At 39.1% G+C, this 144,179-nt stretch overlaps 2 protein-coding genes across 4 annotated transcripts; one reads left to right on the plus strand and one right to left on the minus strand.

The window, feature by feature from the left end:
• Positions 1-16,694: 16,694 nt before the first annotated feature.
• On the minus strand, positions 16,695-94,616 carry cnih3 (cornichon family AMPA receptor auxiliary protein 3). The gene is made up of 6 exons (XM_066677399.1): positions 94,088-94,616; positions 80,289-80,357; positions 63,724-63,771; positions 31,173-31,285; positions 26,183-26,326; positions 16,695-18,746 (listed from the first exon to the last, which is right to left on the minus strand). Exons 1-6 carry the CDS (start codon positions 94,163-94,165, stop codon positions 18,719-18,721), a joined length of 480 nt encoding a protein of 159 aa, XP_066533496.1. The 5' UTR covers positions 94,166-94,616; the 3' UTR covers positions 16,695-18,718.
• Positions 94,617-95,881: 1,265 nt separating this feature from the next.
• LOC136702842 (spermatogenesis-associated serine-rich protein 1) lies at positions 95,882-106,194 on the plus strand. Of its 3 annotated transcripts, none has more exons than XM_066677998.1 (6): positions 95,882-96,227; positions 96,955-97,079; positions 97,692-97,856; positions 98,036-98,141; positions 99,744-99,806; positions 106,059-106,194. In XM_066677998.1, the coding sequence occupies exons 1-6, from the start codon at positions 96,148-96,150 to the stop codon at positions 106,096-106,098; spliced, it is 579 nt and encodes a 192-aa protein (XP_066534095.1). In that variant the 5' UTR covers positions 95,882-96,147; the 3' UTR covers positions 106,099-106,194. The 3 variants fall into 3 exon arrangements, with proteins under 3 accessions (XP_066534095.1, XP_066534094.1, XP_066534093.1); XM_066677997.1 differs by lacking the exon at positions 106,059-106,194 and adding an exon at positions 101,431-101,607; XM_066677996.1 differs by lacking the exons at positions 99,744-99,806; positions 106,059-106,194 and adding an exon at positions 98,335-98,707.
• The last annotated feature ends 37,985 nt before the right edge of the window (positions 106,195-144,179 follow it).

Consider the following 144,179-nt stretch of genomic DNA (forward strand, 5'->3'; position numbering starts at 1 on the left):
CTAACATCTTGTAAAAGTGAAATTTAGTCTGATCTCCTGGGATATTATACATTCCTGATTAAATATCTGATATGAAAAGAATCCTACAGACAATTTTTTAAGCACTACATGCAATGTGCAGTACAGGTGCATTAATATCTTGTGATTAGATAAGAGAGTTGTTTATAGTTAAATTGCATGTTTATAGCAGATATAAGAAAAACAGTAAATAATATTTAGGATGGTATGTTTTGATTTATGATTGATAGCATTTTATCCACTGAATGGTGTGGCACGGTAGTGCAATGGTTAGCACTGTTACATTACAGCAAGACGATCTGGGTTCGATGCCCGGGCCAGTCTGTATGGAGTTGCATGTTCTCTCTGTGCTTACGTGGGTTTCCTCCAGGGACTCCAGTTTCCTTCCATAGTCCAAAGACATGACGTTAGGTTGACTGGTCTCTCTAAATTGTCCATAGGTATGAGTGTGTCTGCTGACAAGAGATTGGGGTGCTCAGTCAGTTGATCTACTCCCATAGAGCCTCTGACTTTTCCATGCAGCCAACAATCACAAAGCAATGATGGCAATCTATGTATGTATCCACCAAACACATTAATAAAATATCAGATTAGTAGATCCTGAAGAACAAATATTTTCATTTACTGAAGTGGAAAACTTTTGTAACTCCTGTGTCAATCGTGAAAATGTTATTCCACCCCAGACTTAGGGGTTGGAGAATGTGCCTAAGTGTCAAAGGCAGTGTTTACAGTTGCAATGAAAGCTTATTCCAGCTTCACTGCAAATTATGTATATTAGCCAAATGTACAAAATTTCAGCTGTTTGAAATGAACCAAATAAACAAGCAAAATTTAAATAGCTCAATTCTATTAATATAACAAATGGTTCCTCCAAATTCAACAAAACACAACACTGGTTTATTGAACACAAAATGTCACTTTTAATGACTACTGCAGTCTCAGAATTATTCAGCCCTCTGAATAGAATAAGAGCACACATTTGCAAGTCGTGTTGTCTCAATTAATTTGCTTTGAGGGTTGAATAATTTAGGTTTTCGGCTCATATAAATGTGATAATACAGTGCAGAAACACTAAGCATTTAGTTTAAATTACCTTTTATCGCAATTACATTTTACATTTTATAAGCATCATTCTTAGTTTATCCTGTATGTTAGAAACATGTGAATCAGTGTGCATATAGCTGTGATTTAATAAGAGGTTTAGAGTCTGAAGGGTTTTATTCTTGATAGGAATGTTATGTTGTGTTGTGCACAAGTACATTTAAATGTGAAATGAATAAATGCCCTTAGATCTCAGAGGGTAAATAACAAGTTGTTTTTGGAGTTTTTGCCAACTCTTTATTGCATTCACATGTTTAAGTATCTCAATTCAGCACTGCCACTAGGCCACTCTAAATGCTTCATTTAATTAATGAGCCATCAGAAGTGGACTTGCTCTTTTGATTTAGATCACTGTCTTGCTTAATAACTCTTATCACTCTGAGTTTCTGAGCACAGAATAATAACCACACAGCATTATTTATTGTCTTCTAGAGCCGTTTTCATGGTTTATTCCAGAAAATGTCTGGAGAATCAGGTCCCAGGTTCTTGCCCCCAGTAATTCCAGGTTAGCTCCTCATACATTGTGAACCTGAACTGGATGAAGCAGTTTCAGAAAATGAAAGAACGAATGAGTAATAGGTAGGTTGCATTGCTTTCTGCGGGAACAGTTTTATAGCAATTCTGGGAAAGGCTTAAAATGAGGTCTTAAAACATTACTGTGAGTATTTGATGTCACTCAGCTACAAAAGTATTACTGGAGGAATATGGTTTTAAACCCTTCTTGCTGACACTTGGCATTGAACATGGTGACCTTGGGCTCATTGGTGGATGTACCAACCCATTTCATTTCATGCTTTTCTAAGAATAATGTGTCTAGAATGGATATACTTTATATAGGGATGGATGATACGGCCAAAATATATATTACAATAAATTTCTTAATTTTGTTAAATATGATAACTCCACTGAAAAAGTTCCAAGAACAAACAAGAAATATGCCATCATCATTAAACATAAACCCAATTGGCTTTGTCAGTATGACTTTTTTAAAACTAAATTGTAAATTGAGTATGCTAAACTGATGACTGTAATGTAATGTTAGTCAATGACAGATGCTGTAAATAATGTATATTGAAATATTTAAAATGTTCTTAAAAATTATAATTGTCATTAAATCATTTTATACTGTGATATATATTGATATTGAATTATTGCCCAGCCCTAATTTTATATATAGATCCATATCTCATTGTATATGGAAGAATTAAGTTCTTGACTTAGGACTAAGATTATAATCACACTGTATTAATCATTTCAGTGTTATATATATATAAGGTGTTAGATAGTGTTTCCCTTTTATAAGATATCCTGAGCTCCCGGAGAGGCGTTGAGTGTAGTTAGCTGCCTGCTCCATCACTGTCAATGTGAGTCAGTCAGACAGATATAAGCAGTTGTTGTCAGTGTTTCAGAGGAAGACCCTACCCTGGAGACTTACATACTCAGAGTTTGCCAGTTGATTCTACAGCCCAACACACCCACTGCACTGTCGATACATTGAATCAGGACATAACAGCATTGCAAATATGCATTACCAACATCCTAATATCTTCCAGTCATTACACTTACAGTGGGTAGCTGGCATTTTATGTACTATTAATTCACAAAATGTGAATTCACAAAATTTTTACTAATATACAAAAATACCCTACAAACAATAATACAATAAAAATTTAAATATGGTATGGTCATTTTGTGGTTTGTATTTATTTGCTAATAAACATTAATAAGTTGTTTGCAGATGACATGATGTCACTGTGTGAACTGCAGATTGAGGGCAGGAAGTAATATTATGCACAGGGAGCCGTGAGACGCTCTAAACCAGAATGACGTATTTGACTGAAAAACATCAGCAAAAATGGCTTGTGAGCCACCACCTGTGGTCATGACAAGACTGAGGCAGCCTCCTATTCACAAGCTTCTTGTTTGAATTAAGCGGTGTTTCTCATAGATGTTGCTTTAAATCAATTACCAATTCAGCAGTTTCCCGTTCCACCTAAAATCGTGCAACAGGGGGGCCAAAAGGTACCTGTTGCACAATTTAAGATGGAACAGGAAAGCTGACTTGATTGTGTGGTCTATGAAAAGCAAGTATTGTGCTTTGCTCAGTTTTATGGGTGTCCACGTGTGATGGACTTGAAAGCTAACGTTACCTTAAGTTAACAACTGTAACTTTAATGTTGATAGGCTTTGCAGCACTGAATGAATTTGTTGCTAAATTTGTCAACAGGACTGTGATTTAGTCAGAGATACTGCCATGGTGCAACTACTTTGCAAGAGCCTGTGGCGTTCTCCATTGCTGGATCTGCATCCTTTGGCAATCACGGGCATGTCTGTCCTAGGCCTTAATCTCGTTCCACAACTCCCAGGGCTCAGAGGTTGGAGGTTTCTTTCATGCCCAGGGTATGGCATAGTTTTGCTGGACTACATTACAGCTTCCTAATTCGCTAATATAAACATAGACATAAACGTTTTGCTGGATTTTATATTGCCTTGAAGCAACGGCTCTAAAGATTCATCTTGTTGTGAATCCCTAATTCTCCTATTTCACTTCATTTTTGCAGTGCTGAACTTTCAAAATGGTCTTTCCAGAGGTTTTTCAAGTGGAAAACTTCTCATCAGCTCTCTCATTGTGTACTCTTCTTATCTGCTGCACTGAAATAAAAAAAATTCTTGAGCGTCAGTGGTTTAAACCAGGCATGATTACCTCTGCCTTGGAAAACTGACTGGTTTCTTGTTCTCAGCTCCCTGGAGGATTCAGATTGGGACATACCTGAAGTGATGGCATCACACACAATAAATTATGTTTTACAAGACAAAGAAACTGCCCCCTCCAGGGTGTATTCCCGCCTTGCGCCCAATGATTCCAGGTAGACTCTGGACCCACCGTGACCCTGAACTGGATAAGCGGTTACAGATAATGAATGAATGAATGAAAGACAAAGAAACTTTGTCTTCTTTTAGGAGTAAATGGCCAAAATTATTACATCTCTGAATCATGCGTATGCAATTATTACCAAACAATATTACTAATTCAATTTCCCACACATGAGCATAGTTATTTTCAGATTTGCCTAGAACAAGTTGATTACATTTGAGAGAGATTAACTAGGAGGCAATATCAAATGTTAAATGTTGTTAAAATGTGCAAAGATTAGAAGATATTTCTCAGGATCAAAGGATGCAGTGGAAAAAGCAGCAGCACCAGTCACTAAAGAAGGAATGAAGTGGAATCTGCAAGTGGATCTACAGGTAGCCAGGATCTCATTAAAGCTAAGGGATGCGATTGGCCAAGTACAGTGCAGAAGAGCAGGCATTGGGTCAGGTGAATTATGGAAAGCTTTTAGTAAGGTCACATCACCAGAGAGAAGTCAAATGATTTATTTGTGAGCAGGAAGAGGAGTCACAGTGTGCAACAGCAGCATCACAGACAAATCAAGGCCATTGGCTTTGTCTAGTTGTGAATTAGGTACAGGGGTTGGCATGCTGAAGCATATTCAGCTTGTAAGGTTAAGTTGTGGCAAGGCCAGTATACATTGAGAAAAAAGCATGTGCTAAGGGTTTTAGCATATCTGTTGGGCAGTAAACGCCTAGAGGTAAATGCGTTGACAAGTGGTTGTAGTAGTAAAGTGGTTAGGTTTCTGCATGAGGGGAATGTATTTGGGAGCGTGCGCAGGCTATAAATATTGGTAGATGGGGTGAAGCACGAGATTGGAAATTGCTGGTGGACGTAGGAAAAAAAAAACTACAGGCCCAGAGTGCAGTCCATTAACTACACTGAGGCCAGACATGTTGATGTACTCTGAAAGTAAACAGCCACAACAACCTTAGGTTTTAGGTGTAAAATAATCTATGCCAATCCAGTAGAGCTACACTTGGAGCCCACCCCACTCTCTTCCTAACTGCAGCCAAAATTTCTGCTGTTTAAATCCTACACCTAAAACCTAAGCCATTTACGATCCAATCAGCAACTTGCTACCTTTACTCATTGAACCCATCACTAGCTCTTCACAGGGATCATCTGGTAGGCTCATGCCCTCATTGATGTTTTGCTGAATCAAGTCCAGGACACCTCCGGAAGGCTCAACAGTGAAGTCTGGCATCCCAGAACCACCCCCTTCTAAACTGGTGATTAATTCTGTACCAAGCCCAACTGACATCATTCATTTATGCTCAGTGACACCAGCTCTATGTGATCTTTATGTGCGGTATGTGTGGTATGTGTACATTACCAACAACCACCATAACACCTCTAAGTTTTGTGGGTTGGCAGAATCACATGACTGGGTTTTTTAATGAACGTATTAAAATGGGTTTTTTAATAAATGTCCATTACAATGTATGTAAATATGTTCTCTGCAGAGGATGTCTACTTATTTCCATTCAGAATATAAATATCAATTATTTGAAAAATTGCCATGATTGAAATAATTAGCACATTCAGGCTCCCCAAAGAATCATCAAGCTCAGCTAAATTTCCTATTTATGATTCTGTAGTGGCAAGACATTAATATGCAAGAAAAGGTGAAACAATCTTTTGTCATTATTGGACAGCAATAAGAAATTTTGACTATGCATATAACCCATTTGTGGCAGGGGCTGCCACCTCAGTGCCTGCAGATTGGCGGCAAGTGCCTTGCTCAAAGGCACTTCAGAAGTGGATGTTGTAGGAGGAGAAATAGCTGTTCGTTCCCTCCTCTTTTTTTTGCTGAAGGGCTAAAACTGCTAACCTTTTGGACCCAGGCCTGCTTCTCTAAACGTTAGGTCACAGCTGCCCCTACAAAATGAATTAGGTTGTTTTTGAAGGGGCATTTGAATCAGATGAGATGTAGGTTGTAAACTCTTGGTATCATTTTCTATTTTGGTCACAGTTTTTTTTTTTTTTTTGTGGCCACACATGTAACATCCACAGTTATATCACACTTAGATAATTAAAGCCTGTACAAACTCACACATCCATACAGGAACATGATATATGCTGCTATGTTTGAAGCACAATAATATATAATGGTAAATATATACAACAAATTTAATTGCATTAAAAATTGATTAAAATTAACAATACAGTTTTGGGTCTCAGCATATCCAAGCACCAGCTGGCCAATGGCCTGGAGAAAACCTCTGCTCTACACTTTGTAAACACCCTCTTTAGATCAAAATAAAAATTACCTTTGCACAAACAGTGGTTTAAATATTGTGTTTACCCTCTAGAAGTACCTCACTCTGTGTTGAGTTCTTGGTGGGGGAAAGTGTCTAAATTGTCCAGCCAGCTTGGAGAGCACGTTAAGAGCCATGGCATCACTCAGCACAATAGAGGAAATCACAGAGGGCCACTAGCAGACATTTCCTTCTCTGCTTGTGGTAGAAAATCAACGCAAACAATAGAAACCTTGCTGCGTCCTGCCGTTATCGCCTCAATGTATCTCCCACTGCTGCGCTCTGAAATGGATCTGAGAACAGATGCCGACTGGGGACCCATCTAAGCTCCCTATTCTCACCAGCGTCTGGGAAAAACACTCAACTGTATTACTTTCCTGTAGTCAGGTGATGCAATTTTGATAGAGACATGAATTATTTTCATGTCCACCCTCTAGCTAGGATTCTCTCAATTATAGGACTAAAAAGCACTGAGAATGAAGGCTATCAGGTTTTCTATGAGATTTACTAAAATTGTTTTTGGAAGTAAATCATTTGTAGTATGTAATTATTCATTCATTTATTATCTGTAAGCGCTTATCCAGTTCAGAGTCGTGGTGGGTTCGGAGCCTTAATTTCCGGAATCACTGGGCGCAAGGCAGCAATACACCCTGAAGGGGGCGCCAGTCCTTCACAGGGCAACACAGACACACACACATTCACTCACACCTATGGACAGTTTTGAGTCACCCATCCACCTACCAACACGAGTTTTTGGGCTGTGGGAGCAAACCGGAGTACCCGGAGGAACCCCACGCAGACACGGGGAGAACACACCAAACTCCTCACAGACAATCACCCTGCATGGGCCTCGAACCCACAACCTCCAGGTCCTTGGATCTGTGTGACTGCAACACTACCTGCTGTGCCACTGTGCCGCCCTAATTTGAAATTATATTAATGTAAATTAATAACTTATAAAAACGTATCATATACTGACTGTATGCTAATTTCACCACACATCTAATTTAAATGTATTTATATGTTAAGTGTTGTATGTCATACTTCTAATTTACAAGTATTGGAAATTGTAATACTGTACATTGTATTTAGTTACTGCTTTTTTATTAGTGACTAATGTTAGAAATTAAGCAGGAAAAGTCAAGGGAATTAAGATTGGCATTGACTGGAGTTTATTTATACCCAGAGTCATGTATGAGTACAACTGGATTAATTTCCCTCTATAACTAGATGTTCTGGGGTTTGGACACTGAAGGTTCAGAAAAGCACAGGCACAGCTTGGTCATCAGTTTGTCACCAGTTCAGTCAATGACTAGTTCATACTGTTGCTAGTCCAGTCTGTGGCTGTTCCCTGTCAGTCTAACACAAAATATTTTATAAGGGACTTATATACACTGAAAAAGTAGGGGAAGGGAGGTGGAAGAAGAGGAATTTGGAGAGGGTACGGAACCAATGATTAGAACACAAAAAGAGATGCAGAGGGTAGGGATAAGGGGAAATTATGTTATCACCTTGAGGTGATATTTTTAAAATGTGAGAGGACAAGATGAAGGGACAGCTATGGCCTCTGTGCAAAGTCAGACAAAGCATTGCACTTTACAAGGTAAACAAATTCTGCTCCTGAAACTGAAGCTCAGTTTTTCGTCTTGTTCATTTTCTCCAGTCAAATCACTCCAAATATAGACTGCAATTCTAGACTGTACACGTAGGGTCCTTCACATTGGAACAGTCTTCTGTGGCGTAGCGGCACAACAAGGGATGTGAAACCAACTTCCACTTTATTTCAAACTGCTGCTATAGCTCAACTTGAATGAGAACACTGAAAGCCCAGTTCTCTTATATAAGCCTTACATATACCTAGGTGTCCTAGCATTGTGCTGTGTGATGAAGGGAGAGGAAGGGCCATTTTGCACCTCCAGGGAAAACCAGGTCAGTGCTATCCTGGCTGTGTGGCTTTAGCGGGAATCAGTGATGATGATACTCGGAACAGATTGGATGCCATTTCTTAATTCTTTATTCTCACTTTCCTCTCAAGTCCTTTTTTAATGAGTTGCATTAATGAATGCAGTACACTGGCCAAATGTAAATGGATGTGTGCTGAGGATTGGTTATAATACTTCATAGAAAATGTAATATATTATGTCTGAATACATTTTATTTTGATTGCAAAAAATTGACATAATTTCCTGGATACACATCCATTCATTCATTATCTGTAACCGCTTATCCAGTTCAGGGTCACGGAGCCTGCCCGGAATCATTGGGCACAAGACAGGAATGGATACACATCCATATTTTCTCAAATTGCACATCGACTTTGGTATGAGCTGGAATGATATTTGTGATCCAGAACTAATCCTTCAACATCAGTACTTTCCTCACCATTGAAAGCTCATTCGCTATGAGACCATGCAGTGATTGAACTTGAAGCATTTAAAGCAGCACTAGGTAAAATTTGTAACTTAAAATTACAGCTTCAAAATCATTGTGATGCTTCACTGATTGTAATAGAGAGAATAGAGCCTCTGTCACTGTTACTCCAGACTCAGCACGGCAGAAATGCACTCTACCTTCTGAAGGAAAGTCAATTACACTCTGCAACTGTAGGGAGAGCTCAGGAGCCAAACTACCAAATACCTAGTCTTCCTTTAATAATCAGTATTGAATGAAGGCTAAGGAGCCAACACTACTAGAAAACTTAACCAAATAAGTGCACAGTCTCCAACAGTGCATTTGCAGTCCCTGAGTCCCTAACTGTGCACTCCTACAATTTCTATCTGCCGTCCCCTTTGTCATTTTGGTACACAGATGTCCTTACTAGGTCCCTCTGCGCCATCACTGCAGCATTCATTGTGGACCACAACAATGCAGCTTCCTTGACAGACAGGCCAGGACTAATCAGAATGGACAGGTTTGTCTACAGCTGACCACCATGGCAGAGAGAAGGATATTCGAATGTGGGTAGACATTGTTTATTAATTGAACTTGTCATTGAGTTGTACAAGGCTTGTAATCTGAATTGAACCACTGTATATCAACAAATCCTCCTCATTAGAAAAACAAGTTCAACCAGGGCTCTACAAGGGACTGTCCCAAATGTGCATGTCTGGACCAAGCCTCCTATAGGTCAGTTAATTATATCATGTTTAAATCATCAGCCGCAACATTAAAACAACCCTGTTTCTACATAAATGATTAGGTTTATCAGCTCCGATGACCATACAGATGCATTTTGTTGTTCTACAACTAAATTCTGCAGTCCATCTATTGCTCTGCATACTTTTCAATTGCTCATCAATATTCAAGACCCCCACAGCCACCAGAGAGCACTGCACTGCAGACACTGAAATGATGATGGTGGTGTAGGTGTGCAGCATGGTGGTATGATTGGATCAGATACAGCAGTGGTACTCCTCACACATATTGCCGGACAGAAATTGGTCCAACAACCAAAACAATATCCAGCAAGCAGTGTTCTGTGACCACTGGTGACTAACATAAACTGCAGTTACAGATGTGCTACTGCCTCTGACTTTACAAGTAGTATTTGTAAGTAGGCATTGTATAAAACTATAGTTTTTCCAGTTTATAGTCTGTAATTGTCGAACAACAAGTGGACAACATGGGTAATGATTGTAGAAATAAGGATGTAGTTTTAATATTTAGGGTGGTTTATTTATCTACGACAGACCTATGCCCTACAGTCAAATATACTTTTAAAAATTTTAATCTGTAAGTCTACATATTTCACTGCCCTTATCTGAATATTGAACAGCCCTGTGAGCTCTCTCCAGTTCTCTGACCTCTCTTTAACATCAGGGCTTCTGATTACCATTTCAAAGTATCAGATGATGTTTGGCCTGTTTTAGAAACTGCTGTGTCACACTCCAATATAAATCTGAAAGAGGATAGGAATGATCTATAGTTCAGTTCCAAAGAGACCTATCAAATGCTGAAACCATCAACAATACTGTCTCTGGTACACTCCCACTGACACACACTACAACATCACTGCCGTGTTGGTTTGACTGATGTGCCGAGATGGTTCACCACCTGTTTAAAATTGGACAGGCTGGACTCTTCATAGATTATCACAAATTCTGGTGGATGGTATCAATATAACAGTGTTTACATGGCTCCCTGCTGCTGACAGTGTTTCAAACAGGCTTGGAAAGGTGCTTAATATTTTGGTAATTTATTTCTTAACATGTAATAACACAATTTATTATTATTTTTTAAACATGTAAATATATATAAATGCTTTGTGTTACTTTTGATGGCATGTTTTAGATATGCCACTTCCCAAATAGGCTACTTGCTTAAATAACAAGCACATACAGTAGTAGCTGATTATGATGAATGAATGAATGAATGAATGAATTGATGGATGGATGGATGGATGGATGGTTTGGGAATTAGCTGCCTTCAACCATCATATACCCGTAGTACAAATGATGTGTCCTTGTACTGGATATTTATTGAACACTGTCTACCAAAGCTGATAATTTATAGATTTTTAATTGGTTGATATCAGAAAGTTCCATTTGAACAACAAAACCCAGTCATACGAGTATAATAACATATTGTGTTTGTTACTCTGAATAAATGAAAAAGTGTAAGATTTTACGGACCCAAATTATGCTCTGAATAAATTCTTGCATTCATTCACGGGGAAGAAAAACAAAAACCAACAAACACTCTGCAAAGCAATGCAAAAAAAAAAGCCTTTTGCACACATTGATAGGAACATTGAAGCCTGCAAAGCTTCGATTCATATAAAGAAAGACTGAAGTTCTTAATGGGATTTTTTATTCCACTTTAAATGGTGCTCTAAATTAAAGATGTACATTTTCATTCAATGCATTTTCACAGCATTTAGTTTTATCAGTGATAAACCCTGCGTATATACATATATACAAATGCTTTTCTTTAAATCTATTGGTCCAAAAATAACCAATCATTTTGCAATACCACAGTCCAACCAGTCATCAAGCCTTTTGATATTTCAGTAATATCCACTGAAACATGGAAAATATAGAAATGGCAGAATATGGAATAGAGTAGACTGGTGAAGATTAGATAACCCCAAGGGTCTATGCAAATTCATACCTGAAGTGAATCTTTGAAGTTTCTGTAAAACTTGAGCGAACTGAAAAAGCAAATTTTGTGATTCATGTGAAAAGGCACGTGACTTAACGTATTTGTGCATGACTTTTGTCTTGCTAGAGCAGAGTCAGAAAAATTCAGGAAAATTCATTTAAACCCTGCACAGTCATCCAAACCCAACACAGAGTGAGCAGGTGAAATTCTCGCTTGGCCTTCTGGGTAATGTGTACTGACAAGGTGGGGAATGTGAGGCACTGGGGAATCTGACAGGTTGCCCGTCCGTCACTGCGGGAGGGACAAGCACACCTGTCACAGCTAATAATGCTTAGAGCTTTTGGCTAGAGGGAGGAGACGTCATCCACCAAAGGACAGTGAGGCATTAGGACATTCCCTAGGACATACAATAGCAAATAGACAAGTTTTTCAGGAGCCGACTACCGACACTAAACTGGAACCATGCAGTTTCTGAGTAAAAACCTAAAGAAAATGTTGGAAGACTACAAGCCACATTCCCCTCTACACTGGCAAAAACAGTATGGTACAGGTACTTCATTCACCAAATGTTCAAACAGTGTACAGTTTAAAGGTGCAACAGTGTTCCCTCAAGGTACATTACATTCTCTTGTGCAGAACAAGAGGTGAATGTGTAAGCTTACATTACTAGGTTAAATGGAGCATATGAATTGAGTTCCACATATTGTCACTGTCTAATTAAAAACAAGTATCCCTAAAATAGCAGCTTTATAAGAGAAGGAAGAAACCTTAACTTTCAATGGAAGACAATATTAAAAGATTATATTCCAAATAATTTTCCAAATAAAGCATTTCCACTGGAAATTTATCATACAACTTTCACACAATGTAAAGGACAGCTGCTGTGTTCCAGTGATGCAGTAAATTAAAATTCAACATAAATTGAGATACATGTTTTTCATTGGACAGTGACAGTATGCAATTAATGTAGAATATGGTACAATTGTTCCCTAATTAAAAGTACTCTGTATGTACCCTTGAGGGTACCACAAAAGTGACAGTTTTTCTGAAGTGTACAGCTTGACGTATTTGCTCAGTAGTGTGTGCATTTGATTCTGGCCCAAGGTCTTCATGAGTGAGACAATACTAATGGCACATCTTAAGTTCAAATAGAGCATGTTTTTTCTTTTTTTTTTCTTTTTAATTGAGGAATTTGACACAAAAAAGGGCAAGAACAATGACTGTCTTTAAACAATTGTACCATACAAAGCCTTACAATCAACATAAAGAAAAGCTTCAGTTTTTTTATACTGACACCCTTAACAAGAAATAAAAAGAGAAATAAATACAAATACAAATAACAACAAAAAGACAGAGAGAGAGAGAGAGAGAGAGAGAGAGAGAGAGAAAGAAAACCCCTAAAAGAAACAACAAAAAGAAGGAAGAGAGAGAGTCAGGGAAAAAGTATCATTGATATTATTACTACTAATAATAAGATAAATAAGTGAAAAAGAGGGAAGGAGGGATTAATTAGTTGGCATAGTCTGAAGTGAATTGAAATATGAAAAAATGGAATTCCAATTTGTGTAAAAAGCAGCGGTGTTACCTTCCAAAGTCAGTCTGATTTTTTCCAATTTAAAGAAATGCATCATGTCACTGAGCCACATGGCAATCGAAGGGGACCTTGAAAACTTCCATAGAAACAATATTCGGCGTCTTGCTACTAGAGATGTGAATGACAGTATGTCTAATTTAATATTAGTGAGTGAGTGAGTGCTTATAGGGAAACCAAATATTGCAATGGAGGGACACATTTCTATCTTACTCCCCAAAACCTTTGATATCGTTTCAAAGTAATTAACCCAAAATCTTTGTAGAGCTGAACAATACAAATGTGACTAAGGTCACAAGATGAAAATCCACATTTATCAAAAACATCACTGACAGTGTTTGGGTAGAATCTAGAAAGTTGAGATTTTGATCGATGTACTCTGTCCCATTGTTTTTTTCTTAATTTATTTTCCATTCTGTGCGTGACAAAACATTTGCATTTATTGATGAGTATAACTAAAATCAATTGAGTTCTGATTAATGTAGGTGAATGAATGAACAGTAAACAGAGATTCATTTATTATCTTTAACCCTTATCCAGTTCAGGGTCACGGTGTGTCCAGAGCCTACCTGGAATCACTGGACGCAAGGTGGGAATACACCCTGGAGGGGGCGCCAATCCTTCACAGGGCAACACACACACACTTTTGAGTTGCCAATCCACCTACCAACATGTGTTTTTGGACTGTGGGAGGAAACCGGAGCACCCGGAGGAAACGACGCAGACACAGGGAGAACACACCAACTCCTCACAGACAGTCACCCGGAGCAGGACTTGAACCCACAACCTCCAGGTCACTGGAGAGATGTTTCTATTAATTTTGTTGTCTTAATTAAAAAGGTTAAATATGAACTTGAATATGCAGTCTCTTATCAACAAATTTGACTATTTTAACCAGTGACAAACTCATGTTAGTATTCTTATTTAAAATAAATAACCAAATACATCATCTGTATTGACAAGTTTGTTAAACCCTGCCACCATTTTTCTGCTGTTATAATTTTTTAAGCTTGGCATATCAGCTGTAAATATTCAAGGCTAAGACTATGATTATGTGAAATATTTTGTAGTCTTAGAAATTAAAAGGTCTCCAGTGTGTGTTTAAGACTACTGGAGACTTTCAATTAATTGGCAAATTCAATACAGCTGAAACAACAAAAACTGACACTAAAGGGAAACCACAGTCACAAAGTAAGCATCCTGTATTTTCTTACAGATGTTGCACCTGTATTCTTACTGTTCTAAAAATAAGTGTGCCCTGTAAAATTTGAGTGAAAAGTTGTCCTGGTCCCAACATTGTTGCTCATTTGTCAGTTAAATAGCATTCCACTTTTTTGGAAGTGGAGATAATATGATTTAAAAAATAAGCTCTCCTTATGAGATCACAATTCATTAAAAAACATTCATAACATTCATAATTCATTCAATACCCCCTTTTTAATTATTATTTTCCAAAGTGCTGTTTTATTTCAAGTGACAAAAATGAGATATTTATTATATTTATGTTAATTGTAACTTACAATGTTAAGGTGGATCAGACGTTGTGATCATGTGATCTATTAAAGATAATAGCCGGCTTACATTTGAATCTAGAAAATAGCACAGCAATATTTGAAAAAAGGGCAGCAGGTAGTGACACAATAACGCAGCTCCAGGGACCTGGAGGTTGTGGGTTCAAGTCCCAGGTGACTGTCTGTGAGGAGTGTGGTGTGTTCTCCCATTGTCTGCATGGGTTTCCTCCACATGCTCCGGTTTCCTCCTACGATCCAAAAACACACGTTGGTAGGTGAATTGGCAAGTAAAAAGTGTCGCTAGGTGTGAGTGTGTGTCACCCTGTGAAGGACTGGCACCACATCCAGAGTGTATTCCCGCCTTGCGCCCAGTGATTCCGGGTAGGTTCCAGACCCACCGCAACCCTGAATTGGATAAGCGGTTACAGACAATGAATGAATATTTGAAACATGCTTTTGCAGTGCTTCTTTCAATTTGTTTCCCTCCTAGCCATCCTCAGGTTTGGAGGGAAGTATGGTAATGGAGGGGAGGTAGAGTTTGTGTGCCAGAGACTGGAAGAACTTTGACTTTTTCTCATTTCACGGCTAGAATCGGAATAGTGTTAGATGCTAGGATGCTGGTTCTTAACCAACTGTAATTACGAAGTGTGTGTGTGTGTGTGTGTGTGTGTGTGTGTGTGTGTGTGATGTGGAGGGGAGAAGCAGGTGGAGCTGGGAGGACAGCCTGCCACAGATCTGTCAGCCAAACTGCTCAGAAAAACCAGCATTAATACCCCACTGACAGACAAGAGCCATCACCCCTCCCACCCCCCTCACATCTCCCACCCCAGCCTCACTGAGAGAGAGTATCAGCATAAAGAAAGAGGAGAGGAGACTGGAGACAGATATGGAGAGAAGAGAGAGCCACACAGAGTGAAGCTGCAGCAAATCTGGGGAATATGCTTGGATGAAAACTGAGTGAAAGATCAAGGACCTTGTGGTAAAATATTTTTGATGTTGAAGCAAAAGGTGGGTTTAAACTAGGCAATAATTCTCACAGTCATAAAAAAAAAATATTTTTGCTGTTAAGTAAATCTGATGTCTTTTTTTCCCTTTGTGCTTTAATAAAGGCGGCACAGCGGCGCAGCAGTAATGTCGCAGTCACACAGCTTCAGGGACCTGGAAGTTGTGGGTTCAAGTCCCGCTCCGGGTGACTGTCTGTGAGGAGTTCTCCCCGTGTCCACGTGGGTCCAAGTGCTCCGGTTTCCTACCATGGTCCAAAAACACACGTTGGTAGGTGGATTGGCGACTCAAAAGTGTTCATAGGTGTGAGTGTGTGTTGCCCTGTGAAGGACTGGCTCCAGGGTGTGTTCCAGCCTTGCGCCCAATGATTCCAGGTAGGCTCTGGACCCACCGCAACCCTGAACTGGATAAGCAGTTATGGACAATGAATGATTGTGCTTTAATGACAAAAAGTGGCCTACTATACCTTTCTGGTCATGTCCAAAATATAATGTGTCAATTATGGCTGGCCTGAATTAAAGTATATTCATGTGATATGTTAGTATTCCATTTTTTGAACTAGCATTGATAGAAGTAATCTTTTATTAACACTTCAGACCTCAAATGAACACTAGAAAACTCTCAGATTCCTGACCATTTTCAGTGCTTGCAGTTCAGTTACTTAAAAATTTACTTGCTAGTAAAATATACAGATATAAACATGATATGATAAACTCCATGCTACATCCATAAAACATATTTTACATACAGAAAAACATTTAATTGTTCATTGCTTTACATCCCGATTGTCATTTCAATGAACCAAAAGAGAAAGTCATCAAAGGTCAGTGGTGCCTCCTTTGTGCTCACCTTTAATTCCTGTTGTGGTCCAACTCGGAGTCACGGAAATGTGCACAGAACAGCCAGAAACGAGTGTAAGTTTGCTGTGGCCAAAACCAATGCTCGTAATAAAGATATCAGATGCTGTTTATTTATTTATTTTTCTCTTCAGTTTATTAGTCGAGCCTTGAGATGTGAGAGGAAACATAAACTTGAGTAGAACAGTCCTGGAAATCAGTGATCAGTCATATTTCCCTTTTCAAACTCTGAAAAAAAGGGGCAGACAAAGATGTTTATTGACCTATAGGCCTTTTATTAACAATCAATTCTTTTTAAATATTTAATATTTTAAAAGCAAAGCATTAGAAGCATTAGATCTGCTTTGTTTACAGCAGGGGAGAGCCCTTATACAGTACACGCTACATTCAAAATTTTAAGTTAGCTATTTTAATATGCAACCATTGTATGAGTACATTCAGTTGTGCACACATAGATTCACAGGATAGCATGAAATAAAATGGGGTGCTTACGAGAACTGTCCTCATTCCCATTGCCAAGTTTTGGCTGGAGAGTTATAAATTCTCCTGTGTAACTGTCTATTCTGCAAAAATGGAGCTTGATTCAATAGCTAAAGATGAGCTGCAGTACTAATCATCCAACATTAGTAGCTGAATACTCCAATCAGTTACTAATACTCCAATTCTTAATGCAATATACAGCTCTGGCTCAAGAATGAGTAACAGAATAAATATTAGAGCATATCTTCAGCAACCCAAGCACTTCAAAGACAACAGATCAGTGATTTTAAAATAGTATTTATTTGACTTAATTTACAAATATTTCAACTGATATTGGATGGACACATACACAGTAGGGATATAAAATGTTTGGTCATAATACAAGAAGTGTAACTACATAAAGCCTCCTGGCTACATGACAGTTGCTTTATACTGTACAAGTTTGTGAACTCCCCTAGGACTGAACCAACATCAGAATGGGTGTCAATTCTATTAAACATTGGGGTTTAGTGAAACAGCATCTCACAGGTGTACTGCAGCATTGAAGCATCATGTAGTTACACTGGAACAATCAAACAACATGGAGTCCTATTCAAAGGATTCGGCAGTTTTTAATAAGGGGGGGGGGGGGTAGGGGTTAATCGGGGAGGGACATAAACTTGTCAAAAAAGTTGAGTGGTGTGACACAAGAGGAGGATTAAATAAAATACTTCATAAATAGGAAGGCTATTTTCAGAGACAGGTATTGGCAGCATGTGCTGGAATGTGTTAGCTTTAGTTGTATAAATATTTGTTTTGTGACTAGTATCCAAAGAAGCAGATTTGTTTATTCTGTATTGCTATTGCTGCAAAGTCAAAACAGATGGAAAAAACAAAACAAAACAAAACAAAAAACAGCTTACCCTTTAGTACCGATCTTATGTTGTTTTATTGTAATAAACAACTGGGAAGTTGTTCCGGTGCAAAATTCCTTTAATTACTTTAAACCCATTAATGATTTTTTTTTTACAACAAATGCATGTACTCTGTATTATATATTTGATTATTTTTATTGTGTTTTTTTTCTCACCATGATAGTTATGACAGTTAGTTTGACATATTATGAATACTGTATATTGGAAGACTTGACTGGTATTCTGGGTATATAAATATAGAATGTTTTAACACATCCGACTACTGTAATAAATTGTGCAAACCCATAACTATTGTGCAAAAATGTAGTAACGCCTTGATTTTTTTTTTTTTTTTTTTTTTTCTTAGATATCACGGACACGAAAAAGGGGAAACAAAATCAGCATTATTCCACAAATCTTATGTACACAAAGAAATCAACATGTACATTTTTCATGTTAAAGATCGCCTACTGCAGGATGCACAAAGTACACATCACGAAAGCCATTCACATAGAATTGGAGAATGTATGAACCCACAGGTCTAGTGAATGTCTAGTAAAAATGCAACATTCGCAGACAAGGTTGGCCTTGTTTTCCCTTAATTCGCCCTCAACCCATCACCAGAGTTTTGGAGCTACATTTAGTGGAAGTGTAAAGGTGAAGGTGTTGGGCCTGGACATCCTGAAGGACGTGCGCTATGCCTGAGACAATCTGTGCAAAGACAACCATGTGAACTTGTGAATACAAGTGTGCTAGCTGGATTGTGCCAAGTGTTCCCAATGATTTTTCTTCAAAATCTGTGTGGCATTCAGGCATCAGAACTGGTAAACTACACCATTCTCTTTAAGAGACCAGGTCCAAGCAGTCCTCTTTCCACAGGTGACAACCCCCACCCCCCACCCCTAAAGAACCAAACCTGCGTTCCAAAGTCCTCAGAGATTGGTTTAGCGCTTAGATTTGAAGAAACAGTCTCTGATATCCACACCTTTTCTTCAAGTACCAAGAGCTTTGTTAGGAGGTCACTAAAGTGTAGATCATACTGGAAAACAAGAGTGAGAAAACAGTTAAGCTCAGGCCATGCACACAAACAACAACAAAGGAAAACAATCTGTTAATCTTCATAAAGTGACTGAGGCCTGATGTTTAATGTAGCACGAGTGCGATTTCTGAGAGCAGGCCAGTTTTACAACAGGCAGTTTGCATTGCTTTATTTGAAGATGCCATTAAAGAGCACTTGTAAATGCCCATAGAGCTGATGCCAGCGGGAGTGAGTTTGACGTTTCAAACACTAGCAAACTTGGAAAAACAGCTTGGAGCAAGTTATGCTGAAGTTATGTTTAATTAATCAAATCAACAGAACAAACTTTGGCATTAGTCATGGAAGTAGGGGGCTACTGAGGAGGAACAAAGAAGTCTGTTGCTGTAGATATACAAGCGTTCTTGGAAACATGGGGCTTAGAATAAGGCTTTGGACGAAAGGCCAATAGAAAAAAAACCAAAACAAAACAAAATAACCACAGAAGTGTAGAAGCCTAATTTTGATCACTGGCTAAACATTGCTGTAGTATAGATATGTTCTAATTCTTCTGAAGTCCTGGTGGCACACACACAACATTTCAGAGTGTGTGTCATTTGGGATCTCCTCTGGCATTAATGCATTGTTCCCAGTTTGGCTCTGGGCTCTGAGGAGGGAGTTGGAGGTCCCACACCCATTACTATAATCACCAAATAGGTGCTGCGAGTCAGCAGTAATTAACATGAAGGACCGAAGCAGTTTCACACTGTAAAGGGAAAAGACAGCCATAGTTAATCAGAGACCACGTATGTCATGCACTAATTACACTGTGTGTTTAAAGCACTCTATACATGGCCAATTTGATGGCATATGATGATCTGTCAACTATTCTGACACTCATTCTTCATTCTGCGCAGCATTTTTATTCATTCAGTGAACTTTTATAGTAGATGTTTTTGATTTGACATGCTAATCATGCTGCTAATGGTAACATTCTGTCCTGTAAACAACAGAAAGTAACTTAAGCATGAGCATTTTAAAAAAAATATATGTTTGAGTATGCACATAGTCACTACCAAGCAGGGAGGGTGAAGACTAGCACATGCTTTCTCTGAGATATGGGAAGTTTTCTTAAACTCAGCTAATTATTGGACAGCTCAACACACTTACAAAAAGAACTCAAACTGCACTAGATAGCATCATGCTAAGCAGCTAAGTGATGAGGAAAAGGGAGGACCATACTATCTGGAAGCTCAGTTGTTCACTTTTGGAGTTCATTAATCTTTTGTATCTGCCTGATCCTGTGTCCAGAACCAACCCAGAAACAGCATATAAACCATTCACTAAAATAATTGTGCATACCTCTGTGTGTGTGTGTCTGTGTGTGTGTTTTCAAATGTTGATTGTGGGTGGAAACTGGAGCACCCGGAAGGAAACCCATGAGAGGAGAGAATACCAGCCTCTATCAAACTCAAGACCCAGAATTTACATTTTAAGATGTTTCTACAGTTTAGGAATGTCCTTTAAACTCTGTACTAGAGTTTGTTAAGAGAGAAAATTACTGGAGGTGTGTACAGCCTTATTTAGGGCATTTTCCTACAACTTCTTGCAATTTCAAGGTCATTTTGTCATCAGACAGCTTCACCTCTTATATCTGCCATCTCTTTACTTCCCACTGGGGCTTCAAAACTGCCACTATTACTTTAAAGGATCCCAACCTACTTTACAGCATTTTGAAATGAGCAGGATCACACAAGAACTGTACAATATTGGGGATTTTGGAAGGATACTAATACAGTAATGATATATTAAAATTATAATTTTTCATGAATATGACCTAGCAGAAAAGTTTCATATATCATGGTAACTAATAGGAACTCTTTCCTCTTATTAATAACTGTTAATTATTTACCTTACACTAAACACTGTGGATGTGTGTCTGTGTTGCCCTGTGAAGGACTGACGCCCCTCCAGGGTGTATTCCCCGCCTTGTGCCCAATGATTCCAGGTAGGCTCTGGACCCACTGCGACCCTGAACTGGATAAGCGGTTACAGATAATGAATGAATGAATGAATGAATGAATAAACACTGTGGGCCTCATTCATGAAACACTAGCAGAATTCATTCATCCATTATAAACCACTTTTTTGTTTGGTACACAGTAAATTCACCAGTGTTAAATCAATACTTTTAGTGTTATCTTAACACTGAGAGTGTTAAATTATTACATTTACATCATTTAACACTAATAGTGTTGATTTAACGCTGGTGAATTTCTCAAATAGTCTCAAAATTTCATAGATATGAAAATATGAAAAAAAATTTCACCTGGTCCTGAAAGCATGTAAAGTATGTCCAACATTTGGTATTCACAAACATATGTTCTCCTTAAAAATCTGGTGTTTACAAAGCTATCAAAATCTGGTGGAAAGTTTTCAAGAATAAATTTCAGGATTTCCAAAATTTCACTGAGTTTCACTGAGTAGTAGTAGTACATTTATTTGGATTCATGTGGCATAATTCTGAAACAGATTGGAAAAACAGACACAGCAGTGCTGCTGGGGTATTTAAATTTCAGTGTCACTGCTGGAATGAGAATAGCCCCTTAAACCAAAATATTCTTGTACCATTTATGGACTACTCCATGACCAACACACACTGCTGAAGTAGATAAGCTACTCTGACTTTTTATATACAAGGTGGACCAACAACTTAGGTGTGCAGTGCTGAGAATGCTCTACCACACTAATGTTACATCAGTTGTGGTGGTCTTCTGAAAGACTGGCGTCAGAAAAAAAAACCCTTGTATCCCTTAAAATATCTGTTTACATACTACAGATTAATGTTGGAGGTATGAATGTATTTAATTATAATTATCTATAATTTCTAGAGAGTTTTTATGTTGGTTTTAGATTTGTGAGGGGGGAGTTGAAGTGACTGGAGGAGTGCAGTGATGTTTTTTCCTGACCTTGCTTTCCCCTAAGGCTTGAGAAGGACTGAGCAGAGGAACTGGTGTGACATTTTCCTGTTAAAGCCTTGTCAGAAGAGTTTATTCAGAGCTCTCTTCTCTTCAGAGTGGCACTGCCTTGTCTCTAATGAGGCACAGAAATACTGGCTGCAGTAATTTGGGGTGATCATCCAAGAGCTCTGATATTTGACGTGTAACTGATCTGTGAAGGGGACCACTCTACATAGGTGCCCCATATAATTGTTATACATGCTTAGTTGCACATATAATGGTCTATAATATAATGGTCTATTGGTCTATTGGTTGGTAGATTCTTAATCCAGCAGTGACACTGATGGGTTTAAAAACTCCAGCAGCACTGCTGTGTCTGATCCACTCATGCTAAAGTCAGTGTCACTTCAGTGCTGAGAATAATCCACTACCCAAACACTACCTCATCTGACACTAAAATGTGTTCTTTTTATGCAGATTTAGTCCACAGTTACTATTTATTTACAGAGCTTAAACATAAAATGTGCCTTAACGTATTTTAGCATCAAATGTTCAAAATATATTTGAGAATAATAATGAATAAGAAATCAATCATGATAAGTGATAGTACTCATTTGTTTTTCGTTTTGTAAACACAGTATTTTGGTATTTTAACATCCATTTTTTAAATTTTGTCACTGGCAAACAGATTTATCGTCTTCAGGTCCTGGGGTCGATCTTCGGGTCTGGGGAGTTTTTGTGTGCTCCCTGGGTCTTTGAGGGTTCCCTGCAGGGGGCTCCAGTTTTTATCCCACAGTCCAAAACACATGTCTCTAGATAGATTAGTGGTGTAAAATTGTTCATAGGTTTTAATGTGAGTGAGTGTTTGATGCCCTGTTATGGACTGGTGCCCTGTCCAACACACACTGCAACCATGAACTAGATGAAGTGGTTAGAGTATGATTATTCATTCATTCATTCATTCATTCATTCATTCATTCATTATCTACAACCACTTATCCAGTTCAGGGTCCCGGTGGGTCCGGAGCCTACCTTGAATCATTGACAGGAACACACCTTGGAGGGGGCCACCAGTCCTTCACAGGACAACACACACACACACATTCACTCACACACTCACATCTTTGGACACTTTTGAGTTGCCATTCCACCTACCAATGTGTGTTTTTGGGCCATGAGAGGAAACCCACGCGGACATAGGGAGAACACTAGAGTATGATTGGATGAGGTTTAATGAAATGACACTGAGTGGGAGTCAGTAACCAGTGACCTGACTAACACTTCAGAACCAGGACGCAACTGAGCAAGAAACTTTCTTGACTAAGACTTTGAGCGACACGTAAAGGAGAAGGGCTTGATGAAGGGGAAGTACTGAAGAGAGTCCTCTTGTTTACAATATTTGATTCAGTTTCAGATTCCACTTCTTGACTCTCATAACATTTGGACTAGTACTGTTTATGCTTTAGTTTGTTAAATTAAGTAAACAAGGTGTAGTTGTGAAATAAAATGTGCTGTCATTTGATCACAAGTGCCAAACTTTAGCACACAGCTCTAAGTAGGTCAGAGGGTCATGCCATGAGAAATCTTGGGTCAGAGGGCTGGAGTGGTACAGAAGGAAGATGTATAGGTGACATTCATCAAATCACACACTGTGCATTTGGTTCAGAACTCCTTCAGAATCTGCATCCAGTTTGCTGTGCATTTCAGTTGGGAAATGCCCTGAGGGCTTCCTGGTAATGTAAGGGGCTTGTGCTGGTAGGAATGAAGTGCGAGCAGATAGGTCTGTGCAGGGCTGGTGGGGAAGGGGAGGTTTAGGAAGATGTTAGTTCTTTAATGTGGCATAACCATGGAGAAAGAAACCAACTCACTACCATCACCACCAGAGTCCTAAACAGAGGGAGCAGTCCGGTAGACGCTATAGAAGCCAATGGGGGAGTGAGATCACCTCATTAAATTCAGTAGGTTATTATACACTTCATGTCCAAATCTTTGTAGACGCCAACTACAATAAGAATATTCAACTACTTTAAGATGCACACACTGTATATAATATTCATCCCATGGAATAGGATGCTCTGGTGAATCACAACATGATCTTAAGGTTTATTTTACCCAGTGCTGGGTGTCTGACAGTGGGGTATGAACTCGTTCAGCATTTGACTGTTGAATTGTGTTCTTTTTGGACTCAGCTGGAGTGACATTCATGATCCAAACATCCAAAACCCGGACCTGATCCTACTAATTATCATGAGAGTGAATGCAATCAGATCCTATAAGAAAATGTTCGCACAAGAGCAAATACTCTCTAATACTCCCTATTTTAGTATAAATATTGGATTAGTAGATGTCCACAAACATTTGGCCATATAGTGTATGAGGTACAAAGAGACACACATGTTTAAGCAGATAAAACCCTAAAGTGCAGTAGATGCTTTTTCAGGATAGAGGTAGGAGTTAAGCTCTATTTGAGCTGATTTATTATTACCAGAGGAGGCAATGTAAGAGATTTCAGTTACTGATTGCTGCAGGACAACATAGGGGAATACAGGTTGGTTGTCATTAAAGATGGGTAGAAAGAAAGAAAGGATATTTATTAAAAAAAAAAAAACACCCTCCCCCCACCCTCAAAGAATAATTAATAAAATAACAGCCCAGATGTTGTCTACATTTATGTCCAGACATCCATCCATCCATTATCTGTAACCGCTTATCCAATTTAGGGTCGCGGGGGGTCCAGAGCCTACCTGGAATCATTGGGCGCGAGGCGGGAATACACCCTGGAGGGGACGCCAGTCCTTCACAGGGCAACACAGACACACACACATTCACACCTACGGACACTTTCGAGTCGCCAATCCACCTGCAACGTGTGTTTTTGGACTGTGGGAGGAAACCCACGCGGACACGGGGAGAACACACCAACTCCTCACAGACAGTCACCCGGAGCGGGAATCGAACCCACAACCTCCAGGCCCCTGGAGCTGTGTGACTGCGACACTACCTGCTGCGCCACCGTGCCGCCCATGTCCAGACATATCCAGGTATTTTTAAAAACAGACGTTTCTCTAAATGAGGGTGCCAGCCCAGTAGAGGGCGAAAGTTCCTTATACGACATGACATATTTACACTGGGTGAATCAGAGAAGGAGCATGTTGGTGGGCTAACAGCAGTACATCCTTACGTCTCAGCTGCACCATTATAAAGCAACACTAAGTAGTATTTTCACCTTAAAAATTACAGCTTCAAAATCATTGTGATGCTCCACTGAGCTGTAATATGGAGAACAGAACCACTGTTGTTGCTACTCTGGGCTCAGCACTGTGGAAAGTGCACTATACAACTGTGTTTTCCTACCCTCCTCCTTTATTTCAGGACAGTGCTATAAAGCTGAATTACCACTACTACTACTACTACTATACATCGGAGGATGCTTTAATATAACAATAAAAGGGAATAAAATACGAATTATAATGAAATAATGACAATAAATATAAATCAATAAAATAATATTACACTCTGCAACTGTAGGGGGAGCTCAGGAGCAAAAGAATTTTGCTTTAAATTTTGCTGCAAAAATGGACTCAGTCCACAAATCAGAGACCGCAGAACTAGCCATAGTGGCTATGGCTATATTTCAGGTTAATTCTGAATACACTCTTCTTAATTTAAATGGAAACGTGGCATGCATAGGCTCAAAGTGTGATATCAGCTACGTTTTGCCACTAAACACAACTCAACCTTGGAAGGCATTGTCGAAAAACCCTACATTTTCAGTGCAGATAATCTCCATTTTTAATAATATCTAGATATGGGTTGACAGGGCCTCAAAGAAGTATTAAAAGAACCTAGTGTTTAAGCACTAAGAGTAAGTTTAGTCAGGAAAGCGCTCTGGGTTATAGAACGTCATGAACATTCAATTTCTGTTTCTTATGGATTATTACTTATGAACAAATGACAAATTTCAGATTTATTCTGGATTTTAAAATATATGAAACTACAGTTAATACAAAACCTCCTCAAGTAGTGGAAATCTTGCTCAAATAGAGCTTTGTCGATTGCTTAATTACTGTGTTTTTCTATGTTGTTGGCATACTGTATTTTCCATTTGTTTTTTGTAAAGTATATATGACTTTGCTACTCCATAATGTTGAAGACCAAAGGCTACTGTGTCAACACTCACTCTTAAGCCTTTAAAGCATTTGTTGTGCTGTCGTTATACAGTGTGGAGCCATGGTATGGAAGAATAAACCAGGAAGTCTACCCAGAGACACATTCCAGGCGCCAAGCAAGTGCACTGTGTCCTTGCCAATTCAAATGCTTGTTTTAGTATACCTCTCTGCTATGCTATAGGCTGTTGGTAGCTTATACTATAGCAAATACAGATACTAAAAAAGCATCATTCTCTGCAAAGACATGAGAATCATCTAATGAGAGACGAATGTGAAATGAGCATGTAGACAATATCCACAGATAGTATAAGGGTTGTTGCTAGAAGCTCACCAGTAGAGATAATAGAAGAAGGAAAGCACAAAGAAGGACATCTTGCACCAGGCCTCTTTCTGGCAGAACTTAAGTGTGTCCCCATTCATGACGGATGCAGGGTCGTACAGCAACTCCTTTGTGTCCGTGGGGCTGTGGAAGTACCTGCCGAAGAAGGGGAATAACAAAAGGCGGGTAGTGTGACATGTTACAACAACTGGCCCCTGCCCTAAACTCTCTGTGGGGGTACCAGGTCCGAGCCAGTCCATTCATCATGTCTGGGTCGATGTTACTGGATTTTAAGCCTTCCTAACACATTCTAGCATTTTAAACCCAACATTGATCATCTATATCTGGAATGATTCCTACCTGGAATAACAGGGCGCAAGACAGTAACACAACTCAGGTCAGGGCACCAGTCCATCGCAGGGCATCACGCACTGTCAGTATTTTTATTTATTTTTCTATTCTTTGCTCTACTCTGAATTGAGTACAACCTTTTACACCTCTGCTGTTTCACGCCATTATTGAAATCAAATTGAATTCATTAATTCATCTTCTGTAAGTGCTTCATTATGGCAGTGGGTTCATGTGTTTTTGGCGTTTGTCCCTGTGAACCATCCACATTATATTTTTTATATTAAGCTGGAGGGAGCCGCTTGTCCTCATTGTAAAAGTAAGCATTACAGCTGAGTGAATGTAAATAAACAGCGCTCAACAAACTGCTGTATTATCATCGGCCCCGTTTTTTTTACTAAAATAAACTGTAACATACTGTGCAAATGTTTTTTTTGTTTTTTTTTTGCTATGCATTTTTTATTTTAAATATATTTTTTTATCTTTTATCAGACATTAGCGCGTCACAATGGACTATTAAATCCAGGGGTCACTAGTCTTATTCAACAAAAGGCAGGGGTGGCTGCAGGTTTTCATTCTAATTAAGCAGAAGCACACTTGATTCTACTTGTTTAATCAACTAGTCTATAAGCAGTTGGTTTGGGTGTACTTCTGCTTGGTTAGAGTGAAAACCTGCAGCCACACTAGCCCTTTATGGCCAGTACTGGTGACCCCTGGTTTACTGTTTTAGTGGACTACAATAACTGCAGCTAATAATGTCATATGCTCTATTTTCTGTTTTATATTCTAAAGGTTTTGAAAGCTTTCTTGCTAAAAGAGACAGTAATTTAGAATAGCTCTATATGTGGTTTTAGTTTAACTGTATGTAAGAGTAAATGGCTATGGCTTGTCAGTGCTCAGGGCTATGAGCTGAAAGTACTGTTGAAATTCATATTGTCTGCTTTTATGCCTGAATGTCCCTAAAATTAAAAATCAATAATTGTGCAAAAAATGGCGGCACGGTGGCGCAGCAGGTAGTGTCGCAGTCACACAGCTCCAGGGCCCTGGAGGTTGTGGGTTCGATTCCCGCTCCAGATGACTGTGAGGAGTTGGTGTGTTCATCCCGTGTCCGCATGGGTTTCCTCCGGGTGCTCCTAGTTAGAGCAACGAGCTAGTTAGTTTCCTCCCACAGTCCTAAAACACACGTTGTTAGGTGGATTGGCGACTCAAAAGTGTCCATAGGTGTGAGTAAGTGTGTTGCCCTGTGAAGGACTGGAGCCCCCTCCAGGGTGTATTCCCGCCTTGCGCCCAATGAGTCCAGGTAGGCTCTGGACCCACTGCAACCCTGAATTGGATAAGCGGTTACAGATAATGAATGAATAATTGTGTAAAAAATCTGGAAATAAAACAATCATGATTAATCACAATTAACTAAACATGGAAATATAGGAAACCTCTATGATTGTGGGGAAACCCTGTTCTCTCTGGTTTGTTTACATTCATAAGCGCAGCGTCTTTTAAGGTATAGTTTTTAGCACTTTCACTAATGCAGTTAGCCATCTCCTGAATTTGGAAATGTTTTCACCTTAAGTAATCAGAAACAGCAGAATTTACACACCTACAGAGCAGAATAGAGTACTGTACGCATCTCAGTTTATGCTTTTTAATGTTTGGAGTTTTCTGCGTTGTTTAAAAAATCTCCAGATGCCATGAGCAGAGAGAGAAAGCCTAGCAACCAGGCCGAGACAATCCCAGTGCATTTTATATATTGATTCCTAAGGTAATAGTATAGTAAAACACAGAGAATATTAAAGCACGACTAATATATTACACAAAAAGTTAAAAATATCTGTCCGTTTGGCTGGGACTGTTCAAGTGATTCAGGTGCCAGTACAGAAGCAGAGAGAGAGACAGAAAAATTGGTAGAGCAGCAAGGACATGGCTACAGCAGCTGTGCTCAGTAGGGAGGAGGAAGGGAAGGATGGATGAATTTCATGCTACATCTCCCTCTCTCTCCGAGCAGCTCTCTGCAAAGCTGCTCTCTGAAGCCGTACAGCATCTGGCACAGGCGGCAATTAACATGATGGAGGGGGCGCCGTAACTTCTCCTGGCTAAGCAGTACAATACAAAACTTCTGGGAATGTTACAGATGATGATTATCCCACAAACACACCTCAGTACATGTAAACTGCAGCCTGTGCTCATGGTGCTGTGAGAACCCGCCCTGTGGACATGAACATGCACCAAACGTTTATGAGTATGGTTGAAGAACTAGATGCTGTCCACAGAGATGCTATGCCCCCAGGTCCTCACCAGTAAATCTAGTTCACCTCCTTTTTCTTTTCCCAGGAACAAACAAACAAACAAAAAACTTTGATGCTGAAAAGCAGAAACAGGAGGCCGACTGCAGTAATTGGCTTCGGTGGCTTCACATTCGCTTGTCGCCGCTGGAGGAAGATTCGTTGCAATAAATCGCTTTTAATGGCTCTAAAGATGCCACACTTTCTATCACCCTGGCAATGTTTAGTGAAGCATGTTTAGTGTTCTGACAAAGAAAAATCTACACACAATTTGTGGATTATGTGCTTAAAAAATACTCTAATTGCTCAGTAGGCCTGTTATGAACAAGCTTAGTTTTGCTGGACTGCCATCGGCTGCATATCGTTTGTAATATTTATTGTTCTAGCATTTCAGCAACGGGAATGTAGGGTCCAAAATGCATACCCTGCTTATTAGAGGTCCTTGATAGGCTTTGGTGCTAAATATCAATGTCTATGTTTAAATATGGATTTCATATTGTGATATTATTGTACAGTAAAATGTAAGGCAAAGCTAATTAATGTAGAAATTATTTATAGTTAAGGTTCTGTGTGTTTGTTTTAGTGTTTGCAAAAGTGGTAAGGCAATAAATATGTAAGAATTTAGAAAGATTTGGATATATTCATAACACCTGCATCATTTATATTAAATTTTTATTTATATTATGTAAAAATCAATTCTAGATGTTTTTAAGACTGAGAAGCACATGGCTTCATTTATTCAAATAATTAAAAATAAATACAGATAATGAATGAATGATATTTATTCAGTGTAACAGCTTAAAAATAAGATAGCTGACATATATACATACATACAACTGTATATCTTCAGACTACTTCCCTTGCAACTATGGCAAGAGTCAGGTATTTCATTTTTAAAGTGGGGCAGCTTTATTTTGCTAGCCAATATATATGGGCTGGGTTCATTTAAAAGCTACAAACCAAAGCCTGGATTTTTAAGGTAGCATGAGGGTTTCCAGTGTCAGTGCTAGTAATGAACACACTACTTCGGTTAATAGTAAATTTTATAATAATTATTTGCCTAAAAAGTAAAAATCTCGATGAACTCAAGGTTCCAAACCACTAGGTGCACCAATAGCAGCCTGTGAGCCTGTGAGCACCACAGAGCACCAAGAGCACCAATAGCATAATCATAGAAACACATGTACTGAATGAAAGAGATGGTGTAGAGATCCATCTAAATCGCTTATAAGGGAATAGGGGATCTTTTTAAATTCTTGTCAACATTTAAATCTGCCACTTTAATGAACAGAGTTTTAGGGGTTTAATCTGTGACTGGAGGGTGTTCTTTAAGTATCACTCTGCCTTATTTGCCTGTAACACAGCAACGGCAGGAAAGTAACAGTCATCATATCAGTTTATTACAAGTAAGCAGCTGCTGGAAAGAATATCTTGTCCTGACAGCAAGCCACAGGCAATAAGACCAGAACACTCCCACTGTAATCAGTGAAGCTGTTTACACCAGATGTGAGTGTCACAATACTGGTTTAATGAGTGGCGCGTTCCACCTTAAATACTGTGAAATACTGATAGTGCTTTTACCATATATGCTTGTAGAGATTAGTTTGTAGTTTGTTTGACTGGATAAGCAGACTAGGCAATTATCCCTCGTGTACCCTTCTGTGATTTTGCACAAATTTCTTTGACCACTGGATCATAGTAATATTTTTTGATTTATCCACATTTCATCAGTGAAACCTGAGGTGTTTAAGAACTCCAGAAGCACTGCTGTGTCTGATCCACTGGTACCAGAGCAACACAAACTAACATGACCCACCTCCCTAATAATACCTGTTTATGTGTTGGTCCTGACTACAGTGTGAACGTGGTCAGAGCGTATGCAGAGTAACAAATGGTCTACAGTTAATGTAGAACTACAGAATGCACCTACTTGTTAAGTGGAACTGAAAATGGACTGATTGGTAATAATCACAAAAACATTTTGCTGGAGTCAGACAAGCTTCTCTTTCTTGTCAACCTGCCCTAACTCAGCTGCAGCCGCTTCACAGCTGGGTTACACTTGTGTGTTGATAAAGTAGCATATTTACTGAAAATGCAATTTCAGTGTAAAAACTTTTTTACAAGGCTCCAGATGTAGGTATGAGTGCAGATGCAGCACAAATGTGCCTTGATGTGAATGCAATATGCAACCAAAGCTAACCTCTATTAAACATTCTGCTAACTGTGTAAACTGCCTGTGCTTTTTTTTATTATTGTTTTGTGAAACTCATTAAAGCAATCTCAAAGCCAAAAATCACCAGATTGTTTTTCACTGACATTTTTATGTCTCAGGCTTTGTAGCTTCATATAAAAAGTAGGATAGCTTAGATAGTTACCTCCATGTGTTGTAGAAAAGTAGAGGGATGTTCAAACCCACAGTTAGCCACTCCTGAGCACACAGGAACATGATACAGAAGAGAACGTGGATGGAATATTCTGGAAGCACCAGCTGTTGAGAGGACAGACAGATAGTGGATATTACTATTGAGTCTTATATTGTTATGGCATTTCTTACTCGTTATTTACAATCAAAGGTACCATGCACACCTCCTTGGTGAGTTCAGAACTCTACAGAGTAAATATAAAATATAGTAAAGTACGGCTGCATAATTCAGGAAAAATATTACTTATTTTGGCTTCTGCAATATAAAAAAAGTACAGCAATTTTCACCAGATGACTCAAACAACTCTATTAACAATGACTGGGATGACTCAGTAGGTGAGTTCATAGAAAATAAGAAAAAAAGCTGGAATAATTCATTTTCACTCTGACATTTACTGAATGTTATCTTACAGTGCTGTATGATTGGTTTTAATCAATCACAAATGCAGGTGTCAGTGCTGTGACTATGAAATTAAGTGATGAAATTAGGCATGCTTTTTTTTTTGTTTTGCTGTACCGCCTGCCAGACCAGCCTAGAAGAGTCATTTGCGCTAACAGACTTACTGACACCTAATGTTGAAATGCGCATGCGAGAGTAGGACCTGTTAAATCAGCAGTATTTCACAGAGAAAACCTAAGGTGACACCACTACACTGTCTTTTGTTAGTTCAGCCATATTTCACATTTCAGTTCATGAACTAAATTTGGAACCATTCAGCAGTGACCAAACATCCCCTTTTCCCTGGACAGGTACTCTTTTTGCATCTAAATCGCTAAAAATGTCCGGGATTTTGCTGCCTGCAATCCTTCATTAAAATGTTCACTTTTTGAAAGGTGAGCAGAAGATGTGAGGGTTGAAGTGTTCAAGGGGTGAGGGAGTTGAAAGCTGGATTGTGACACACTCGAGCCACTTCAGCGCTGCAGGACCACCATCCACCGCGGTGAGCAGCTCAGTGTTTTACTGGAGCCTTGAACAGAAATGTGTTGAACGTTGTTGTGGTAGCTAATATTAATATTTATCATAGTCTCTCCTTTATGTTTGGAGAATGTTTCTGTGACAAAGCCTTTTGTTTTCTACTATATATTTAATAAACAGAAAATTTTTTATTCTTGTCTGTTCCTATAATGACACGAATACACAGACACATCTCACCGTTACTGACTTTCTGATGAGTAAATTACATCTGCATAGGTTTTTGTTTAATTTTACACAAAAATGGACAAAATCTCCAGATTATTAAAGCCAGAACACCAGAGCGTGGTGTTACTCAAAATAAACAAGTCTGTGAATTAGTTACAGCACCAGAAATGTAAGTCAGTAATAAATATTTAGTTTCAGCGATGCCCTGTTCCTTTATCAAGTACAGATTACTTGGCTGATAAAATGTTATGGTGCTTTGTTTTAGAAATGTTCAGAAGCTTAAATGTTATCTTGTTGCTTTCTGGTAAATGAGATGCTTTAATGTCATCTCAACACCTTGAGGTAAAGTTACAAGCTGCCGTTGTGAGTCCGATTAATATAAATGTTGAAAATGAAAGCTGTTGTAGCTTAAGAGATTTTACAAGCGGCAATTTGTGCTGGATTTGAATGAGCTCTGCATTTTGTGGTGATTGACATGTTTCTCTGGCCAATCAGCGCTCTGCAGGGTGTACATGTCACCATTTAGTACCATCTTGGCACGATTGATGCCTGGCACAAGCAGGGGCTGAAAAAAGTACCTAGTTTCAAGGACCAAGTACCATGGCATGTCTGAAACTGCACCCAATTCTCTTTATAGTGCACTATTTTGGGTTTCGCCATTTTATATGAGTGTCTTAAAACCTAGTGCAGAATTTTCAGTGCACTCAAATGCACTCAAAAAAGAGGATGCACAATGCACTGCAAAAGTTAGTGTACAACCCATGTCCACTAGCTGACACTAGTGGATAGCAGATACCCATAATGCACTGCGTTGTTTGGTAAAAACCTGCATGAGTTAGTCTCCCTCCTGGAGAATAGTGAATAGGGAGCCATTTCGGACATAGTGGAATTTGGCCAGTGATAAAGCAAAATGCAGAGTCAAGTAGAGTTGTGTAGGTTCTATACAATAGAAAATGTCTTGTTTGCTCCCAATAACACCATTGTATTCATGTAATCTTTCAGTCAATCTTAATTCATATAATCTTAATCAATAAAGGAGTGGTTTCCAAAACCGGGATTATCTTAGTCCTGGACCACACAGCATTTTGATTTGTAATTTTCCACTGAAAAGAGCATATAGTCCAGAGCTTAGCTTAAATGGTGTCTAATGGCCTAATCTTTTTGGCAAAATTATTTTTCTTTCTGTCAGTCAAAAGTCAATTAACATAATGTTGTTTTCATTCATATGAGGATCATCTGTGAATAAAGAACTGACAGTCGCCTGTGCTAACTTGCACTGTGCTATATAATTAGGGGAGTCTGAGGGCCATTCCACACACCCAGAGACAGCAAGGCCAACTGTGCTCTTTAGGTGCTACTGAGGATCGAAGAAGCATCTCTTAATGATACAACCACTAGGCCACTCATGAGTTGTGGCCCAGCATGAATATTTACAATATTTACAATAGATATCCTCTATCTTCAGCTTCGACCATATGCAACTTTGAATACAAATTCCTGGTTCATTCACCATCAAAGGAATAATGTTCTTTAGGTCCAAATATTTTTTATAGGTTTTAGCCAATGAAAGTGGACATATCTGTACTTTACTGACCTATTTGTAATGTTTCTAACATTATAAATGTGTCAATACAATTTAATACAACGCAATAGTAGTAAGACAACAAGAACCTGTATCAGAGAGGATAGTGTTGCACAAAACAGATGTAGTAATTTCAGGAAAACCTTTTTCTAGTTTAAAGACACCAATCATTGGTTTACCCACTGAACTAAGAGAGAGCACTAATTACCAGGTATTTAAATGGAAACTTAAGACATGGCTTACATCAGTTATACTATTATTGTGCCCCACTCTCTGCCCAGGGACTACGATAAAAAATATTTTATAAGCTAACTCACATTTACATTGATGGAAATTGAACTGTTGGTTAATATGCATTGTCCCTGATGAATAAATAGTTAAATATATAAATAAATATATAAATATCAACGCTGAAGGGAGGACCGAAGCAGACGTACACGCAAGGAATAAAGTTTATTTACAAAAAACAGAGCAAACAACAAACACTGAAACCAAAAATGAGCACAGACTAAAAATCAATGGAACAGAACTAGGATGGGAACAAAACAGAAAACAACACTAAAAACCGAGAGAAACATATATCTACACACACAAGATCAGACAAGGGAGTACTGAGAACAAGGGACTATATATACAAGTAGCACAGACTTAGGAACACCTGGGAGTGGTGGAGACACTGATTACAAGGTGTGGCTAGGGCGGAGCTAAGGGAGTAGACAGGGCTCCATCCTAGCCTCGCACCACCTAGACACAAACAGAGCAGGAACACATGAAACAGGGCAAAAGCATGACAATAAATAAAAAATAAATGTAAAGAGAATTACAATGGAATATAACAAAGCTAAAGGCACTGAAGCTGTAACCCTGAAAATACCACTTTTACACATTTTTTTTTATGTATTTTGTATCTATCTCTACGTTTGACCTTGTTTTCTTATATACATAGCCCTGTATTAAACCTGGCTGCCTGTTCCTTGACCCTGATATGGATTATAATTTCTGGAAGCGCCCCAGTAAACCTGACTCACTCTTACATCCTGCTGCCCCAAGCTCTTGTTTGTTCCACCTAATTCTCTTGCTCCACTTTGGCTGGGTAGCTACCACTTTACTCGAGGCATGGTGTATATTCCAACAGCATGTGAGCTGATGTTTTGAAAATAAAAAGGAGCTGACTGGAAATGTAGACAACATCTGTGAACTGGCAAAATACAAAGACGTAGTTTTGAAAATTATTTTCAAAAACTATTGTGTCTATTCTGTACATTAAGACCTACAAAAAGAAGGTAATTTTGCTTACTACAGGTTTCATGACAAATGAAATGGTTGAAGCTGTTATGCAATATTGTGAAAAACAGTGAAGACACAGGACGACTTTCTCCAAAAGTGAGAGGCAAGTGCTGGCTGAAATTACCTTTGAACAAGGTAGGCCTCAAAAAAACTGCTGGAAGCTCAAGTTTTCGGGAACAGTTCGTACATGCGCTAACTGGTGCACATCAAAGCTCTCGGTTCAGAATGAGCACCACTCTGAGACAAAGAAACATCCTTATGCAACCTTAAAAATGAGCATGAGAAAACCTGCGAATGTGTCTCTTCAGGAAAGAAGGGAATGAGAAATGGAGCAGTGCCCAGTAAAAGAATCAAAAGTGGAAAATTTCACTCTTTTGACAGAAGTGTCTAGCATCAGCTGTACAGAAGAAATAGATATGCCATCTTGTACAGACAGTAAAACTTCCATCATTACTGGAACAAACCTGTACCAGTAGTTTTACATCATTTGCATAAATGCCTTTTGCATTCCTTGAACATTTCATGTATGATTTAAGTTGAAATTTTAATTTAAAGATGGTATATTCTCCAGAAAATTACCATTTTGGACTAAAAGGTTTTGATTTCAAATGTGATGATCTGTCTCTGTAATAAATTTAAGCACTTTGTGTCACTCAGCATGATGCTAGCTAATAAGGAAGCCTGTTTATGGTGTCAAAATAGGTCCTGAAGTTCTGAGAACCAAAAAACAGATTCAATAACATATAAATGACATTTTGTAATTGTGAAAACTGTCATTAATATTGTGAGTTATAAAAACAGGTTTGTAACCAGAATATTTCTGTATATAATCATCTATTTTGAGATTAATATTCTTGAAGAATCTGTTTTCGCTTTCATTCCGCCTTTTCTCAGTTGCGCTTCTCGCTGTCGCCTCCAGAAGTTTCTCGATTTTGACTTTGAAATTTCTCAATTGGCTGCTGAGGTTAAGCCCCGCCCACCCAGCACATTTTGCACACCCTTCTATGTGAGCGAGAGCACGCCAATCTGACACTGATTGGAAAGTGGCTGAACGGCAAACACAGGTAAGTGATATCAACAATTTTTAAATGTGTGGGCGGGGCTTAACTTCAGCAGCCAATGACTGTCTAGATCCTCCCCTGAAAGCGACAGCGAGACTGAGAGAAGCACAACTGCGAAAACGGATTATCCGAGAATATTAAACTCAAAATAGATGATTATATATGGAAATATTCTATTTACAAAACTGTTTTTATAACTCTCAATATTAATGACAATTTGTAATCAATTACAAAATGTCATTTATTGGTTATGGATTCTGTTCTTTTTTTGATTCTCAGAACTTTAGAACCTATTTTGACGCCACACCTGTTGGCTGACATAACCTGACTGGCAATTAGTGTTCTCCTTCAAGTGTGTTGAAATGTCTAATGATGTTTCATTTGCCATTCACTCTCCCAGGTTTATAGCATCAGATGAAGGGCAGTTCAAGTCTGCAGAGGCAAATTAGCAATGACAAGTATAATAAATAAATAAATACCCACTGTGTTTAACCATATTGTACATACTCTAATCAGCTAAAACATTAAAATGACCTCCTTGTTTCTAATTGTATTGTCCATTTGACTATTTCTCTGCAGATCTACACTTAAAGACAATAATAAATCTGTTGCTAAGCATACTTTGTAAGGTCCCTTTTACCTTGTTTTTCAGTGTTCAGGACCCCCACATATCAGGTATCATTTGGCTGGCGGATTCTCAGCTCTGTAGTGAAACTGATGTGATGTTGTGTTAGTGTGTGTGTTGCGCTGTTAAGAAATGAACATTGTAGCTGAGAAAATGGACAGGTAATGTAGAATCAAGGAGATGGTCATAATATTATGGCTGATTGCTGGTTATCGAGTTTATAAACTGGACTATAAGTGCATAAACAAGGAAGCCATTTTGATGTTCTGGTTGACTGAAGTAATCAGTAGACATATGAGTGTTTGTTTATTTGTCAAGGGTAATTTTCATCTCCAACTGTCATCTGATGCTATGAACATGTGAGTGAAGGGCAAATTAAACATCATTAGACATTTTAACACACTTAAAGGAGAACACTAATTGCCAGTTGAGTGATGTCAGCCAATAGCGTTCCTCATTAGTTGGCACGGTGCTGAGTGATGCGGGGTATGAAGGAGGGTCTTTCTGTACACTCTCTCACACTGTTCATGCTGCATCCACTATTTTTGATGCAGTGTGTTCTGCAGCTGTTGATGAATCACTTCTTCCAGGTCTGCTGTATTCACTCTGCTGCCTCTTGAGTCTTTCAGCTTATCTCTGCTTAGTATGCAGCTGGACAGGCACTAATTTTTACCAACTCTGATATGTTATTCAGCCATACTCCTCAATTCTCAAGACACTCGTTAAGAAAGTTGCAGGGAAACTGAAGTTTTGCTCTTAGCGTGTAGCAGTTACTGCCTTATGGAGAAATGAAGATTGTCAGTGACACTGACAACTCCAGCAAGTACCTTGAGGTAGAACACCAGGCCTTTTTCTGCTGTTACACACCAGTTAAAAAACAGCTTTTGCTAGACATGGTGCTCCAGATTCCATTACGTATGACAGTTATCTGTGGTAATGGGAAAATACCGCTCAATAGCTGGCTTTCCATCAACCTACCTGTGTGCGAATTACGAACATTTAAAAAAAAATATGGAAAAGACCCAACATTCACAAAAAACACCTAAATAACACAAAAAAGGTTCTACGCTAGGACGAGGTGGGAATGTAAGACTCACAAAAAAGCACATGTACGGCTTTCAAACATGGGTGAGACAGAAGAGAGACAGCATTTTTGCTGCCATACCCCAATTTATTTAGTCTCTGCCCAACAACTAAATCATAAAATGCACAACGTTAGTTCCATAAGCAGCTGCAGGTCCTTGGGAAGAAAGAGCAGGCACCTCTTCCTTTTCTTATGCAGCAGAACATATGAGACAAGGTGCTAGACCCCTAAAATGGCCACCATGCCCTATCATCACTGCCTGGTGACTGGATGTGAAAAGTCCCCTTACCTGGGGTAAGAAGAAAGGCTTTTCATAGCACTATATTGAAAAGAGGCTGGTGTTTCACTTTTTTCTGTTTTGCAGTAACTGTATTACTATATGGCCTTCACATTAAGGTGTTTTTATCAGGCACTTTTCCAAGTCTTCTTTAGTAGAGCTGACTTTAAGTAAATAAAGCAAATACAGCTCGTTAGATGCTCATTCAAACCTATAGTATGTGCCTCAATCAAAGCTAAAACTGCTTTCATATGACCATATTGAATGATCTAAATGCAGAGTGAGCTGCAGAGAAGGAAATAATAAGAGGGGAGACAAAACGCTGTGAGAGTGCTGTAGACTCTGCTGGAAGCACTGGGAGTCTGGGTACACTAAAGACATTTGCTTTATTATGTTGACTCATCCCAAGCCTCCTTCAGCACAGCGGGGGAGGTAGAAGAGCACTCGCAAAGGAGATCCTGACAGTTCTCCCCATTTAGTGTCTTCAGTCTAGAGAGCTGGCCTGGTGAAACTGTCCTACCCCGAAAGACAGACTTTTGTAATGCTGTGAGTCCACATATTGGGAAGAAGACCCTTCAGTTCATATACCATATAAACAGGATGTAACAAAATGGTACAACAACAGAGCAAGTAGTGAATTAACCCTGGGGTTCCCAGGTGGTTTAACTGTCTAAGCACTGGCCCAATCAGGGCTGTCGTGTGAGACACGACAATCTGAGGTCAAGAGTCCAAGAGCTCATCATTAGTCTCACTCTGGCAGGGTATGCTGGATGGCCCTCCCTCTCCACTCATCATTCAGTGTGATGGTAGCCACATCTGCTGACTCTTAGAACCGGGCAGTTTTCCAAGGGTGTAGAGTCAACTAATAATGGTGTAATAGCAGCAGTTTGAAAAGAAGTCTCGGCTGGTTTAAAATTTTTTTAGAAAATTTTTTAAATGGCCTTCATCCTCTCAGCTTGGTAGATTCATGTGCAATTAGACCTGGCAAGAGGTGGAATTTGTAATTACTAAATTTGTGGAGAAAATAACACTAAGGAATTTATTTTTGTTAACTTTTTTGAAGTATTCTTTACATCCTAATATTAATTAAATATAATCGATTAATAAAAAATGAATAAATGATGTATGGCATGTACGGCATAATGCAGGACAGATAAAAAAAACATAATTTAGCTAATGAGCTCAATTAAACTGATATCTACAAGGTTTGTGCTGCTAAACAAAGGAACGAAGGACACAATTAGAACACTGTACTTCTCTCTGCAATGTTCTCCCTTAGGGACTCCTCCAGCTGTAGTCAGGCAGTGCCTGCTAATCTATTCAGCAGATTGGCTTTGGAATCAGGGCTAAAGAATAAGGATTTTTATCTATCTATTTAATTATTTATTTATTTATTTAGACTGGATATTCCCACAAAATAATTTACACCTAGTGATTTCTTCAAAACCCTATCTTTATTAATAGTAGCAACAAAGAAAATTAAACTGACAGAAAATGACTTCTTAGTTTCATGTTTTTTTTTTGTTTGTTTGTTTAGTTTTTTTCCAGAAACCACTGCTTGGTAGTGCATTCTCTTCCTCTATTTTGTAGAATTTTTTTGTTGAATTCCATACAAATCTCAACCATCAAGTTGTAAAGAAGAGATCAGAGCACACAATCTGATTTAAGCAATGAGGCCTTTAATGTAAATGGTGATGTGGGAATTTATGGCTTCAACCGATCTGCTTCACTTGTCTGTATCAATGATACTGTATAATTGCCTGCAGCGACCACAGTACTGTGACACAACTACTAAAGCTATTATGGAGATTTTCAGGGCCGAAAAATACAGTGTTCTCAATGTCAATCACTACGCCTGCACCCTGCTGAGCATGGATTTCACTCAGGAAAGACAAGCTGGAAAGTAAAAAGCCTCCAAAATAAGGCAGAACTGAAAATAGCAGCCTCACAGCCTTTGGCAGAGCATCATTAGGGAAAATCTCCAGAATCTGGTGATATCTGTGGGTCGCAGGTCTCACACAGTCATCGTCTGCAAAGCATTTGGAACTAAGTGAAAAAACATGACAGTTTTATTGAGCAGTTTGTCCAGGGCTTTTAAAATACACTAACTACACTATAGTCTGAAAGTATTTAGACACCTGCTCCGCCCCCCCATCCCCATTTTTTTTTACTGCAGGATGGGTTTCTACTCGTTCTGAAAAACTTTACACGTTCAAAATTTCTGTGAGGACTTGATGGCATTTGCCACAAAAGCAAATCAGATGATCATGTTGGATGATCAGCAGTAGATCACAGGCACCACTCAAACACATCCACTGCTCCCTAGCTCAGTTCTGAGAATTCTGTACTACTTTAGGCAACACTAGACCTTGAGCATGGTGACCTTAGACTAATAGGAAAGCTGCATGAGTGTGATACTCTTTTGGAAAAGTTATATTTTATCATTTTATCACCTTACCTGACTCTACAGTTGCAGTTTGCTCTTCTAGATTTACAAACTGTATTCCATCTGTTGCTCAGCATATTTACTAAGCTGCTATGATTTAGGTAGTGGATTATTCTGGATCAGACACAGCATTGCTGCTGAATGTTTACAACTGTGTCCACTCACTGTCCTCTCTCTTAGACACACATGTCTGGCTGGTCCATCTTATAGATGTAAAAATCATCTATAGTGCTGTGTAAAAGACCAAAAACCTAGATGGGTTTGTGTACCTTTTCATTTTGAAATGGGGGAAAAATACAGGAAAATGCTCCACTTGCAGAAAAGTTCATTGTCGTGGTACATTTTCAGTACCCTTAATTAGGGAACATATTTCTGCGTTCATTAGTACTGCCCTCCATATTTTCTGTACGACACAATCACATAATTAAAACCACATGTAAACAAAGACAATGATATGAAATACCAAAGCTTCTCCAGACCTTCCAACGACAAGGGTATGTATTTTGCGCTTTCCTGTTTTTTAAATGCCAGAAACACCTCTGTGACAATTGCTATATTGCTAATGGCAGTCCAGAAAAACTAGGCTTGCCTAGTTTCTCTTTGCTCTTGTTTATTTTACACAGTTCTATAATGAAATGCAAATATTCTCCTCTGTGGAAGAGACTGTAATGTACCTTTAGGGAACTAAACCTAGAAGTGAGTGTGTAGTTTCTGGGGCTGTGGTCAGCACGACATGACAACTAACAAAGTATGCATAACAACAGATGGACTACAGTCTATAATTGTAGCATTACAAAGTGCTCTTCTATGGTCAGTAGAGCTGAGAGAATGGGCAATGAATGTAAATACCATAATGAATGTAAATACCATATAGCAGTGAATTCCAGGTAGATTTTTCAAAAAGTTTCTAAATACAAAATGTATACATACTCTCTTATAATTTCACAGATGGCAGTAATAAATGTAAGCAGCTGATCTAGAGAAGCAGTGCACTGGTGTGTGTGTAGAGGGCATTGGGGGGGCTCATCTGGAAGACCCCAGGCTACACTCATCATCTCAACATGTTTTTCACCTTTTCATAGCTCTTTAGTGCTGAAGACTATCCAGATTCAGTGCTATAGGACAGATTCCATGTACACTTTTCATTAATTGTGTCCCCAGTTTGACCAGATGAGATCTACATTTCCTTTCCCCACATAGAAAGCTCACCATCACACACATAAACACACTGGTTTGGTTCCTGACATCTACTGTTACCTCAGTTTCTCACAAACTATGAGCAGTAGAATGTATTCTTTGAAATATGAGCAGAAACTGTCTAAAGAAAACTGTGAATCGGTTGCTTTGCTGCAGAAGGCTGTGGTTGGCTGCTGCTGTAGTTTCTACAGTGGTCAGCAATACTACTGTTCAGACTATTTTGGACTCTAGAGAAATCAAGGCTGGTGGGGAGAAGTTAGGGCTGGAGAATAATTCAATATTTATCACAGTATAAATTGGTTCAATAACAATATGACATGATTGTTAATCTCATTTTCAATATGCATTATTTACAGCATTTGTCACTGGGTGCTGCTGTAAGTTCGTTGCATATTGTATCCATCTAAGTTAAGAAATATATTGTGATATATGTTTTGGCCATATCACCCAGTCCCAGAAGATATTTACACATGTTGCCAGACACGTGCCACAACTCTGCGATAAATGACCTGCATGTGGGTCACACTTACCCTGTGATATCTCACTACAAGCACAAGATACAGTCCTTGTCCCTCTTTTTTGGTCTCAGGAAAGCAGCTGCATAGATATATATTGCGGATGTGGTGAGAATTAAAGCCACTCTTACCTTAGTGCATTACAATGGCAAAAGGGCACTGGCTCCGGGAGATCAAAACTGCTTTCAAGTGCAGCAGAACAATAGACAGTTCCCAAAATGGCTCCATTAAAATAGGCAAAGGACTATTTTAAAGGGAACTCCTCTAGTGTAATTATATGCAGATAGTGAAAACACATTCAGTTTATACTTGTGGTTGTCATGTATAACACATAAATTAAAAAAGGGTAACAGTGACATTATTTGACAAATTTTGAAACCACAAGGCTGGGCTACCTTATGTGTAATATGCAGAAAAGCATGCGATTAGTCTGTGAGTTTCCTGGAGTGCTAAACCTGAACTGTAATGACTAGAAGAGCCACACCATATAAAACAAACACTGTTCAAAATAAATCAACTTTTAATAGTTTATCAGTGTACTGACCTTACTTTGCCTTTAACCACCAATTTAAATAAATTAAACACTGAGAGCATGATAATGTGCTATGTTCCTTAACATATGAAATTACTAAACTCACATTCTCAGGTCTTGGTTTATTCCTTACCTTGACATTTTCAGTACATTCTCTGATACTTTCAATAGATTACTGCTGCTCTTTCTATCTCTGTGTTAAAAAAATATTATTATTATTGATATTTTAGGTGTTTAAAACCTAATAACCATGTAAAAACAGTTTTTTATAATCCTTTATAAGTGTAATCTTAATTTAAAGTGGTACCACTTATATAAACTATAAAGAAAAAAAGGCTGTTTATTATTCTTGGTAAATGTTTATGTATTAATATAGTTGCATGATTTTAGATATTATTATTTCGATATCCTATTCTCACACAATGTCATATAATTTAGGCCTATATGAAGCCCCCAGCCACAACATTCTACATTCTAACCATGATGACATTCATGTCACCAGTGTCCTTTTTTAAAATTAATTATTTATCAAAAACACACAAAGAAAAAAAAATAAAAACAAAAACACCACAACACCGTCACCCTAACTGAACTGTAGTCTGACATGTGGAAGTCAGGGGTGTTACCCACTACACCAACCACTACATATATACTTATGTTTATAAGATATAGGGCTATTAATATGTGACTTCATGATTTGGATCATTTGTTCATTTGAATGTGTGGCAAAAGAAATTCAGTAGAATTCTGCATGACTAGATGACACAGAGTGTAATCAGGGACATCCAGTGAACCAGCGGCAGGGTCATGCGTGCCCAAGGCTCTGTGCTGTGTGAGGGAGTGAAAGGGTCGGCACAGGCATGCAGCTGCATACACAGTAAGCAGCGATGCAAAAAAATAAAAAAAATAAAAAAAAACTACAAACAGAAAAACATCTGTTTATCTTCATTCAGAAGTTCAGTGCCTTTTACCGTGGAATGGTATGTTTGAGTAAGAAGCTGATTGTAGCTGGTTGGTGGCTGAAATTTACTTTGTTTGTAAGTTTTTATTCACCATTTGAATTATCACAGAAACTCATTTTTAACTTGAATGGTTTGGTTTTTGTATTTTGTCTGTGTTTACTTTCATGCATGTAGCAGTCTCCTGAATTTGGAACCACTTCCTTAAGTAACGTACCTATAACAGCAAAAATAAATCAAGGTCACCCACCTATGGAGATTTAATCTCCAGGATGAGTAGTTTATTACTACATTTTGCAGAGTTCTATAATGAAATCTTACAAATACGCACCTCTCCTGGAGAAGAGAATATAATGTACCTTTAGGGAACACTACTGGGTTTTAAAACCAGTGATCAACCCTTTAAAGGTCCATTTACATTGTTTGAACCTTTAGTGACAATAGTGTTGACAATAATGACAGTGTGGGTCAGTTCATACTTTGTATATTTCCCATTTACTGAGCCAAGGCTGCATACAAAGACAGGTTTACAGTCTTCCAGGGTAACTATGGAAAAAGTTGGAGTAATGACCCGTGCTAAAAATCTATATCTTACTCTGCTGAAGTGTTTCATTACACAAACCAAGCCCCCGCTTCTCGTTCCACAAAACGTTCAGATGTGTTTCCACTAATTGCAGGTTTGAAACGGCTTTGTTCCGTGGACACATTTTCTATAACACATAGTTCTTTGTGTTCCACTGACTCCAAAAACCCAGAGCTTCAAATGCCTGCAATTAAACGTCCAGCGAGGGTCAGCTCATCCAGCGACGCTGGCCTACATCTCTGTTAATGAGGGGGGGCTGTCTCTGAGGATGATTGAGCTGCAGAGTTCAGGTGCATGGAGTACTTTTCAAGCTAGACTTTCTCAACATTCCTACCTCCTTCTACAGAGAACACGAGCTCTGCAGCCTTCACTTACCTAATGAGGTGACAGTGTCATTCACCGGATCTCACTCTATGTCTCTCTCTATTCTCCTCTCTCATCCTCTGTCCCCTTTCTTTCTCTCATTGTTCTGTTTTCATGCTCTTACTTTTTATTTCTTTTCTCCATTTCTCTCCCCTTTTATTCTTTCCGCCTCCCATTCTCTTCCTATTTTTCTCTTGCATTTAATGTAATAATAATAGCGTAAACACACCTCTTTCTTTCTCCTTTCTTTCTTCTTCTCACTTGAATTTCTTGTTCTCCTTCTCTCTCTCCTCATTCTCTCACCATCCTTTTTTCCTCTATTTTCACTTCCCTCATTCATCCTCATTCTTCTGTTATTTTTTTTACTCCAAATTTCTGTCCTCTGTAATTATACACTTCACCTAATGGAGATATATATTTGTGAGTTTTGTAAGTATTTTCTATCACTTTCTCATATTAACACTCTCTCGTATTCACTCTCTCTCTCACACACTCATTATTTCTTTTCTGGATGTAGCTCTCTCGCTTTCTGTGGTTACACTAACTGTTCATTGCTACAGCCCTCGTTAATTAACACCACTCATAGCTAACCACACACTCCACAGGTTATGAGAGGGACTGCTGTGTTCATGTGTTGGACCTCCTGTATGATGCATATTCAACTCTGATATGCAATTTCTCCTCCATACATTAATACATTAATCAGTAATGAATGCTATATTCTGGAGGATACACAGCAAAAAAACTACATTGTATATTTGTATTGTTAAATCAGATTCATGCTTAAATCCTATTCACCTTAAATCCCCTTAATGCTCTTCACACTGTGGTCCTCTCAGAAATGCCCCAGGGCAGTTGGCTCTTATTACTTTTAATGGGCAGTTACCTACACTCTGTTTGCAAAGGTTTGTACACAGGTTTTTTTTAAGTAGACCCAATAGTGGACGCAAATGGGGAGCTCTGAAGCAGCTGCACATGAGCCTATGGTCACCATGCCTAATGCCAAGTGTAAAAACTCCTCACACGGAATTGAATTTAGTGGAATCTGGGAACACTAGAACCTGGAGTTGTGTGGTAGTGATGCCACTGTGCCACCCGCTCTTTGGTCTGTCATAAGTTATCACTAATGCTGCACTGTAAAGAGTGGTTGCTGCTGTGTTTGTTGATAAGGCAGAGGGAATACACTGTGAGTACAGTGATCTGAATGATTCACACACTGAATCACAGAGACCGGGCACAATCCACATCTCTCCAACACAGAGGAAATATACCTTTAAGTGATATAAGCTGAGTTTCTGTATATCGGGAGCATGTGAAGTGAGATTTTCTGCCTGGTTGCTTGGCTGTGGTGACTAATCCTGCTGCAGTTTCAGGCTCCTTTTAGCCACAGCAAACTGTCCTCAGCCTTAGGAGATCAAACGAACTCCTAGTCTCCAATTACTGTCTTTCTTTTTCAACAGCAGCAATAATTAAGCGCAACAAATAATTACACACATTTTCCCTTTAAAGGAAACCTATTCTCCCGAGATAGGAGAGTGTATTTCTACTGAGTCATTTAGAAAGTGCGTACTTTTGAAATAGGCCTGTCTATTATATTTAAAGGCACAAACCAAGATCAGGATATTGCTCTATTCCTGCCCCATAGGTGGGTAATATTGATTTATTTTGTTTTTTCAGCTTACTTAAGGTGGAAATATCTCCAAATTTGGGAGACTGCTAACTGCATAAAATTAAACCCAGACAATGCGCTACAGAACTAAACTACTCAAGTTTTAAATGAGTTTCTGGGGTAACTCAAACAGTAAATAAAAACTTACAGACAATTTAATATTCATCCATTAAACAGTCATTTTGTTACTCAAATAGTATACTGTTCCACCTTAAAACACATAGCTTCTGAACATAAATAAACCAGAGAACAGCGTTTCCCCTCAATTGTAGATGTCCCTTTTAACACACAAATCACCTATTAGTAGTAGCTTGCCCTATGTTAGATTTATTAATCCAGCACATCCACCTACTCCTGACAAAAATCAGCAACATCTGTCCTGCTCCTGCCCACAACTTAGACATTACCAGATGCTCCCACCCTTGCAGTCCCACAACTTCTCTCTTCTTCTCAAATACTGGTGTTTGAAAAAACATTATAGACACACAAACATAGGCTGCACAAATATGGGCACACACACACACACTTGAGAGGATTGGTTGGTTCAAATATTTAGAATGAGTTTAATTCATTATTAATTATTTAGCTATTTTCTTGATTGAATTTACTTGATTTTTATACATATGTTCAAACTGCCTGACACAAGTAAGTAAACTATGCTACAGAGATTTATTCATTTGGATATACACACACATTTGTATCAGATAGATTCAGTGCATGCTTTTACTAGGCATACATGTGAAATCAGAATGTAACATAAAGAATATCCTTCATGCTATAAATAAACTCCACAGGAACTCCCTTTACACACCCAATGAAATTAACCACAGGGATTGTTTGACTTACAAACTGAAAACATGTCGACATACACAATGTCAGCTGAATAGAAATATGAGCCATTCCAAACCCTGTCGATTTTAGTTTCCTCCCATAACACAAACTTATCGGAAATATTTTTGTGAAATCTTGTGTTTCAATCATGGCTGCAGACATTAAAATATAATAAACAAAATAGAGTCAGCTTTTCTTCACTTAATCAGTAGACCCAGTTACGCATACAATTTAAGCTAATATTTTATTCAGTATATTGATATAATGATGGAAAGGTGAATGTAGATCATATCATATCATTCTCAGTGCTGTAGTGACATTAGCGTTTTGTTTGTGTGTGTGGTGTTGGTATGAACTAGAGAGTTGGAATTGAAGAAATGTGCAGTGAGTGAAGAAACTATGGTAGTTTTAATATTTTCTTCAGAAATCGATAAAATAACAGCTTCTAATAATTCAAGAAGGCTTTGTAGTAGAATTTGGAACATGTGTGTGGGGATTTCGTTGCATTTAGCCACCTAAACATCAGTGATGTCAAGTACTGATATTGTCTGATTACTTCTGGATCTGAAAAGCCACTAGAACTCATCCCAAAGACACAGAATGCTACTTTATCACTCCAGAGATGGCTGTCCCTTCTAGTAGACTCTTGGCATTGGACATGGTGACTTCTGGCTTAGGTGCAGCCACTTCAAGCTGTTCAGTTTTGTGTTTTTCTGTGGAGATTACACAAGCTGAGTGTGCACATTGTGTGTGGAAGAGCCTTAAAGTGGCTGAATTCAGTTACTACATTAAACGTAGTGTATCCTGTTTTAAGAGTGCATCTTTGCCTAGGATAAGCCGCATAAAGCACTACATTTCTTGTCGTAACACAGTAGTAGGTATTCTCTTAAGTACATTAAACATCCTGAGTCTATTGTACTGCAGAGAGAGATGCATTTCCGTAGTGGAGCAATGTGCTTGCGGCCATGTTTCACTGTGAACCCTGGAGCACAGCTCTGCTCTGAGAGAGTACAGCAGTCGCAGAGCTCGTCACAGCACTAAGCTGAGTGCAGCCTACATGCTTCCCGCCTTTAAAAGAGTCATCCTCCAGGTTACAGAGGAAAGACATCTGTGTCAGAGCAGCCAAGTGAAAATTAACCCCAGGCCAGAGGCTCAACACAATAGAGCCGGGCGAGCTGCAGTCAATCTGACCTAGAGAGAGAGAGAGATAGAGACAGAGAGAGCACTGTGAAAGAGGAACATGAATGTATGGGTGAGAAGAAATGTGCCATGATGTCTCTGTGATATGCATGCATTTAAAGAATACAGTGTGTTTAGCACTTCTTAAACATCTTTAGTTGATTTTCTAATTTACACCAATCTCCCAAAACATTAAAATGGTCTCCTTGTTTCAAAATTCATTTTCCATTCTCTCCACAGACCATATATGTTCACTTTGTATTTCTACAAATACAGAGTAGTCTAGATTTAGCGCTGCATTGATTGTTAGCTTCCTATCTCCCTCTCCTTCAGTGGTAAGGACCCTCACAGGATCTCCACAGAGCATGTATGATTTGGGCGGTGGATCATTCTCAGTGGTGCAGTGGTGGTGGTGTGTTAGTGCCTGTTGCGCTGGTAAGTGGAACAGTGGATCAGACACAGCAGTGCTGCTAGAGTTTTTAAAGCCCTCTGTGTCACTACTGGACTGATAACAGTCCACCAACCAAAAATATCCAGCCAACAGTGTCCTGTGTCCACTGATGAAGGACTAGTGAATGACCAAAAAAACTGTGTAGCAGTAAATGAGCTATTATCTCCAACTTTTTATCTCCAACGAGGTAGGTAAGTCTAAAAGTGTGGATAGTGAGTGGACTCAGTGACCGTGTCTGATCCACTCATTCCAACACACCACACGCTAAAACACCACCACCAGGTCATTGTCACAGCAGCGCTGAGAATGATCCTCCACCGAAATAATATTTCCTCATTGCTAGTCATGACCATTGAAGAACAGAGTAAAAGAGTAACAAAGTATGCAGAGCAACATATAGACTACAGTCTGCAATTGTAAAACTGTAAAGTCCACCTGCATGGTCAGTTGAACTCATCAAATGGACAATGAGTGTAGAAACAAGAAAGTGGTCATAATGTTATGGTTTGGTGTATGTCTCCCTGAATGTGACAGATCCTAATCACAATGTCATTAATTCTGAAGCCTTTCCCGAGATTACGATTGGTTCTTATAATCGCATAATTCATTCTACGAATCACCTCTGACTGTGATTGGTTCTAATCACTATGTCATTCATTCTGAGACTTCCCCCTGAGTGTGGTTGGTTCTATAAAGTGTCATTTATTTTGAGACCTCCCCCCGTGACTGTTCTAATCACCATGTCATTCATTCAGAAACTTCAGAACTGAGGCCCTTTCCTGACCCTTATCTAATAAGTCCATTACACCAGGGGATTCTACTGTACGTACAAAAAATATGTGAAATCACAAGCAAGAACCAGCCACAATTACACTGTTCTTGTGCTTTCACTTACCTGCCATATCTGCTGTTGTTGTTAAAATAAATTTCAGACAGCTCTGAAATGATATAAATGACCACTTTTCTAATGTTTTTACCAGTGTTATCAATTCATTAAAATGTTAATTGTGGTAATCACAATAATTTGATGTGATTAATCATGATTAATCACAGGGTCAATGCTACTACTTCTTTGTAGTTTTGGTAGGGAGATTAAACAATTGAATGTATAGAGTGGTATGCATAACAAACCTGGCTAGAGGAAACATTTTTCCCATAATATCTCAGTGTAGTTTTGAGGATTTCTGAATCAGAATCTCTTATTTTGCTGAGTAAAATTTCAGGGAGAGCTTTAGCACTGAAAAACAACGTTTTAATGAAGAACATGAAGACACAGCTCCCATGCTGAAACAATAAAACACCTCCATATCCGTGGTTTGCAGGTGATGTAACTGCGTACTCTAGATAGATAGAGATAGATAGATACTTTATTGATCCCCAGGGGAAATTCAATTCTAGCCGCCTTATTGGGTACCTAATCAATACTCAAACACAGAACCCAAAAACTGACGTTTAAACAGTTTTATTGTTTCTTTCAACATTTATTGTCTTCACTGAGATGATAAAATGAGAGAAATATAAGTATGGATCCCTGGCCCATTTGTATATAGAGTTCTGTTCCTCTGTGTCATTCAGTGGAGGAGCTTGGTTGCATATAACAATAGCACCATACCTGCTTTATAGTGTACAACACAGATAACGTTTGCATTTAAAACTTGTTAAGGTTTAAAGATTGTGTGTGTTAACACATTAATGTGGACCAGACCAGTCTTTTATGTACTATACCATGTACTATACTATACCATTATATATGAGAAAGACACAGAGAGGGAAGTATATTTCATTTTTTGATGTACATGTTATATAGCATATCACATCTGTACAGTTAGTGTTCTCCTCCAAGTGTGTTGAACTTTGTTTCAGGATGTTAAGTCTCAAACTTAACAGGTTTGTTACATAAGACATGCTTTTTCAGCCAGAGTGCATCATTGGTTTGTCTTAAACCTGGTGGTGGGGTCTCAGTAATTCATGTTCTATGACTTTTTAAGGGCTGGAGTTAATAATACAATAATGTTAGCTACACCTCTGCCCGGAGTGTGTTGTCTCAGCACATGGTGACAAGAGAATGGGTCTGGTGCTGGCACTCTCAACACCCAGAATCACAGGCCTATGACCATCCAGGCACAATGCTGCTATTTATAAAGAAAGCTGCTTTTTACATGTTTTTCTATTCCACTTTCTCCCCCACACCCCCTTTCCCGCCGGCAGAGAGGATTTGATAAGTAGAGTGTGGGAGGAAGTTCTTAATTTTTAATGGTTCCGCTGTACAAAAGCCAGCTTTGCAGCAACATCTGAGCTAGTGAATGCCAATGATATTTTACTTTTTTTTTTTAATTATGGCATTTACTGCAGTGGGTCTCTGCTACTCCTGCATGTTCACTAGATTCACTAGGTCCAGCCCAGCTCTGAGTCAAACGTGTGTGACTGTGGCTGAGACAGGGTTTCCGCACTGATCCCCAGCACCTTGCCCTCGGCAAACAAAGCTCCTGCTCTGGGGTACAGTGGGGGGGCTATGTCCTTTTTTGACATTTCTCTGCAGCAGAAGCGAGGTATGAAGTGGAAGCAGCACTAATGAGACGACCCACTACCAATCACAAAGCTGCGAGCTAACAGAGCTTGGGCAGGGTGTCAGATACATGTTAAACTGAAAGGTCTGGTCAGATGTAGTGGTCAGCCTTTCTTTCTTCCAGCATTTCCACAGTCCACAATGGATTCACCTAAAAGTAGTGGAAATTCACTCATTATAAAGGGGGTCAACAAGCATTTGACATACAGTACATCTCTGTTATGTTAGATTTTGACTGTATTTGAATATACTAATAGCCCTTTATATTTTGTGAAGGTTTCATAATGAATGGACCATTGGAAAATGTCCAGAATTACTTTATATATTAAAAAATAATATCTTTTTAATGTGTTGCCCTGTGAAGGACTGGCCTCCCCTCCCTGAATTGGATAAGCGGTTACAGATAATGAATGAAAAAAAAATGAATCTTTTTAATATAGACAGTTATCTTCTGCATCACATATGCCACTCATCCTAAAAGTCCCAAAGGCATCACTCTGGAGTGCAGAGGGACAGGGGCAGATATCCCTGAGGGGAACATCCCTCCTTTCTGTGAAAAACACAGTTGTATTCCCCAATAAGGATTATAAATATAACTATATATAACATATAAAATATGTAGTAATACATATTGAAAAAACTGTGCTTATTACAGATGTAAGAAATACATTTTGAATGACTGCTTTCTGTCCTTCATATGCCTCAGTGTTTTGGTCCATTGACTCGACTACCATCATGGCAGTTGCCAGGTCAGCATATTTTTTTAAGCAATATTGAGCTGTTTTTTCTGTGAAGTTAATCACAGATGTTTGTAGTCGGTCCATGTACCTTTCATGATTTGTTTTTCCATTTCTAATCCTACAGAAAATTTTTGTGAAAAATAGAGAATGACCCATTTCCCAATTTTTAATGATATAATGAAAGGGTCAATCTGCGTGTCACGTCTTGTGTTTGTTTTCCCCGCTATGTGCTCTCTTAGCACATGCCTCTGTTTGTTATTGTTCGTGTCTCCGCCCTCGTCCTCGTCAGTCTCGTTGGTGATCCATCCCCCTCGTTATCTGTTCCATCCATCCCCCTCGTTATCTGTGTGTCTCGTCTGTGTCAGGTATTTAAGTTCCCTTGTGTCATTTCTTGGTTATCGGTCATTAGTATTGTACTGTTTAGCTCTTTAGTCTGTCTCTGCTGTTTCTCGTTTATTTTCCCGTGTCATGTTTTCCAAGTCTAGTCTGTCGTTTCAACTATTGTCATCCTTTCCTTTCCACTGTCATTGTTGCAAGTCTGTCTGTTTCTGTTTGATTATAGTAAGCTTTAATAAATGTCTGTGTTATTAGCGTTTGCGTCCGACATCCATGAATCGTGACACTGCGTTCACTTTGCTTTCTTTCCAGGACAGAGCCAGAGCCATAGTTAAACGGATTAAGTCAGGAAAGAGTCATGGTTAATCCACTGTTTGCAGCAAGTTCAGATTATATGATATATGATTCATTTAGAAATGATTCAGATTCCGTTTCAAATGGGCTGCACCATGCTTTTGCAAACTGAGATTGAGTCAACTCCAACAGTTTAGAGACTCTGAATCATTGGCTAAGAGTTGATTCTGACTCATAGATGCGCAAAGAATCAGTTCTTTGGGAGTCGATTCCTAATCAATAAATACTGTTAAACTTTATTCTGCCCATGTACACTGTGCAGAGTTATGCTGGCCAGCTGAATGGATTTGTAACCACACTCTGAATATTATTTTGGAAATTTCACAGCAATATGTGCCGCATGTCGCAGGAATGTGGGGAAGAATTAGTGTTTTTAAGATATTAGACCATTTTTTTAGACCAGAATCTCCACATACACAGAACCTACTACCTGCAGCCTTAAAACAACAGCACTTTGGAGTCTTCCTCAGGAATTGCACTTAAGAAATTTTACTCTTTATTATCCCCACCAACAATGAAATGAAATTTACACTCCTGCACAGAGAACATGTTCATGTCCTCCACAGACAAGTTTTGGGAGTTTGCACAACTCAGCATTGAGCATGGTGGCCTTGGGTTCATTACATGGTCTGAAAACTATGTACATGTTTGAATGTGGTGTTACTTCACCTAGCTTGACCAGTTTTAGGCAAATGTAAGAGAAGATGCAGTGCTTTGCTTTCTGTGTATGTGTGTTTGTGCGTGCCCTCCAGTGCTAGTTATTGCTAATCCGGTTCCCATGCCTTTCGGGGATGTATGTGTGTATGAAGTGGTGTGATGGAGAGGACAGAAAACCTTTGTACTGCAACATCAAGAAGTAGCTCTGCCTTTGAAGAATAAACACCCACTGCTGCAGAAACCGGGAGATTACTCAGTATCCCCTAGAGACTGACTGTGATTGGCTGCAAGAAGATTCACCTTGACATTCAGCATTGGGAAACACACTAAGTACCACTATGACACACAAGGTTGGGACACTGGGAAAGACCTTTAATATACATCTCCTTAAATCCCCCCTTCTGCAAATAGTCCCTGAATTTATCTCACACCTGAATCACTCTCCTGCAACTCCAAAATCCTGCCCTGCAATCTGACGTGATTCATTTCTTAGGTTTATTATGTCAGAAACCCTTGCTGCCTAAATTTGCCAATCTTTGAGACTGTATTTAGAACAATGCAGTTTTTGAAAGTGAAAGTTCAGCTGCTTATTTTATAATACGCATATATATATATATCATTATGATAGAAAACCTGAGCATATTTATTTAATTTAATTTAGTATTAAATATACTGAGCTTATAAACTTCTGCATACGACTGTAATATTTGCAGAAATATGAACTGTTTGGGTGTCTCAGAGGACCGGTTTGAGAACTGCTCTTTTAAAGCACAAACAAGTTTTTGCCGATATTGCATGCCACACAACTTATTTTGATACTATATAAAACAATAACTTTTTCTTCCACTGGTTCACTGAACTGAACTGGTTTCAGTGGTGCAGGTTAAACTTGAAAATGCCCTCCATCCTCCAATATAAGCAATATCAGTATTTTCAAATTATGCTTCATTTAAGATGATATTCCAAACAATGTGTGCAGCGCCATGCATGAAGAACACAGTGGGGTATGACTATGTACTGCATACAACAATGTAATTATCCTGCCACCTTCATGCTTATTTCTCATTTCCCTACACAGCCGAGCGTGGAGCCTGGAGTCTGGAGCTGCTGATGAATATCAACTCCACTTCAGCACAGATGTCAATCAACGGCTGTAGGCGGAAGAGGGAACCTCCAGAACAAATCTGAAGTAAACCTACTTTTCCAATCTCCTCCAATTTCAGCAGGGGGGAAATGTGCGATGGGACCTGTTGGGTAAGTCTGGCTCGATGAAGGCTGTCTGTTTCAAGCTTCCTATTTGTTACAGTGGAATGAACTAGGTATTGGAGAAAAGTAGAAATAACATAGAAATAGAAATAGAAATAACTTCTGTAAGTGCTGTATTTTTTTTTTTTTTTTTTGGGGGGGGGGGGGGGGGTGTTCATGTACATGTGTGTTCATGTACTGTTCATTTTAAACCACACTAACTCACTGTAGTCACATGATTCTGCCCCTATCTGCTACATGGAAGCAAATGGAGGAGAAGCTAAATGCTGAGGCAGACCAATCAACTCTAGCAGATTGTACCAAAGAAAAACACTGCATCTGTGGTTTGGATGTGCTGTGTTTCACCTTTAATTAACACAACACTGAAAAAAAATAATAATAAAAAGAAAACTGTTTCAGCAACCAAAGCACAATCACACACAAAATATGAACAGTGCATAAAAAAAAAAAATAATAAATAAAAAAAAACGAACAAGCTCCCAGCAACATTAGAAAATAATATACTGGAGCATACTGGAGTCACTGAACCATGAGTGTAAAAAAATACAAAAAAAAAATGTTCCTTAAAAGTAATCGTGGTAAAAGTGTAAAATTAATCGTGATATTGATTTACACTCAAATCGAGCATACCCAGCTATGATATATACAACCAGAACCCTGGTCAAATTAGCACATTAGTTAGCACGTTCGCCTCCCAGCGCTGGGATCTTGGGTTCAAATCCCATCTGGGTGGAGTTTCCATGTTCTCCCCGTGTCTGCGTGGGTTTCCTCCGGGGGCTCCGGTTTCCTCCCACAGTCCAAAAACATGGAGGGTAGGTGAATTGGCTTCTCTAATAAATGTCCTGGTGTGTGATTGAATGAGTATGTATGTGAATGAATGTCTGTATGTGTGAGTGAATCTGTGTGAGCCCAGATATGGATTGGCGCTCTGTACTGGGTTAAACCCTAGTGCCCGATGCAGTCCTCCAGGTGGACGGTCGTTCCTAGTTGAGAGTATGCTGTGCGCGTTTGGCTGCCGCTTCTCACCAGTGTGTGTGTGGATGGAGTGTTCTGAGCAGTGTGGATTGTAAAGTGTCTAAAAAGGTGCTATATAAGTGTAAAGATAAATAAATAAAAATGACATGTTTTGATGTTTTTTTTTAATTGAAAATAAGTAATGCTCCTTAACTTTTTCATTGCTGAATTTCACATATTCTTTGGTATATTTTGTATCTTATGTTTCATTTTCTCCCAATATGTTAAAGAAACTCTAGGTAATATTTGACATTTTTGTTCCTGGACTCCCCCAACATTTACAGAACGTAATTCATTTTTACAGCACTCTCCTGAAAACAAGGGGAAGAGGGAGAGGGTGGTTTCCTACCCTCCACCAAAAGTTACATAGTGCAGTTTCTGCAGTGCTGAGCCCAGAGTTGCAATGACAGAAGCTCTTTTCTACCTATTACAGGGCAGTTAAGCATCAAAATGAATTTGAAGCTGTAATATTAGTGTTAAAAATACTAACCAGTGTTCATTAAATATTCTGGATTGGCCTTGGAAAGAAGCTAATTGCATTTAATGACTGTGATCCAGAGCACATGACTGGTTCCAGTATCTGTGTGCTGTGGTATAAGCCTTATCCTGGTAATGAACACAGTAGAGTTCTTAGGTAAGAGATGCTCTATATTGCCATAATACAAGCTGAATTTGCACACAATGCTTGAGAAGGATTTACCCCTATAGGCAGCACTTGACGATGTTAATCTTGTCTAGCTGTACTAGGACATCCCGTTTCATCTGATACTTTTCTATAGAGATCATACATCAATCAGCCTGATCATCCTCCTTTTGACTACCTTTTTTTGCACTGAGAATTATCCCCAACCAAATAATAACTGTTCTGGGGTGGTCCTGACCACTGAATAATAGGGTGAAAGTGGGCTTGCTAGCTAAAATCATATCTGCAGTTAAATGCAGTGTCAGTTTTTCAAATGTGAATGCTCATACATTCAGAAGAGCAACAGGTTTCTACACTTCTGCCTTGTGCTATAAATAATTTAATTCCTCGCTGTCTGTATTAAACTTACTTTAATAAAGACTTACTTTAAAAGGACCCTATCCCATATTTATCTAGCTTTTATTATTATTTCTTTATTTTAACATGCCTATTTTCAATCTAAACTTGTGCTCTTAAGACCTATATGCAAATAAGCCTTCTTCTGACTGAGTATTAGTAAGGCCAGGTGATTATCACTGAGTGGAGCACTGTCACTTCAGAGAATGCAATTCCATTGCTCAGTCCAAAGCAGAGACGCTCTCTGTGTTTGTGTTTGTGTGTGTGTGTGTGTATGTGTGTCTGCACAAGCAGAACTGAACATCTGTCCACAGCAGGTGTACCTTAAAGTAGCTGCATTCACTCATTAAAAAGGATTTTCTAAAACGCTTGAACGTGTAGTGTGATTTGATTTTATATGTCGCGATTGTTTAGATACAACATAACACAATATTGAAAATAATTCTTACAGTTGTTATTATAATAATACAGGGTTTCTACTCAATGAAACTAGGATTACACATTCCTTCATTTAATATTTTTTCTTATATTAAAACAAACATAAATAAAAGGTAGCCTTATGTCCATTCATGTTTTCAGAAGCATTAAAGCACTGATGTAAAGGCTCCATAAATAACCCATGCAGGGTCACTGAAGCAAGGGCACGATGGCCCAGTGGGATGCAATATGAGCCTTAGGCTAAGTGTTTACCACTGAGATAATAAAAGACACCTCTCAAACCCACCCCCGGCATACAGACCCCAACAGAGAGAGAGTGTGTATGAGACAAAGACACTGTCATATCACATGTAGCTTTGACTACTAGTAGAAGGCAGAAATCATAAAGACAGCAGCTTCCTCCTCCAGGAGTTCTGCAGGATTACTGTAAACATCACACTGAGCTTAGGCTAAAGCCATATTCAGGTCAACGTAACACACAGATAATCAAACATCTCACAAATGTCACACCTCCTTAGCACATCGCAAGGTAAAAGAGCTTTAGCAAACTTTTCAGCATTCAGTAAATTCTCAGTATTGATATAGTCAACTAATCCTGCAGGTAATTGTATAATGGTTCTAGAAAATGACACTTTCTGAGGGTGTATATTTTTAAAATAAATAAATAAATAAATAAACACCAGCTCATTTCAATCAGTAGTATTTTGACAATCACTATTAAACTAAACCATTCTAAACAACACAAGTATGATGATGAAGCTTGAGCACTGCGCTGGACACCCTTCAGACCAAACTTGATTTTTACCTGCTCCCAAATTTAAAGAAAGATCCCAAATTTCTCTTTTTTCCAGTAAAAATCTAAATATAATATATTTGATGTGTGTTTTACTTAATACCTGTACTAAAAAGTTATTGAACCACCCTCATACATATACAGGGGTTGGACAATGAAACTGAAACACTTGTCATTTTAGTGTGGGAGGTTTCATGGCTAAATTGGACCAGTCTGGTGGCCGATCTTCATTAATTGCACATTGCACCAGTAAGACCATGTGCATCCAATGGTTCAAACATTGTATCCAGAAGGCGGTGCCGTGTATCAGGACGACAATGCACCAATACACACAGCAAGACTGGTGAAAGATTGGTTTGATGAACATGAAAGTGAAGTTGAACATCTCCCATGGCCTGCACAGTCACCAGATCTAAATATTATTGAGCCACTTTGGGGTGTTTTGGAGGAGCGAGTCAGGAAACGTGTTCCTTCACCAGCATCACGTAGTGACCTGGCCACTATCCTGCAAGAAGAATGGCTTAAAATCCCTCTGACCACTGTGCAGGACTTGTATATGTCATTCCCAAGATGAACTGACGCTGTATTGGCCGCAAAAGTATACACACCATACTAATAAATTATTGTGGTCTAAAACCAGTTGTTTCAGTTTCATTGTCCAACCCCTGTATGTTTGTTTGCACATTTGGGTCAACCAAATTATTTATTTTGTGATCTAGGACTGGGCAATTAATCGAAAATTAATTCAAATTGAGATTCAGAACTTCTAATCAACATAATCTAGCCTATATCGATTATATAAAATTTTTTAACTCTGTTAAAATATTTGATATAATCGATCTGGAGGAGAACCTAAATGCAGAGGCTGACCGAGCAACTCACTCAGCTCGTACTAAAGAAAAACACAGTGTCTGTGGTTTCGACATGTTATGTTTTGACTTAAATTAAGAAGACACTGAACCAAAAGAAGTCCAATCCAATCCAATCTTTAACACTTTAACACTTTCACAAAAGACCAAAGTGCTGTACAAAAATAAAATACAAAACAATATAGCAATACATTACAGAGTAAAAACAAAAACAAATGGAATCAACAGACTAGGTGATGAAAGCTAAGGAGAAAAGATAAGTTTTAAGAAGTGATTTAAAAACAGACAGTGAGCCTGTCTAATGTACAGGGGCAAACTGTTCCATAACTTAGGGGCTGCTACAGCAAAAGCACGGTTCCCTCTAATCTTATAGTTGTTTTTGATCAGCTGACCAGTTTGAGCGGGTAGGCTTGTAGGGCTGTAACAGCTCAGAAGAATAGAATGGGGCAATACCATTTAGGGATTTAAAAGTAAGTAATAACATTTTAAATTGGACCCTAAAGTATATGGGCAGCCAGTGAAGGGAAGCTAAAATGGGGGATATGTGCTCATGCTTACGTGTGCCCGTTAAGAGCTGTGCTGCTGCATTTTGTACAGACTGTAACCGGGCAAGAGAGGACCCACTGACCCCCATGTACAGGGAGTTAAAGTAATCCAGCCGAGTGGTAACAGAGGCATGGATTACGATCTCAAATTGTTGTCTCAAGACAACAGGCTTTACTTTGGCCAGCTGTCAAATGTCAATGTCAGTGAACAGAAATCAAATCAGACCAAAGCAAATACACACACCAAATATGAACAGTGCTCAAAACAACAGAGGAACAAGCTCCCAACAACATTAACATAAAATGTCACAGCTTTAATACTGAAGCATATTTAAAATACAGTGACCTATGAGGGCCAAAAATACAAAAACAAACTAATTGTTCATTAATTGCAATAGTGGTAATATGTACAATTAATCATGATATTGATTTGCGCTCATATCGCCCAGCACTACTGTGATCCATTAGGAGACTTCTGTACGCTACCATGTTTTCTTTCACAGTATAAAAGAAGCCTGATTCTGCCTGTTCTTGGATGTGGTATGATGCACATCTTTGGAAAAGTATGTTCCAAAGTTGACAGCCTTTACACTACTGTGAGATGGATGAGACAATCCTCTTTCAATGTCTTCATCATTCAACGTATTAATGCATGACTTGAAATATGTTCAATGTTTAGTGGGTCTACTTTCTGCTATTTCTTTGGAGAATTTAATAAATTCATTCATTCAGTCATTTAAATTCCATAACCACTTCATCCTGATGCAAGTTTTGGTGGGTATGAAGGTTACCTGTAATCATTAGGCTAAAAGAAGGAACCCAATAGACAGGCAATAGACAGGTCAGCTCTTACATGTGCTTTCAGTTATTAATAATTATGGATTGTATTATAATTATTGTATTATTTTTGTTATGAAAAAATAGTCCATGTTCAAGGTCAGAAGTTGGTAGCTGCTTTTCATAAGTCAAAAATCATTATTCTGAGATCACCAGCAGCTTCTTTGTTTGATTTTCTTCTATTCAGCCATTTTTCTACTTTCTTTTCGCAGTGAGAACATCTTTACCACTACCTTTACTACTATCCTTTCAGAACCTGTGAAGACACTGTGTTGTCTTCTCTTAGTCAAAAGACTTTTTTTCAGATCAGAAGAAATCTTCTCTATTCTGGCCATATCACCCCTCCTTCAAACATTAACATATTTGATAGGGGACAGTTCTGTTGCGTGACCAAAATGTTAAATTTTCTCGTTCTATTATTTTTAAACTCTCGAACCTAAATTCTCAAACCTTTTAGACCAAATACCACCTGTTAGCAATTCAACACCTCCAAGTACCACCGTTAAGTCATATCACAGGGACACACACACAACATGTACATCATGTGTACATTAAAAAAATGTTTACTGCTTACCATTTTAGTGAAATGACTGAGCAATGCCATGCAGTGAAAGGGACTACATCAGTGAGCTTTAAACACAGACCTGAATCCATTCATTTTTTAAGCTGCTTGATCTATTTCTTGAGCAAGTTCTTCACCATTTTTTGTAATGGCTTACCTGCTTTTGCAATCCACAAGCTAGCATTGTGGGATATTTACTTGGGAATTGAAGTGGTAGTATTATTTTTTTGTGGATTTACATTGTTTAATGTACATGATGTACATTAAACACAAATTCATTTTGTTTAAACAGAACTAAGGAAATGTTTAGATATTTAATAATTCCATAATTCTTTTTTTTTCTTCAGTAAATGTATTACATTTTCAGATGTCATATGCCATACCACCTCTGAATGCTTTGTGTGCCACTAGTGGTCCACCAACCAGAGTTAGAGGACCTCTTCTCTAAAAATAGATACAATTAATTAATTTTGACTAGAATATAAATAAATAAAGTAGGGATTTTGACATTTTCCTAAAGTGTTCAACTGTGGTAATTTTTAAATTTTGAAAAATATTCTTAGTTTCTTAGTGGAATGATGACTCTGAGATATCAAAACATTAAAAGAGCAACTGGATTAAAAACTGGATTAGAAAAAGCTGCTTTTCTTGCCTCCGCATTAATGGGTTAATGAGTGTGGCTGTGGAGCTGGAATGCTGCAGATAAGAGGTGCTACCTCTGCAGATATGACACCCTGCTGCCGAGCTCTTTTGTCTGAATGCCCTTTTCACACTCTGTCTGATTTGTGGTCAGGTGACTTCCCTGTTATACGTAAACATCTGACAGCTTGAACCATGCTGATCTCCATATGATGTGACATATTTGCAGTGAAAAGGGCTTTAGAAACCTTCTGCTGATGCAAGCACTGTTCAGAATGTTGAGGTAGTACTGTACAGTGGCAGCCATGTGTACAAGTCATTCCGTATAGATCTCTGTCCAGTCAAAAATGTTTTAACTTCATGTGATTAGCTCCTGGCTCATCTAAAGCGCTGTTTATATAATCATATACTTTCTAACCCAACTATGGGCTAACCATCCCTGACTGCCAAAACTTGGCTTATCTTACACTTAAAAGATGCAGAAAAACTAGTCCACACAATGTGCTCCTGGCAGAGAGCTCGAGTAAAGAGACAGAGTGCTAACTGGAGCTAAAAACTTGGAACATATAACCCCAGTTCTCTTGTTCCTACATGGGCTTCACACCGACTATGAAATACTCCTCTTGTCCCATAAATGTCGAAATGGTTTAGGCCCACAGTATCTTACTGAACTTCTTATAACCCTATCACCAATCATGTACATTTCATTCACAGGACGCTGGTCTACTCTTAGTTTCTCATATTAGGAACAACACTGCAGGAAGAAGAGCCGTCTTGTTGCAGGGTAATTTCTCCCCTTTTCTTTCACCTGTCTTTCTCATACTTTGAGATACCATGTTCCTTGTTTTCTGTTTTGTTATTTGTTGTACTGTCCGGTGTCTACCAGAGGAGGATGGGTTCCCCCTTATGAGGCTTCATTACTTCCAAGGTTGTTTCCACATGTGCTGAGGGAGATTTTCCTTGACACTGTCGTCCCTGACTTACTCATAGGAGTCTTTGACGGGCAGCACAGTGGCGCAGCAGGTAGTGTCGCAGTCTCACAGTTCCAGGGACCTGGAGGTTGTGGGTTCTAGTCCTGCTCCGGGTGACTGTCTGTGAGGAGTTGGTGTGTTCTCCCTGTGTCTGTGTGCGTTTCCTCCGGGTGCTCCGGTTTCCTCCCACAGTCCAAAAACGCATGTTGGTAGATGGATTGGCGACTCAAAAGTATCCAAACGTGTGAGTGAATGTGTGAGTGTGTGTGTTGCCCTGTGAAAGACTGGCGCCCCCTCCAGGATGTGTTCCTGCCTTGTGCCCAGTGATTCCAGATACGCTCTGGGCCCACCGCGACCCTGAATTGGATAAGCGGTTTCATTCAATGAATGAATGAATGGTTGATTGATTGATGGACAGCACTGTGGTGCAGCAGGTAGTGTCACAGTCACACAGCTCCCTTGCACCCAGTTACTCCAGCAAGGGTGTGGGGGGGGGGGGGGGTTCCGTGACCAAAGTGACCCTGGACTGGATAAGCGGATACAGACAATGAATGAATGAATGAATGAATGCTCGCTGGGCTACCTAGTGGTGGGTGGCATAAGCTCGCTTGCCTGTACCCCACATCACATCTCTGCTGGCATCATAAAGAAAAAAAAAGTGTCGGCTCGTATCTCGGCAAATTCATAAGTTGATTCACTCATAAGTTAAGTTAAGGTTTCACTGTATTTATATATCTACTATACAAAACAAAAGTGATATTGCTTCTAGCGTGCTCATTCTGAGAGTGACAAGGAGGATGCCAAAAGCAGTAGTTTAAAAAAAAATGTAAAAAGAACAAACAAATACAGTTGAGTGAAAAATCATTTAACACCTCTTTAAAATAGAATTTATATTTGTAATCATGCCACTCAAGTACTTAACATAGCTTTTAGGTTCAGCATGAGTTCAGCTTTTACATGCATGGTATACTCTATAAGATTCTCCATTCTAATTTTGGGTCAAATTTGTTCCACATCTTATTGGATAAGTCTGTCATTACCTTACAAAACTGGATAAGGAGGAATCTGGGTTTTGTGTATACCAAATGCTTCTTACCTTTCGGAGAAGGCAGCATATCCTCTCAATGTTCCGAAGTCTTTCACGCTGCAGAGAGAAACAAGGAAGTGTTAAATCCCCTGGAACATTCATTTCAAACTGATCCCCAGCACAATGCCTGCACCATGACCTGCTGGCCTTCAGCTGCCAAAGCTTCAATACGATTTCCTCCTGGAATAAGCAGTGGAGTTAATCTGGAAATGGCTGTGACCTTCAAATGAATTTTCGTGTGTCTGTGCTGGATTATGTGTATGCTGAGAAAAAAACTAAAAAAAAAAAAAAAAAAGAAAGAAATCAAAACCAAACCAAAACAAAACAATTAAGTAATTAAATAAAAATAATAGTAAAACCTTGTTAAAAACACATAGTTTTGACTTTAGTATCTAGTACTAGAATTAATATTTCATTCATGATATCGCCTCGAGTTTATTCACTGCCTGAGCTCCAGATATGGGTGCGGAAAATGGACTCCATCATCACTGCTGTGTCTGATCCACTCATACCATTAAACACACACTAACACACCACCACCACATCTGTGTCACTACAGCACTGAGAATAATCCTACACACAAATCATACCTGTTCAATGGTTCCTGACAGTTAAGGAACAAAGTGAAAGGGGCTAGAGCTACAGATGGACTATGGTCTGTAAATGTAGAACTACAAAGTGCACTTCTTTGATCAGGGTAGATGATAAAATGGACAACGGATATAGAAAAAGAGTTCTAATATCATGGCTGATCTGTGTATTTCACAGTTTCTATCAGAGCAAATAGATAAGCAATTTATAATTTGTTCATCTTGAGTATTAAAGCAATGTATAATGTCCATGGCCACATTTCCAGTGAATTTTAAAGGGAATGTCTATGATTGTGGAGAACTGCAGTTTTGTTTATGTTCAGAAGCTCTACATCTTTTAAGGTGGAATGGTGTGTTTGAGGGGAAAATAATGATTGTTGTTTGTACTTGGCTGAAGTTTAACTTGTCCGTAAGTAATTATTCACAGTTTGAATTACCACAGAAACCTATTAGTAACCGTCTGTGTTTACTTTCATACAGTTAGTGCTCTTGCAGATTTAGAGTCATCCACAGCAACAATAATTCAATATTACCCACATATGGAGCAGGAATACAGCATATCCTCCTCTCAGTTCATGCTTTCCCGCCAAAATTCAGTTTTTCTGCTGTGAGCAGTGAGAGAAAGCCCAGCTTTCCAGACCAAGGCCCCTTTATTTTTTGTTTATACTGATTTGCAGACACTGGGGGCTTCATTAACACATTAGACTAGTTTCGAGCACACAAATAGATGGAAGTGTGGCAAAATAGTGAGGAAACAATCTCAAAATCTCAGAAAAAAATTGTATTAAAATCATGAACCTTTAATATCCAACCTGACATTCAACTTAATAGTACCCACTAGACAGACCCAATAATAAGAATAAGTAAAAACACAGTGAACTGACTGCTTTGTGTGACTAACCCTTTTTCAAGTTCGCTGGATTTTGTGGCACACACTGTAGTCAGCAAACTGCGATCACTGTAGCAGGTTTTGTCTAGAATGGGCTGAATATGTCCTAAATATTGACCATGAATTTTTCTGCTGGCACATCACTCATGTTCTATTGTGGACATGGAGGAACATTGTGAGTAGATGCACAGGGTTTTTAGCTTCCAGTTTGTGTGTGTGTGTGTGTGTGTGTGTGTGTGTGTGTGCGCGCTGTATGTCTGCTTATCCTGAAGCATTTATCTGCTTTGGCCGTTGGCCTCTGTTCACTGGTGGAATTACAGAGCACTACACACTGGCAAGGACAGCGAGGGACGTTTTTAGAAAAACAACTGCTGGCTGAACAAGCGGTAGCCCACTTTTTCAGTGGCTTCTCAAAACGACATATGGTCATTACATCAAAACACATCCACGTGTTAATTACAGGGTGATATTTACGGGTTTTGAGCTATTTCTTTTTAAAATATTTAAAGGAGAGACTGTAGCAAGATGTACATTATTCTAACAAGTTTTTAAAACTAATTAGGGCTAATGACAATTTGTTTGTAGTTTCTACTCATTGTGAGCTAATGCTGTTCATAACACTTTATTCATTTAAGCCAAAAAAGTAAAGGAGTAAACATATATTTAAACTGGTGTGTATATTGCCTATCATCCAATAAAAAACGAGGTAAGTGGAAGTCAAGGTAAAAAGATGTAATTCCAAGTAATTTTGGAGCATTTTTATTGGTTCATTCATCATGAACGTTTCACGCTATGAAGGACAACTGCTGTGTTCAAATGAAGTAAAAAAATAAAAAAAAATCTGCAAAAAAGAAGATACATAATTTTTTATTGGACAGCGACTATATGTATGCAAGTATGGACAAATATGAATAATATATTAATCTTACATATGTTTAAAATGTGCATAAATATCAGTCATTTGTGAATGTTTTACATTAACAGTCAGCAGTATTTTGCTGCTCTAGGGTCCTGAGGTCTTGCTATTGATCTTTGCCATTGGTCAATGTCTGTGAGGAGTGTTGTGTTCTGGCAAATGCTGGCTAGAGCTAGGCTAATGAAACACTGTTACATTACAACAACAGTTGTGTCATTATTGCTGAATATGGTACATATATTTGCTGATGTTACAGGTCTGGACAACAATTCAATATCAAAATATCAATAAAATGTTATATTTCAGATTTCAGTATGGGCAATAACTGCTAAATATGTTTAAATGTAAATTTGTAGTATTTAAATAAACCTGAAATCATTCAAATATATATATATATATATATATATATATATATATACACCTTGGTATTTATCATTATTTTGTCCCAAGTTCTATTAAACACAACTCATCATATCTTTCCATAGTAAAGTTTTGCTTTCACATAAAACAGATCTCTGGTATGGTAAGTTCCTACACTTTAATAGGCAAATATGTAGTTTTTAATATATCTTCATATTTTTGCCAAATTTTCTCTCACATCTATGACTCACAACTGGACAGCAGCCTCTATTAGCATGTTTTTGAGCATGTGACCATGTTTTTACTTCGAGACACATGACACCAGCCAGAGGGGAAAGCAAAATGCCCAGATTAGATACATCAGTTGAGAGATGCTCATGCTAACTAGCACCATGGACAGCGATAGGAGGAAGTTAGGCCATCCCACCCAGTCTGAAACTGAGGCTGATTGTGCACTCTAGAACTCCTGGCCTTGGAGGGCTGAGGCATAACTGGGGATCGAAGCAGAAACTTCCTACCAACACTTAGACTGCTGTGCCACTTTGGAGCCCATTATTTAATATTTACAATTAATTAAATTTTATTTTATAATAAATATTACTTCAGGACCTGGAGTGACAAATAAGTAATTTCAGAGAGAAAAGAAAAATACCACATTGCTTTACCTCTACCTTCTTTACCTAAGCAACTGGTGGACAAACTGGTGGCCATGTAGTGTTTGCACAACTTTGTAAGAGTTCCCCCTGCAAGTCAGGCCTCTTTTAAAAAAAACATAGAATCTATTTGAACGGAAGCTTTTATTTCAGGAAGTGAATTCAGATGAATGTATGCGAGCCTTGCATAAACTATGAAGCAAATTAACTAAAAGGGCAAGCAGAAACTGAAAGTGCAGCATTCTGATTCCCTGTGCAGCATTTTAAAGAATTAATCTGAATTTATCATACATTTTTGATGGCCATTTTTCCCCTGAAAATCCCAGCTAAAGCAGGACTTCATTCAGGTCAATGCATTATTCAAAGCAGTGGACAAATGCTTTTAAATAATGCACTGAAATCCATTGTAACACCAGAGAATGCCACACACATGTCTTAGGTAACACCATTATAGTGCTGCTCCAGTGCATTTCCTCTGAAAAATAAAGGGTTATGCAAGGACATTCTTATTTGACAGAACCGCTTTCCCCTTAGAATTCTTCAGCCAAATGCCCATTAATTGACCTGTCATGCTCACTACTGCACACTAACATAGCAAGTGCGACACTTAAGACAATTGGTAAAAAGCTCATTCAACTTAGCCTTGATTTAAAATCACTACATGACCAGATTGAGACAGCATGATGTCTGTTTGGATCTCTGGATCTGTATCTTTGAGGCTTCTGAGATATTGAGTGTGTTGAGCTGCTAGTGAACAATGCAGAGTGAAGTTTTTTAATATCAAGGCTCATTGTACCTAATCTGTAGTAAGTAAGAAAACCAAGCTAAAATGGGTAAAAAAAAAAAAAAAAAACAGTTCTTCTGCTCCTCACACCTGGGTTCTCATGCAGAACTGAATTGTGGCTTATTCTCATTTACAGGAGCAGGAGCTGAAAAATGTCATTCTGAACAGGAGGTGGGGGGGGGGGGGCTGCTGTGTTGTTTCAGGCTTGTGATGTTTTGACCAAAGCATATAATAGACCTTTCATTAAGACCCCAGAACTGTGTTAACTTGTGAAAATATGGGTGTAACATGTCCCCTTTAAGAATGGTGTAAATATTACTGCAAGGTGTTCAGCAACTATAGTGAATTTAATATAGTTATTAGAGCAATGACCTGAACTGAGTATCAGCATGTAGGCTTTTGCAGAAAGGATTAAAAGGATTAAAAACTGCTCACTCATAGCTCACTGACTGACAAATGGAGTCTAGAATGCAGATGGTGAACTTTCTTCAGACATTTGTGTTTGTAATCAGAAAATAGGTCTATACAAATTTGCAAATCTAAGATTTGACTAATAATTAGTGTTGTCACGATACCAAAATTAAGACTTTCGATACAATACCTGCCTACATATGTCGATACCAATACTTAAACCATACCATTGCAAAAACCTAACACGTCAGGAAAAGCAATGTTCTTTCTGTACAAGCTGAGGGCAATGGACAAAATCGCTGGTATCTGCTTGTTAGTTGTGATGTTTCACAATTTCTGAGTCCAATCCTGCATTCGGCTCCGTGTCATACGTTCATAAGACTTGTTTACTGTTTGAATAAAGCTGAATACCTCAATCAAATATGCGATCTCAGTTCAGGAGTTCAGAAAAAGGAATAAATTCAACATAAAAGAAAGCAAATGTGAAGCCGCTGAGAGAGAGCTGTCTCTCCCACTCATGGTCAGTCCTGGTGTTCTAACAAGTTGTGCTACCTGCGATTCTCTTTTATATAAAGTAGCTAAGGTTTGTACAGAAAGTTACTGGTGCTAGCCGGGTTCTTTGTTTTTTAAATTACTCGCTAGAAAATTTAACTAAAACTATAGCGGAAAAATCATTAAGTGAGTGAGAGGAGGCAAAATGCTGCGGGCGCACACTGCCCCCTGTGGCACTCGTTGGAAATACCGCTCTTATTTTAAAACACTTAAGTACCGGTATTCATTTTAGGGGGTATTTTACAGTTTTAATGACAAAATATTGAGATACTTTTTTATTATCCGTATACTGTTCAACACTATTAACAATAATTAATCTCTGTTCAGAATCACATGTTTAGAAATGATATACAAGAAAATAACCCCTAATGCCTTAAATGTGATGTTCACATTTGTAATCAAAAAGCTCTTTCTATAAAATTCTCAAGATGTTTCCTCAAGATTTGCTGTGTAGTGTTTACTAAATGTGGGCCAATGAAGGACAACTGGTGAACCGGCGACCGGGTCATGGGTGCTGAAGGCTAGCCTGTGTGTCCTGAGCTGTGCTTCAATTATGATTTTCAGTTGCCCTTGCCCACTTTCACTGACCACAGAAGTGGCCACTCACAGTATGAGGGAAGGAGGGGGTGACGTGAAGCAGTTTATTCAATCGGAACGCACTTGCCCTTTGCAACAAACACAAACGTGTATCCTGCTGAACTGATTTCTCTGGTGATTTGCAAGTAGGTTCACTACGAAAAGATATCAATCTGAGTGATCACAAGAGCCGAACATTTTTTTTTCCCACTGTTTATTAATGGTGAAGAGAGGTGGGTGAAGGTGGGTTAAAACCAGAAATACAGGGCCTAACACACAGAAGAGATATAGTAGCACAAACTGCAGGATAAGTTAATAATGGTTATGCCAGAAAGGTGTCAGAACACATACCACATTACATCACAGCTGGGGCTGCGTGCACATTTTGATCCCTTCATTCCTTCACAGCATCACGCATCAGTGTGCCTTGGGCATCCATGACTGCCATTTCACCGGTTAGCCACTGTTGCTCTCACTAGAGGTCAGTGAGGAATATTGGAAAGTGCATATTGTCGTTGTCCAAAAAAAACATTTCTCTGCTTTTGTTCATTTTAACACAGCAGCTGTCCTTAATATTGTGTGAAAATGTCATGATGAATGGACCGATAGAAATTTTGGAGATACTTGTTTTACTTTGAACAGTGAGGATATTCAAGCTTTTACACGTGTTTTATATTCTGGTAATGTAATGTTATTGACTTACTGAAAGCAATAAATGCACTCACAACTATGACATAGTATATTATTCTGCTATGGAAGCTACAGCTTTATTTGGGGGCAAACTTGAGCAAATGAGTTTAATCATGATTAACTACAGGAAGTACTGTGTTTAATAATGCAAAGGTTTGTCACCCGCTCACTCAATATTTCCACTAATATCAAGGGTATCTATAGGGAGACTGCCCCCTCTTTGTTGCAGTAACAGCATCTAATCTTCCTGGAAGGCTATACACTAGATATTGGAATATTGAACTGAGGATTTGATTGCATTCGACCACATAAACCTTAGTGAGGTCAGGATATTGATTTTGGATAATTAGTTCTGAATCACAAACGTCACTCCAAATCATCCCAAAGGTATTCAATGGTGCACCACTGTTCCTAAGCTCATGCCTGGGATCTTGATACCCCTCTAGGCTGGTTTCAGATTGTGGAGCCAATTGCACTCAAAATACCATTATATTCTATTGCAGGATACAGATGATGTGGTCTGTTGATTCCACCGCGAGCAGATTTTCAAATGTTGAACTTGAGTGGATAAGCTCCACTCGTCATGTATCACTGATCTCAATGGTACCAGAAAAAGTTGGGGGTCAGTCTGTACTGAAACTTGTGCAGTACGTGTATAAATATTAGTGTGGCTCTGTTTAAGCTGTCCCCTGTAGCTCCAAAATAAATGAATAAATAAAAAAATCAACCTTGGAGAACTGTGTCAAACTGACCACAGTTTAGCCTTAAGTACATGCTGAACATGGCATCAACAAAATCAGTAAGATCATGTCTGAGCTGGTGATATTCTCCATAGTTTTGTAGAATCTGAAGGCAACCTGGTGACAGTTCATTGCAGATTTTCATTCTATATCTATTGCTTTTCTGTGGTAGTCTGTGTGTAGTTAGTTTATTGCCTGTGTTATCATTTGGTGCATGTGTTTGGGGCCTGAGGCCTTGATTCTTAAACTCACTAGGTAGTATATTTACCTTATAATTTACAGCTTCAAAACCATTGAGATGCTCCACTGACCTTTAATAGGGAGAATAAGGCATGTTTCCACTGCATGACATTGGCTCAGCTCGGCTCAACTCAGCTCGGCTCAGCACAGAAACCATGGGCTTAGAAAACCACAATACGGTTTCATTATGAATTCACGTGCTGTTTTTATTTCTTTGGACTGAAGCTAGCTCCGCACATCAATTCTCACAGATGTCACATAGTTTTCTTTGCTACTTGTCCGGCTCTGGCGGGAGTTTCTCATTGGCCACTGATCCAAGGAGCGTTCAAACCTCTTCAAAACACCACAGTGTAATGTTACAAGCTGCCGTTGTGAGTTGGATAACAATAATTGTGACCTCTGCTGTAACTTGAGAGATTTTACAGCTGGCTAGTTTGTTCTGGAGGCCAACATTTTGTGGTGATTCTGTAAGGTTTACACATCACATTTAGTACCTACTTGGATCACCTGGAACTGGTACGAGTAACAGCTTTCAGTGACCAGATCTGTCTAGTTGAAAAGCAAAAAAAACAGAGCCAAGCCGAACAGAATAAGTTCCATGCAGTGGAAAAGGGCCAATAGCACCTCTCATGTTGCAACTCTGGGTTAAGCACTGCAGAAACTACACTACATAACTTTTGTAAGTGTTGCAAACAAGCCCAACATTTTTAAAATTAACTTAAAAATGATTTCTAATGATTATTAATAGAGTAGTGAAAAGATAAGAAAGCAGGATTTGGATGGCATTGATTTTGCTTAAGTTCAGGCCAAAGATGTTGAAGGTGAATAAAGCACCCACCAAAGCTATATTGGACCCTCACTATTTTTGGCTGCACCTCAGTTGAGTTCATCCAAATTTGCCTAAGACAGCTTTTTCCCCCTGTTCAAACTCTCTTCCTCTCTCCTCGTTTCATCCCGCGTTTGAACAAGGCCATGCAAATCTGCTGCAGACGAAACCATGGAGACTGAGATAACTGCAGACGAATCAGGGCTCCTAATTAGCAGGCAATTAGGCCCAACTCGCTTTGAAATGTTCGTCAGTGCCAACGTTGCTTGACGAGCGAGGGCTGGCACAATGTAAATAAAGTAAATAAAAGTAAACTTCAGAAGGTAAATATAGGGCAGAGAGTCAATACCATGTGTCAGTACGTGGAGCTTCGGGGCTGCAGAGACTGCGCAGTGATGGAATCAATCGTCAGCAGATTGAGCTCTAATGACTCACAAAGGCCTCCGACTACAGGAACGTGTCACATCATCTGCCAAGACTCAAACAAACAAAGCTGCAGCCATTGAAATGTAGCCAAAGTTTGGCATTTTTGGACGTGTGCAGTGTGTATTAGCACACTTCTTAAAGTCAGAGGTATTCTTTTAACATTCTGATGCTTTTGCTGCTTGTCCTCTGTAACACAACAACTCTCCTTTCTCATAAACAACAGCTGTCTACTTCTCCAAAAGACATCCACTAAAACAGACACATCCAAACTGAGGTATTGATAATGTGAAACTCTTATATCTTGTGAATTATCTTATACACTTATAATGTAGATAACTAACACCACAGACCATATGCTAGATCAAATCACCTGTATTTTATCCTCAAGCCCAATTTGGGGCTTGTTGTGTGTTTATCTGTGATTGCAGCAAGTTTAGTTAGAAAGGGATCGGAACAACTGTAGTAAAATGTGGACTGAGGCTGCATCACAATTGTGTACCACACCCTATATCTAATTTATAATATACACTATATAAAAGTGCGAGTAAAAGTGTCATCTTAAAAGTGTGAGTTCGGCAGGCTAGTACACAAAATCAGTGGCTGAAACTCAAATATCTCCTTCCACACTGTGTAGTGCACAGTATAGGTCATAATGGTACCAAATTGTTGCAATATATGTCAGATAATAAAATTGTTTATATTTGGCTACAATACTCAGATGACTAACATTTAGTGCACTGTCTGTGTGTATTATTTTTATAATCTGCATCTAGGGAGTAAGGTGCTATTTGGGACAGGGAAAATCATTTCAAACCAGGAGAAGCTCCTCCGTTTACATTTCCTGTTGGATTGTGGGACAATAGTGTCCATCACTATAATACTCAAAAATCAACTGGTTCTGAATATACCGTGTGGATTTGTACTCAACTTTGACTGTAGTAACTATACTACATACACCAGCACTAGTCAGAATTAAAATTAAGTGCACAATTGGGACGCAGCTTGAGTGAGAGTGAGTGAGTGAGAGTGTGAATGAGTAGGTGGGTAATATGTGTGAAGTGGGGATGGCAGTGTTGGGGCTAATCGCACAAGGCTTAGCTCACAGAGCTAATCATGGAGCAGAGTAGGCATAGTGAGTTTTAATTAGCCCGTGGAGCTCACAAAATGGGAATAGCACATTTTAATCCTCCCAGGGAGCTTGCAGAGTGGGCAAAGCAAGTTTTAATCAGCCCCCAAATGAATTTGTCCTCTATTTGGACAAAAGTATTGGGATACATAAACAGGAATTTCATTTACATCCACAGGGGTTAATATGGGGTCAGTCCCAAAACCTAGTGAGCTGTTTACATAGAGAGCATTTCACATTGTAGTGTGGATGCTCCCGACACGTAGGCTGTCCCAATTCTTAGACACATTAAATATGCTGCCTACTGGGGTACCTTAATCTGGCTGAATTTTAAGGCAGCATCCAACCGATCCTCAGCCACTAAGGCAATCCCATGATGCAATGCAAGCACAACCCCAACTCCACAACACAACTCCAGAGCAAAAACACTTAAAAATGTGATGAAAACGGAAAGACCTATGAAGTCAGTTCCTCTTTTGTAGCTATAACAACAGGATTGGAACTCTCCAGTTATTGAGCCAGCAGCGTTGATGCCTTTTATGTGCGGTGTGCCCCAGTACTCTACTACCTTGTAGTATTTTACTACCTCGCTCTGTATATTTATGCGGTCTGCCACTATGTGGCTGTGTTGCGGTGGTTTTTAAATGCTTCCAGTTTCCAGTAACACTATTCAGAGCTAAGGGAAGAAATTTCATAAGCTGACTTGTTGCAATGATTGGATCCTATTACAGTACTCCCACTTAAATTAAGTGAGGTCTTTGGAATGACCCATTCTTTAACACAAGTTTATTAAGTCACACCTGAATATGTGCTTGATTTTATACACATGTGGCAATGTGACTGAATAAAACACCTGAATTCAATGTTTAGGGTGTGGCCCAATAATTCTGCCCATATAAGGTGTACATTTTAATCAGCTCGTGGCACTCCAGAGCAGACATAGCATGTTATAACCACACGGAAATACATAAATAATCTGTAATTAAAATATATATATTGTAAATGTAAATGCGTGTTTCACTATTTAACATCATCAACTGAAAGGAAACAAATCATGAAATCTAAAAAAATATATTGTATATATATTTTATTTGATAAAATATTATGTCTTTCTTGTTTAAATAAATCTGTGATCAACCATTTCAGTCTCTGTGGAAAAAAGCCCTTTCATCATTTATTAGGTATGGTCACATGAAATGTTGCATTAAATATAATAGATGTTATGTAGTGCTAGGCGATATACTGGTTCTCTCTATATGACCCGAGGTTCTTCAGCATTGAAAAAAGGTTCCAAATATAATGTATGTGTATTCATTTGGACAAGACAGAACAGTGTTATTTTGTATAATCTCAAAAATATATATTGTTATTGTATCATTTGTTAGTTTTTCAGGTTTAGCAGACACTGGACCAAACGACTCTCTTTGTTTTCATATTCTACCCTTCTTTTTTTTTTAATCAGGTCAGATAAGAGTGCAACTGCATCTCTCAATAATGACTGAAGAAATTCCTCCTAGTTTAACACCCTTGATCATGACAGAAACAAAAACAAGGTCTTAGGACGAAGGAAAGAAAAATATTTGCTAAAACAATTGTATTAGCTCCACAATCCAAGCCTTACACTCTGTGCAAATGGTGGGTTTACATGTCTTATAGATAGCTAAGTGTGGGTTAGGAGAAAAAACAAAGTTGGGGATAATTCTGGCAGCTTTGATGCATTTTGAGAACTAAGTGGTTACGATGACTCAGTTCACTGTGACAGTTCTCCCTCGACTGCCACTGGTGAGTAATTTATTTGGTGGGTGTGTGGGGCTTACTTTCTAATGCCTGTTGTAAGATGATCTGATATCACCTCTGGGCACCCTAAGCTAATTGAGCATTTACCCAGAGTGGGCAGGGCCTAACGATGAGCTGGGGGACTGAAGAAGAGCCTCATATGGATTCTATGGATTGCGTATGAGACATAGCATTATGCTTATTTAATATGAGGGGAAAATTACAGGGATGATGAAGATTACATTGACAGGACGTCCTCTTGGCAAGCATTTCAGTATGAGCTCAAGGCCCTTGCCAGACCCGTCTTTGGCATGTTCTGCCTCATTCCCAGTTTAACTGGCTTAATTTTGGAAATGCTTGCATGCCTCTACCAGCATTGACTCCCCATGGATTTAATTTCATTGTAAATAAATATAATGTGTGTGCAGTGTTGAGAAGTAATGGAATACATGTAACAGCGTTAGGTATTTAGAATACAAAATAAAAGTAACTGTATTCCGTTACAGTTACGATAATAAAAAGAAAAACTATACAGAATACAGTTGCACTGGCAAAATTTATGGATTGCTATTTTGGTGCTATGTGATTCTAGGCACAGCAATTCTAGTGAGAAATCACAGCATTTTGTTCCAGGTTCTTTCTCCTTATTTTCCATTTCTGGAGGCATAGTTTGAGTCACTGTTTAATTTACAGAGTTTATTATTTGTGAAGCCAATTTTATCTTATATTTATGAGTTTTAGGGCCACAACATAAAAAAATATTCAATAAAGTCAGAATTCTGAGAACAATGTAGTAATAATTTTGAGAAAAATCTCTGAATAATTCGCTGCACGTATAATGGGGCAGACACAACCTCAGTGTAATTGAGGAATGCAGTGTGTTTCTGAAGTTATACTATGGTATAGATTTCAGGAATAAATACTCAGCCCTCTGCCACACCAGAACCAGATTATAATTAGTATTTATACCCTGAATCAGTTGTGCAAGAATCCGTTTATTCAGAAGAGGGCATGCAGTTTCACAGGATTCAACAAATGATCACGTAAATGATGAATCCAGAGTGAGTGGAACTCCAGCGTGCTTACACGGGGCTCCATCGCGTTACAGCTTATGGACTCATAAAATAAACTAAAGCTGCATGCATTACAGTCAGAGGCTGCACTGATGAGGTTAGTCGCCATGTCGTGTGGATTCGTTTAATAAATAATTCTGTTCACTTCACTGACTGCTTCTTTCACAACTCACTCTATGGAGCACAGACTCTGAGTCTGTCTGAATATTATAATAAATAATAACTCTAAATATTTTGATTCTCTAAATATTCTGACTTTATTCTCTCAATTATACTAACCTTTTTTCTCAGAATTATTTAGAGATCATTCTCAGAATTATTCTGACATTATTCTCAGAGTTGCCGTGGTCTTAAAACTCTGTCATATTTATTTCATAGTTTAAAAACAGCATTATAATCACATAAAGACAAAAAAATATATCATCGGTGTTCGATTAAAACAGACATGTACGTGGTTTTGATGGACAGGTCTAGCAGCCAATGGAGATACTTGTTAAAGAGTATTCCGCTTTTCATTAGTCATTTTGATATTAGCTGCTATGAACAGATGTAAAAAAAAAAGTGAAACCCACTGAAAATGGAGACAGGTGTTTTTAATTGGACAGTGATGATATATAAGGTGTACAAATAAATTTGTGTTTTTTGTGTAATGTATAATTGTAATACTAAATTGCGTTCTTAAAGCGTCCTCCCTCTGGTTTGTCATTTCATGGTAACTGTGGCATAGTATTAATTATCACAGCTGTCATTAAAAAAATGTAGTGTGTATTGGTATCCAAAATATGTGCGAGTAATGGTTTAGATGATTTAAACATGGTGGTTTTGTTGTAAGCAATCACATATTTAGCTATTAATCCTTGTTAGCTTTGTCATGAAAATCACAATTGTCACATTTAATACAATGCAACATAAATATTTACCTTACCATTAAAGGAAAAAAGATTGTAAGGTTGTTTGCACACACACACACACACACACAATCAGTCAAGGACTTATTAAAGTGAAGGTTACACTGTGTCATAGCTGCAAAGGTCAAGAGCAAGTGACACTTCAGTGTACACCAGTGTGTCAGGTTTCCATATCACATCAAAATGTAAGTCAAATAAATACTGACCAGGCAGAAAATGTCTTGGTCCATGATGTATTAAGGTACAGTATCTTATATATGTTGTTAAAAATAAACAGCAGAGTGGGGAGATTTATCAGAAATAGAAACAAGATGCATCAAAATGGCCTGTCACCTTGTGTGCTGATGTTTGTGGCCTGCGTAGGCAGCTTTACTGATCATTAATTGAGCATTCTGATTTTACATTTTCACTCGCTTGCAGTTATGACATGGTGTTATTGTCAGTCTCTCAGTTTTGACTGCAGTGTTTTTGCTTACATACAGTCTGTCTAACACAAACACACCTACATGGACACACTCACACACACACACACTTAATATCTTCCTTAATATCCTCCTGCCAGGTAGCCGGTTCTCAGCTCCTACCTGGAGCTCTGCTGGCTCTCAATGAAGATGAATAAGGCTGGTGCAGTGCTATTGTGCAGCTCTGCCTCCTCTGACCCTGCTGGGCCTGCTAGGGTAAAGCCCCACCCCCCCTCCCCCCAGACTGACAAAGGCCACCAATTAGTCAGGCAGGGTGAAAGGGTGAGTCAACTGAGAGACCCTTTCAGCCAGAAGGCCAGCCGTCTTTCAGAACCCCCACAAGCACCATCCACCACTCGCACCATCCAGCTCTCCAAATCCTCCAGTGTCCTCACTCCTCCCCGCTGAGACGGGAAGGAGGAATACGAGGCAGGTGGCAGTTTTAGTGCGTCACACTCAATGTGAGTGCACCGAATGGAGAACAATGCGCTTACACTCGCTTCGTCAAGTACAGCTTTTTCTATTCGCGTGAAAGTGAGCATCAGAGAAAGTGTGTGTGTTTGAGGGGTGGGGGGGGGTTGACTGTGACTGTTTGATCTACACCATATAGTACTGAAAAGAGACTTGCTGCTTTACAGAACAAGGACTTTAAAGGTTTAGAAGGTTCTTTTGAATTCACTACAAGTGATGCCACAGTCGTTCATATCTTTGAGTTCAAGAGAGCATAACTGGTGTCAATCTATGCCCCCATCCAAATTTTGCCCCTGCCCTTGATCGCAGTTATATTAACAAAACTGATTGTTTCTTAGTTGCTGAAACACCTATTAACCACCTATTCTAATGTGTTCTCTCTTGTTTGTGATTAATTGTGTGCAGGATAGTCACTTTTGAGGAGGTAGAAGGTGGAAAAATAAAAGAACACTATGAACCCTCAGCCTGGTATAGTTTATTTCTATTCCAGATGCCATAAATGAATAAAATTTTGAGGCTAATAGAGCCCTCATCCCCCCAAACCAAGGAGGGCCCCATGTAAGCAAGTCAACTATTACCTGCTAGGTCTTGTGTGAATTGAAAAGACTAAGAGCAGTGGAGAGAAGAACGAAAGACAAACATCAATGGGTTCTGTTAAAATTATAGAATTTTGGAATAGATTAATTATATGGTATGTACTCTCCTTATATGTTAAAAGGAATATATATATATATATATATATATATATATATATATATATACATGTGTTTGATTTACTCTTAAAGGAAAATAAAGGCCCCATTTTTAAAAGCAGTATTAAAACCTATTTCTTTATGTGTATTCCAAAAAAATATGTCTGTTTATATTTGTAAATCTTGAGTACACATCTGAGGGTTTTTTCCACCCAGTTTTGCGATTTTGTGACCGATACTTTAAGAAATATATATATATATATATATATGTATATATATATATATATATATATATATATATATATATATATATATATATATATATATATATATAAATAAGACAAGCATAGCACTGAGCTTTCTGTACAGTGCAAGTCCTTTGGATTACATAATGACTTACTTCTAGCATTAAAATACATTGAAACCCTGATGGACAAAAGCTACAGCAGTTTACTCCTACATACAGTTACCCTACAAAGTCCTTTTCCATTGCTATAGTGTTACAAAAGCCACTTTTACAGATACTCTCTGTGTTTCAACCTCTGTCACTGTCTGTGGTCATCTGGTGTTTAACATCAATGTGAATCTTATTGATTATCCAAATACTGTGCAAATGGATTAAATTAATGGAGTATGTAGGATGAATCTGTGTTTCCAAACATTTGTTCTCCTTTTTCAGTTGCTTGTAGTTCTGTAATGCTGCTTGGATATGGCATAATTTCTATTTGAAAATTGTTGGGGTGAATCTGCCAGATGTGACTGAAGAAAAGGCAAAATAAAACACAGCTTAAGACAAACAATCACAAGATGCCAGCCACAATAACATTTGCCAAACGGTTGATTTGAACACTGCCACCAAACCTGGCAGCATATCTGAACTGAATCTGCAAACAGAGAGAGCGGCATTGAGTCTGACAGCGTTAATGTAACTTTTTGATTGTCTGATTTATTAAAAAGTGCTGGGGACGTTGGCTGTGGTTTGGAGCTGTGATAGATTGGATGTGTCAGTAACTGAGTTTGTGGTTTGGGGAAATGATGGAGCTGAGACAGCTGGTGGCTGTATTATTCATACAGAGCTGCAGATGACTGGAAACTTTCTGGAGCTTAGGGGTGGGACACACCTGGTGGCTGACACAGATCAGAGGCCTCAATTTAACGCTATTCACACCCATACACTCGCATACTGTCTGTCATATTTCCAAAATAGCAATATTTTTTTAGGATGGTAAAAGAAGCCTTAACTTTGGATGGAAGAATTATCATTTTCAACAAGTTCTATTGGTTCATACTTGATAAAAATGTTTATTAATTATAAATTACAGCTGTTATTTTAAAATTTAGCCCAAAATTAGTCACTTAATACACTACATGTTTTGTAGGTACAGGGAAAATCATCATCTTTTACTTTACTTACCGCATGCAGTGGATTGCCTTGGTCAATGGGAACTTTGAAATCCGCTTGGAGCTCATCAAAGGCTGTTATCTGGAGATGGACACAATCAAAGGAGAGATCATTAAAGTATTGCAAGCATGCATACTATCTGAATGACAAAGTTCTCTCTTTCTATATGGTAAATGTTTATTATCGTTGGTCCTCATGCCCTAAATTAGTTCAAGGTCTAAATATTTCAGTGGTGTGAACAGAGTACAGTACTTGGTTAAACTAAGGCAACAGTGACATGAATGGAGTCAACACAGGTTAAAATTAAAAAGTGTATGTATAGATTATGGGGGATAATTTTCAAATACAAAGCCACTCCCTGCTCATTTAATTTATTGAATCAATTACTGTAGTATGCAGTACCATGCAGTCATTGTAAACACAGAAGTGTAAAAGTTTGGCTAGGAAAGTATCATCCTCCCAGCATTGGGCTGTTGAGCAGTGGAATTTTATTCTCTGTAGTTATAGAGCATTGTCCAAAATCGTTGGGATGAGCAGGAGTGGCCTTTGTGATCCAGTATTGCAGCAAAGGGAGACAAATTCCTTATTACCAGGCTTTCTGTTCAGGCCAGAAATGTCAAAACATAGTCAACCACAACAGGGAACAATATCCCTGCTCTGAAACATATTGGCTTGCTTGTATTCATAGTCAGTGACATATCTAGGACTTCTGCAAGCCTAGAGTGATGCTTTTTTGGTCGCACCCTTGGTAAATCAAAACGTGATTGGTTGACTCCAGTGTAAGCTCCTAATTATGTCAGTAGTTCATCTAACACACTAGTTCAGGAAAAAAATTAATATGCATTAGCCCTAGCACTGGGAGTTTGCTGGTTGAACCCTGGAGATGCCTAATCCGTCAGAGGGTGGGTGTTGAAGCTAGCAAAAATTGTCTCTCATTTACATTTATCATCATCATGCTAGCCAAGCTTTTGTTGGACATTTGTTAGCTGGCATAACCGATCTGGGCAGCTAGTGTTCTGAAATTCAGTGATGTTATGTCATGGCATGTTCCATTTGAAGTCCAATGTCAGAATTTCTGAGTTCCATGTCAGAAATTTCAAATGCAATGCCCCCAAAAGTTGAATGTACCGCTTGGAAAGTTGGAACAGTCAGAATCCAACATGGCTGCCTGCACATCAACAGTATGTAAAACAGCAGTTACGTTTACATACAAATATTTCCTCCAATCCGATTGAATTCATTACGATTACAGATCCAGACTGAGAAAGAGAGAGAGAGAGAGAGAGTTTCAGAGTTATAATACTTTTCATCTCAGTGACTCAAAACCCCTTCACAGTAAATACTCATCAAAGAGAGGTGCACTGAAGGAATTCAGACTCTCACTGGAAGCAGAATTTCCCTATAACAAGGCAGCGTTTCATTATTTTATGCGAGTTGATGACAGAACACACCATAAGACCCCTAGTCTAGTAATGTGTGCTGCTGTTGCAGATTGTACATAAGCTTTTCGGTTGGGTGTGTGATACAGGTGTTTACATGGCTGTTATTCTTCTATTTAATGGATTATTTAAAGGATTAACCACCTTGTTCAATCGGATAAAAATTGTAATCAGAATGACCCCAGTCAGACTACTCTATTTTGATTGAGGTGTATACATGGATGTATTCTATTTTGATTGACCTATTAATAAACATGGCCACTGTCATTTATTGTAACTGCTTAACTGCTTATTCAGGGTCGCGGTGGGTCCGGAGCCTACCTGGAATCACTAGGCGCACGGCGGGAACACATCCTGGAGGGGGCACCATTCCTTCACAGGGCAACACACTTTCACACCTAAGGATGCGTTTTTGAGTCGGCAATCCACCTACCAACGTGTATTTTTGGAACGTGTATTTTTGATTTTTGGAAACCCACGTGGACACAGGGAGAACAATTCCTCACAGACAGTCACCCGGAGCGGGACATCAACCCACAACCTCCAGGTCCCTGGAGTTGCGTGACTGCGACACTACCTGCTGCACCACTGTGTCGTCCACTTAGATGTAAAATATGGCACAGGTCAGCAAAACTATATTCTTTCTCACCATGGCTGATACACAGGTTACTGTGCAAAATGGAGAGCTTCCCAATAGAGAGGATCATCAATGTAGTGTTTATGCAGACAGATTATATTCAAGCACTGAACGTAAGTGACTCAGGAGCATGGGCAGCACATGATGGATGTTTTCATCCATGAATAAGATTTCTGAAATCATTAATAGGTACAATTGGCTAACAAAGGAGAAATTTTATCATCATCATCATCTTCATCTTCTTTTCCGCTTGTCCATTTCAGGGTCACAAAAATTTTATTTATTTATTTTTTATGTACTAGACAGTATAGACGTGCATGCTTTTACTGCACAGAAACTTTGGCCTTCTCTGAAGGTCATGAATCCCCAAGGGTTCCTCAGTAAATAATGCATTTCAAACTCAACTGTGATTTCAAGAGAAACAGTTGAAGAGCTGGTGTCTCTAACAAAAACTTTTGACCTACAACATAATCTGCCATAACATTATGACCACCTCACTTACTCACTAACACACCATTGAAAAGATGAGAATGATCCACCACGATAATCACACTTGTTTTGTGGTGGTCCTAACCACTGAATGAGGATAAACAAATATGCAGGGCTACAGATGGAACACAATCTGTAATTGCAAAACTACAACGCGTTCCTGTGTGATCAGTGGAGCTGAGAGAATGGATAAACAAGGTGAATGTAGAAACAAGGTGGTTAAAATATTATGGCTGATTGGTGTATAGGTACATATCTCTGTAATCTGACCTTGAGGGACCTTGTAGCTTGATTTTTTGGTTCTGTGTTAATGACAAAATCTTGACAAAGCTAATTTAATAGATTAGTTTGAAACATTTGGTTTCACATTAAAAAAAAACTTGTTTACAACATGGCTGCCCCCATGTTGGGGGCCCAGTGTTGGGAACTACAAATCGATTTGATTCTTTATCTCATGTAGGATACACTTTATACAAAGAATTGTAAAAATAAAAACACTTCCATAATTATGCTACTTTTTGCTACTTTGTTACAGTGTACTACATCACCAGTGAATATGGTTTGCATCCTTTCAAACACATTCCTACAGCTGCATTAAGGCTTAGTGTTAGCCTAGTGCCAGAGTCAGAGGTACATTGCTACATGAAAGCAGGGCCTCTACAGGAGGTAAGCCAGCTTATGCTAAGACATGATAAAATTAGCTGAGGTTATTTCCCCACTAACACATCATGCTGGTGTCCCCAAATGCTCCATTCATTTGGTTACACTGATTTATCCAATGACCAAATTTGCTGGTGGTAAACATCCACTGCATCTCTAAAGGTAATAAGTATACCTTATAGTTTGTCAGTATGGCTACAGGAAGTTGCACCAAATGGTACTGTTGCTGTCACACAGCTCCAGGATCCTGGTTCTGTGAGTTCGAGCCCCACTCTGGGTGACTCTATGAGGAGTTTGGTGTGTTCCCCCAGTATCCATGTGGGTTTTTTCCTGGTGCTTCGGTTTCCTCCGACTTTCCATAAACACATGTTGGTAGGTGAAATGGCAACTCAAAAGTGTCCATAGGTGCCAGTGTGCGTGTGTCACCCTGCGATGGTCCAGGTAGTGTTCCTGCTTTATGCCCAGTGATTCTGGGTACACTCCAGACACAATGCAATGCTGAACTTGATAAACGGTTACAGACAATGAATGAATGAATGAAAAGTTGCACCCATTATTGACATAGATGTTCAGTTGTAAACCAACTGACTGCCCAATACCAAGGGGTATAATCCCAAGAGCACTGGAACAGTGCAGTAGTGGAACTTTGCCTCTGGAATAGTGGAGCACTATCCAGTACTTGTAGCATGAGTCAGATTGGCATTTATGATCCAGCGCTAATGTCCTAGCCCCACTAATGTTCTCATGAGTAAATGTCAATTAAACCTCAAAAATATCCCAGAATCTACTCCTAAAGCCTTCTTCATTTCTGTCCACTAGGGGTGGGCAATACTGCCTTAAAATAATATCACAATATTTCTGGGTATTTTTGCAATAACTATTATACTACTATATATTCTTGGTAATATGACAAAACATTGAAAAAATATTTTATTAATTTCAAGCACTTTAAGTAGAAAAAAAAAACATATTCTCTAAGCATCTGGTTATTTTATAAACAGTAACTTACCAAAGCTCAGATAATTTGGTGCCTGCATATTAACATCACATGTAGACAATTATACAAAATAGGATATAGTACAGCCCAAAGGTGAATCCCATTTCAACATTTAGCCCTGTTGCTTAGCCCTACCCCTCAGTTGTGTCTAGGGCTAGGGGTGTCCCAATTCCTGTTGGGGCAGAGGTTAAGGTTTATATATGCCACATGAAACTCAGATTTTTCAGAGGCACATTTAAAATGAAGGTCTATAATTGCCTTGTGAATCACTGCTAAAGTGCTGCTTGTTTTGTGTGTGTTCTGATGAAGTATGTGGCTCTTGGAGTGTTGTCCCATTTCGTAGGGCCAGATTTTACCCACTACAACCTGTAACTCCAATAGGTAGGATAACACTTGATAACAGGGGGTAGGAGTAAATTAAGAAATAGGATTAATGCTAGGTGTCCACAAACATCTGCCACATGGTAGACACCTACTCAGTTTAGAGTTAACTGTGGAGGCTTTGGGATTGATGATGAAGTAACAAAACACTCTCAGTTATGGCTCATGACGATTACTCATTTTAGAACAGCTCTATATATCGTTGCTGTCTAGTTAAATACGTGTATCACCAAAAATATTAACTTTACAGGAGAAGGAAATAGGTCTAGGCAAGCCTAGTCTAACCGGACCACCATTAGCCATATAGCCATTGTTACAGAGGTGTTTCTGGCATTTAAAAAACAGGAATATGTAAAGCAATGCTGAGCTGCAACTCTGACCAATGTGCATGGTGTCGAACCAAACACAGCCCCAGAAACACACACAAATGGAGCATGTTTTTGTCTTATTTCCTATTGTTTATTTATATGAAACATTGTAAATGTCCCTGTCCAGCGCCACTGGGTGAGAACATATTTGAGGCTCTAAGCTCTTTCTTGAGTTACTGAACCTCAACACACCCACAGACGAAGCCACAGTGTGAACTGACAAACCTACTGTTCTTTGGTTCCAGCTGGGAATTAATTTTGCTGGTTTGCAAACCAGTTTATGTCAGTGGAAGCGTACCAAACAGTTCCAAATTGAGTTCACGAACTGGAACCGTTCCTTTTCTTCATTGGTGGAACAAATGATGGTGCTGTGTTCAAATGGTGTAGTAAACTATAAATTGACAAAAATGGAGATGCATATTTTCATATTTCATTGTATAGTGATGATATGCTAAGTAGTTTTTCAATCATTTAACCATATAAAATGGTGTAAGGCAGGCCTACCTGTACTCTATGATGTCTGCGTATGTCACTTAAAATTCACAGCACATATTGTATTATTCATAACTGCCCACTTTTTAATAACTACACATCAATTCACGTCTGGAAAAGAAAATCGGCACTGGCACAAAAACACAACGAAACTTTAAATAATTGAGCAGCTCTTTAAATGTTAATAAGGACTGAAAAGCACTTGAATCAGGTTAATTTTCTCACTCTCTGTTCTCAGCCCATGCCTTGAACTCTCATCAAAACACACACACACACTTTCTTCAAAACCTTCAACACCATTTGATTCAGAACATTTCCAAATGCGTCTTATACGTGTAGAACACAGAGAATATGGATCTTTATGATTTGCAAATGAAAGAATGATTTGTGAACCAGTCCAGTGTACTCTATATAGTCAAAAGTTTTGAAACTTGCTTACTTAATATTATTTGGTCTTTACACTAGATACTGGAACTCTGCTGTTAGGATTTGACTGCATTTAGCTACATTAACTTTACCGATGGTGGATGGTTAATTCTGGATCACAAACCCCAGTCCCACTCATTCCAAAGGTATTGAATGGCACTACTTCTAACTGATGCTTGCCATTGGGAATGGTGAACTTGGGCTCATGTGCATTTGTTTCTGACTGGTCAGTATTGGTAATTGCTTTTCTTTAGACATTATACAAGTATGTGTCAGCAACGACTGCACTTAGAAGTCATTAGGTAGGGTCTAAAAATATTTGGAAAATAACATGAACACTAATCAAATCTTAAGTGTTTTTGCTGTCCATACCTCTGGTCAAATATTTTGGACTTCTGTTTGTGAAGTACTGGAGCTCACTAAAAAGTGTATTACTGACTTGAGTTGTGTTTTTTAGAATTGCAACTAATACCAGTGTGAAAGCAGTTCCTCATCATATCATGTGTTTTCCTCTATGCTATGGCTTTTATGGAAATTCTGGTTGTTTTCTCAAAGAACCCACCAAACCCCATTCTTATTATACAATGATGAATATTCCTACTGATTCTACAGTAGCTTCATAGAGGGGACAATATCCAGATACCTTTTGTTATTAATTCAGCATTAAGGTAACATCCTTGTTATTAGTTCCACTGACGATACAGGTTTGGTTTATAGTTCTAAAAATTGATTGTAGTCCATCTGTTGCTCTGAATACTATGTTAGCCCTCTCACACGTTGTTCTTCAATGGCCAGGACCCCCATTGTATAATTTTCAGCACTGCAGGGAAAATGAACAGGTGGTGGTGTGTCAGTGTGTGTTGTTCTGGTATGAGTGGATCAGACACAGCAGGGCTGCTGGAGTTTTTAAACCTCTCAGTGTTGTTGCTAGAGAATTGCGTCCACCAATCAACAAATATCTAGCCAACAGTGTCCTGTGTCTTTTGATGAAGGAATAAAGTATGGCCAACACAAACAGATGAGCTACTGTCTCTGACTTTACATCTACATGGTTGACCAACGAGATGTGTCTAACAGAGTGTACAGTAGTGGACAGTGTTTAAATCATCAGCAGCACTGCTGTGTCTGATCCACTCATGCCAGTGCAGCACATCACCACCATGTCCGTGTCCCTGCAGCACTGAGAATGATCCACAACCCAAATCATACCTGCTCTGTGGGGGTCCTGATGATTGACAAATCTGGGTAAAGTGGAGTTGACAAATTATGCAGAGTAACAGACACACTACAGTCTACAGGTAGAGCACACCTATGTATATGGTCAGTTTCTGATTGAACGGGATTGGCCTGAATTATCAGCAATAATAGATGCCATTCTGTTACTCCCTGCTGCAGATACAACCCGTTACAACCTGTACAAATAAAACCCGCAGGCCTAACCTCATCTGTCATTTAACACCGGATCCAGGTGTCATCAGCTCTGCCTCCTACTAGTTACCCTCAAAAACCGGCTCAGGGTCATCACTTTCACCTCTTGTGCTGCTAGCATGTAGTTGTTTTCAGACATAACTCAGCAATTGGATTAAATCCTTAGCTCATATTCTCTAAAAAGTAAGTAATTAAGTAATAAATAAATAAATAAATAAATATTCCAGTCTTATCACATATTGTGTCTAATTGAAATGGTCTCATTTCTGCACTGAAAAATAAGTAGAATAAATACAATCAAACCATTTTCTGGTTTTGAAACAGAACGATGGACTGACCACCTCTCAGCCCAGACCTCAACATTTCTAAATGTATTTGGGATTTAATATGAGATGCAGAAGGAGCAACCAACTTCTACAACTCAGATTTGAAGTGTAGAAAAATGTATTTTCCTGCATATTTTCCCTCTCTCTAAACAAAACCAAACGTCCTCATGCTGTTAAAGTGTACTGGAAGCAAAACAAAAATGCTTTAACAACGTATAAAGAGACAATCTTGACTTGGTTTTTATTAACTGTAAATCACAGCAGTATTACAGTTAATACACCCCAATCGTGAATTAGTGCTAAAAATAAACAAAGCAAAACTGGTCCAGAAACTATGGACTGTATCTCTGCCAGAGCTTAAGGGCAATAACACAATAACACACTGCTGTTTCTCCTCCTGTATCATAAAATACATCAGCTCTGCAAAAATGGGCAGCTCAGACTAAATGTGCATTGTTTTAACTTGTGTATTTGCAAACAAGGAATCTCCTAATCATGTCCATGGCAAGAGGATTCTCCATAAATCATCTGCCCAACTGGGAAAAAAAAGGACTAAGCTCCTAGCAACATTAAAAAAAATATCCCAATAGATGAGCATATTTACAGTACAAACCTTCTTCAGTGAATTATGAGGGCAAAAAAAATCATTCATTAATTTTAATGAAGGTAAAATGTTCAAATAATAATGGTATTCATTTGCGGTCATTTGATCCATCACTAATTGATACGACACACATTGTATCTAAGCAAGTATGTATATATTTCTTTTACAAGAGATATTTCTGAGGATAATATATAAGATAATCCGCTTACAACATACAAACCTGGGACTCTTAAAAACCATGCGATATCGGGTAAATACTGTCTACAATCAGATAAACAGTACTTGAGGCGTTTATTGTTTGGAAGATGTGAGTAAGTAAGTTTTCCTGCTTTTGTCAGCTTTAAAAAAAAAATCCTAGGTTTTTCTGTCCAATCCTTACTTCAACTGTGAAATGATAATGCTACACGTTGAGTCTGAACATTAAGTGTAACTGTGCCAATGATGCTACTAAGAAAAGAAAATTTGCAAGTGAAGCAAAGAAGCTTGTCTCAAAACAGTGTTAAACAAATGCAGTGTTAGTAGTAGCCATAATGCCAATGAAAATAACCTGGGTCTGGGTTTGGACACAACTACAGTGGAAGAGGTGAGATGCTGCTGGCAATGAAAAGGAAGTCTATGATATCTAATACACAGTGCACCTCTGTGGTGTTGTACTGAGGACTTGAGTTCTCCCAGACACCAATTTTTTGTCAGAAAGTGGTGTCATCAATAGCTGAAAGAAACCATCAACAGTGGACTGCAGGAGAGCCCACCTACTGCTTCTAAAGGCAAGCATTCTGGCAAGGCGAAGCTGCAGGGTGTTTCAGGAAACTCCTGTAGTAATTTAATTGCCAAATGCCGTCCTGATGCGTGAGTTCTATTACTGAAGAGATGTCTGAAAGGTTTCATAAAACCATCCTCCTGATAATCTAATCTCAATCTCAGAAAGTAATGTCCTTTTACAAGGTGAGTATCGCTAACCCTGATTGGTTCTGTAAGCCAAACTTAGTCCCGCCCAACTCAAATCTAATGGAAGAAAACTGTGGAAAGAAAGAAAACATCTTTCAAAACAACAGCCTCTCTGTGCCACTGCAGAACATATTTATTCATTCATTCATTGTCTGTAAGCGCTTATCCAGTGCAGGGTCCCGGTGGGTCCGCAGCCAACCCAGAATCACTAGGCGCAAGGCAGGAATACACCCTGGAGGGGGTGCCAGTCCTTCACATTCACTCACACATTCACACCTATTGACACGTTTGAGTCGCCAATCTACCTACCAACGTGTGTTTTTGGACCGTGGGAGGAAACCGGAGCACCCGGAGGAAACCCACGTGGACACCGGGAGAACACACAAACTCCTCACAGACAGTCACCTGGAGCGGGACTCGAACCCACAACCTCCAGGTCCCCGGAGCACCACCGTGCTGCCCAGAACATACTTATCACAAGCCAAACAGAAAGTGATTAGAGGAAAAATATAAACATTTATGAGTTCTTTTAACTGGAACTGGTCTCTGAATTTTACACAGTACTGTACATTATGTATACACCTACTCTAAATGTCATTTTCAGAATAAAATACTGAAAACAAAACAGGGACTTGCTTTGGGACAAAGATAATAATAAGGTATACAGTGTACTCACTGGGGACATACAGTATGTGCACAGCTGAGTGAGTAGAAGAATTTAATGAGCTGTATCTATCATTTGAAAGTATATAATACAGATTTTATGGGCCTCTTTGTAGTTACAAAGCACTAAATCATTCAAACTATATCGCTGTCATTTAACACTGTGCTCTGCCTGGACATCTATAATTTACTAGGCTCCTTATAGCCAGGAATAACACACTGATATTCACAGCATGTACTATGTTAATTCCTCGCTGAGTTAATAATTAGCTTCAGTGGAGACTAGCAATTAAGTCTAAGCATGGGTTAAAAGGGCGGCGTACCATTCCACGGTACAATGTGTTCTTATGGTGATATTAGGGCTGTTGCAGTGAAAGAATTTCCTGTGTGGTGTTTTAACAGGGTTCAAAAAAATGCAATATTTTTGCTCCAATTAATTAATTCATCCTGATTCTAGTGCTACACTCCTTATTGTCACATGGAACCAGTCTGAACTGTTCCTTTTGAGGCTTCTCCATGACTCTGTGCTGGTGGAGGCAGTTGGGCTTCGATAGCTGGTTTATAGGTAGCTAAATGAAATCTCAAATTTCAGATTTCCCAGTTTCATAGCGACTTTTCTGGTACAGATTTTGCATATTGCCTCGTCTGAATTGCTTGGCTCTCCCTTTTCGTTTGGTTGAAAGCTGAAATGCTTCCAAACTGTCGAAGTTGCATTTGGTTTTGTGACTAGGTTTGATGCCATTGTGTCCGTTTTATAAAACGAAGACTGGCACTCAGCCATTCAGATGCCAACAGTTGGGAAAACATTTGTTACACACACACACATGTAAACACAATATAGCATGGTATTAACAGTTATTGCGACAGCCCTAGGTGATATACTATGTATATTGCCCATACTGTTTTGTCTTTTTTGTGCTGTAGCCTTTGATTTTCTGGGAAGGCTTTACACTAGATAATGGAACACTGCGGTGAAACTTTGACTGCATTCAGCCATAGGGCTCATGTACAGCTTGTTTTTCTATGGAGATTATACAACTGAACTATAGTGCCCTCCGTAAGTGCACCTTAATGTTAAAATAAAGTGCAAGGAATCTTCCTCTGTTCATTCAGCTCGACGTTGTCAATTTTCGTATCATAAGCAGATGAGTTGGAAGCTCAGAGGCTGGCATTTCCTTCAGATCTGCCCCATGAAAGACAAGTAAATGAAGCTCTGTCAGGGCGTCTGAGTGTACGAAGCACTCTCCGCTCTGTGCAGGCTCTCAGAAACAGAGTTAGTCTCAGCACAATGGGCTCATCTTGCAAACATTGGGTCAAAGAAGCGACATGATGATAATTACCCCCCCTTCCTTTAACACTTTGATCTATTATGCCAGTTGCTATGCAAAGGCGAACCCAGGGCGAGCTACTGAGTTAAATCAGCCTTGTGCGTCAGTGAATAGGAAAAGACAAGCACTTTTTAAAATTCGTTTCTCTTCAAGGAACTACTGAACGCAGCTGACATCATTTCCTTACTCACTCAACTATATATTTTCATATTACTAACTGGTCATTTTGAACAGAGCTGTTTAGAAAGGGGGAGAACAGTGCTGTGATGCTTGATCCTTGTGTTTGTGCCAGCGTTGGCCAAAATACCACAAGGGTCAAACATCATTGCACTGTCCTCCCCCTTACTAAACAGCTCTGTTCAAAATGATCAGTTTCAACACGTGTTCCTTTAAATTAGAAAGAGCCACAGAGGCCCCAGACACATTCATTAATATGCAAATGCACATTTTTGCCATATTTTCCTTTAACATTAATAACTGGTTTAAGCCTTAAATAAGAGTTGCCCCTATTTTCCAAATATTATGCATACAAAAAAATTTATAATAGGAAAAATTTATTCAGATAGGACCGATTTAAAACATAATTACAGACAGACTTGTTTACAGTCGTGGATTTAGGATTTAGGAACCTCCAAAACTTTAAATATTCTGTACATTTTTAAGGCAAACTACAGTGGAACCTCTAGTAATGAAGGCCTATACTAAAGAACTTTCCAAGATACGTACCGGGCATTTGAATATTTTTTCCTCCACCAATGAATCATGACTCTAGAAACGAACCCGAGCCTCCGTCAAGCCGGCGGCTGGAAATGGCCACTGACCCCAATAGGCGAGTCTCCCAGCGCGCCCAGACTTGAGTGAGCTTTTAAGATTAGCAAATTGTAGCTTTAGCTATTTAGCATTAGTGTAAATAGCAGACATCGAAATTCATGCTAAGTTAAGCCATATCTACACTTCGTCTCCCCATATTCACCCACCTACTCTCCGTTATTCCACCCACCCCCCACCTCCCGTCATACAGCCAGTGCCTGTGTTACTCCAGCCAGTCGTTTATTACTGTTACCACTGTATGTCTTTTTTATTTTTAGTAATGCTACATGTATTTTTTTACTAATTTGAGAGTGTTGTAAACATATATCAGTGCAAAAAGGGTGACTTTTGGGGTGGGGGCTGGAACGCATTAATTGCTTTTCCATTATTTTAAATGGGGAAAATTGACTCGAGAAACAAACTTTTCTACTTACGAACCGGGTCATGGAACGGATCAAGTTCGTAGGTAGAGGTTCCACTGTATTCCCAAAAAAATGTGACATTGTAAATATTGCATATAAAACCTTAGAGGACATGCTGACTGCACATATTTGATAGCAAACATAATTAGATTTATGTAGTTGACTTTGCAACCCATAGTCTGTCATTTTCACTGCAATACACACTTTCAGATAAAGCTTCTTCAGATGAACATTCTTAACATTTATTTACGCACAAATTTAAAAGATTCAGTGAGATTTAAGGTTAAGCACTCAATAATGTACTTAAGGTTAATTACAAAATAATAAGCCTTAAGGTTAATAACCTGAAATCCTAGGTAGTCAGGGGTTAACTGTCCTTCAAATAGATGGCTAAGCAACTCATGAAGAGAAATTTCAGAAAAAAATTGAGCCTAATTCCTTCAGTGGAAAAAAAATGATGACCATGGCTGGACACATTCAGAGCTGCATTAGATGGTGAGGAGGTCAAGTGCTGGCCTCAAAAGCAGTTTCACTGGGGACACCCCCATTTGTGGCATGCATTAGACGAGCGCTAAATCTGTGCCTGAGAAACCACTCATTGAGGTGCTCCTTCAACTCCTGTCAAGTGCCTCATGGGTCTCAATGTAACCTTCACAGAGATCTTCAAGCATGTCTGGGTCATTTTAGAGGCTGATGTGGATCACAATAGAAAATTGGGTACATCAAAGTACTTTATCCTGAACGATAAGGGGGTCAAAGCAAGGTCACAGGTGGGTTCTGAATGGCATCTTACTTGAGAGGGGGCCCAACCAAATAGAGATATGGTATTTTTACACATTATTTATAAACAAATACATTTGAAACTATGTATATATGAAATGTAATACAAGTTTTTTGTTTTTCCCCCTCCCCCTTCACAGTGATAAATCAATAAACCATCGTTTTGAATCCTCACAGGGTTAATTATATGAAGTCACTGGATCTATAAAGCTATAGATTGCCTGTGCTCGGAAATGTACACAGACAAAAACAGTGCTTGAATGGACTTGATTCAAATGTGTTCACTGGTTCTGTACGTATGAGTAACATAACACCAACACAACAGAGGCCACGAGAGGATAAAGGAGTAGAGGGAAGGCATTGACTGTGTTTGTGGATTGATTATGATTCAATTCTGACCACTGCTGATTTTTCAGTTGTATTCCAGGCTAGGTTCAATGTAATGTCCTGTAAGAATCTGCTGAGCAAAGATATTGAATTGAGTGAGATATTGAATGTATGTACTGACCAGGGCAAGAGATGAGGAGAAATGTATTCGGTGCAAAATAAAATAAAATAAAAACCAGAAAAGCAGTTAAATTAAGCATGCCCCGGTTCCCAGGCACAGACTTACATGCCAGATAGCGAAGAAGATGAGAGAAGCGCACAACACGAGGGAAAGCATGTAGCAGAAGGCAGCGAAAGTGAACATTATTGACCCAGCGTGTCCAGTCTTGTCCAGAAAGGGATTTGAATACGGCACCGGAGCGCTGGGCAGTGGGCTTGGGTTCACAGAGCGGTCGCTTACAAGCTGCGAAAAACAGCGGAGACACCGGGCATCTTCCTCCAAGCGACTCGCAGCCGAGAGCTCCCCTCACTCAGCCAAAACACACCGGGGCTGCCGGGGGCTGGCCATACCGGGGATCCGACAACCGCGCTGAAAGTGTCCAACCTGGGGGCGACTACTGAGCACGAGACCATTAAAAACAAATGTCCCCAGGAGTAAACGAAGTCCCCTCGGGAGTCCAGGTCCAGGTCAGGCGGAAAGAGGCTGAGAAACTCGGGCTCACTCTGAGTCCATGACCCGCTAAGAGTAGAGTTAGAGCAGCGTATGATTCAATAATAACAGTAACAGAGCTCCTCCACTATCACTACAGCTACACTAGAGCTCCTCCAGCCACAGGGAAGGCACAGGCTGTGACTGGCGAACAGGTGGATTTAAAGGGCTCTCTCTCTCTCTCTCTCTCTCTTGCTCTCTCACACTCACACACCACACACACACTTAGGCCAAAGTAACTGAGCCCAGGAAACAATGGTAAAGGTAAATACTGTTTCCCAGCATATGATAACGTGAACCAATATGTACTTTGAATTTAATACATAAATAAATGTGTTGCCATTAATTCAGAAATTGTACTTCTGATCAAAAAATGTCCATCTAAGTTTACTTGTGCTAAAAGTATAGGACAGTTTAGACCTGTGAGAACTGTCTGATGTCCAGAGCGTTAGAAATGAATAAACTGCAGATGTTGGACAATTAACAGCAAAGCAGAAGAGATCTTCAAAACAAAGAAATGTGTGAATCACTGCAAATTACAGTCAAAGACCACAGTTCGGGCGGCACGGTGGTGCAGCAGGTAGTGTCGCAGTCACACAGCTCCAGGGGCCTGGAGGTTGTGGGTTCGATTCCCGCTCCGGGTGACTGTCTGTGAGGAGTTGGTGTGTTCTCCCCGTGTCCGCGTGGGTTTCCTCCGGGTGCTCCGGTTTCTTCCCACAGTCCAAAAACACACGTTGCAGGTGAATTGGCGACTCGAAAGTGTCCGTAGGTGTGAGTGAATGTGTGTATGTCTGTGTTGCCCTGTTAAGGACTGGCGTCCCCTCCAGGGTGTATTCCTGCCTTGCGCCCAATGATTCCAGGTGGGCTCTGGACCCCCCGCGACCCTAAATTGGATAAGCGGTTACAGATAATGGATGGATGGATGGACCCCAGTTCAAACTACCTGACACCTAGGGATCAAGTCCAAACAAGTTGTGGGATGAAGATTTTGAACTGCAGACCAGCAGTGGCAGGGTAAATGGAAATATAGCTATATATATATATAGCTATTTTAATGTACACCAGTAAAATTATCACAGCATTTCAATATTTAGTCTTGCCAGAGGAGTAGATATTTTTACTGCAGCTAAAGTAGTTGAGTAGTTCTGAAAGTAGTTTCAGAAGATATATTGGCTGAGTCCTCGAAAATGTGTATTAAAGTGAGAGCTTTCGAGCTTTAATTAAAATTTAAAATAAACTGTGTAATGAAAACTTCTTTGGCTCATATTTGTAGTCTTCTTTTGAAAAGGTGCTGGAGCTAAGCTATAATGTGGCGCCATCTTGTGCGCGGACCTTGAAATGCCTCGTTGCTACGCGGTGTGAATTGTTTTAACAGAACAAAATGACCTCTAAAGAATGAAACAAAAGTGTTTGTCCGGAAAGACCGAGTGAACCTGTTTGTTGTGTTTATACGTTTCCCAAGAGAACACTTCCAAGGCAACCTTTGTTAATGTAATTTCCCTCGTAAAGTCTGGAGAGGTCTGTTTAAAACTTAACTTCACCCTGAGGGCCTGCGAGACTTGTGGACATTTTAGTAAACAACACAATATAAAAAGCACTATTTCTATCATGTAAGCTCAGTTAACTTTGCTTTAGAAATGGCTGAGAGTCGTTATTCTCACACTCAGGAGAGGGTTTTCAGACCACACATTAGGCACACGGAGCCCATTCTAACAGAGTAAGTATTCCTCTTTAATGCTGAAATAAACAAAATATAATTAAAATTAAACATTTTAGTTAAATAATGTTTTTATTAATATAATTAAATCATATGTGATCAAATAATTAAGGAATAGTAATTCGGTGTAATAGCTGTTGGAGGATTTTTTTTAGCTTGTTATTATACTAGGATAATAGCAATAGCATAATAGCATTTAAAGATACCTCAGGTGTGTGTGTGGTTTTTTGTTGTTGGTGTTGTTTTTACACGTGTGGAAACCTTTAAAGGCATTTCAACCAGTTTTTCTTAGGGCAAATACGTACAAAACAAACGACTTTCAGAGCAGTGCTTTCAGGCTGCAGGTCAGCGGCAAAGTTTTAAACCCTGCACCATCTAAGTAAATTTGTTCCTCATTCAATAAAGTATGTTTATGACATCAGAAATCCTGGCTGTGTCAAGAACTGTTCATTTGCTCATGATAGATTTTTTTATTTATTTATTTTTTATTATTAAAATTTTTACTAAAGGAGGTCTTAAATCTGATAATATACTTACTCCTACTCAGGCTGTGCTCTAGGCATTTTTACTTCCACCATTACTTAGTTATTATCTCATTTTAACATGACAACATACATGGCAAGCTTACTTCAGCCTTACTTAATTACGTTTTTTTAAAATGGAGACTTATGATGGCAGGTAAAAGCTTACAGTTTTAGCGAATTTGTCAATTGCTTTAATGACACAGATGTGACCTTGACTGGAAATCCCGTTTGCGCTGGATTCCTGAACCACGCTACAGTGATGCCCCTTTTCCTCAAATTAAAGACATCAAATTCCCTGACCAAATCAAACTAATAAGGTCCTTCCCACGTGAGTATGGTTTTTATCTGCAGAGTTAAATCGATAAATGTTTTCAATGATCTGTATACTATATAATTTTGCTAAACTTTTTGCTGAAAATTAATAAATATATAAATATTATTTATTTATTTATTTATTTATAATAAATAAACGTAATTCATCATGATCATTTAATTCTAGCCAAATAATAAATAAACGTTACGGGCGGCACGGATCTGGAGGTTGTGGGTTCAAGTTTTGCTCCGGGTGACTGTCTGTGAGGAGTGTGGTGTGTTCTCCCTGTGTCTGTGTGGGTTTCCTCCAGGTGCTCCGGTTTCCTCCCACAGTCCAAAAACACATGTTGGTAGGTGAATTGGTGACACAAAAGTGTCCGTAGGTGTGAATGTGTGAGTGTGTGTCGCCCTATGAAGGACTTGCGCCCAGTGATTCTTTAATGAAAATTATTACATGCAATTTTTATGGTATAAAAAGCAAACATTTTCATGTCTGTGTTTATTAAATTTTATTCAGCACATATATAATCATAAATAGAATTCTGTATATATGCTGCTATTTCCTGTGACCTGTCATAAGTGGCAGCAAGAAAATACAAACATACATTTACTGCTATTCTTCATTTAGAGGACAATATGATGTCCCGGTCAGAGTGGACCTTTTACCCAAACTTTGGCCAGCCTGTAACCTACCATGTTGGAAAGCGGTGCTTTATAGATAACATTCATCATGGAGCCAAAAGATGTACCTCAGAACACACACTAGAATCAACCATAGGGAAGAAAAAACTGGGTAAGATTTTTTTTTGTTATATATTTTTGTTTCTAGGATTTTGTTTAGTAGAGAATTAAGAGATGTCCAAGTGATATGTGTGGGGCACATAGTATTGAGACTTCACTGAAACTGTAGAAGCAAAGTATTCACATGTTATTATGAATGCCTTTACACCCCATGTTTTGTCTATGTAATAGTGAACCAAGGCTGCTGTTCAGTAGCAGGTTCCAGGACATTTCTAATACCGGAGTACAGTCCAAACTTCCACAAGCTCGGGTCAACATTACCAAAAGCCAGTTTTGGGTAAGAGTCGAGGAAGGTATGCAAGGTATATATACACAGTACCAGTGGCGGATGCTGGTCTTTCAAGGAGGGGAAGCTCAATTTCAGCCTACATCATGAAATGTGTCGGTTTATTTATACGTAAATTCTACCCTCCGTTCCTTTTTTAAAAATGATCTTTGACCCTGTCGTACCAACAAGGCGTCTTTTCCAGGGACTTGACTAGTGTCCTCTCAATGGCCAGCAGAGCAGAAGCTGAGCGTCCGGGCCAGCCAAGGCCGGCCCACTGCCCCATAGACCCCCAGAGACGCCGAGCGTCCGATGGGCGGGACAAAGCCCAGCATTTATCCAATGACTCGTCTCGTTTCGCTGCACTTCGCTGCTTCGCTATTGAACTCTGTGGGCATTGTTTTGTTCAGATTCTTCTTGACTGCATGAATTTGTTAAATCAACAGCACACATTATTTACAATCATTATTTATTCACCTGTAAATGTAGGTATTGGATGATAACCTCAAATAATACGAACTCCACGAGGAGAGATTTGGAAAAGGTTAAACCAACACATTCACACAAAGAAGGTCACACTCACTGGAACAATTATTTGGTTTTATTCTAATGTTGGGCAATATTTGTTGTTTGCTTGTTTGTTTGTTTGTTTTAGCAAATAAATACTTACATACTAACATGTATGTATGTATATCAAGGGTAGGTATACAGTACTTTTAGTTAGGGAACATAATTGTACCATGTTCAATATTAATTGCAAATTTAAAAAATTGTGTTAATTTCATACACTGATTTTATCTCCATTTCTATAATGAAAGCTTAGAAGTATTCACCTCTCCTTCTGGAGAAGAGAATATAATGTACATTTAGGGAACACAACTGGACAAATAACACCACTGTTGTACCTTTAAAAGCACATTTACACAGATTGTACCTTTAGTGATGTTAATGTACTTGTACCGTAACTTTTTTTCTGACAGTGTAGGGTCTTGTCAACCCAAACAAGTTTATCCCTTCTATTTTGACCTCTCTGATCAACACAATATCCTTTGACAAAACCTCTCAACTAAACTCAAGTAAACACTCAAGTATTCTCAAGTAAACACAAGTTTCTGAAATACTAATACATCCTCGCCATCTCTTACATCCTGTCTACCACCAACAACCAAGCTATGATCAAAGTCCCCTTTTCTCCATTCTGATGTTTAATACCACCATTAACGGAAGCTCCTGACCTTTGTCTGAATTTTTGCACTGCACTGTTGCCACTGGCCTGGCTGACTCTAGTATATGAATATGACTGCACAGGTGTACACGTGTTCCTAATGAAGTGGCCAGTGTGCTTTTAGTTTTTGGTTTAGCTTCCTACCTATTTTTTTCTGTCAGTGACATTGTTTGCTTATGTCAGTATGTTACTTTTTAAATGTAGTTTTCTGTCAAACTACCACATTCAAATTCATATTTCAGAAGCACATTCTTTGTCCTGTTGTGAAAGCAGGAACACAGTGTTAATGAAAGACCTCATCCACCACCTTAGTAATTAATGATGCAGTATTTTTCCTGTGTTTTGAAGTCACAGTATATGTACAGTAAATCTTTATTCTTTGTATTCAGGTATCCCGCTATCTTTAAAGCAGATGCAATTATTCCCCTCCAGCCCCTGTCAGAAAAGTTCTGGTATGTATTAATAATACAGTTCAGGGATAAATTAGACCTATACCAATAAGGTACGGGTGTGCAGGTTGTTGGCACGGTGGTGCAGCAGGTAGTGTCGCAGTCACGCAGCTCCAGGGGCCTGAAGGTTGTGGGTTTGATTCCCGCTCCGGGTGACTGTCTGTGAGGAGTTGGTGTGTTCTCCCTGTGTCCGGGTGGGTTTCCTCCGGGTGCTCCGGTTTCCTCCCACAATCCAAAAACACACGTTGGTAGGTGGATTGGTGACTCAAAAGTGTGTGTGAGTGTGTCTGTGTTGCCCTGTGAAGGATTGGCGCCCCCTCCAGTGTGTATTCCCACTTTGCGCCCAGTGATTCCAGGTAGGCTCTGGACCCCCGCAACCCTGAACTGGATAAGCGGTTAATGATAATGAGTAATTACCCCATGTTTCATTTTTGTAAATTGTAGTAAAAAAAAAAAGTGATATGTAAATTCTCTTCAATATTTAAATGATTTCAAATATTTTTATTGACAAAATTGGATTAATAGCAGGTGAGGAAATCATAATGGATAAAAGGAGCACCCACCATATTGCACAGTCTTTCCAAGTTTATTCAAACAGCTGAAAAGAATATTGCCCCCTCCAGGGGTGTTTCTGCCTTGCACCCAGTGATTCTGGGTAGGCTCCAGACCCACCGTTACCCTGAACTGGATAACTGTTTCAGATAGTGAATGAATGAATGAAAACAATATTTCACAGCATTTCTCCTCATCTACAAATATACAGTATAATACAGCAAAAAGATTCAAGAAATCTGGAGAAATATTGTTTATATCTACAAGGTACTATCCAGCATTTTAAACAGTGGAAATCTTTTCTTTGTGCTTTTTTCAGTTAAATAAATCTTCATGAAAAATAACCAATAACTTTCTAATGTTCAAATATTTCTGGAAATATGATTATTAAAATGTTTTCCATTTCCATTTAAAATGCTTTAAAGGCTTGAGCTTAAGTGTTTTGTTTTTTTGAAATACAAAGATCGAGACATACATATCAAGAAATGTAAATTAAAATGTTATGAAATATCAACCTAACGTGTAGCCTGCTTTCCACTTTGAGTTGAAATGTTGAGAAATGTTAAATCATCATGGGACCTTATTTACTAAGCGTGTTTTGTTCAGAGTAGATTAGTCAAATGGCTGCTCCCATAATGAGCCAAAGTAAATGGTGAAGTAAATTGGGTCTAAATAGCTCAGGCTGGTGCAGCAATTCCATTTCCAAAGGTGTTTATCATCTTTGCTTGTTCTAAAATGTGGAATATACTAAATAAAGACTAAACACGTGTTATTAGATAAAGATGTTAGTGATTGGGGGATAAAGGGCTGAGGGTCAGTCATGGTCAGTTGTGCCTCTGATGCATTAAGGAACATATTCCATTATTTGGAGAAAAAAGCTGTGTGTTATCAGACGGCAATGACATCATTACCTGAGGAAAAAAAAAAAATTCATGCATTTCAATTCAGGATTAATAAAATATGCAAATCCATGGCTTTTAAGGACTTCTGCATCAGTTTGTATTTGTGCTGTTATTACATTTAAAATATGCAGAAATTCAGCACTGTGTTAGCAGTAATGTTTGTGTTATTGCAGCCTGCCTTATAAAGAGAAAAAGAAGACTTTGGAGCGTGCAGAGGAAATCCTGGAAGTAAATCTTCTAAGTAAATGGAGACCAGCACCCCTGCTTTTTGATAGTCTTCTCACAGAACACCAATCATCTCAAGCTCTTTACAATACATGATATCGTCGATGTCCAATTAAACAAGTAACTCCATGTTTGTTGATTTTTAACTCACTGTCATTTAAATCAACAGCTGTCCTTCACTTTGTGTGAACATCTCATGATGAATTGACCAATAGAAATGCTCCAGAATTACTTGGAATAAAATATTGTTAACATTGACATCCACTGAAAGTTAACAAGGTGTTTTTCTTCTCCTGTAAAATTACTATTTTGAAAGATGCATATTTTTAATGGACACTATTGGAGCAATTAAATTATCAATTTTTATGTTATTGTTTTGTAAGGTGATGAAAGGTTTAGACTTTATATGGAGTGGGTGGAAACATCACAATTAATGAAAAACCGCTAGGTCTGAGTTATCCAGTCAATCTAGAGAAGACCCTACTGCTGTACTACTATGTACTACAGGTTATATCCAGCAGATGTCATCAAATAGTAACAATTTTACCAGTGGTGGAGTTGGTGACCCAATATTGGCTCATCTACATCTTACTATTACATCATGCCTGCATCATTTTTATTCATGTTGCAGATGTTGCTTCTGTGCTGTTCTGTTTTTATGTGGTTTTAATGATGTTATATGTATATATATATGTGTGTCAAACTAATCTAGGCATAATATCAAGGTGGTGCTTCAGGGACCAGGATGTGATCTTTGCCTTAGGTCACTGCCTTTGGGGAGTTTGTGATCAGAACAAATTGGTAGGTGGATTGGCTGTGTGAAATTGTCCGTAGCTGTGTGTGTGTGTGTGTGTGTGTGTGTGTGTAATACCCTGTGATTGACTGATGGAGGTGAACACGTTTCCTCCAAGGCATGAAACTATCCCACTGCTTTTTCAGACTGCCACGAATGCAACACCACTGAACATTTTAGTGGAGTAAAATGCAAAGTGCCCAAATCTGTCACATCATCTCACAGGACTGGGGAGTTTTGTGGGGTTCAGCCCAGCTCAATGAACACATGCTGATGATAAAAATGTCTGAGAGAGTGAAGTCACGTGACTAAGAGGAAAGTGAAATAAAACAGAAAGCTAGCTTAGAGCTAACAGGATAAACACCACAGTACAGACTGTGCTCCAGCAAACTGAGGCTCAAATCACACACATCTGTTTTCAGCTTTACTTCACCTATTAGCTGAACTCAGTGCTCAGTAGGATACTGGCTTTGTGGAAAAAATCCTTCCCATTTTCAGAGTATGACATCACAAGGCAATCAGCTCCCATAGCACCAACTTTCTGTGGCTCTATTAAATGCACATGACATAGATGTAGATATTTGACACTCCAGACATGTATGAAATGCCGCCCTCTTGTTGAGGTACTGTCCACATTTTTATATACTCTGTACTGTATTACCAATATAACGCCCAACCCTAGTCACCACGAAATTTTAAAAGTCACAAATAAACCATACAAAAATCACCTTGAGAAATATGATGTCCCATACACAAAATTCGTTCAGTCATTGATTGTCTGTAACTGCTTGTCCAATTAAGGGTTGCAGGGGTTCCAGGGTCTACCCAGAATCACTGGGTACAAGGCAGGAACACACGCTGGAGAGGGCGCCAGTCCTTCACAGGGCAACACACACTCACACACACCTACAGATACTTTTGAGTTGCCAATCCACCTACCAACATGTGTTTTTGGTCAGTGGGAGGAAACCAGCGCACCCCGAGGAAATCCTCGCAGATACAGGAAGAACACACCAAACTCCTCACAGACAGTCACCCGTAGCGGGACTTGAACCCACAACCTCCAGATCCCTGGAGCTGTGTGACTGCGACACTACCTGCTGCACCACCATGCCACCCCATACACAAAATATAACTGTAAATACCCATCTTTACAATAACCGCAACAAAAGTGAGACCAACCACAATATCAAAATCAGTTATATTGATAACAATAATTTAACAGTTTTTCATTAAGAAAAATATACTGACAGTGACATTGTGTTTCCTTGGAATCAAAAAGTGCTGTGAAGTATTGACATTATGTGAGGTGTTTATTAATCTGTTTGCATTCTTTATCTAGACAAAACAGGTTCTATCTTCAAAGACAAATTTTCGCTTGGATCTTCGAAGCTCAATAACTCAGCACCACCCAGAAAACAGCTAGAACCTTATAATTCCAAGGAGGTGATTTTCCAGCTTCGTTCAGTACTTGTAGTAACTGAGGCAAAAAAGCAAAGTACAGGAGAAGCTTAAAGGGGCTCTTTTTGTCTGTTTTTATCTCACTTCACAGCTTCTGCTGTGGGGAAGAATACAAAAGCATCAGCTTGCAGAATTCAGAGCAGCTCCAAGTGAAGCAGTGTGAAACCAGGACACACTTCCTGCAGTTCAGTGTGGTACTCCAGCTCTAGTGGAGCTTTTATCCATTAGCCTGTTATTCATTTTAGGAATGCTGGACTGGGCCTAGTGTTCATTTAATCTCTGGCTGAAGGTGTACTTCAAATGAAAAACAAAACCAGCCTGTTTTCTCTAAATGAAATGCTGATGATGGTGGGGGATATTTCTTGAGCTCACACACAACTTTAAACATGGTAAACTTGAACTAATTTGCTGCAGCCCAAGAGTGTTGGATTTAATTTTATTCTTGTCAATAGCAATTATGTGCATCCACAATTGATTGAATGTTTGTGTTCACCTGTGGTGGCTGGTGAAAAATATTCTAGGTGGAGCGTTCCAATACAATTGAACACATATCGCAGGACACATTCATGCATTCATTCATTCATTCATTCATTGACCATTGACCATTCATCGACCAGTTCAGGGTCGAGGTGGGTCCAGAGCCTACCTGGAATCATTGGGCGCAAGGCAGGAATACACCCTGGAGGGGGCACCAGCCCTTCTCACACCTCACACCTACGGACACTTTTGAGTCACCAATCCACCTACCAATGTGTGTTTTTGGACTGTGGGAGGAAACCGGAGCACCTGGTGGAAACCCATGCAGACACAGGGAGAACACACCAAACTCCTCACAGACAGTCACCCGGAGCAGGAATCTGCAGGACACAATCTAAGTGAAAATCATCCATTCATTCATTCATTGTCTCTAACCACTTATCTAGTTCAGGGTCACGGTGGGTCCGGCGCCTACACGGAATCACTGGCTGCAAGGCAGGAACACACCCTGGAGGCGGCACCAGTCCTTCACAGGGCGACACACGCTCACACATTCACTCACACCTACGGACACTTTTGAGTCGCCAATCCACCTACCCCTATCTGTTTTTGGACTGTGGGAGGAAACCAGAGCACCCAGGGGGAACCCACGCTGACACGGGGAGAACACACCAAACTCCTCACAGACAGTCACCCGGAGCGGGACTCAAACCCACAACCTCCTTTAAAAAAATTAGGGTGCAATATATTGCTATACTATATTTTAAATTATTTTTTAAACATTTATTATTATTTTTTGTGTGTGTATGTGTCTTGACCAAGTTCTTTAAACTGTAGTTTCTTCACCAGATTTTGCTCCACCTTGAACTGAATTGGCTTATGGTGAGAAGCAAAGTGTGTGTGGAAGTGTGTATGAAGATGTGACTACAAGCACTAGAGCACTAGTTTTGAATGAAAACACAGAAGAGCACAGCCCCAGGCCTTCACTTAAATTTAATCCTGTCCTAACAGGACTTTAGCTTAATCTGCCATATGTAGGGTCATCCGAGGGGTCACAGCCTCAGTGGTCATGACAAATCCTGCAGTAGTTGTTCATTTACCTGGCAGTATTTGTACAACAGAGCAGTTGTGTTGTGCTGCTGTACCGCCGTCTCTGAGGTTATTGTTTGATGCATATTCATAACATCTGGGTCCATGTGGCAGTTCTCCCTATCCACTTTCTCCAGCTTGTACCTGGGCTCTAACACACACACACACACACACACACACACACACACATTAGACAATAAACGATTAGCCCTGAGCTCTCCACCTTGTCACTTGCAATAGGTTGCATCACTATTTAGACTCTCACAGTTTGTCTCCTGAACAAGGTGCTATCTACCTCTTGTCCTGGTTTTCTAGGCCAGTGAACCTTTAGTCTTCTAAAGCACAACAGATATGAAAATAGGCCTCTGAAGTAGTGTCGTCATTCTGTTGTTGCGTCATGTTCATATTTGGATTTTCAGGTCTAAGCTCTCTTTTTAAAAGGGATTTCCAAAAACTGACACCATTGTGCCTTGGGGTAAACAAACCGTGTTCAAACCTGATATGTTTTGCAAGGTATTAGGCAGCAGTTACTAGGAGTCGAAGTTGTGTTTTTTCAGCATAAAATGGCATAAATATTTTTTATTTAAAATAAATACAATATAAAAAATATTTGAACTAAACATATAGGTCAATATGTATAAGATAAAAATTAAAAAGTATAATATACAAATGGCTTACAAAATATTGCAAATTAAGATTTTAGATATTACAAGTCTGAGAATGATTATCCATTGACGTTTTCTTAACCCTTGCTAGGTACAGCCTTAGTCACCAGGGAGGCCAGAGTGGTTGTTGATAGTTAAGAGCAAGGTAGGACTGTATAATTATCTCAGAGGGGAGTGGGTCTGGGATGCCAGACTTCACTGTTGAGACTTCTGGAGGTGTCGTGGGCTTAGTTCAGCGAAACACAGACAAGGAGAGGTGCCTACCTGATGACCCTGTGGACTTTCTTCAGTGGGTTGAGTGGTGGCCATTTTGCTTATGTGATTTACTTTTCTAATGTTGTGTAATAAATGTTATGTGAAAAACAAATGATAGCACATAGAAAGCTCTGATTTATCTCTGAGTTATTTCCCTCTGTGCAGATTGAATGTTCATGTGCTGTGACTCCTCTATCACCAGGGCCTACAGAAAGAGGCTACCAAAACTAAAAATGGTATTATTGAAGTTTTCACTGTATGGTACCTACACATTTAAAAACAAAGATGCAACAAAGGCTTCTTTGAGTGATGCCATAGAAGAACCAGTTTGTGTTCAATGTGTGAGAGTGAACTTTTAAAGGTCATTACACATTTAAACATATCAGCAAAAATGATTCTTCGTGGAACCAAATATGGTTCTTCTATGGCATCGTTAAAATAACCTGTTGCAGCATCGATTTTTTTAAAAGTGTGCTATACTTGGCTGTCCTGCTTAGTAGCTGGCTGGTTTTCCACTATAAAACCACAGTACCACAGTGGTGGTAACATTAAGCCTTGTGTACTCATTGTATTTTCACATGTTGTTTTTATTGTTTGGGACTGAGCACAGCCTTCAGGATTAGGTTTTCTTTTCTTGTTGCTGACTCTAGTCTTCTGACTCTTGCTGAAGTCTTTCATCAGCCACCAATCCAAGGAGCGTTTGAATCTTTTCCAAAGATCATGGTTTAATTTTATAGGCTGCCGTTGTGAGTCAAATAAAAATAAATGTGAGCGCTACTGTAGCTTGGAGATTTTACAGATGGCTAGTTTGTGCAGGATGTCTGCATTTTGTCATGATTGACATGTCTCTCTGGCCAATCAGTGCTCTGCAATGATTGCATTTCACGTTTAGTCCCTACTTGGCTACAAGTGCAGGGACTTAAAAAGCACTCTGTTCCAGATACCAGGCACCAGATTACTGAGTAGATTAGGGACGAGGCTAAAACTATTTGAGATTGCTGTTTGTTTATATGAGTTTAGTCAAACTGTTAACCTTCCTAACCTTTTCTAAGTTAATGGAATGGAATGATTTTCCAAACCATTTCTAAGTATTCTTATTGATCCAAATATCATAACGTTTTCCACAGCGTAAAGGGCAGCTGCTGTTTTCAAATCATGCCCACAGAGAAGTAAAGAAATGAAAACAGCATGTAGGGAAGGCCACTCAGAATCCCTTTAACATGAACCTGTGCAATCCCCCTTTCCTGGTGGTCTTATATTGCTTATAGCGGGCCCCATATTGGAAGCTGTTCTGTGCATTTACAGATATTAGCGTTATCTAGCAGGAGCAGGCCTCCTCTGGGCGAATACTGATTCCTGCAGGCTATAATTGGTTTTCAAATCTTCTCCTGCGCTCTGGAGTGAATGAATATGAGGAGGGGGCGGGGTTGTCAGGTGGTTTTGTCTTCTGGAGAGGAGGGGAAATGATTTCCACAGGCTGTAGAGGCACATGGAAGACCAGGCTTAGAGATCCACTCCAGTACAGAAATCTGTATGGTTTCACTCACTCAAAACAGACCTGAGGACTGACTAAAACACTTCTCTTTGTGTGGTATAGCGTGATGAATAAAAAGAAACATTTCTCTGACAAAGTAGAAGGCTGGGGTTTTATTTAGAGCAATATCCTCATCTTGGTTCAAGCTTTTCAAAGTTTGGAGTTCTTTCTGTGGTCTATAAAACTCCAGATGTTTTTTATTTGCCATAAGGAGAGAGAGAAAGCCTAGCATACTAGACTGAGACATGTTTTTTAACCTATTTACAGACTCTGTGTGCTTTGTAAAGGCATTAGACCTGTTTTGAACATTTTATAAAAAGTGTTTTTTGATTAAAATTGTGAATGTCTCCTTTAAATATCAATGCAAATGTTTATTGTAGAACTGTACAGAGTTTGGTTGTCACACACTATACAGCAATTAGTTCATACTAAGTAATTTGATTGGACAAGAGACTCACCCAAAGCTTTGTTTTAAGTGGGAGTTCTATAGGACCATGGGCTTAGTGTGGCAGTTATGGCTGGATGTGAATGCCATTGACTCATGTCATTCCATGGTAGAGTGCATTTTTTCTATCAATTTATTGGTGGGCTTGAAACCCATTAAAAACCTGCCTCAAAGCTAGTGTGGAGGCAAATATCTTTGTTGCTTTGCAATCATCCAGTCCCAGCTTAGTCCAGGTCCTGTTGTAGTCAAATAAATGGCTAAATCATCAATGGCTTAGTTTTGTTCTTGACATTGGTGGGGACCTATTTATTTTTCCCTTTGCTCCATGATAAAACAACAATGTAAGACACCGGTGATTTTAGGCTGCTGTTATTATGATGGACTTATTTCATTAGCGAATTTGACTTTAAGTGACTTCTTTGAAAAATAGCTCCTTATGTCCACCTTCTTCTTTTTTGCTGGATCCTTACTGGCTTTTTACACCCATGTGTCACCCACAATGCAACTGAGTCTTGTACAGTAATACTCGCTTATGACTGGAAAGTTTTCCTTCTAGTTTTGGCTTCTCTAATAATCAACTCACGTGACAGCAGGGAAAGACACAGCCAACCACACTGGCCATATGTGTTACGGGGAGGTAGGACTCGAGTACAGAATGTGATTTAACCCTTTCTGCACCTCTAGGTTAGTGAGACGTTGACAGAGCTTTTTTATTATTTATTTGTTTATTGTTTGGTTTTGGAGGGATCAAATTATTGGTAGGGACAAACCCTTGCACACAATTGGTAAGTTTACTGAGAAACACTTACTCTCTATACAGCAGAATATGGTTATGAGTTATATGGTTATAATATGAGTCCCCACTGTGTTGGACATTCAAACTTCCAGTGGTGGAAATTGCCATTGCTGCACCATTGAAAACAATGGAATTTTCAAGTACTGGCAAGTATTTGCGAATTACCAATTGCGTGCTGAGTTGTTTTTTCACCAATGATTTTTAACAGCTGTGGTGCCAGAATGTTGATCTTTTTCAGAAATATTTATAGTGTGGTGAGATTGGAAGTCCAAACTGCCACAGTAGCAGTGTTACCCGCTACACAGCACCAAACTACACTTGAAACATACTGTTGCCACACGTCCTGGTTTTCCCGGGATTGTTCTTTTTTTTTCCCGGGATTGACTTTCCCAGAAAATTAATCATCCTTCTCAGGACATCTATAGAAAACACACTTCCATTCACATATTCATGTTATAAATAAACATATATTCTGCTGTTGCATTAGTGTTCTCTTCCCCACACCTACATAGGTGTGGCGTGGTGGTCTCTGAGTTGCTGTAGCTCCATTATGATGGAGTCTAAATAGAATAAGTTAATGGATAAATCACTGGCCAAAACCCCACTATCATCATGGCACCTTGGCCCCAATGTCCCATCACCAAGTGAGCCATGAGGCACAGAATATTTTCTCAGTGTAAACATGGAAAAACTGTTGGTTTAAAGCTGTGATATTGCATCCCATATATTCCGAACACATACTTACCATAATTGTAGACGCATTTCTCTGGAGGATGTAACGCAAAATCGAGACGGCTTTTTATCTTGTGTTTACAGACATAGAATGCTGGGTTACTTTGTTTCACATTTTCTAGTTGGTTGGCTCCAGATCTCAAAGAAATAGGCACTGAAAAAGTGCATGACCCCCCCCCCCACACACACACAGTACAAAATACATCCCCTTTAATCCTCTGTCCTAAACACTATTGACCCTGGAATGAATTGCTTGCCTCTGTCCAGATTGCTCAGGCAGGTCCAGTCCTCCTGAACCACAGTGTGGCCTTCAGGGCATATCGACAAACACATTATCGTTCATTGATTCATCTGAGGAGCACCTACACGCTTCTCTGGAAGGATTTCTCTTTGACACTACTACCTAATTGTTTAACATAAGTGCTTTGTGCACAGAAATCCTGCCCAGCTCCCACTGACCCTTAAAATCAAAGTTGCATAAAAATAAATTAAGATTTTATTGCTTTGAGTGAAAAGTCTTATGTCTGATTCATGTTGTAAACTGTCAAAAAAAAGTCAGACTTGATCAAAATACATGAGGTATCTTACAGATCGTGAATAAACAGCAAAGATGAAACGATTTAACCTAAGGAAATGTAACATTTTTGGCCTGCTTATTTTATGGCCAAGCTGACCGTATGCAGCTTTGCTGAATCAGGGACAGTGTGAGGACCACAGGAATAGAGAGGTTCCCCCACACTGAGGAGTTACAGTCTGGAGGATAATGAGATTAATAAGCTTGTGATGATGCTGGTTCCCCTGCAGTGTTCCCTGCATGTGTTTGGCAAATGCCAAGGAAGCCAGTGCCATTAGATTCCCTTTAACACTCAGATCTCATTTTGTTAGCTATTTGTCATTAGGATAACATCAATAAGTGTCACCAGGACTAATGGCTCTCCATCGCTGGCCGAGCACTTTTGCAGGAGCGTGGTCTCTGTCCCACACACAAAGATCAGTGGAGGTCTTAGATAAAGACATTTGTGTTTCTGGAAAAAAAACCCAGCATTTGAATATGGTTGTAGGAAATGTTTAACCAAATTCCACATTCTTATTACCTCTGCAAAGTTCATATATTTATATATATGCAAATATATATATGTATACATGTGCAAAATCACTACTCAAAATGTTTCTGGAGGCAGCGCTGCCTTTGAGGCAGAAGGAATGTCACAGTTTACCAGTCAACAGGCAGAATGAATGTGATTGGCTAAAAGGATTAGAAGGAGGTTTTTAAATACTCCACTGTTAATCAGTAAAGCTCTGCCTAGTCTCAGCAACAGACACTCCACCAATAAGAATCTGATATTTTCAGTGCATTAAAGGCAACATTCATGACTGTAATAAAAAACACTTAATATGTGTTGCAGTGCAGCAGGTAGTGTCGCAGTCACACAGCTCCAGGGACCTGGAGGTTGTGGGTTTGAGTCCTGCTCCGGGTGACTGTCTGTGAGGAGTGGTGTATTCTCACTGTGTCAGCGTGGGTTTCCTCCGGGTGCTCCGGTTTCCTCCCACGGTCCAAAAACACACGTTGGTAAGTGGATTGGTGACTCAAAAGTGTCCATAGGTGCTACACTATCTCTCTCTCTGCTCATGGAAGAGAAAAGACCTTAGCTGTTATTTTAAACAACAGAGATAATTCCAAACATACTAAAGCACAACACAAGACGAGGATATTGCTCTCTTTCTGCTCCATATAGGTGGGTAATATTGACTTAATGTTATCACTTAAGGTGGAAAGGTTTACAAGCTCAGGAGGCAGCTAACTGAATTACTGAAAGCTCTACAAAACTAAGTTACAAATGAGTTCCTTTGGAAATTCAAACAGCTAACAAAAACATACAGACAAGTTAAACTTTAGTCACATTGTTTTTTTCTCAAACATTCCATTCCACTTTAAAAGATGTGGAGATCCTGAACATAAACAACTCGGAGAGAATTGCATTTCCCCACAAGCGCAGACGCCCCCTTTTAGCTGGACTCACTGGCAAGTTGCATTCCAATTGGCTATCTGCCTCCTTCTACACATCATGCCAAAAGAGCTTTGTGATTGGCACATTTTCATGTCAGTCAAATTTCTTCTTCTGCATTACTACATTATGTGGCGAATGGTACCAGAGTCTGGCAAAGTGAGACTAAGCTCCACCTAGACCCTAAACAGCAGTCATAAAGTGTGCAGGAGTGCACTTCTTTAGATTCTGCCTCAGAGGCAGCAGAGCATTATATTATATTATATTATATTATATTATATTATATTATAGAGGGTAAGTGAAAAGTCACAGGACACCCTTTTATCTGAGTACCTCAGCAAGTAATGGTAATTTTTTAGGCTATGTCTGGAACATATCTGCCATCATGAAAGCCGCCATATTGGATCAAGGGGAGGGTTTGTCCCATGGGAATGTGGTAATGTAGCATATCATAGAAAAACAGGGTGTCCTGCAAATTTTGACTCATCCTGTATTATATTATATTATATTATATTATATCAGAATTACATTATACTACAGTAAAAAAAAAAACAGTAAAAAAAAAAAAAAAAAGTAAATTATGTTGCACATTTATTTTTCCAGAGGCATTTCTGACGGTCAAAGCAAACACAGGAGTCTAGTACAAGCTTTACTGGTTTATGGTGCTGTATTTGAAGGTCCCTGCCCAATCAATTTTAACAAATCACATTCATCCCTGCCTTTTGGCTGGTAACCAATTACTTTAGTTCTGCCTCCAGAACAATTCTGAGTCGTGATTTTGCACACATGCAAGAAGCACAACACAAACGGGAGCTTCTGAATCAGCACTAAATTGACGGGTGTGTTTGCCTTTCTGTTGAGTTCAAGCATTAAGCCGTCACTCCAGAATTGTATACAGCACCAATAAAGCCTTTATCTTTGAGACAAAATCAAGCCGTTGTTGCTTCAGATCTAAATAAAAATGTGCGTTCGCATCCATCCTTCTATTTCAGCAATACATGTGATGTTGTGAAAGGGATGATGTACTCACAACAATGAAATGACAGCCCCAGAGCTAAGACCCAGTGAGATAGATCAAAATAATGTAACCAACTTCTAAGACTGAACTTTGAAAGTGTAGAACAATCCCTGTAGATTTATTTAAATGCAAGTCTCCTGAAATAAATGGCATTAGGTTTAGCTGTGACAAAGATTAAAATGTTAAATGTCTTAATAATGCATAGTTTGCTGCCTATTTTACCTGATATTTAATAAATGAAGTGTGGTCTCTGACGTTGGGTAAGAATTCAGTCTAAGATGTATTTGCCACATTTGAAATGAAGCTTTTTTGAGCTTTGAAAATATAAGCGTCCACTAGATGACACTGTTTATTTTCCGCTCTGTATCAAAGGTTCTTTCACAATGCTTCTTAACTCTGCTATATACTCTAGAGATCAGTCATTTCTAACAAAGCCAGTTTGAGTTTCACCAACCTCACAAACTAAATTTTACTGTAATATTTAAGATGATATTATGAAATACAAAGATATAATATTTATGCAAAGGGATAATGCACAAATCTCACAAATTAAACAACTAATAATAGACATGCATTCATTTGGCTTCGCATTAAAATCATCACTTGTATCTATACTCCACTGTTCCACTGATCATTCTGGTGCATTTTTGTTATACTACAATTACAGACTGTAGTCCAAACGTTGCTCTGCATACTTTTTTAAAAAAGCCCATCATTTTCAGTGGTAAGGACCCCCAGAGGACCACCACACAGCAGATATGATTTCATCTGTAGATCATTCTCACAGTTGCAGTGAGTTGTTGCACTGGTACAAGTGGATCAGACACAGCAGTGCTGCTTAAGTTTTTAAACATTGTGTCCTTTCATTGTCTTATTTTTGTTTTTCCAATGAGTGTGTTGTGAATTTTTGTTGAGTCACTTTAGTACCTGAGCTGACATGACCAATCTGACTCGGACAACCTTTCTGGCAATATCACGGCAACAGGGGAATCTGAAGTCACATTATCCTCTCCATCAAAATGTGTGACGCTGACTCATGACATTCACACAGCCATGAAGTTCATCAGCACTCTGCATTGAAGTAGGAAAGAGGAACACGTCCTCCATTAAGGTCACACTGTTTGTTTAGACCCAGTTCCTATACTTTTATTAAAGGGAGCTTCTGAATAAAACTGCGTCACCAAACTCAAAATGATAGTGCTGCAAAGTCACCCCCCCACCCAATACCTCCCTCTTCCCTCAGCTGGAGTCTCTGGGTGCCGGGGCTAATTTGCCCTGAGCAGCAGCCTATCTGTGTAGGACAGAGTGTGCTGGATCAGCGATTTTAAGCCTGGCCTCAACCAGCTCTGTGGGCCTGGGCACCCCCCACCCGCCCCAGGCCTCTCTTTCTTCATCATTTCCCCCAGAGTTCAGCCTGCCATTCAGCCTGGCTTTTTAATTTAACTTTAGTGGCCGGTGAAGTCAGCAAGGCCTTAAATCAGCAGCTGAATGCCCTCTCCAGACTCGATTGTTTGCCTGGCCAGTGCAGTCCTCATGTAGCCGCCGGCTCACCTTGATGGAAATGCACCTATAATCAATACCATATATTACAACATTCCGGGACTTAAGTCTTCTGGACTGGGTTCCTTATAGATCCATGTGTTTCCGATTGCTTGTTATGGTGTGTTGTCTTGATGTCTTTGAATGGAGGGTGGCGTTTGAATAGGACGCATGATTTGGTGCCCCTTCACTGAAAAACAGGACATCTGTTTACACTGTTACTCTTACTGAGCTCTTTTAGTGATGGATTTCCATATGATAATTTGTACAGAAAGGCATGGCATGGTTCTCTGTTGTTCCAGAAACCAGTTTCATTGCTCCAGAGTGCAATTCTGGGGGACTTGGTACCTCCCTAGCCATCATTCAGCACTGAGTATAGTGACCTGGCTCATCCATCTCTTCACAATTTATTTCATGCTTTATATAGAGCTTGTATAAATCTAGCATGGATGATTGAAGGTGTGTCCACTAGGGCTAGGCAATTAGTTGAAAATTAACATTCAAATTTATAATCAATCTTTTTAATCTTTTTTTTATTTTATTAATATGTTTCAACCTGTGTTCATGTACTGTCTCTTTAAAGCCATACTAATGCATGTGTAGTCTCGTGATTCAGCCCCATTTCAATCTGCCAAATAGAAGCAACATAGAGGAGAACCTAAACACAGAGGCCAACAGAGCAACTGGAGCAGGTTCTACCAGAGAAAAATGCTGTGTCTTTTGTTTGGATGTGTTTTTGACTTTAGTGAAGACAACACTGAACATTAAATCAAATATAAACAATGACCAAAAAAAAATAATAATAAAATAAAATACTTGAAACAGAATCACATCAGCCAATATGAGCAGTGCATGATTCAAACAAAGTGACTTAGCTCCCAGTAACTATTCCAAACTAAGAAAATATTCCAGACTAGAAATTCCTGACCATATTTACACTAGAATCTTTGTCAACAAACTGAGGGCAAAAAACAAAAACAAAATAATCTAGGTAAAAAATTCAGTTAATCATGATAATGATTTACAGTAGTATCACCCAGCACTTACTACAAAATAAGCAAATTTAAAGTAGCAGAATTCATGAGGTATAAGGGATTTTTGGTACATATATATTAGAATTTAAAGCAAAATCTGTACAGACAAGGCAATGAAAGAAGCTCTCAGGTTATCACCGTACAGGAACGTGTGTTCACTTGCCTCCACCTTCTTCACCCTCTGAGGTGATAACAAGCACACTCCTTGAGTAAGTGTGAGAAAAACACGAGGCTTCTGTCTCTCACTCTCCTTTTTAACACATTTCAAATCACTACTCCATGTTATGGTGCTGTTGCCTGGGGGGCATCTGCTCACTGTTGATTGGCCCTTTTCCACCCTTCACCTTGCTCTTCCAGGTGACCTAAATCCCTGGGGGAGGGGGCTTGGCAGACCACAGCCGAGAGGTCAGTGAGTGGTCAGAGAGTGCAGGGACCAGGGCAAACGGCCAGGTGGCAGCCAAGCGAATCTACAAAGCTCATCAAAGTGCCCTTTAGCTACCAAATCCTGCCAGACCACACTCAAAGTCACAATATCCAGGGTGCACTATTAGGAGAAGTGTAATTGAACTATGGCTGGCTTTGAATTCAGTGCAGTGTTTTGTTTTTGTTTTTTTAAATGACATTTTTAGTGGTATTTTATGGAAGCCCGTTTCCGCATAAAATGAAAAAGAAAAAAGCCACCAATTTTTTTGTTGTTATCTCATTTATTTTGAGATAATATGTGAATATATTGAGATTGTATACTATGTCAATATATTGACTTATTATCTTGATATAATGAGGTATTATCTCAAAATATTGAGATAGCAACTTCTGAACAAAAAATTGGTGAAAAAATATTGGTGCCTTTTTCTTTATTATTTTATGTAGTGGAAACTGGCTATTGTAATATTTGGGTTTTTTATTTTATTTTATTTTTTTATTATTTATTTATTTATTGTCTTTCTTTTTTTTTTACCCCTTTCTTTGTACCAGCACCAGTGGAGTTTAGAATAGCCTAACCCAAGAAAAACATTGTCTATTTATTTCTCTGCACTTGTGGTTGTATTTAAAAACAAATTTTATATCCCATTTTTTCCTCAATGGGTTTGTACAAATAGAGACACTAAAATAAAAGCAGACTGCCCAGCCGGCTTAAAAGGTTAATAGGAAAGCTCATAATACTCAACATAGTGGTTTAAAGGAACACTGGGTAAGATTTAATATTTTTGCTCCTGGGCTCACCCTACTGTTGTGGAGTGTAATTCACTTTTACAGCACTGCCCTAAAATCATTGGTTGGCTCAAGTAGCAACAACAGAGGCTGTGTTCTCCCTATTACAGGCCAGTGGAGCATCACAGTGATTCTGAAACTTTAATTTTAAGGGAATAAATACCTACCCAGTCTTTCTTTAAGTCCCGCCTTCAACATAAGCAGGCAGTCAGCATGCTGGTAAAGGCATCTATGGGAAAAGCCACTGTAGTTTTTCTATTGTGTAGATGCTGGAACAATGTGGGGTTTTTAAAATAGTTGCTTAAATATTACATCAGATACAATAGATATTATAGCAAATAAAAAGTGCCACTCATTTCATCTTGTAGCAGTTATTTGAAATATGTATTGGAACTTATATTTAAGCTATTTCTCTCCATTGCCAAAATGGCTGCAATCACAGACATTGGTAGAACTTTGGTTGAAATCTGTGCTGAATTTGAATCGAAAAGGAAACCCAGGAAGTTATGTACATGAGTAAACAAAACATTACATTCTCTCTTTAGTAATAACCAGTGACACCTATTTGCTAGGCCTGCCACAATCAAATGATGCAACCAAGCTGAGAGGGAAAGACTAGGACAAGTCTCCTCTGAAGTATTTGAAGCCAGCCTTTGTTTATTTTCAGCTCAGCACACGTGGAGAACACTAACCGTCCTGTTCTGTAATATAAGATAGCAGATTCATTAGTTGGCTAGCTTCATGCTGCATGATATGGCAGAGGCAAGGCCATCATACCTACCCAGCAAGAGCACGGCTAGTAACCTGGAATTCCAGCCACGGATACCTGAGGCATCACCAGGGACTATGCTCGTAGACTTGCAATAATAAGTCCAGCACTTAAACATTAGACCTGATCATGAATTTTCTGTGACCAAATCAGGCTTAGATACAGGATACTGTCACACAGTGTAGGCCTAGCTTCACACCGTGGTGAGACTTTTTACACTGATCTTGTTCATGTGTAACAAGCTGTTAAAAAGGTGTGTGCTTTGTGATATTTTGTGTTGGCACAGTGAGATCTATTTTTGCAATGACCTTCAAAGGCACTTCATTTTCTTTCTCTCTATTGACGAGCGCTCTGAGTCGGACTTGTGATCTGCACGGGAAATGTCTGCACACGGAAGAGCTGTGATTAAACAGTATTCCTTATGGAGAAGGTTTTGTGTGCTGGGAAGTGCAGCTGCTGCTTCAGCCTTTTGATCAATACCACTAAAAACAGTGTGCACAAAGCATCAGGGGAAGAGAAAAGCAGCGTAACCAGTGTGTGAGCTTTAAAAATTAGGTTCTGAAATGACAACCCAGCTAACAGACACAACAGACAGCTTAGAGGCAACTCTTGTATCTTAGCTGTGTAGCATCATGCTAACTCTTCACATTATTTAGTGTTATCCAAATAAATAGCTTCCATTGGGTAAAGACTTTTAAATTTAGGGTTAAGGTTAGGGTTAGATTGAGGATTAAGGGTAATTTTCACATTGGCAACACATCATAATGTAACTTGTGAACCATTAAAGGGTGAGCTACATTTGGCATTGATTGTAATCAAGCCTGGAAATGGTCTTTTAGTTAAATTAAGACATTTGAATAGTAGGTTGAATAAATACATATTATTTTAAATTAAAATTTTATGACTTTGATTTAAGTTGCACCTACAGCCAAAATATCATTTACAAGGGGACATGTGTATTTAGTGATGCAGCCAAAAAGGAAAATAAAAAGAAGAAAATATAGGAGCCACAGAAAGCTAGAAGCCTGCATTTTCTTTGCTTTGAGAATGCAATTCGTCCTAATGGCTACTCTAATACAACATATTTATCATAGTCTCATAAATTCATTGAGATTGAGAAGGCTGGTGGATTAGAGCAACCCACACACCTGTTTTCTTTTTTGAGAAATGGGTTTTCAGCAGGGGAAATATTTTGGGATTGTAGTAGTGTCTCCTCCTTAGCTGCTTCTGACACAAAAAGGTGTCGATAATAGTTTGCACAGTAGCAACCATTCTTCGTCTAGGAAGGGTTTAATCTAAGTGGCCGAACATTATTGAGAGGATTTAAATGCATTCAGAACACTATTGAAGTCACATACTGGTGCTAAATGATTACTTCTGGATCACAATCCCCACTCCAGTTCAGTCCAAAAATACTTGATGAAGCAGCATCCCTCTGAGAACACAGTTCTTCTGCTCAGTGTTTAGTGATTGGGGGGTGGGATGTGGGGCTTTACACTTTACTAGTTACAGGCTACTAATACTGGGTAATGCCTCCCATTGTCTTTGCATTGTTCTTGTCATGGATTACACAGTATATTGGAAACCTTCTTTCAAAACTCTTGTCTATGTTGACATGGAAATTGCTGCAGATTTTTCATGCTGTGAATCTCCCACATCCCAAAGGTGTGATGAGCTCATTTTCATGTTCATGAAAACAGTCTGAGATGTCTTCTGCTTTGTAACATAGTGCGTTAACATGCTGCAAATGCTACTTGCTAATATGCCATATGAGCACGCTTTCTGTAATTTATGGCTAAGATTTCTTTATGAATGCACAATATAGCTTAAAAATAGTGTTCTTCTTACCCATTGCCCCTCTGCTCTGCTCTGAATTGAATGAGTGCTGTTTCATAAGTATCCTTTCACTTCTCTCTGGAAAGTGTCACTCAGTGGAATGTGTTTGCAGTTGGGGTGTTAAAGTAGTGAGGAACTGGTGAAAACACACAGGCCCCATGATGCTCCACTCATACATATTAAGGGAATTTGCATGTAAAACTGACCACAAAATATTAAGATTTTGTCAGATGCATTGCAAACCTTATAGACTAAAGACCACAGTGAACCAATATTAGCTTTGGGCCTTGTCCCTAGAATATAGAGAATTTCTGATTCTTTTAATGATGTTATATATGATAGATGAAATCTATCATATATGAATATCGTATATCTATGAAGTTGAGAAAGGTCCATTTTGTTTTCCACAGAACAATAAAGCCCTATCCCATATTTAGTTATGAAAGATTCTGCCTCTCTGAGATGCTCTGTTTAAACCCAGTCATACCACTGACCTGTTAATGGAGTTTTTCTCAACTTTTTTGGAACGTGTTGTTGGCATCAAAATTAAAATGGGTGTAAGTGTAGTAAAACTAAATTTTAATATTTGCAATGCAATATAGGGGTTAGATTATATACACATTCTGTTTTATGTTTTGCACAGCTCGTCCCACCATTTTTAGGAATGAGGGAAATGGAGTTGGCACAATTTCACCTTACCATTGGCACTAACACAGCCCTTTACCATAACAAACAAATCCTGGCTTTCAGACATTTTCTCTTCTACTTCAGCCTGAAAAAGACAATTTCCTTTATTTCCATTACAATCTGAAAAGTAGAGCAACAGGGATTGTCACCCCTATAGAGCTCCAGTGTTCTGGGGCTGTGGGTTCAAACAGAGCCTTAGTTCAATGTCTGTGAGGTGTTTGGTGTGTTCTCCTTGTGTCTGCGTGGGTTTCCTCCAGTTTCATCCCACAGTCCAAATACACATGTGGGTAGATTGAGGGTAGATGTATATGGGTTCCAAATGTTTTATGTGCATTGGTGCATGCAGCAAAAAAAAAAAAAAAACAAAGCAAAGAAAACTGCTTCCATTGCCCTTTGAAACGCAGAGCGTTCTCCAGATTCTCATATTTCTCCAGATTTTTTCTTCTTTTATTAAGACTTTGTTACTTAGCTTTTCCTGGATTATAGACCCAGATATATTTGCATTACATGTTTAGGTTTTTTTTCCCCACAAAATTCCTGGTATGAAGCTGTCTATTCTAACTAATTTGAAATGTATGCTAAGCATCAGTTTCAGAATCCTCATCAATTAGCAGTCACAATTATGTTCACCCTGTATTGTCCCAGTTTCCCAGTTTAGGATTTGTGATACCATGTCACCTGCCACTTGTGGTTGTTTTAAATGAGGGTTGCATTGGCTGATACTGTGGACAGATTTTGGAAGAGCTTTGAATGATACAGCGTGCATCATGCTGTTACTGAGTAATCAATAGCTTAGTGCAATAACCTGGAAGTGCAGATTTCCCTTATTGCAGCAAGGAAACCCACCTTTTATTGCTTGTGACCACGTTATCTGATTGTTTTGGTCGATATATGCTATGTTCCTTTATTAAACTCTCTAATCGCATCATGCCATGTCCTCCATCAACAACAACAACTGCTTCCTTCTCTCAGTGAGTTTCTAAACCTGGCCTAGTCTCTGAGCACTATGGACACTGTGATATATGTGCTGAGATAGGAATAAAGGAGGCAGGGGGTGGATATGGAGGACTTCTGTTCTCATTTCCTTCCCGAATCACTAATCCCCAGCGACACGCTCAGTGAATGTCAGCCTCTCACACCCAGTCAGAAAGCCCATTTCACACACCCTTAACATACTTCATTACGCATGACATGCTTGAGTGACAAAAACGGATTGCACTGAGTCGTTTAGCCCTTCTGTCATCTCCATAAAGCACAGGGAGGGGGCAAAGGAGAAAGCTGATATGACGGCAATGACACACAGAGAGTGAACCCTCCACTTGTGTGGTATGAAGAGAAAGACATGGCGCGAGCCATTCCATACACATTCAGAAAAAAAGATGCCGTAAGGGGTCTTTTGAGTGATGCCATAAAGAAGCACTTTTGGATGGAAGGGTCCTTAAAGATTTAAAGAATTAAAAGAAATTACATTACTTAGTCAGGGGGAAAACAGATAAAATCTGTTCCACTATGAGTCACAATATAAAGCCTGAAATAGTCAGGTTTTGAAACATAGAGTGAGACTGGATAAGCGGTTACAGATAATGAATGAATGAATTAATGAATTTTTAATACTACACAGCATTTGCCATAAAATGACAAAAGAGCAGGAGATTGCTGCTTGAGTTTTTAAACACTCTGTCCACTCAATATCCACTGTCAGACATACCTTCCTCTTTAGTCCACCTTGTAAATGTAAAGTCATAGACAGTAGCTCATCTGTTGCTGCACAGTTTGTGTTGGCCATACTCTAGTCCTTCATCAGTGGACACTGGACGCTGTAGGCAGGATATTTTGGTTGGTGGACTATTGTTAGTCCAGTAGTGACACTGAAGGATTTAAAAACTCTAGCAGCACTGATTTGTCTGCTCCACTCATACCAGCACAACACACACTAACACACTACCACTACGTCAGTGACACTGCAGCACTGAGAAGAATCAACCACCCAAATCATTCATGCTCTGTGGTGGTCCTCTCAGGGCCTGACCATTGAAGAACAAGGTCAAAGGGAGCAATTTGTGATTGTAGAATTACAAGGTGCTCCTGTGGTCAGCAGAGCTGAGAGAATGAAAAGTGAGTGTAGAAACAACTGTGGTCATAATGTTATGGTTGATTGGTGTATTTGTACAGCTAATAAACTCTCCAGGGTAGCAGGTTACAAGAATAGTAATCTGGAGATATAAAGGGTAACTACATACATTTCACATCTAAGAGCTATACTTGAATTTTTCAGGGATCCCAGTATCGCCCTTTGAGGTACACCACAACAGCTAAAATGCAGCAAAACTTTTAAAAAAGTTTTTTTTTTCAAAAAAAAAAAGTTTGGAGCACTGAACAACAAACTGAAGACATTTTTTCTGCATTAATAGGGACATATTCTACACCTTTTCCACAAGTGAACACAGTCCTGGTGTCAATGCCTACAAATGTGGGGAACTGCTGTTCTCTCTGGTTTGTTTGCATTCAGAAGCTCCTAGTCTCTTCTTTTTTATTCACTGTTAGAATTTCCACATACTTTTTTCATATGTCCATTTTAAAGGAGTTTGAGCAGGACATAATTTTGTTTCCTGAACGATAATGAGACTGCTGTTGTCATCTTTCAGTATGACCTTAGAGGAAGTTCTGCAGGGGATTTTTAATTTTGTTTTGATGGAACAAGATACCCCAGTTTCTTGGGGGTAAATAAGTACCTCTGCATTGGAAATCAACACTTTCCAAATTCTCTTTGATCTGCATGAAACTGTAGCCAGTGTGGGAGTGCGGATGTTAAAAGAGAAGAATATGAAGCCTCTCTCCAGTCCTCCTGCCAGCTTAAATATGCACTTAATCCCACTAAATTCCCTAAATTGGCAATCTTCGGATTTCTGTATTGAGAAAGGCAATTTCGTATGGACGAGCCATTTCAGACAGACCTAGTTTCTGGGAAAAACGCTTGTCCCTGAACATTTTTACTGTAGCCTGCCAAGTATAGCACTATAGTAAATTAATGCACATAAGACAGCACATATACTATTGAGAAGAATACCAACACTAAACACAGAAAAGTCACGCCACTCTAGGCACTGCAAAACACATTCTACCTCATTAATAAATAAAGCTTTGCTTGCTTCCCAATGTGCTGAAATCGCTTTGTCCTTATTTAAATTATTCAGTAGCTCAATGCATGGTAAATGTCCACTCTAACACCTCCATCCACCTGGAAGTCTAAAGGCTAACTCTGGCCCTCTCCACTGCAGATATTTACCATTATGGTCACGCTGGCAGGCCCATCTGCTTGCTAATGATACAAAGTGACGTTACTCTGGTGCTCTTAGGAATATTAAAAGCTTTTAAAACGTCCATGAGTAATGAATGTGGACTTCAGGGGGCTTTCCCAGACATTATTCAGGTAGTGAAAAAAAATCACGGAAATATTTACTCTACATCACAATGGCTGGACTTGGAGTTTGATATATTACATTATGCTCTGCTTGTTAGAGCACCACTGGAAAGCAAGCCAAGATATATGACTAATAGAGTGCCCAAGGGGAATTTCCTTAAGAGAATGTGCTTGTAGTCCTCCAGCATTAACTGGAGGAACATATAAAAGCACGACATGGTGTCTGAATGAGACATCAAAGGCTTTGGAAATAACATTTGGCTTATGATTAAAATTCACTGCTTGTCCCAGCATATGGGGACACCTGCTCCTCCAAGATCTCTTCTGAAGTCAATGTTATTAATTGGTAGTTTGCCCAATATTTGTTTCAGAATCAGCCTCTCTCTTCTAGAAATGCCTTCTTCCACTACGTCGTGGAACATTGCTGTTTGGATTTGAAGGCACTCAGTAATATACACGGGGATCAGTTAATGATGTTGGATCATTTATTGTGGAATTTATGACACTATATTGGATCCTATTCCATCACTACAGAGGTCAAAATGATTGCAGAAATTACAGAGAGAGTGAAGTAGTGAAAGGAACCGCTGTGCACTGGTACCCAATTCTTGTATGAAAGGTAACCAACCCTATTGAACACATTTATCGCTGTGGGTCCAGAGCCTACCTGGAATCATTGGGCGCAAGGTGGGAATACACCCTGGAGGGGGCGCCAGTTCTTCACAGAGCAACACACACACACATTCACTAACACACTGTGTAACTGCAATACTATCTGCTGCACCACCTTGCCGCCTTAATTAGCAACTGCAAGTTCTAATTTAAGGATCCAGGGGAGCCAAGTTATGACTGTGAAAGACCAATACTGTATACACATAATGACAGCAAGGCAATAAAGACAAGCTAACACTAATTTCTACTTAACAATAGTCTAGATGTTAATTACTATGTTTCTTTAAAACATCATCTGCTATAAATGATTAATAACATAGTCTTCTTCATCATATGATATCCTTGTTGCATGATCACTTACAACACAAATATTTGAAATAGGGATTCACCGACTTTGAATTTTTTGGGTCGACATGATAACCGATAGTTAGCACTTTGGAGTAGCCAATACAGATAACTGGTAATTTTATTGTTTTGTAATTAAAGCAAATTCACATTGGATTAAAGCAAAACAAACACTTGTTTAGGACAAGCACTTTCTTCAGTATTTGTACATTTCTGAATTTTTTTATTTTATCTTTTAAGTTTATTAGGTGTAGTTCATTAATACTTTTATCAAAAATTTACTGCTGGTTCCGCATGAATGGTTTCTAGAGGGGCGCTAAGTAGTTCAGCACTGGGTTGTTTTGGAGAACAAGGGAAAGAGTGGCATAAAGCAGCTCAGAGTGAGCGAGCGAGGGAGAGAGTGTTTGAGCAAATGTTTGTAATCATTTATCATCATGTTTCAGTAATAAATTCAGACACTGAATGACTCTATATCTATTTCTATGCGTTTTATATAAGAAAGGCTCTTGCACTGTGGTGTTTGAGAGTATCTTTCTGTCGTTTAACCTGCTGTGTGTGTGTTTACATTATCTGTGTGTGTGTGTGTGTGTTTAAACCCCTTTCATCATATTTTAAATTAGTTTTCACTACAGAGAAATTTAATCCCAGAGTCTGTTTTCTGCAGAAACTGTGAAAATTATCCACACTGCAGACAATTTACAGTCGTCAGTGCATATGTGAAAGCAAGAAATAGGTGCCAAATTATTAATAATGTAATGTAATAACGGCTAAAATTCCAATATCGGACCGATAACAATAACGATATATTGTTCATCACAAATTTGAAACATTAATGTTACTAAAAAAGCCACCGATATCAACGTTTATAAACTACAGCATTTTGTAATAAGTAATAATGCGATAATTTATTATAATAATACATTTGTCATTACAGAAACATCTAATTGCAAATACATTATCATGTAGCCTAAAATGAAACACCTACCACTTATAAGAAAAGGACAGAGTATTGCTGTACTTGTGTGTTCTCCGTGTTGAACAGACTGACTGAGTGCTGTTTCATAACTATCCCTTTCACTTCTCTCTGGAAAGTGTCACCATCTCCTGTGAGTCACTCAGTGTAATGTGTGTGCAGTTGGAGTGTTAAAGCAGCTCAGGAATTGCCAAATGCGCCTGGACTCCCGCTGCTTTTAACATTTTTAGTTCAGTAAATTGTTCTTGATGTGAGACTGTTGTTGTGCTATAAAATACTCATGTTTACATTTCTACCATTTGCCACTTTTATACAAAGCTTACAAAATTTGCACATTTTGATAGTCATGTTGCAATTTTGTAGTGTTTAGATGACATTTGTAGCATTAGGAGTCTTATCCGAGAACTGGTGTAGTGTCATGTTTGCCCAAGCAGGGGATCATACCTCATGTTATTGATGTAGCCATTGTCCTTATAGAAAAATCTCTGCCACAGGAAAGTGCTCTTCTTCATAGTACCCTCTGCTCATAAAAGACCAGACTCCTCTCTTTGAAAGGGAAGAGACCTAAAAACTAAACAACAGGCTTAAAACATCTGAAGTCACTGGTGAAATTGGACAAAGGCTAAAATGGGCTAAAATAACACAAACCAGTATCAGCTTCTTTTAGCTGAAAATTCAAAAGAAAAAAAAACATGAAACATGTTTTTATTGTCATTGCCCAATGTGCAATGAATCTCTGCTGTCCATGTTAAACCATCTGGCAGTGAACACACACACACACAAACACACATTTTTTTATCACTTTACTTTTTACATTTCTGCAATGCAAATCCAATCTTAAAAACAACAACAACAAAAAACTGCATCCATCAGACAGCTAAAAAACCTCACAGAGCCATATTTGTTTTTAACATTCTTTCTAAAAAAAAAAGAATCAATTGGATTTTCAACTATTTGCTTGAGAATGAAATGTCCAGTTCTGTCAGCAGTGTGCTAAAGACTCAGGAGGAAAGTACTGAGTAAATCTTTTAGATGCTGAGAGATAAGGTCAGAATATTTAGATTCCCCCCCCCCCCCTAAATAGTATGAGTTTATTCTCAAAATGTTCTTACCTCATTCTTTGATTTATTCTAACTTTATTCACAAAATATTCTGCCTTTATTCTTGGAAATCAGCCACAGTCAGTTTGCTAATTAAGTCATCGCTACTGCACGAGGTGAGGGGACAAGACACACAAGACGGTGCCACAGTTTTGTTTTTGTGAAGTGTGTAAAGTGCTTCACCTTCGATTTGCAAAGTTAACTGCCCCCAACATCGTCAAAAAACCAGACTCACACTTCTACTTACACAACTGGTGTGCACAAATTTTGTTTAGCTGAAATTATTCAGACCCAGCTGCAATATAATCAATGCATTGTAATCTCTTGTTATGAATTTGCTGCTTTCTGTGGTCTCTACAGTGTGGAGGAGAGGAGTTCATGTTCCTGTACTCCTTTGGTTTGATATATACAATGCCCATCTGACTACTGACCCATCACCATCGTTGAGGTCTGCATCAACGCAACGTGTAATTACATTTCTGGAGAGGTGCGCATCAGGCTATGGTGTAGGCTACGGCATAGGGTCCGCATCGACACGTTGCCTACAGTGCAGGTTCAACGCAGAAATATAAATTGGGCTTAATGTCCTATTATAATTTTTGTAAAAAAGTCTCATGCTTAACCCATTGTAGGTGAAAAGACTCTGGTATCACTCTTGGTTCCCCAGTCTTTTAACAGATAGTCAGTAATTTGTCTGACATGGTTGAACACAGCAGAAATGTCCAAAGATTAAATACATTAAATTATGTTACATCAACTATTACATACACTGGTGCTGCCCCTCCAAACCAACAGATGTCACTGTCTCCAGAGTATTAAGTCCAATTTAAGCTACTGTGTTGAACCTATGCCGTGGCCTGACGTGCACCTCTCCAGAAATGTACCTTGTCGAGTCTACGCAGACCTCAATAACTGTGAGCGGTCTGCAGTCGGACAAACATTGTTCAATTTGCTCAAATCAAGAAGTCCAGAAATACTAACTCCTCTACATTACACTCCCTAAATAGTGCACTTTAAAGATTCCTACAACTAATACCACTACACCACTACAATGTGTACTACATGAGAAGATGTTTGAAATTCAGCCCTAGTGGTTTGCTGGTGTAATTTCAGAGCGACACAGGTTCCAATGCATAAGTATAAACTTTCACAATGGCATAGGAAACTTGTGCATAACATAATTGTTTACTCATTTAGGAACACTAGGCAAGATTTGGGTTTTTTCTGCTCCTGGGGCTCCCCCCTAGTGCAATTAACTTTTACAGCATTGTAAAATTTGGTAGAGAGGGGAAGGAAAGGAGTGGTTTCCTACCATCCGCCAAAAGTTAAATAGTGCAATTTCTGCAGTGCTGAGCCCAAAGTAACAACTACAGAGGCTCTATTCTCCCTATAATAGGTCAATGAAGCATCACAATGATTTTGAAGCTGTAATTTTAAGGTAGTGTTTCTTTAAGCTCTGTGAATGATTTGTGGCATCTACAGATCTGAAACCGTGTTTATAAATGAATAGTAATTATTGATGACCCAGATACAGCCAAATACTTAATGGTACAAATCATTTTGTTATTTCATAACAGTTCTAAGAACTGAAAGTGATCACTTTGAGTCTCAGATTCACACAACCGTTGATAAAAACAAAGCCTGCCTTTTTTATTATTGGTTTTTGGCAGAGAAACATTTTCATGTGTTGCAGCCCAGTGACTGTGTTTGTTCGTCTCCTAGCAATGGAGCCACTGTGTGTCACACGGAGAGCTGTGTGAAGCAGGGAAAATTGTTCAGACACGTTACGGTTTTATCCACACGTAAGTAAAAAATAGCCCAAAATGGAAACACTTCAGTAAAGTACAGATACACAAATAAAGTACTTAAGTACAGTAATGAATTACATTTACTTTGTTACTGTCCACCACTGGATTGCAGAAACACCCTGGACAGGTGCGCTCCACACACTCAATTGGATAAAAAACTAAGATGTGCCTTTTAAGGCAGTAGAAAGCCAGGCTCCATAAATGTTAGCATTTGACATACCTCATATTCATCCTCCTCCTCAGACTATTCAGTGACCCTTCATGCCCTGTGGATGGAGGCATTATCATCCTGTATGAGACCACTACCATCAGAAATGAACATCACCATAGGTAACTGAACCATCAGAAAAACGATGCCTTGGTTTGCAGTGACCACTCCATTTAAGGCTGCAAGTGCACCCTTTCAACTTCTGCGTTTTTATGGCAGGATCTTTTTTGCTTAGTGATGGAAATATTTTTGGACAATCTTTCTATATCAGTGTTACTCCAGCGCTGCTCATACCTGCTCTGTGGTGGTCCTGTGAGGGGCCTGACCATTAAAAAACAGCGTGAACGGGGGCTCAAACAAAAAAATGCAGAACAACAGATGGATTACATTCTGTAATTTCAGAACTACAAAGTGCACCTGTATGTTTAGTGGTGTTATAAGTGTAGAAAGAAGTGGTGGCTTTAATGTTTTGGCTGATAAGTGTATATCCAAAGGTATGCAGACATCCCTTATTACTAGGTTGTCAACACTTAACAATGGACACGTGGTCAGGTGTGCACACACTGCCTGACCTCAATAAAATTTGTGGCTGAATGCCACGGTCTAAACCTCACAGCAATGTTTCAGTATGTAGTATAAGGCCTTCCCAGAGGAGCTATTATTACAGCAAAGTGGGGGCATAAACGTCAGAAGAGCAGTTGTCCATAAGTGTTTGGCCATTTAAGGGTTAAGCCATTTACCTTATTGTCGTTCATGGACTCTAAATAAGGCGTGTTGTATTCAGTAGAGTACTTGTTTTATGTCCAGGTTACACAGAATCAATGAGTGTACTTTTGTGGACCCCTTATGCCAGGAGTAAAAGCTTTCAAGTAAATTAACTCCTCTTCACTGGCTGTTCTCCGGTGATTTTTAAAACCTTAACCACTCTGAAGCCATTGTTGTTGTTTGCTGTATTTCCCAGGTTGCAAAGGGGACTGTACTGAGTCAGTTCCATTCTTACATTTGTTTTCTGTGTTTAATTTCAGTGGCATATAAACGTTTGCTGTTTTATTTTCTGATTGAACTGAACCTAAAGGAGTACAGAGATGTTCCATACCACAGATTTATGTAGATAATAGTGTTGTTAGTGCTATCAATTAAAGGCCTGATCACACCGGGGCTGTTTCTAATAATTGTGATATTATTTGCCACGTTAGCATCGTTGTCACAGGATACACAGATCATATAAAGCTTCAGGATTCATGTTTTTCCACTTGTGTGTTGTTTTAGTGTGTAGGAGACCACAAATACAAGCCCCGTATTCTTGTCTCGTTCAACACCATTTCTCAAGCCGAGGCCGAATCCCAAATGTCTCTCTACACCCTCCGTAGGGCACATATACTAATAAAAAAATGGGTTCTGCGCTCATGTGGTGCCTCATGTCGAAAATAAATTTGAGTAAACGGCACGGTTCATTTTGACAAATTAGTGTCTAATTACTGTCGTTTTTGTTAGTTTTATATAAACGATGTGCACTATGTAGGGAGCTGTGTGCTATTTTGGACATGGCCCAAGCTTCTCTACTGATAGACACAGATGAACAGAGCTCATTTACAGTCATGAAGTGGATAAATAAGTCAGGGACCCATACTTGTATTTGTTTAATTTTAACGCAATAAAACAATTTAAATATCAAAGTTTTTACTTGAGCTGAGTGTTTGAGTAACGAGTAGGTCCCCAATTTGGCGGATACTCTACACAGTGACGTCAGCTGCAATCCATGGATAAACAAAGCGAAACGTCAAATCTCAGGGAAGTACATTTTTAGGTTGAATTACCTATGTTTTATTTATTTTTTATGATTATGTTTCCTCCCACGTTGGCTGTGTGAAATTGTCTACAGGTGTGAGTAATTGTGTGATGCCCTGTGTTGGGCTGGTGCCTTGGCCAGATTCTGTTCCTGCCTTGCACAAAATAATTCCAGTTACCTGATCAGAATGAAGTGCTTACAGTAGATGAATAAGTGAATGGTCTTAGACTGTTATATCCATGTTTGGACCAGGGAGGGAAGAGTTAATGCTGAATCTTTATAAATGTTAAAGGAGCAATACATTTTCTCCAAAAATGTCCAGGATGTGTCTGAGATTCTGTACTCAAGCTATTTTAAACACGCCCATCTCCTTGTGGGGACCCAGCCTATGGAAAATAAATGGATGGATGGATATAGACTACGGAAGCAAATCTGTCTAATCAGATTTTGAAATATTACCAACTTTGAATTTGTAGCACTGACTTTTTTAGCACTGAAATTATGCATCTGAATATAATTGCTCTTGAATTCAGCTCATCAATCTTCAAGAACACGTTTTCACTGTTATTGTTCAAGGTTAATAAATTCAAGCTTAAAAAATTCAAACAATATATTTTGAAGTTTCTCAAATTCGATAGACCAAATTCAGATACAAAATATGAGTGAAAAAATTCAGATACACATCCGGGATACAAAGGATGAGCAATCGATTCATTCGGATTTTCTTTTTCACCTTAAATGGTGCAGTAGTTGCATTCTGTCGCCGCTAGGTGACACGCTAGAAATACGAACACAACTTCCATAACGTGGAAAAACTACACGTTTAGCTTCCTTCCGTGGATATTATCTCTTTATTTTCAAAGTGTCTCAAAATTCTGAAAGGCTCACTAAAGACACAATATTACAGACTATTAATACCCTGAATATAAAGAAATGTTACTGTGGAATTTTTATATAATTGCCCTATAAACATAGCATTGGACATGATAGAATGTGTGGGGAAATTGTGCATTTGGCTTAAAAAAAATTGGACATTATCTCTTTATTTTCAAAGTGTCTCAAAAATCTGAAAGGCTCATTGAAGGCACAATATAACAGAATATTAATATCCTGAATATGAAGACATTTTACTGTGGAATTTTTCACTCGTATTTTGGCATCTGAATTTCGTCTGTTGAATTTGAGCAACTTCGAAATATATTGTTTGAATTCTTTTAAGCTTGATTTTTTTATCTGAATGTATTAACCTTGAATAATAACAGTGAAAACATGTTCTTGAAAATTCACGAGTTGAATTCATGAGCAATTATATTCAGATGCATAATACTTTAATTCATTCATTCATTATCTGTAAGCGCTTATCCAGTTCAGGGTCACGGTGGGTCCAGAGCCTACCTGGAATCATTGGGCGCAAGGCAGGAATACACCTTGGAGGGGGCACCAGTCCTTCACAGGGCAACACAGACACACATACACACATACATACCTATGGACACTTTTAAGTCGCCAAACCACCTACCAACGTTTGTTTTTGGACCGTGGGAGGAAACCGGAGCACCCAGAGGAAACCCACGTGGACACAGGGAGAACACGCCGACTCCTCACAGACAGTCACCCGGAGCGGGAATTGGACCCACAACCTCCAGGTCCCTGGAGCTGTGTGACTGCGACACTACCTGCTGCGCCACCGTGCCGCCCAGATGCATAAGTGCGAAGCAAAATATTCCGAGGTGTAAATCTGAAGACTTAAATTCAAAAGCAACAAAATTCAGATGCATAATTTCAGTGCAAAAAAATTCAGTGCTACAAATTCAACTGTGCTAATATTTCAAAGTCTGATGAGACAGATTTGCTTCCATAACAGACTGTAAGTTAGAGAGCAATACAGTGCTTTCCGACTGAATTAAATATACTTGCACTTGGCAATGAATGGCTTTTCTGTACATGAACATCTTTATGGGCTTCCCAACTTGGACAATTTCTCCTCACATTCTCCCTACCACTCTCACTAGCCAGAGGTGTGCATTAGACAAGGCACCATTTCACTCAGAGCCTGTAATAGCCGTACATTTTTCAAGCCGCACCTTCAGTTTGTGCCGCTGAAATCCCAATTTCAGGAGGCATTACTCATAATTTATGCAGAAAGCAATGCGGAGGGTTTGTTGTTGTGCTTATTGTTGTTGGGGTTTTTTTTGCGGCACAGACTGTGGCTCATTTGCATAGTCCCCCTGAGATCTGGGGGGAATCTGCCAGGAGCCAATCCATTTTTTAACAGGGTGCAGTAATTGCAGAGAAGCAGTTTCAAGAAAAGATTTCTATGCCGAGACACTCCAGCCACTCTCCGGTGCTCATTGGGAAGATTAGGCCTAGATCGGGAGTAAACCGGGCTCAATCAAAGCGTCACGCCGCAGAGCGGGGGTAATTGTGGGTTTATTTATGGTCTGCCTCTGCCCTTTTTCTGTTCTCCGTGTTCCTCCCCCTCCCCGCGCCGATGCTGTATGTACATGATCAATTATTTAGCACCGTTTTCTCAAGAGCTACCTCCTGCTATGTGGACTGAAGGGCTTTTTTCTTTTTTTCTTTCTTCCACCGTCTGGGGGATTCTGCAGTGCTGTCAGCCCCCCACCCACCAACACATTACAGCTCACTACAGCACTCAGAATCTTCTGGAAGACTCCAGCGCCTACGGTTAAACATCCCTTTTCATATCCTAACTACAGCACTGCGGGACTCGCTGAATAAAGTGTGGTCTGGTCAGTGTTGGGCAGTAATGGACCTCAGGCAGTCTGGATTACATAATATCATTACAGAGATGAAGTGATTGTAATCTCAGTTGGAGATCTTCATGTATGACCGGTTATTGCTTTAAAGACCCTCTGCAAAGAAAATCAAGTGTTTTCCCTTTTTTGTATATGTGTGAGGTATTGTTTGCTATTAGATGTATCATGAGTGAAATAAGTAGTGTTTCTGCTCAGAGACCGGCTCAAATAGGGCAGATTCAGACAACCAGGGTTTCTGACATAATAACCCTAAGGAACCAATCAGGGCTTTCAGAGCTTAGCTTTCAATCTGATGCAAGCAGCAAAGCTGTTTTATTTCTGCATTTACATTTTCAGTCCAGTGTAGTATCTTTTTTAAAAATGTATAATTAAACAGTCTGCTGTCCTCTCTATAAGTGTATGTTCGCATATGCTTCTTCAGATTGATGAGCTTTGTCTGATTGGCTGCCCTTGTGTTGTGCCATGTTTAAAAAGCAGTGAAAAGGGAATGTGCAGGGTTAAATTGCTGTGATCTGCGCAGGCCTGAACATACTGTATGTAAATGTGTTTCTTTTAGTGATGCCACGTAAGCAATAAATTAATAAGTTTAATCAGAAATCAAATATTTTGATACACCTTTTTAGTGATGTAAAAATTACATTAGATTATATTATAGTCATGGGAATCAGGGTGGCAAAGTGGCTTGGCTTCAGGGTTCAAGACCTGCTTTTGGGGTCTGTCTGTGAGGATTTTTTTGTGTTCTCCTGTGTCCGTGTGGGTTTCCCCCAGGTGCTCTGGTTTCCTCCCATGGTCAAATAACACATGTTGATAGGTGCATTGGCTACTCTAAAGTGTCCATAGATGTCCATGTGAGTGTGTGTTACCCTGCGAAGTATTGGCACCGCGTGTTGGGGCAGCCATGGCCTTAAGTTAGAGGATCTGGCTTGGTATCAGGATGTTGAAGGTTCAATCCCATGATTGGGAGGAACATCCATGGATGAAGTGCCCTGGAGCAAGGCACCCAACCCCCAAAAACTCTCCAGATGCCAAGCATGGCTACCCACTGCTCTGGGTGTGTGTCTTCATTACTCCTAATTATTAGTGTAAGTGTGTGTTCATTGGGTTAAATACAGATGTCAAATTTTATTGTACAATGATCATAAATTACTTATTATTTACTAATAAGGTTAATTATTATTGTAGTTAAATGTGGATTGAGGACAGCAAAAAATGAGTCAAATCAGAAGCCAAACATGGGCTCAAAATTTAATTTCCAATGCTTCCAGCGCTTCTATAGGCAACAATTTTAAAGACAAAATTTTTAAAAAGCCTTAAAATAATATCTCTGCAGAAGTACTTAAAGGAAACGTATATGATTGTGGGGAACACAGTTCTTCTCTTTGTTTACATTCGGAAGCTCGGCGTCATTTAATGTGGTGTGTTTGGGGTGGGGGTGGGGGAATGGTTTTGAACGTGGCTTGTCTGTAAGTTTCTATTCACTGTTGCTATTACCACAGAAACTCATTTGTAACTCAAGTTGTTTAATGTTGTAGCACTTTCGGTAATGCAGTTAGCCGTCTCCCGAGTTTGGAGACATTTCCAGCTTAAGCAAAAATAAGTCAATATTACCCACCTATGGAGCAGGTATAGAGCAATATCATCTTTTACGTTCATGCTTTTCAATGTTTGGGGTTTTACTCATAGTCTATAAAATCTTCTAGCATATTGGATTGAGACTGGGATTGCAGTATTTCCAACAAAAATATTTTAATATTAAGAACCTTAGCACTGCTTTTGATTGGAAGTGAAAAAATGCAAATTGGAAGTGGAAAAGGAAAATGGGCTCTAGTGTGATGGCTTGAAGTTTTTAAATGTAGCCCAGTAAACACAAGCTGGTCTGCTGTGAAATCCAGACAATTTCTGAGAGATTAAAAAACAGAGCAAGAGAAAGAGAAAGAGAGAGAGAAAGCAAGAGAGAGAAAGCGAGAGAGAGAGAGAGAGAGAGAGAGTTGTGATGGTGAAGGCAGCTGACAGTGATATATGAGCTGGCGCAATATGAAAACACAGTTTATAAAGCCTATGGGCGAACGGGCCGATATTTCAATATGTAACAGTGGCCTGTCAGAGAGCTTCACTGCTGCACACAGATGTCTGTCTCATTCTCTTCCAGATGCTCTGACTGGACATGCCCTGTGAATATACTCACACAGACATTCAGAAATGTGGGACACTTCACCTGTTGCAGTAAATGTGGTGTCATCTTTCGCATACTGGTATAGGATCTCTCTCAGTAAATGATTCTGTAATTACAGTAGATAAAGAAACATGACTGTTTTCCTATAAACACTAACCACTTGTTGTTTCCTGGGAAACACTGGCCTGTTATTTGCCAAATAGTGAAGCCACATCCACCTACACTGTTAAACATGCAAAATACTGACCTTATTTTGTATTCTCCATCAATCAAAATTAATCCTGTCAGCTTCAGCACATATATGTTAATACGTTTACCCATCTAACCACTAAGTTTAATCAATGAACCACTGATAGGATGTATTTTTAGACTCTGATGGTAATGTGGTGGTAATATGCCATCTCTACTTCATCAGTGGTTATTGTCAGGACACCATTGACTGGATATTTTTGGTTAGTGGACTACTGGGTCCAGCAATGACACTGAGGGGTTTAAAAACTCCAGCAGCCCTGCTTTGTCTGATCCACTTGTACCAGCACAACATGCCTAATACAGCACCACTGTGGCGCTGAGACTGGTGACCATGGTGTGGAATGGTGGACTGTTGTGTACAAGCTTATAGTGTAGTTATCTACCTTCACATGTAACTGACCCAGTGCAAATGCAAATGTAGCAGACAGAGAAGGACAGGTAGGGTGGAAAAAACACTATTTTAATTTTTATCCTTTCCTTTTATTTGTTTTTCTTTCTTTTTTTTTATTTATCTATTGTTTTAATTGGATTGCAGTCAACCACACATTAGAGACCTGAATTCAACGCTAAGCTGAGTCTAGTGGGACAGGGATTCCCTCAAAGGGCATCCCCTACTTTTCCACTGCCCTCTTCTGATGCAATATGACAGGGATTGCTCTTTCGGAGACAGCAAGATCACTTTAACCTTTCATTGTCTTTTCATGTGCACGGGCTCTTTAAAAATACATGATGCAGAGGACTTGCCCAAGCCTAAGTCAGCAAACATGGTCATATGCTTCAAAGGTTTCTCAAGTTTTTGCAAGAAGGGTACAGGCTAGTGCTATCATTTGAGTAAATAATTTAATTATTTTAATTACAATGACATTCTGTGATAAATCATGATTAATCCTAATTTAAAATGCAAGTGTTTTCTTTTTTCCCTTTTTTTTTGGAAGGGAGACAAAAAAAATGTGTTGACTGGAATGAATGACAAATTTGTTAGAGAAAACAGTTATTTTTATATTTTCTAACATTTCAGAGTAGTTTTTATTTTAATTTGAATCTCTTAATTATCTGAGTAAGTTTCAGGGAGAGATTTAATATAGGAAATCTTGAACAGTTTTAATTGAGAAAACGGCAGTGCGCAGCTCACAGCTCAGACAATAAAACACCTACATATTCAGCTTCAACAACTTTATATGAGATAAATATCTGGATTATGCCAGGCATGACAAAACTGAAAAAGAAAAGGAAAATAAAAAAACGTGCTGATCATTTCACAGCAGTGGTTTGTGTGTGCTCTCGTGGCTGAATGCAATCAAACCCTGAAGGAAATCAACTCTAAATCCTTCTAAAGATGTAGAGGGTTTTATTGCAACAGAGCAATTATTGCAAAAGGTTGGGAAAAACTGATTATTAATATGATCCATATGGAGTGAATTTTGTGTCAGAAGTTCTACAAAATGCAAAAGCTAAAATATCATTATTATCATCATTGTAGTGCAGGGTCCTGTGGTTATTAGTTCAAGTCCCGCTCCGGTGATGGTCTGTGAGGGGTTTGGTGTGTTCTCCCCGCGTCACCATGGGTTTCCTCCAGGTGCTCCGGTTTATTCCCACAGTCCAAAAACACGTTGGTAGGTGGATTGCCGTAGGTGTGGGTGTGTGAGTATGTAACGCCCTGCAAGGGATGTTTATTCATATATATATATATATATATATATATCCATGAATAAACACCTGGCTAGTTAATATTCTGGAATATTCAAAAATGCTATTATATATTATCTGTTAATAAAAGAGTCCTTATCGACAACACAAGAGACTGTGTTACTCTTTATTCATAAGGTATTATCATTACAAGCATGTCCATAAATTTCTAGTGAAATGGATGAAGGGAAAACACAGATATTGGGAAAGAATATGAGCATGTGCATTAACTACAAAGTATTTAGCATAATTCTGTTTGCATCAACATTTTAATGCTAAAATTAAATTTACAAAAGCAGCCTTTAATTTGTAAAAAAGCTATAACTTACACTTTATAAATATGCTTGTGTATCAATAGTGTTTTATGGGAATTCTATGCTTTTGCTAACAGTTTTGTATTGTAGGACTATGTGTAATTTTAATTATGTTTATAATCTACGAAGTGCGGCATGGTGCTGCATCAGGTTGTGTCGCAGTCACATAGCTCCAGGGACCTGGTGGTTGTGGGTTCGAGCCCTGCTCCGGGTGACTGTCTGTGAAGAGTGTGGCATGTTCTCCCTGTGTCTGCGTTGGTTTCCTCCGGGTGACTGTCTGTGAAAAGTGTGGTGTGTTCTCCCTGTGTCTGCGTTGGTTTCCTCCGGGTGACTGTCTGTGAAAAGTGTGGTGTGTTCTCCCTGTGTCTGCGTGGGTTTCCTCCGGGTGACTGTCTGTGAGGAGTGTGGTGTGTTCTCCCTGTGTCTGCGTGGGTTTCCTCCGGGTGACTGTCTGTGAGGAGTGTGGTGTGTTTTCCCTGTGTCCGCATGGGTTTCCTCCGGGTTTTCTTCCTCTTTCAAAAGAAGCTTAGGGTGAGCATTTTTGGATATGTACTGTATATTATATGCCCATAAAAGTACATTTGTTTTAACGTGGTACATTTCTACTATACAATTATTGCTGACACATATAGTATTCATAGGTCTCAGTGGATAAAAGGCTAAAGGGGTGCATAAGTGACCCACAGCGTGGGTGACTTTCATGTGTGTGCATTATAGGGAGACATGCTTTTATCAAGGTGATGCAACAAGACATGCTACAACAGGGTGACTTTGTCGATATAGTGTGTGTGTGTGCTTGACTGGCATCCCTGCAGTTTAGATGTGTCTCATATGGCACCTCATGAAGAGCAGATTTAGACTAGGGTGACAACAGGCTGTTGAGCAACTGAAGATATTAATTAAGGTAAGATAGCCTTTAATGTCATCATATAGTCATCAGTGAAATTAAGAGTGCCTCTGACTAAGCACTCCCTCACACACACACACACACACACAAAACCCCAAAAATCTTAAGTTGCATCAATTAATGTAGCCTTATTGTTAAGTGTAAATACAATTAATTAATTCATTCATTGTCTGCAACCGCTTATCCAGTTCAGTTCAGGGTCGCAAAATGGCCTTGTTGCTTTAAAACGATTAGATGCATTTTAAAATGATCTAATGCTTCAGACGTGTCCTTGTTAAGCTTGTACTCAAGTTATGATTCATACTATTAATAATGGTCTGAATTTTATTAGAACAATCCCCAGTTGCATTTAGATTAACACTGAGTCAGTGATACTGAGGAAGGGGCAGGATATAGGTTAGTATGTCGTAGAATTAAATCCCATTTCTAGTTTTACGAGCCAAAACTCCTATCCCTCCTAATTATGTGGCACTAACTCCATTTTAACATGACCTTGATTCACAGCTGTCTGGGCTTTAACTGCCAGGCTCCAGCTCCAGGCGTCTGTCACAGAGAGTAGGACATAGAGAGATACATTATTTCCTTTCCTCCTGATCGTAACCAACACACCCAGGAGGCTTTCTCCTAGGAAAGGGCCACACTGGAATTTTACAGACAATCAAGGGGTTATGGCAGTGATGCCATCAGGCCCAGTCAGTTCCACAGTGATCCATTACTGAGGACTGTAATAACTAGACAGAGGGGACTGGGAAGTCTGACAGTGAAAAATAGGAGTGTATTAATATATATGGCACAGAAAATAGTGAAAGAGAAAAGAATATATCTCTGAAGTGCTATGGACAGTAGAAATCAAAAGACATGACAGATCTGTGAAAAAATAATGGGGAAAGTGTTTTCTTGAGAGCCTATGGAAACTGTTTATTTAGAATTATGAAAATGTAAATACTTTAGCATTATATCTGACAGTCAATGTGTCATAGATTAATACTAAATGGTAAAATCATATATAAATTAAAAATAAATTATAAATATTTGGGAATGTATTCCCAACTTGTTTTCGCAAGTTACCACAGTTCTCTTGGGACTTAATGAAAGATCTGTAATATGCCTTGTTAAAAAAAAAACACAAGTCACTTGACATAATACTGAGGTCACATGACTATGACCTTGAGCCTGAGAATGTATAAGCACAATCTCAATAACACACACCTGCCAAAATCAAGCTGATGGGTATAAAAGGATGGACAGAGGGGAAGGCAAATGTCATTGAAAGCCTGCTATATTTTGGAGTTTATATTGTATCTGTGTCAGAATAAACGGCCAAAATAGCTCCTGTCTCTAGCGTGCTCCTTCTGCCAGTGGCAAAAAGCCTGCCACAAGCCCTTTAAAACAAGGACTCTGACCAGTTTAATAGATGACTATGCAAAGTATGCATACAGGTATTTCAGTCCAAAAATGCAACTGAAAACCATCACCGTTTTTGGTTCAGTATGATGTCATGATGGTTGTAGTTTTCATAGCACATTTTCAGCAGTATTCCCGTTATTATTGCTTAATAAATCAAGGATAAAGGGTCTTTGGAGATGATCAGCACTAGATTAGAAGAGAATTTGATTATGCTGGTTTAGATGAAAACAATTTGGCCCCAGAGTTAGCCACAGTTTTAAATGACAATTGCCATTTGAAGCAACAACAAAATTACCTTAAAAATGGCACAGGAGAAGAATTTATTCATCACTGCATTCATTAGGGTCCTAGCACGTAGTGTGGGGACCCTATAGCGATTGTCGGGTTTATTATTATTATTATTATTATTATTATTATTATCATTATCATTACTTTTCTCGGGCTAAAACTCATTCTGGAGCAAAGACCGTAAGGCCCAGAGCCACAAAACTTTAAGGCAAGGTAGAGCTGAGGTGCAATGAGAGAAATATGGAAAATTACACCTATTGGCAATACCAAACGCGTTTACGTCCAGTTATGATTTGTTATGTTCTGTTTTACGGATAATGTATCCAAAAATATGTGTATGTTTAGGTTTAGAAGGTGGTTTCAGTGTTCATAATTGTGAATGTGGTGTATTAAAACAAAATTTTAGGGTTTTTAAAAACGCATTTATCTAAAAAAAAAAAAAAAATTTAAAACAAAACATCAGTTACGGTAATATAGGGTGACCAGACGTCCTCTTTTACCCGGACATGACGTCTTTGTTAGACTTAAAAAAAAAATGTCCGGGCGGAATTTCACAAACGTCTGGGATTTTGTTTTTCTAGAGCTTACATAGAACTTCGAGAAGCGTTTAGTTCACAAACTAGTCCCGCCCTCCCCTACTCCGATTGGTTCGCTTGAGTGAGAAGGGGCCGTTGTGAAGTAGCCTAAAATCTTCTGATTGGACGGTCTGACTGTAGAGCTACCGTTATTGGTCGATAACCTTCTCTGTAAACATTTAATTGGTCAGTCTGCACGTCAGTAGTGCCCCCCCCACACACACACACATCAGTGGACACATTTTTCGACAGTTACACAAATATATACACACCTAATAAATGCTAGCTTTAATAAATGGATGCAAAGTGCAGACTAAAAACAACAACATATATTAAGTCTGTCCCAAAACCTAGTGAGCTACCTAAGTAGGCACCGACTGTGTGGGCAGATGTTTTAGTAAGTAACTAGCGTTCTAACGGACGGCTGTCCTCATGAGACCCTGTTAGAAAGAGATTGCGTCACGGCTTGTTCCCGCCCGCTGGACGCAACCGGTGTTTACTTCCCTCCGGGGCCAGTATCGCCTCAGCGTTTCAGAGCAGTGGAGTCTTTTTTTCTTACTCCGGGGAAAGCGCAAACTAGACGGTAGTTGTGCTTGTGTTGCATAATGGGATTGCGTTCGCGGCTGAGGGTCGGTCCAATGCCGCCTTAAAATCCGGCCAGATTAAGGTAAACAATGAGCTCCAATGTGTAACTAGCTGTAGGCCGGCAGTCTGGTTATATACTGCAGATATACATTTTAATAGCATTACATCACACAAGAAATGTTCATACTGACACTGAAGTTTATATCGATAATGACTCCCAAGGCCCAATTGAGGGCCTGTTTTTGGAAGTGTTACTTCAATCACAGACGATGAGAAAAGGATCAGCAGGAAAAGGCTGTTGGTCTGAGAATAGTCTCCTTAATGTGGCTCTTTCAGTGCTCTGACTTCAGGAAACGGCTCTGAAAGGTTCATCTTTAGCCACTTCATTAAGCTTTACACTCAGAGACACTGATGTAACTTGCTCCCTGCTCTGTCTGCATTAATTGTTCCTGTTCCAGCAGGACTAGAACCAATTCATTTCTCACAAAGGGACTTTGAACCATCTGATAGCAAGTTCACTGAAGTTCAACACTAGTTCTTACTTTCGTAAGAAGTTTTTTTTATATAAGTTTGCTGTTCATTTTCTGCTTCATCAGTGGACCCCACAAAACCACCTCAGAGCAGGTATAATTTAAATGTGCTGGTTTATAACCCAGTGCTCCTGTGGCATTATCATGAAGGAGGTGTGTTGTGCTGTTATCAGTGGATCAGACACAGCACTGCTGCTGGAGTTTTTAAAGCCCTCAGTGTCACTGCTGGACTGAAAACAACAGCCAACAGTGTACAGTTGGCAGTGTCTTGTGACCACTTATGGACGACTAAGAAAACTTACTGTCTCTAATGTTCCATCTACAAGCTGGTGGTCCCCTTGGTGTGCTAGCCACTGAAAAACAGGGTGAAAAGGGGCAAACAAAGTATGCTGAGCAACATGTATATTACAGCTTTTAAATTCAGATAGACTGAGAAAATCAATGAGAGTAGAAACAAGGTCATTTTAATGTCATGTGTGTACACCATGTCATGAGTGTAAATACACACAAGAACATACACACATGCACTTATGTTGAGCTTTGAAGGATAATTTTTTCCAATATGGTAGCACTCTGTAAAGACACTTTCGGTAATCAGCGTCAGATTTGTTGAATTTTGAATACGTTGGACTGGGTGACTGTTTTATGTGCTCTGGAATTTTGGTGTCAGTGTTGGCTAAGAATTTTCATTTCAGTGTCTCAGAAATCAAATTTAGAGCTGAGATCAAGCTTGAACTCTATCACAAGTGTGTGTTCTCATATGCAATAATATTAAAGGCAATACAAATGAAGAAAACAATGCCTTATTCATGTGAACAATTATGAAATTACAAAGTGATAATTAAAATATACTTGAAGACGGTGATTGAAAGAATTATTTAACAAAATAGAATTCAGCAACAAACATCAGACAGAAAGAGGGGCAAGAGTCAGTGTAATAAATAGTTCTGAGAGTCACAGAGCAAGTGTCATAGATGTTTATTCAGTAGTGACTCTGCCTGGAGGTGAGAACGGTCTGAAGCTTTTGGTCTATGTCTTTATTCAGCACTGTCCTCTGGCAGATGGAGGAGTGAGAACCTTTCCTCACTGGGGTCACTGAAATCTTTTACTACAAATTCTTATATGCTACTGAACTCATGCTAACATGCTGTAGTTGACATCAGGGCACATGAGGTGACATTCAGTACTAGTTTAGCTGTTAGCAGTGGGCATTAGAGCCCACAATCTACAAATGAATTGAGAAATGTACTACATAACCCAAATTAGAAACAGTAAAAACATGTAGTATGAAACAGTGTGTAAAACTATTGCTCCTCCAAGTGGGCAAAATGCCACTATCACCATGGCAACACATGGCAACGTAGGCCATGGGCTATGTACTTCTAATAGTTCTGCTACATGCAACAGCAGCATTACATTACATTCAGCCTTCCATATCCCATGGGTGATTGGTTTCAATATATATATAAGTCCCTTACATAAACATATTTACTGTTTGCCTACAGATGTCTTTCTATACTGTCGCTGTCCAAAGAAAACAGCTGTTTCTCCAAAACTTTACAGAAGAATGGAGAAAAAAAGTAACTTTTAATGGAAGTCAGTGTAAAATATTTTATTATTTTTTATTTCTATGTAATTTTGGAGGATTTCTATTGGTCCATTCATTATGAAATATTCACAAAATGTGAAGGACATCTGCTTTATTAAACTGTAAACTAAAAACAAATAAATGGAGATACATTTTTTCTTTAGAGCGTGATGATATACTTTAAAGGGTGGTAAAAAACCTGTCTGTGACCTGCATTGGTCAAAACACCACAAGGATCAAACCACACAGCAGCATTCTCCCCCTGTCTAAACAGCCCTAAAGACATTCATAACATAAAGGCATACATAATACAAAACAGACATAAAGACATTTTTCAGAGATTTTTCAGTGCATGATCGTTGTTAGCCCTGAAAGTCCCCACACTACACGATCCACCCTGAGTGAAACACCAGACTTTCTCTGCTCCTCAAGAATGCGGGAGTTTCTCACACACTATGGCTGTGTCTGAGCTAGAAAGCAGCAGATGCCTTGATCTCTTGCTGCGTCACAAGGCAGCATATTGAAATGAAAGTTTCATTAGAGACAAGCTTTAAAAGCAGCAATATTTCAACCCTTTGTCAGAGCAAACGTTTTAAACAAGCATTAAATGTGAACACAACTCCCTCAGAATACTGCCCCAGTAGACAGCACTCCAGTTGGTTCAGACACAGCCGAGGTGTAAACAAATACGGAGGATGACGGTTCTTATTGGTTTACGGTCTTTCAGTCATGACGTTAACGTGGCGTTTCAGACTTCAGGATCTGGGGGCCAGCCCCATCTGCACAGGTAGAAGATTGGAGGAGTAAAGATTAAATTCTGGACTCCCCACATTTATGATCTTCCTGAAATCAGGGGACCTCTTGCGATTGTCAGCAGGAGCAAATCAGCTTCAAAATCGTCCAGATTATCCTGTAGTGTGGGCCAAGCTTAAGATGCAGCACAAAATC

Source organism: Hoplias malabaricus, chromosome 7, assembly GCF_029633855.1.
Source record: "Hoplias malabaricus isolate fHopMal1 chromosome 7, fHopMal1.hap1, whole genome shotgun sequence".
Classification (NCBI taxonomy): Eukaryota; Metazoa; Chordata; class Actinopteri; order Characiformes; family Erythrinidae; genus Hoplias; species Hoplias malabaricus.

Excerpts from the sequence above, each read along its gene's own strand:
- LOC136702842 (XM_066677996.1), top strand. The coding sequence starts at position 96,148 with ATGGCTGAGAGTCGTTATTCTCACACTCAGGAGAGGGTTTTCAGACCA. Across the intron at positions 96,228-96,954 it reads ACGGAGCCCATTCTAACAGA|ATGTGACCTTGACTGGAAAT; the intron begins GTAAGTATTCCT and ends TTAATGACACAG. Across the intron at positions 98,142-98,334 it reads TTACCAAAAGCCAGTTTTGG|GGACTTGACTAGTGTCCTCT; the intron begins GTAAGAGTCGAG and ends CGTCTTTTCCAG.
- cnih3 (XM_066677399.1), bottom strand. The coding sequence starts at position 94,165 with ATGTTCACTTTCGCTGCCTTCTGCTACATGCTTTCCCTCGTGTTGTGC. Across the intron at positions 63,772-80,288 it reads AAGGCAATCCACTGCATGCG|CGTGAAAGACTTCGGAACAT; the intron begins GTAAGTAAAGTA and ends TTCTCTCTGCAG. Across the intron at positions 18,747-26,182 it reads TTCTTCTATTATCTCTACTG|TATGATCTACACTTTAGTGA; the intron begins GTGAGCTTCTAG and ends CTTGTTTTCCAG.